The 121,896-nt window shown below is 42.2% G+C and overlaps 3 protein-coding genes across 4 annotated transcripts in view; 1 reads left to right on the top strand and 2 right to left on the bottom strand.

The window, feature by feature from the left end:
- The window catches only part of TAF2 (TATA-box binding protein associated factor 2), a gene marked incomplete at its 5' end in the record, with an annotated part of 87,036 nt that extends 75,828 nt beyond the window's left edge, over positions 1 to 11,208 (bottom strand). The window contains 6 exons of the mRNA XM_081953231.1: positions 560 to 701; positions 1,470 to 1,588; positions 3,339 to 3,499; positions 7,515 to 7,572; positions 8,893 to 8,941; positions 11,166 to 11,208. Coding sequence (XP_081809357.1) covers positions 560 to 701; positions 1,470 to 1,588; positions 3,339 to 3,499; positions 7,515 to 7,572; positions 8,893 to 8,941; positions 11,166 to 11,208 — 572 coding nt within the window. The remainder of the gene's footprint in view (positions 1 to 559; positions 702 to 1,469; positions 1,589 to 3,338; positions 3,500 to 7,514; positions 7,573 to 8,892; positions 8,942 to 11,165) is intronic.
- A 962-nt stretch (positions 11,209 to 12,170) lies between these two features.
- DSCC1 (DNA replication and sister chromatid cohesion 1) lies at positions 12,171 to 20,522 on the bottom strand. Its single transcript, XM_081949919.1, has 9 exons — positions 20,230 to 20,522; positions 19,569 to 19,737; positions 18,308 to 18,442; positions 17,311 to 17,401; positions 16,731 to 16,869; positions 14,850 to 14,902; positions 14,435 to 14,589; positions 13,575 to 13,723; positions 12,171 to 12,799 (listed from the first exon to the last, which is right to left on the bottom strand). The coding sequence occupies exons 1-9, from the start codon at positions 20,397 to 20,399 to the stop codon at positions 12,691 to 12,693; spliced, it is 1,170 nt and encodes a 389-aa protein (XP_081806045.1). The 5' UTR covers positions 20,400 to 20,522; the 3' UTR covers positions 12,171 to 12,690.
- Positions 20,523 to 36,054: 15,532 nt separating this feature from the next.
- Positions 36,055 to 121,657, top strand: DEPTOR (DEP domain containing MTOR interacting protein). Of its 2 annotated transcripts, none has more exons than XM_081950859.1 (10): positions 36,055 to 36,305; positions 37,157 to 37,258; positions 70,624 to 70,802; positions 70,975 to 71,098; positions 86,904 to 87,082; positions 91,675 to 91,860; positions 94,937 to 95,071; positions 104,330 to 104,400; positions 107,263 to 107,367; positions 121,171 to 121,657. In XM_081950859.1, the coding sequence occupies exons 2-10, from the start codon at positions 37,170 to 37,172 to the stop codon at positions 121,297 to 121,299; spliced, it is 1,197 nt and encodes a 398-aa protein (XP_081806985.1). In that variant the 5' UTR covers positions 36,055 to 36,305; positions 37,157 to 37,169; the 3' UTR covers positions 121,300 to 121,657. The 2 variants fall into 2 exon arrangements, with proteins under 2 accessions (XP_081806985.1, XP_081806984.1); XM_081950858.1 differs by lacking the exon at positions 36,055 to 36,305 and adding an exon at positions 47,415 to 47,543 and having other exon boundaries at positions 70,630 to 70,802.
- Positions 121,658 to 121,896: the final 239 nt, after the last annotated feature.

Consider the following 121,896-nt stretch of genomic DNA (forward strand, 5'->3'; position numbering starts at 1 on the left):
GAATATATCTGCTGAACAAAACTCTGCATTGGCGACTGGAAGGGCATTCAGCCAGTAAACACTCTGAAAGCTCCATTCAGTTCTTAGGCTACTCTGTGCACATTATGTGAAGCATTAGCTGTCTGGAGAGGACTCTACTGTTGGGAAAGATGGAACGATGACCAGCAGCCAGGTGGATGGACTCAGGTGGAAGACCTCAAAGACCAGGTAAAGTACAGACTGTCATGGCAGAAAATCTATGTGATTGCTAAGAGTTGATAGCTACTTGATGGTGCACCATCAAATGAAAAGAAATAAATAGAAAAGAAAAATAAATGTATTTAGTTACGCATGCAAGAACTACCGTATATAATGCAACTGTATCTACCCTTGTTTTGAAAAATTGCAGTAAAAAGAATATTCCTTGTCGATATATTCTTTTTCTCATGGCTCAGAAATCCTTAAATAACCCTGAAGCAAAATGGGCTTGTTTCAACACTTTCCCACATACACAAGAGAGAGAAATGCACACACCGGGAAAATTACTTCTATCAGGAGAATAAGTCTGCCCAAATCTCACCTTGTAGAGTTTTGATAACCACAAGAGAAAACGTGGGCGCCTCTTTCTGCCAAGCTGCCTTCCACGTTAGGTACCACAAAATGCAGTCCTCCTTTTGGCTGATCCAAAGAGAAGTTGATGTGTATCTTTAACACTTTTAATTCTGAAGAACCAAAAAAAAAAAAAAAGACCAGCTTTAGAATATGTATATATATATATATTGCTTTCACATTGCTTTCAAGAGAATTCTGCATTTGTATTAACGTATTTGGAAAGAGAAAAATAGGATGCTGAAAGGAGGAATCCTAATTACATCCTAAATCTATACAGGTAGTCCTCATCTTACAATCATTCATGTAGCGATCATTCAAAGTTACAAGGGTACTGAAAAAAAAGGAAAAACATGCCGGTTGCCAGGTGCCCAGATTTTGATCAAGTGATTGTGGGGATGACAGCCATTCGTTTAGTGACTGTTCGAAGTTATGACAGCACTGGAAAAAAAGGGACTATGACCAGTTTTCACACTTACAAACATTGCAACATCCCCATGGTCACGTGATCAAAATTCACGCGCTTGGCAACTGGCTTGTATTTCTGACAGTTGCACTATCCTGGGGTCATGTGATTACCATTTCTAACCTTCCCACTCGCCTTCCGACATGCAAAGTCAACGGAGGGAGCCGGATCCACTTAACAACTGCATGATTCACTTAACACCTGCGGTGATTCGCTTAACAACTGTGGCAAATAAATCCTAATTGGGGGGAAAACTCACTTAACAATAGAAATGTTGGGCTCAATTGTGGTCCTAAATCAAGGACTACCTGTCTTCACCTGGTTGAGAGTTGGGCGTCTATAGAAATTGAATGAAGAAATGAATCTAAATAAAACAAATCTTTATTTCACAAAACTGTAGGGCCTTGTACTGTACCATCAGCATGCTTCCAAAGCTCTGATGGCACTTTAATACACAACTCTCCATTTCCAGCATCCGGATCCACAGCACTGACTGCAGCAGCGTAGGCATTGGAAAAATAGTTGAGATTTCGCCTGCAACGTGAATGAGTAAATTATTTCAAGTTTCAGCAAAAACTGGATTAAGAAAAGGCAATCCACTTTTGGAAGCAGCTCCTCCCAAAGATAACAAAACAGCACTCCAAAGTTATAAATCCTCCAGCAATTACTATATTTCAAAAACGATACATTCTTCTAACACCCTGGAAAAGCCATTCAATAACCATAGAACATGTGAAGTGTTTTAAGAAAACTCGGAGAAACGATCACATGTTGTATATTCTCATAATATGGATTCAGCACATGGAGCAAGGCCTGCTGTCCGTCCGTCCATCCATCCATCCATCCATCCATCCATCCATCCATCCATCCATCCATCCATCCGCCTTTCAGATATTCAATCAAAATGCACAATAAAACATTAAAATCAATAAGGATCATAAGTTTAAAATCCCACGAAAATAAAACTAACCAGGATGGAAAGGAAGAAAGCAAAGTTTACATAGAAAAGAAATGGGGTGCCGTCTAGTCTATTAGCCACGTCCAAAGTGCCACGCCCCCACTGCGGTCCCAGACTAGATGGCAGAGCCACGTTTTCAAGGCCTTTCGGAAGGCCAAAAAGATAGGTGTGCAGGCATGAAATGCTCTAATCTTCGCTACCGGTTCGGAACTGGGAGTGGGTGCGGCGCTTCTGCGCCTAGCATCTGTGATGACATCTGTGTGGGTGGGTGGAGCCTCCCGATGCCGACACTACGAACCAGCAGAATACCACCTCTGGTGTGGCTTATCATTTTGGCAGGCATGATATTTCAGAGTGTGGGAGCCACTGCAGAAAAGGCTCTTCTTCTGGACTCTGACAGCTGAAAAGGGCTTAATCCCATCAGGGTGAACTGGTTTCTCAGATGGCCTGGACCCACGCCATACAGGGTTTTAAAGGTGATAATCAACACCTTGAATTGGATCCTGGATTTTTATTTTATTTTTATTTATTTGTATCCCACCTTCATTTTTTATTTTTTTTACAAATACCTCAAGGTGGCAAACATATTCATCACATCTTCCTCCTCCTATTTTCCTCACAATAATAGCAACCCTGTGAGGTGGGTTGAACTGAGAGAGAATGACTGACCCAAAGCCACCCAGCTGGCTTTCACAGTTAAGGCAAGCAGAACTAGTCTTTTAAATTCTTCATTATTATTTTTGCTTTAGTTTTTTTGTGGCTTATTTTCACCTTGTCTTTTCCCTTCAAAAAGAAACCCATAAGCTTTAAGTCTCAGCAGCCTCACACACTATGAAGGGTATTGGAAACAGCAATTCTATAGCATCTGGAGAGCAAAACATTCCTCCACTTTGTATTCAACAAAACCTGATTCAGAAAAGCTAGGTAGACATTAATAAGAATACAATTAATAAAATTGGAGAATCCTATTAAACATTCTCTATAATTTTTAAATGTTTCTACTACATGACATGAAACGCATGCTCATATTAACCAAATGGTCCAATTAATGCTTTCTCTATAGCAAGTAATGAACTGTACCCAATGAACAAAAAGTATTAAGAGACCTTGAATTTAATTTAATGAATTCAGTGATGCTGTTTCAACTTTTCTAAAATATGATACAGTACAAGAAGTTTCTATTGGTCGTTATCATTACCAAACAACTGCATTCCGAAACATCTCTTTTTAAAAGGCATCTGTAGTTCTGAAATGCAATTTATATTCTGCCGCGAAAATCACTGATAATGACTGCAAGGACATTAGCCAGTGTGACCTGTTACTTACTGTTTTGACTCACTGTGACAAACTTCCAATGTTGGATCATTATATATAAAAGCTGCTTCCAAATCATTGACTCTAACTCTATATATCCTGCATTGCTTACTGCTCAGTTTAATTCTATTCAGGTTTGCAACTGTTGGAAATATTGTCAGCTCCACATAGCCCTACAAAAAGGAAAAAAGAAACCCCAATGTCAGATATACTTTATATATTTAGCACAAAAAGCTTATAATCAAAATTGTTTGCTTTTTATAAAGCCAAGATATGCACAAATGAGTCTGTAAAAGGAACAGCCGGTTTGGATTATCTGAACCTAAACAAAACTTATATTTATGCAATGCTGATACATTTGCATCTGAGGTGAAATAGAGGAGGGAGGGATAAGAAGATACTAGGAAAATTGAGGCCAGGTAGAAGCAAGAGAGAATTTCAGTCTTGCCCCAAACTTGCTCTGTCTGTTCACCCTGGCATCCCTCTGAATTTCGTTTCATAGCTAAAACTCAATTAAACTTTTCTGGATTTTCTTTCTTTCGTATCATAGGTGATCCAAAACGATTGGCAGAACTTCCAGAATGCAATGGTTTGCTTCAGGGTCAAAGCCAAACATATTTTCTATTTCATGTGGACTTTTAATTACAGCATTAAAAAAAAGAGTTCTCTATCATCCGATTCACTTCCGCTTTCTCACTGACATTTCTAATATTACTTTCTGGAATTGCATTCTCCTTTTCAAAAATAAAACACAATCATTAGAATTGCAGTACACTTTTGATCAGGAACAGTGCTCCATGATGTCATGTTGGCCACATGACCGTGGAAATGTCTTCGGACAACTTTGGCTCAATGCGCCTTGAAATGAAAATGCTATAGTCCAGGGGTCACCAACCTTGGCAACTTTAAGATTTATGGACTTCAACTCCCTGGGAGTTGAAGTCCACAAGTCTTAAAGTTGCCAAAGTTGGAGACCCCTGCTATAGTCAGCAATGGCTATTGAAGCAAAATCCACAGGGACTCCTTTTTTTAAAATCAGTAAAAGAATTCCAACATAGAGATTAAAGCCCATGTATTGTTTCATAAATCTCAGTCTTAGAAGGAAAAACATATGCTGATTCTCTTTTCAATTAACTTGCAAAATGAGTTTAGCTCACACAAAAAATCTACATGAAAAATATTTAAACTAAGATCTGGACTACTGCTATAAAAAAAAAACCAAAAATCAAACAATTAATGCAAATAGACAACATGAAATGATTTTTTCCCCACATGTTCTCTCTGAAGATGATAAACAAGTTGAATGGCAAAACAATGATTTGAAATAAGATCGTATAGAATATCAGACGACGACTTTTAGATTTATTTTTCTAAATCCTCTAATAATTTATTTGTATGACGCCTATTTAAAGGTAAAGCTCTGGGAAACAGAGGAGGAGCCAACGTCGCACTGGTACGGAAGTACGGTCTTGATGCTCCGAGACCGCCACCAATACTTTTGCCACTCGGTGGTCCAATCGGACCTAAACCGTTCCAAAGAGTCCGCGAACAGGAAGACTATGTCTTTCTGATCTCAGGACTCCCGCAAAATCCCTGATTGATCCAAGAGAAGGTTTTCAAGCTGGCGACAAAAGGCAGCCTAGGCTGATGAAGTTGGGACGGCCCCAGAACGGAAGGAAACGGAAAGAGAAAGTGTGTCCATCTGGTGAGGAATCCTTTCTGTTTTGAAAAAGACTGCCCCAAAAAGCTTCTTTTTTATGCTAAATTAAATCCTTAAGCAGTAGTAGTAAACGGAGAAATTGACCTGCATTGATTGTTTTGGATAGTATGCTTTTTTTTTCCTTTTGTAATTACACTTTGTGGACTGAAGTGCTCGCAATTTTTTTACTCTCCTCTTCTTAAAGTGGACCAGTTTTTCTTCTTCGACTTTTTCTTGCTTTACTTTTTAACTTAAGGATTAAAATCTCCTTCTCTACTCTAACAAAAGTTTGTATTATTTGCTATTAAACTCAATTTAAGAACTTTGTTTCCCTTAAGCCTGTGACAACATCAGAGAATGAAAGGAAGCAATACTGCCGCTCGGAGGCTAGAGTTTCTGAAACTACGCATTCGTTCCGGTTTCTCCTTTGATTTCACTGTCTTTGTACTTCAAAGTTCTGTAATTAAAAGTGATAAGAGCCAAGGGCACGAAGTGTTTACACAGGTGTCCTTTGAGAGCCTTATCAGCACTGGGATAAGGGGGGGGGGGGAAACGGAATCCCTTTCTTGTGAAGATTACAAATGATTTAAGCTAGAGTGGCAGTAATTTACAATTTGGAAATATGGATCAATTTTCAGAAGAGGAAACTTTAACTTTGCAAAAGATTTGGGATGGAATTCAAAATTTATTGGAGGTAACTGGGAGAATTGAGAAGAAGATAGAGTTTATACTAGAAAAAAATGATGGAGATGGAGCCCCAAAAATTGAAGAGAAAAATGAATACAAAGATAAGAAAACTAATGATTTGATTTATGGAGTGAAAGTGGTTGAAAACGAAAAAATGGGAGTATAGAAAAGGGAATTTGATGGACTGGAGCTCTACCCCAAATTCAAGCCACAGAAGAAGAAAAAAGGGAAAAATGATGGTTTTAAAGAGAGAAATCTTACCAGAAGCACGATCGACAATCAAATATAAATTAATTAAAGTAGCAAATGGAGGGTGCCGAGATTACCTGAGAGATACAAATACTAACAAGGTGTGGAGAGATGTCCATAAAAGGAAATAAACAGAAGCTTAACTCCACAAATGGCAAAAGAAATAAGACTATACGACTTTTGGAAGCATACAGATTGATATATGAAAGTTGATAATAAAAAAGTAGCTAGATTTGGTGATTAGTAAGTAGGAATTTAGTAATTTTTAGATTGCTTTGTTAAATAAATAGTTGATAATGGTAACAAGGTACATATTTATGTTGGCTGGAGGTGAGGAAGTTGGATATAAGTAGTAAATAATTTTGTTAACAAATATTAATGACAACAATAATAATGAAATAATAAGAGATATAGTTAATGATATATATTTGTACTGGTTTAACATAAGGAATTTGGATATAAATTGCAAACAGTGATTTGGGGGGAAAAAGGCTTAGAAATTTTGTTAATTCTTATTTTGAATATGTTATAAAGGTGTAATGTTATTGGATATATGAAAGTTGATAACAAAAAATTAACTAAGTTTTATAATTAGTAAGTAGTAATTTAGTAACTTTTAGATTGTTACGTTAAATAAATGATAATGGCAATAAGGTACACATATGTGTTGGTTTGATGAGAAGAAAATGGATATAAACAGTAAAGGAGCTTCTGTTAACCAATATTAATTATAACAACTAATATTGGAATGATAATGATAAGGGATACAGTTAATGATATATATATGTACTACCATAACAAAAGGAACAAATTGTAAACAGTGACTTGGGAAAAAAAGGCTTAGAAACTTTGTCAACTAATCTTTATTTAGAATAGGTTATAAAGGCTTACGGTTATTGGATGATTTTTGTAATAACTAATGAAATGCCATCAGGTGGTTGTATTTTTAACTATGGATTATTTTAGGCAAAAGGACACTAAAACAACTTCAGTCAAATGAGAACTATGCTATGTTGATAGTAAGATTCATTAAGAATCTTTGACATCTGATATGAATATAAGTAATGACTGTGGAAGAGATGCACGAAAGCTAATTGTAACCAATTGACACACTTTGTACAAGTTGTAATGTAAGATTATGATTTTTGGTGTGTTGTTTGTTTAATAAAAATAAAAAATTCTTGCAAAAAAAACAAACTCTGGGAAACAGAATAAAACTACTAAACCACAAAAATGTTAATGCTCATTGCATTGGGCCAAATCAATGGGGTTTGTAATGACATCTTATAGCCTAGCATGATTTCTGAATCAGCTAATTGTGATTAAATCAAGAAAAATCATTAATGTGCCACATGTGAAGCCAGTATAGCCATCTGTCTGCAGTCTATGCCCAAGGGCATTAATTCAGAGACGTTTCCCTTTGATCTGTTTTTTAACTGAGCCTATCTGAGATGAAGAAATTAAATTGCTCTCAATAGTGAAATAAGGGAGGGAGGGTAGGTGAGTTTGGTACCCATTAGTAACCTATAATCCTTTCTTCTTAACATACTTACAACAACAGATTTTCTCTGAAAATTTATGCTGTTGATGCAAATCACCTGATGGGTTGTGCTGGGGAAAAAAGAAAATTCAAAATAAATAAAGATTTTGATAAATCTAGGTTTACGTAACATTTGGTAATAAGGACAAATTCATAGTTCATCTTTTTGGGTGTACTGTACATAACCTAATATTTTAAGCAACCGGTAAAACATTTCCTTGGAATGTTTCAATTCAAGAGTGGCTATGGTTAAGTCTAGACAAAAAATATTTTCATTACGCCTTATTTCACATTTAATGAAAGAGATCTATACTATGTGTAAATGTAAAACACATTCATACTGAAATTTCATTTTCATTCACTAAACAGAGTTCAGAAATGTATGTTTCTTAATATATGTTTTGAACTAGGATGGTAAATTGTTTCCCTGACATTAAACGCTTTCCTTTCTTACCAAATTTCAGATAATTATCAGAATGTTAGTGAAAGATTTCCAGATTTCAACTGTCCAGTTCACTATAAGCATACATGTCATCTTATTTCTCCACAAGTTCTTAACTGTCTCATCTTTCTTGACTGATCAGAGTAACCATACATAGCAATAAATAATCCAAGTACAGCCCTATGCTGAAATCAATGCAATACCTTATAGAGAACTGGTGTGAAACAAAGAAACCTGTTAAATGTACAGGTAGTCCTCAACTTACAATCACAATTGAGCTCCAAATTTCTGTTGTTAAGTGAGGCACCTGTCAAGTTAATTTTACTCCATTTTACCCCCTTTCTTGCCAATTATTCAGTGAATCACTGCAGTTAACAACATGGTTGTTAAGTGAATCTGGCTTTCCCATTCACTTTGCTTGTCAAAAGATCACAAAAATTGATCACATGTCCCCCAGAACACTGCAACCGTCAGGAATCAATTGCCAAGCATCTGAATTTTGATGACATAACCATGGGGATGCTACAAAGGTTTTAAGTGTGAAAAATTGACATAGGTAACTTTTATAGTGCCATTGTAACTTTGAACAGTCACTAAATTAACTGTTGTAAGTCAAGGACTATCTGTATTTATGTTCAGACTACATTAATCTAAGTAATTCATAAAATTCATACTAAAAATTCAGTTCAAATTGTTTGCGGGAACATGCTGCATATTGCTTCTAGACACAAAGTTATTTTTGACAAATAAAAAGCTATATTCCAGATATAGCACTGGTCCCTCCCACAAAGATGAATTCCATCTTATATGAAATTGACATCTATTCATTAAAATATGTTCAACCATTTTTTAAAAAATTATTGCTTATACCAGTCTTCAACAAATAAGACATTGGACATTTCAATGATACTTCATGATACTTTAAAAAATAAACTATAGTTAAGTATACTTATAATTTATAAGGTCTTGGGCTCTCAAACCCTTTGTCTCCTTTCTTTCTGTTCATGATGAAGAGAAGCACTAAATTTTGGTGAAAATCAAACACATATCATCATCCTCTTTAGCAGTCTTTACAAAAGTACTTTCAATTCTTCCTTTTTTTGACAAGCTTTTTGTAAGAAAGCATTTTTGGCAGTAAATCTCAAAACAACCCGAAGAAACATCCAGAGGCACCATCACCCATTTAAAAATAGAAAAATAAATGTAAAAAATGTGTATGATCAACTTAAGGAGTTATTTAAACTTTTTTTTAAATCAGAAACTTAGTAACACTGATTCCCAAGACTTGGATATTTACACCTCATATTCAAGATTCTAATGTGATGTAATTATATGTTACAAAGCAAGGAAAAATTTCTTCTTTAAAAAGCTTTCTCTTGTAGTTACAGAATGGCAGATTTATATTGTTGGCTTAAAAAGATTCATCTTATAAGTAGCAACTCTTAGCATCCAAATTAAAACGTTTTCTACAGCCATTTAGTTATGCAGTGTAGAGGCTTCTCAGATTCCTCTTTATAACAGCAAGTTGTATCTATCACCAACTATTTCTGGGCTGAATTGTTACATAGCAACCTTCACGTTTAGAGAAAAGGACACCAAAGTAATCCTCATAACTGAATTTATGTTCCAGTTACAGATCCGGTCGGAATCACTTGCAGGTAATCTTACAGTATTTCCAGACTTATTGAGTGGAGATTTCCTATTATCATCTTTTGAACCTTAGCAACCATTTGGATTTGATTACCAAGGGAGCACCTGACTTAAGTAAAGGGAATGTCCAGCTGCCTAGTCTTCTCAAAAGGCGTATCTCTTAGGGTCTCCAGGACATTTTCCGGGGGGGGTTCAAAGCAAGTTTGGAGATTTCAATTCGCAGCAAATTAGCCTGGTGGTGGGCGGGGAAGGAGTTCAACGAAATGGGGCTCCAGCTGCACCGGAGAAGGAGAGGCGGCGGAGGGTCTCCGACAGACAAGGAAGCTTGTTCGGAGAGGAAACGGCGGCCCGTTAAAGAGAAACACTGAGAAAAGCCACGGGCGACTTCCGAAAGCAGCGGCGTTTTAACCTTCCTGGAGAAAGTCGGAGGGACGTTTTCTCTCGGGCAGCCGGCCGGCGGGAGAGGTCTCCACGTACGCAATTCCACGGAGATGAGCGATGCTTGGCGGCTCTCCTTAAGCCGCTTAAGCCTCACAGCCGATCGGCACTTTCCTTTCGTTAGACATATTGGGCGCCATATTCCTTGCGGCTTTTGATCTTTCACCCGGGGTCAAGGGTCAAACCCTCGTTCTATTAGACTTTCTCTGCAGTGATCGCCCTCTTGCTTTCAGTTCCGGAATCACAGCGGCTCAAGGTAAGCGAGATGGGAAGAAAGGGAAACCGAAGAGAATGACCCATGCGCTGTTTCAAAGGAAGGCAATGCGCATGCGTCCCGAATTAGGGAGCCCATTGGTAGAGTGGGTTAGGCTGCCGTGGTTCGCGATTGGCTGGGCGAAGCCAATCCCGCTCAGCGTTGGCGGGGAATTATTTCGCGCGTATTTTTTGACGGCGGGGAATGTTGCTTATTTCATTTTACGTGTAACAAAACACTCAAGTTGCTTCTCAAGACACTTTGAGTTCAATTAAATTAGAAGGTGGTATTTTAGGGACGGGATTTAGTGACATACAGTAAATACTACAAGGTTTATAATATACATGGAAAAGGGCTAATAAGCACAGGTAGTCTTTGACTTACAAGACTTCATTTAATGACCGAGGGAATATACAACGGGCACTGAAAAAAGTGGCTAATGATGGTTTTTCACACGACCCCCATGGTCATGCGATCCTAATTCAGAAGCTTGGCAACTGGTTCATAGTTATGACGGATGCAGTATCTTCAGATATGTGATCAGCTTTTGCTACCTTCTGACAAGCAGTCAATGGGGAAGCTAGATTCACCTAACCGCCGTGTTACTGACTGTAGAGATTCACTGAACAACTGGCAAGAAAGGTCACTAACGGGGGCAAAACTCACTTAACAAATGTCTCACTTAGTAGCAGAAATTTTGGGTTCAATTGTGGTCGCAAGAGAGGATTATCTGTACTGTAGCTGAATAAGAGTTGGAAGAGTCCTTGGAAGTCTTCTAATCCAATCCCTCAACTCCCACAATCCTCAGCACTAGCCATGCTGCTTGAGCATTTTAGGTGTTGACGTTCAGCATGCCTGTAAAGCTGCAAGTTGGACCGTACGGAAAAAAGATTCAGCAACTGTGCTTGCACAGGGCAAAGCCATGGTCTTTGGTGTTAGGGAAGACTCCTGAATAGACCACAAATAGCCTAAAAAAACCCAAACCAATGGATACCTGAACAAATCAGCCTTAATTTCTCACTTGAGGCACAAATGACAAGGCTCAAATCATCATATTTCAGACACAGCAATGCGTCTATCAAGACAGGCTTATAATGCCAGGAAAAGTGGAAAGAAAGACCACCAGCTGGATGGATTCAGTTACAATGCCAATGGCTGCGTCATTGAAGAACCTGAGAGAGGGACAAATTGTCTTGCAGAAAATCTAAAAGAACAGCCGCCCCACAAACTCAGTACATTGATTCTAAGGTTAATAGCCAGATAACCTTTGAGATGTTCACAGGCAAGGTAACATGTATCCAAGCAACTAATATTCAGTAGAACACTCCTACAAATCTGATGATTTCAGGTAGCAATTACCATATTTTTCGGAGTATAAGACACACCTTTTTCCCCTCAAAAAAAGAGGGTGAAAATATGGGTGCATCTTATATACTGAATACCAAAAAAACCTTTTTGCTCATTTCTGCCCTCCCCAGCCCCCAGGAGCATTCTGGAAGCCTCCTAAAGGCTATGCACGGGCATTTTGGTGAAGGGAGCAGCCTTCTAAAAGCTATGCATGCCCCTTTTTTTGACAAAAATGGGCCCGTTTTCGCTAAAAACGGGCCATTTTTTGCTCTTTTTTTACCCCCCCCCCCAGCTCCCAGGAGCACTCTACAAGCCTCCTAAAGGCTATGCATGCCCTTTTTTTGACAAAAAATGTGCCCGTTTTTGGGAGGTCTGCAGAGTGCAAAACCTTTTTTTTTAATTTGTCTCTTCAAAATCTTGGTGCGTCCTACACTCTGAAAAATACGGTCTGATTATCACTGACTCAGGTTTCATCATTTTATCTAATTTGCTTAAGACTTTTAAGTAAGATTCTTCAAAAAGAAAAGCCAACAAAAAGCTGACGTTATAAGATTTTATTTCAGAAAAGGAAATAAAGCAAAGGCAGACATATGCTCCAACTATAAATATTGGGATATATCAACTGGAAGTTAGAATGTCTGGAAGCTCTGTAAGAGAGAAACAAAATAGTGGATTGTGTCCAGATAGATTGATTTAGTTCTTCCAAGGAAATGTTAAAATGTTAATTAATATAAAGGAAAGGTTAAAGAAAACCGTCCTCTACCTTAAACTGATCTTCTTTGCAATGTGTTCTTTAAACTTCACAATTTTTAAATTTTTAATACGGATTTAATTTAAACAAAATACAGAAAGGAGTTGAATGAAATACTCAGATATTGGTATTTACATTTTTCTAGAAATATCAGTTTTAACAGTAAAGAACTCTCAAGAAATGCTAATATTATTAGATGCCTCACAGAAAACTGTGGGTCTTAAACTATGTGGCAAAACCACGAAAAAATGATCTACCAGTTGACAGTCTTTAGAATATTTTCAGTCCCTACTTAGTTGAAATAATTCTTATGAAATGGGTCTTCTTGAATTATAAACTTTGAGTCCATTCTGCATTGAGGAACGAGCATATTTTGTTAGAAGTGTGCCAGTCGTTTGCTTCTCTGAGCATAAATCCCTGTAAAATAGAAGGGGCTTTTAAAAAATGTAACCTCCAAAACCATTTTAACAATTTCAATATTCTAAGGCAAATTACAAAATTGTCAATACCACATTGTATTTCAATACAGGTAGTCCTCAAATTATGACAATTGAGCCAAAGAATTATGTTGCTAAGCGAGACATTTAAGTAAATTTTGCCCCATTTTACCACCTTTTTTGCCACAGTTGTTAACTGTGAATCACTGCAGTTGATGTTGAGAACACGGTTGTTAAGTGAATCTGGTTTCCCCACTTACTTTGCTTGTCAGGAGGTCACAAAAGGGGATCACATGACCTTGGGACACAGTAACGGCCATAAGTATGAGCCAGTTGCCAAACATCTGAATTTTGATCAAACGATCATGGGGAGGCTACAAAGGTTGTAAGTGTGAAAAATGGTCATCAGTCACTTTTTTCAATGCCATTGTAACTTTGAACAGTCACTAAATGAATTGTTGTAAGTCGAGGACTACCTGTACACAGTGTCAACTAGCAGTAGCATACAATATTGACTTAGAGGAAAATTGGAACTAACGTGCAATGATTGCAAGGAAGAATGCAAAAGAAAACGAGGAAGCTATTGGTTAACAGACAGATACTCACAATGGGCTGAAAATATCTCAGTTCTAATAGTGAACAAAAGCAGGAATTAGATGTGTTTGAGGAGCTGCAAAATTCAGCATATGAATTTGGAAATTCAGCATATGAAGATGGCTTTTGAACTGCTATAGGACTGCAGTTATACCACTTACTCTATATACGGAGCTATATCAGCTTCTGTCCATTTCTCCCGAATAGAGAACAAGCGTTTAAATCTTTCATTATCATCTTCTGGTAAATCTTCAACATTCAGCAGGAAAATAATCTCTGGTTTAGAAGATCTATCCACAAGAGCCAACCCCTTGAATAAATGAAATCAAAATTGGAATATGTGCAGGAAACCTTTATGGAATAGATTAAAATCTAAACTTAATAAACATTTAAAAATGCACAGGTTGCTATGTTTATGTATTGTTCTTTCTTTCAATGTGAGAACTTCTTAAAGTTTCAGCCCTACATCAATCAAACTCATGATGTACCTTAGGCTAAAAGTTGCAAATAACTTGAGAGCATCCAATCAGCTTTAAGGGAAAAGTGATTGGGATTTTCCTCCCCAGAATTCTTAATCTGACCCTATTACTTGTGGATTTTCAAATTTATGCTATAGATTGAGCACATTTCTGAAAGTAGCACTTCTTATAGAATGGAATGGAATGGAATGGAATGGAATAGAATAGAATTATTTATTGGCCAGGTGTGATTGGGCACGCAAGGAATTTGTCTTTGGTATATGCTCCCAGTGTACATAAGGAGAATAAAATACATTCATCAAGAATAAAAGATACAACACTTAGTGATAGTCAAGGTTACTAATAAGCCATCGAATCGTACTAGGAAACAAATAAAATCAATATAAATTGAAAGATACAAGCAACATGGTTATAATAATAAGTTGGAAGAGATAGATACTAGTAAGGAAGAGAAGAAGAATAGTAATACAGTCTTAGTAAATTATTTGACAGCGTTGTGGGAATTAGTTGTTAAGCAGAGTGATGGCATTATATCACATTACCTTTAACTGATCCAGTCTAGTTGTCATTCCTTCAGGGACACTCTGCTGCCACACTTCTTGAAATTCCGAGAGGTTGAATTTGACAGCATTTTGTAAGAGCATTTGTGCAATTGCTCTACACACCTTCTCTTCATTCATTTCAAAGTAAGCCTCACCTGGGAAGGAGCATTAAAAACCACAAGTAATTAAGGAAGATGTCACATGCACTTCAGTATATCTTTAAAAAACTCCCATCAACATCAAAACGACATTACATTCTGTAATGAACCAGAATAAATTCAATAGTTTAACCTTGAATCTGGCATTCATATGCATTCATTCATTCATTTTTATCCTGCCATTCTGATCTAATGAATATTCAAACCAGGTGTGTCATCTTCATTATTAAAAATAAGCAGTTATGAAGGCTACCTACCTTCATCCATGTATTTTTCCCCGTAACTTTCCAGGATGTGCTCTATCATTTCTCTGAAATAGAAATGTGCCTAATTTCAGTATAAAGTATCATAAAGCCAGTTCTCTACAGAATTTGATTTAGAACTACCCGTAGCCACCCAGGGTTATCCTTACATTATTTATTAACATATTTTCTTTGAATGTATAATAAATACAATACAATAATACAATAGCAGAGTTGGAAGGGACCTTGGAGGTCTTCTAGTCCAACCGCCTGACTAGGTAGGAAACCCTATACCATTTCACACAAATAACTATCCAACATCTTCTTAAAAACTTCCAGTGTTGGGGCATTCACAACTTCTGGAGGCAACTTCTGTTCCACTGATTAATTGTTCTAACTGTCAGGAAATTTCTCCTTAGTTCTAAGTTGCTTCTCTCCTTGATTAGTTTCCACCCATTTCTTCTTGTCCTGCCATCAGGTGCCTTGGAGAATAGTTTGTCTTCCTCTTCTTTGTGGCAACCCCTGAGATATTGGAACACTGCTATCATGTCTCCCCTACTCCTTCTTTTCATTAAACTAAACCTACCCAGTTCCTGCAACTGCTCTTCATGTTTTAGTCTCCAGTCCCCTAATCATCTTTGTTGCTCTTCTCTGCACTCTTTCTAGATAAAATATTTAACTGCACTTATATAACACCACTTAGAGGTTGTTTATAAGGCATGCTAAAGACTAATGCACTCCCTTGCACCAAAGGTAACCTGACAACTGTTCCCCCCCCCCATTTCACTAGAGCAGGGGTCCCCAACCCCTGGGCCGCAGTCTGTTCAAAACGGATCGTGCAGGTAGCGGGTGAGCATGTGCACGGAGTTCCCCTCACATGAACAGTAGCTGTCATGCACTCACACATGATGCTCCCCTTGCCTGAGCAGCAGCCACTGGCACTCAGGTACAAAACTTTCTTTATGTGAGCGGTGGGCGCACCAGCCTTCCTGCCGGTCACACAAATGGAGCAGCGCACACTCACGCACGTCTGCCACTCATAAGTTGCTATCCCCTCTCCCCCTACTGCTGGGCCGTCAAGCCAGAGAGGTTGGGGATCCCTGCACTAGAAGCAGGGGTCCCCACCCTCCAGTCTATGGACAGGCACTGGTCTGCAGCATGCCAGAAATCAGTCCATTCAAACAAGTGAAGCCCCACCTGTGGGGTGTAAGCAGCACGCGAAACCATGTTTCTTTTAGTCTACGGAAAAACCTCTCTCCACGGAACCCATTCAGGCTGCCCAAAAGGTTGGGGGCTGCTGTCCTGGATCTTCCCTCTTGAACCACTATATGTCCTGGGATTAAAACTTACAGAATTCTCAGCCAAAAGACCAATGACTCTCCATACCTGGGGGTCCTGCTGGGAAACAGCCTTTCAATGCATCAAGAATGGGTTCCATCAATTAAAAGTTAAATTGATCGGATACTAGGCAGGCCTCATTTAATGATAAGCTTGTTTAGTAACTCTTCCAATTAAAAGTTACAATTTATCTGCCATGAAAAAATATTGGTATGACTTCTAAACAGAGTAAATTCACACATCACACAATAAAGACGATGTACTTTGTTGGCTGTGACTTAGCTCATTGTGTAATACGGCCATTGTGGCTTGTAAAAACATGGTTTTTTTTTGTTTTAGTACATTTTATGAACTTGTAATTACTCCTAATTTCGTAAATAAGCCCTATTAAGGAAAGACTTGGGCACATGAATCCAGCCTTATCTCCTTTGGCTTTAAATCTGAAAACAGGCATTTTGTAAACAACATTTAATAACTGAAACAGAACCCTTTCTCAAATAAACAATGAGGTGAGCCTTATTCTCTTACAACAAAGTACACCTAAATAAAGTAACTTACTTGGGTTCTAGAGGTCCAAGTTCTTGAACACATATACTTAAAGGGACTTTATTGAATAACCAGGACTCTGAATATATTAGTTGAGTCACGTGATTCAAGAGTTTCATCTCGTAGTCAAAGTCTAGAATCCTCCAGAATCCTGCAAGCAGAGAAGGGCATTAGTGTACAAAATCCTTTATAAAAACCTCAGCTCCATTGTTGATCTTTTTCCTACTCTTTTATCTGTGTAATGATCATAATGCCAGCCTAGTTATTTTCTCCTTTCGCACTCAATTGAAGAAGAGACGGATTGGTCTAGTGGTTAATGCACCAGGGTAGAAACCAGGAGGATGTGGACTCTAGTCCTGCCTTAGGCATGAGGGCAGCTGGGTGACATTGGGCCAGTAACTCTCTCTCAGCCCTAGGAAGGAGACAATTGCAAGCCACCCCGCTGCTCACATGGCTTGGTCGTCTGTCCCCCTGTCGTCGTCCCCACCCACCTCAGTTGCCAAGTTCCAAAGGTTGGGGGACTGTTGCAGTAGAAGTAAGCAATTTTCTGTTTAAATAAGGAATTCCAAGAAACATATGTAGATATAACTACCTTGAACTTGGCACGCTTTCAGAATCTTCAGTTGATGCATTATTTCTTCCTCACTTGCTTGGACCAAATCCAAGAAGTCTTCTATTGTATACTACAGAAAGTAAAACAAAACATACAGGTGTTCCTTAAGTCTGAATGCTACTCTGAGTGCCTTGGAATTGCTTTATAAACAAAAGTTTAAAACTGCACTTGTGTATTTAATTATGAGCATTTCATTTTCATAGCTTTCAGTGACTAGGCAGTATAAAGTTGGAGGCTGAATGAGACTGTCATAAGCCTACATTTATTTCAAGCTGTATTTATTTCAAGCTACATTTATTTCAAGAATCTGAAATTTTGTTGGGTTAAGGACTGACTCAGGAATTTTGCCATATGCTGAGACCTGCACTGGAAGGATATTTCAGGACTTTTAACAGATGAATCAAGTGCTACCCACTTTGCTACTTAAAACAGAACCAAAATGCAATTAAAAAGAAGTAATTAAAACCCTATCGGATTTTAAAGGCACAAAAGGGATGGAGTCAATTTTTGTTCACTTTGTTTTAGAAGGACGGAAACCGTAAGCCACCCAGAGTCACTTGAATAGTGAGATGGGCAGCATATAAATTTAATACATAAAATAAATAATAGTTATGCACTTTGGAAACTGCCAAGGAAAATATTACTTCACTGATAATTAATATCTCAGCCCATAGTAACCAGGATCCCAGAGACATAGATTAGAATTAATTGGTGAGTGGGATATTGTATTTACCCTACACAACAAGCTAAAAAGTTTAGGTAATTAATACATGAACACATGGCTAACCTAACTCACTTTTTACAATGGGCCATATGGGGAATTTAATATGGGTTAGGACTCTAATTGCAATTCATGCTTTGCTTAATTTATATTCTTGCACAAAGTTATGTCTCTTTATTAAAAACTCTACCTTGTTTTGGGTCATGAGAACTTTTTCATCCATCTATCATCTTTCTTATCGTATATAATGATTACCTTTGAGTTTGCATCAATTCTCTCTTTTTCACTATCTGGACCTTCAAAAGGATTTTCCAATAGAAGTTTCTTGAGTTTCTTCAATTTAGGCCGGCATCTTCTTAGTTCCCAAAAATGATTGGAGAATCCTGCAATCTACAACAAGAACTGTCATTGGAACTGCCAGACTAATCTGTAAAGTTGGCAGTTGCAGATAAAGCTGCATCCATCAGCAGCAGCAAAGTATGAACGTAGCATAACGCCTCTGAGTTTGGCATGTTAAATGACTGTCTTTGTGAACTGTGTTTCTCAATTTTAGCAGTTTGAAGATGTGTGGACTTCAGCTCCCAGAATTCCTCAGCCAGAAGTTGAAACCCACACATCTTCAAGCTGCCATGGTTGAGAAAAATTGCTTTAGGACTTCAGACCTTTGGGTATATTTGCTCCACTTCCATTGAACTCATTTGGCTCTTTTAACATAAGAAGATTCAATTGTCATTGTGGACTTTCAGATATTTTGGACATCATATTATCCCTGGATATAGTGAGTTGCAATCCAACCATATCTAAAGTACCACACATCCACCCACTCTACACCAACATTTTAAACAAAATTTTGCTTTTATTTCTCCTCAGCTGCTGTCTTAAATACCAATGCATGCCAGGATCTATTAATTGAGGAGGAAAAAGAACAAGCAATCAAGCAATCTGTACCTTGCTTTTTCCAAGTGTATCCAAAATGTGTGATGGCCACAAGAAGGCAAAAATTATGTTTGTGTCTGTGTTATAATTTTATTATTTAAACCAGTGGCATTTAGAGATTTAACTTATTTTTATTGCACTTTCTTGGAGAAATAACTGCTATAATCACAGAATCCTGGAGCCTTAAAGGGAGTGGGGGAGGCTGTTTCATCTGGTTCAGTCGTTTGCCCATCATTCTATCAAATATCACATTCCTGCTAAATCAAGGATATGCCCTCATAGAAATTACTGAGTCCCATATTCAATCAGCTGCTATATGCTGTCAAATCCAACATCCTACTCATAGATATGCCTATTTTAAATAGTTATCCTACACATTATATGTCTAAGTACTAAAATATTTATTGCATCTCTTGGCCACAAAATGCTGTGACTTAATTCATTGGATAAACTAAGCCTCTCTCCCATCCACAAATCTGAACTCCTAGGAAAAGGATTAAAAGTGACTTTTTTTTAAAGGAAGGAGAATGACTTTTCAAAGATCTTAACTTGCTCTGGAGAATCTTCAGGCACACAATACCTCAGGGTGGAGTATATTAGTGGTAGCCTTGCCTGCACGAAGCTGCTCTGGCGTTTCACCGGAAGGAATAAAAAGCAACATATTGGAAGTATCTGCTATTTTCATGTCATAAGTCTTGTCCTTACTGCATATCACAGCATGTTCATTTTTCTCTCCACGGATCACCAGGCTGCAAGATCAAACAAATGCCAGGTTCAAACTACAATGTGTTGACCAAAAGGTTTAAATATATGTAATAATAAATAAAGATCGGAGGCTGATAAATCTGAAAAAGTCCAATTTCTCCTAGTATCCCAGGTATGTTGTATCCTTATGGTCAGTCAAGGAAAAACACACAGAAACGGGCTATACTTAATGCAGTGTTTCTCTTGGCAAATTTAAGATGAATGGACTTCAACTCCCAGAATCCCCCAAATTTGAGCAACACATCTTGACCATACGGATGCGGACAATGCAATTCCTTTATTGCAAGGATCTCCAAACTTGGCAACTTTAAGAGTTGTGGACTTCAACTCCCAGAATTCCCCAGCCAGTTCGGGGAATTTGAAGACCCCCTGCTTTATTGAATTAGATCAGCTGATCCTCCCAGGCGCTAGGGGTCGCTGTAGAGTCGCCAGCCGCACGCTTTACCGCAAGGGGGCCCTGCCGAGCATGCGCATACCTTTGCCCCGCCTCCAACTCCTGACACAACTCCGGCTCCAGTTGCAGAAGGCAGTAGTCGCCGGCATCGATCCGCGGACTGAAACTGAGGCACTGCACCGTTGGAAGCAGCTCCGCCGGGTTTAGTTTAGCAACCTGCAGCGTCGCATCGACCTCCTCGCGGCGTCGCATATCCTCGGGGGCTTTTTCGCTCCTCGGAGTTTCACGGGCGTCTCTGGCAGGAGAAGGGGACGGCCTCTCTTCCGAAAGCGCGCCAAAATCACGTCGTCACAGGGATGCAAAGGGGGCGGAACTTACATTGCTCAGGCGCCCAATCCGAAAGGGAGAGGGTTGGGCTAATCAACCCGCCACAAAAACAGCCGTTGAGACTGAGAAGAGCCAGGAGGAGGATCTGCGGGCTGGAGGGAGAAGCACATAGATAACCGTTGCTGGATACGTCTAGTTTAATGAAAAGGAGGACTAGGGACGACATGATAGCAACCTTTCAATATTTGAAGGGCTGCCACAAAAGAAGAGGGAGTCAAGCTATTCTCCAAAGCACTTGAAGGAAGGACAAGAAACAATGGGTGAAACCTGATCAGGGAGAAAAGCAACATAAATAGAATAGGAACTAGGAATAGAATGAAAAAGATGGGATGGAATAAGAATAGAATAGGAACTAGGAATAGGATAGGATGGAATAGCAAGAAGCAATGGATGGGAACTAGTCAAGGAGAGAAGCAACAAATTCCTAGCAACATCCTAGGAATTAGGAATAGAATAGGAATTAGGAATAGGACAGGATGGAATACAATACAATACAATACAATAGCAGAGTTGGAAGGGACCTTGGAGATCTTCTAGTCCAACCCCCTGCCTAGGCAGGAAATCCTATACCGTTTCAGACAAAAATGGCTATCCAACATCTTAAAGACTTCCAGTGTTGGGGCATTCACAACTTTTGGAGGCAACTTCTGTTCCACTGATTAATTGTTCTAACTGTCAGGAAATTTCCTGACTATGGAATGTGAATAGGATAGGATGGAATAGGATAGGGATTTTATTGTCACTTTGAATGTACACTAATCTGCATATATTAAAATAAAATTTCATTGCATCTAGCTCTCAAAGAGTCACCATCTGCAATATATACAACATGAGCACGGCAAAATTAAAAAATACAAAGTTATGTATGTACCCGCATGTTATATGACACAGAAACAACACAGTCTAGTTAGGATGTATAAGAGAGAAACTAATATAGGGTATTTTGAAACCTCCCAGAGGAGTAGGGTTCCCTACCAGGGTTCCCTGCTTGTGCAGGGGTTGGACTAGATCATGGGTATCATACTCAGCATGGCACGTTGCTGTTGCGTGACTTTGTGGTGTCTTTCCCCTTTATGGAGCTGAGCTGGGGGTGGCCTGCACATGACACATCTGGCTTGTGGGCCGCCAGTTTGATACCTCTGGACTAGACCTCTAAGGTCCCTTTTAACTGATAAACATAATGTAATGCTTCATTATCGCTGCATTTTTGTTACTTTTGAAGAAAAAGACAACAGGTGGCAAAAAAGAAAATACATAAAAACCAGGTTTTTTACAAGCATCATTCAGTGAAACAGGATGTCTTAATTGCCTTAAAAGCTGCAAGTCATTGCTAAATCCAGGTAGTATATAAGTATCAAGAGCATTACCGGTATGTTAAAAGAGTTAATTTCTGACTTAACAGCGGAATTTGTTTTTTAAATGGGGTCTTTTAAAAAATAATAGTCCATCCCTAATGAAAAAATATAGGTCTCATGCTTATCAGGATTCTAAACCCTAGAAGGAAGAGGGAAAAAGCCGACCTCATTTGGTTATCTTTAAATAAAGACTAGGATTCATTTTGAATGCAGTAATACCAAGACGGCTATTTGAGTAATATACAGGAACCACAAGGCTTCCCAACTCATTCAGATGGTTTCCCTCATAATGCACAAATATAAAAGCAAAGATTTATTGATTACTATTGCAATAATCTATGCATTAATTGTGAAAAATTGGGATTGCAATGATTTAATCTTACCAAATGTACTCTGTATAGTCTTCATTGCAGATAACATTCCTTTTAGCGGAATTTCCCACCTTTTACAAAGGATTCCTTTGTAAAAGGATTCCTAATCCTTCCAAATGTTTTTAAAGCCATAGTGAGAAAACTAATTGAATGGGTGAATAATTTCCGCCCAGCTGAACCAATGAGGGAGGAATGCTGGCACTTGTAGTTCAGCTGCATATCTGAAGGGCATGGACTCCCAAGTCCTGGTTTGAGGATGCAGCTCCTTGACTCTGCAGCCACCCATTATCATACAATTATTTTACATTCCACTACGTATTTAATTCTACGTTCCAGATTACCACATGGGGGCAGACTGCTATAACATATTAATAACTTTGCTGTGTCAGAAAAACTATAATGAAAATACGGATGTACTCTCCCAAGAATACAGAAATCAGGATGATCACTTAGAGAAAAGCAAAGAGTGCCTTCTGTATCTCTTTCCTGACATCTAATGGTGATCTGGAATTTTGCAGCCTAAATCTGTTAGCCCTAATAAAAATAAAGGTAGTCCTCAAATTACAACAATTCATTTAGTGACTGTTCAAAGTTACAAGGACATTGAAAAAAGTGACATGACTATTTTTCACATGACTTGCAGCATCTCCATGATCACATGACTTACATTCTGATGCTTGACAACTGATTTATATTTATGACAGTCGCAGCATCCCGGGGTCATGGGATCATCTTTTGCGACCTTCTGACAAGCAAAGTCAATGGGGAAAGCCAGATTTGCTTAACAACTGTGACTAATTTAACAACTGCTCTGATTCACTTAACAAATGTGGCAACAAAAGTGGTAGAAGGGGGCAAAATTCACTTAACAAATTTCTCACTAATCAACATCAATCCTGGGCTAAATTTTGATTATAAGTTGAGGACTACCTGTATAAGATAATTGAAGGTGGAGATTTCAGTTGCATTGCTCTAGCTTCCTCTTGTCCAACTGCTGGTTGTTTTTGTATTGTTGAAAAAATTCCAGGATGTTTAATAACTGGTGCATTCTTCAAAGTATAACATACGGGCCATGTTTGGCAGAATGCGCTTAATTGCACTTTACTTAAACAGATATCCTTGTTTTGCCCAACATGCTGAGTTACAATCTGTCCAACTCTGTTTTAATCTAGCATGTTGTAGAAAGCGGAACATATGATTAGTTTATAGTTCAGTGTACTGTGGAAATCCCCACAAATGAATCAAATAAAATATGATAATTAACTATGGATAATGAATTATGCAAGGTCTGAATTCAGAGTTATACTTCAGTGGGGAGTTAGAGATATATATGGTTAGAGTTGAACATATGCCAATCCCATTAAAAAAAACAGATTAATATTATCAAGTAAATGAATACTATTATGGAAACAATTTGTGAAGTTATGATCTTACTATCATAGTTTAAAATGCACAAATTGTTTTTAATATTTAAAACACTGTGTTGACAATTTTATTTTGCTTCTAACAAGTTATCCTATCCCAAGCAATTAAGCCTGGGAACTTTTAGATAAGACTAAAAAAGGAACTCTTCTTATTAGAGAAGAATTGGGGGGGGGGGGGAACTGGAACACCCTTTAATTTGTTCTGCTTTTCTCAGTTTGAGGAAACAAATATTTTTAACAAATAAAAAAAAATTCTCCTGGAGCCTTTATTGCCTTTTCAAAAAAGAAACACATTTTCAACTGCAAAGTGTTGACAATACTCCCTCTCATTACAGCCTCTTTTAGGACTGAGCTTATGATATCTTGTCCTAGAGAGCAAAATATGCAGAAGTGTGTATATTTGTAAATTCTATCCCTGCCTTGGGGTTGTTAAAAACTCATGGAAATATCAAGGCTATTTGGCTGATACAAGGAGCAGAATGCCACGTTAACCACAAAATATATACTAGTCCCATTCCCTTTTCTTGGCTGATATTTATCTTGTAAATTAAAAAAACAAGTATATCTCCCTTGGGATTAGAGTTACCCAGTGTGCTATGGGAGAAGAATTGAGATTTATTAAATAGAATGCTAGAAAATAAAATAAAAAGGGGACTCCTTACTTTATATCTGGAGGCCAAAAGGAAAAATTAAGAACAGTAATCCTCCTCTTATAACCACAGTTGAGAAGAGAATTTCCATTGCTAAGCAATGGAATTGATAAGGGAGTTACACTTAGGGTAATATGATGATCCCCCCCCCAATTGTTTCAATCAATCAGAATAGAACTAGGAGGGACATTGGAGGTCTTCTAGCCCCCCGCTCAAGCAGGAGACCCTATACCATTTTAGATAGGTGTCTGTCCAGTCTTTCTTGAACAATCCCCAGTGGTGAAACACCCACAACTTCTGAGGGCAAGCATTTCCACTGGTTAAATGCCCTCACAGTTAAGAAGTTTCTTCTTAATTCCTTGTTGCTTTTCTCTTTGATTAATTTCCATTCAGTGTTTCTTATCCTGCCTTCTGGTTCTTTGAAAAATAAGTTGCCCTCCCTCTTCTTTGTGGAGCCCTTTAATACTGGAATACTGCTATCATGTCACCCCTTGTCCTTCTTTTCTCTAGGCTGGCCATATCCAATTTCTGCAACCCTTCTTCATATGTTTTAGTTTATGACCTTTAATCATCTTAGATGCTCTTCTTTGCACTTTTTCCAAAGCTTTAGCATCTTTTTTTGTACTGTGGTGACCAGAGCTGGATACAGTATTCCAGGTGTTGAAGAAAACACATGGTCGTTAAACAATCCAGTTTCCATGATTGACTTTGCTTATTGGAAGCTTCCTGGAAAGGTGACCAATAGCAGTCACATGACCCTGGGATGCTGTGATTGTCATAAATAGATGCCATTGCCAAGCACCTGAGTACATGACCATGGGGTGCTATGATAGATGCAAGTGTGAGGGCCAGTTGTGAGTCCCTTTTTTCAGGACTGATATAACTTTGGTTGGTAAATGAATGGTTTTAAGTCGAGGACTACCTGTACTAGGAGAGTTAATTCCCCATTTGGGTTTGACTGACATGTTTGACTATAGAAGGCCAATTTGGTGTAATGATTAAGATGCTGGCCTAGAAACCAGGAGACTGTGAGTTCTAGTCCTACCTTAGGCACAAAAGCCAGTTGTATGACTTGAGGAAAATAGGAGGAGGTAGGTTTTTATCTTGAGTTACTTATATATATATATATATATATAAACCATAAAGCCTACAAACTTGAAATTTGGCATGTATGTTCCTCTTGGCTTCTAGGTGCTAACTAAGAAAGGATTTTTTCAAAATGACCATCAGATCATTAGTATTTCTGATATTATTATTAACATGCTCTGATGCTAAGGTGTTAGACATTCTACTCTCCCTCCCCACCTGAAAAGAACTCTGTTCCAACTGCTGTGTGGGTGTGGCCAGCGCGTGACTCATCTAGCCTGCGGGCTGGCAGTTTAGACATTCTACTCCCCCTCCCCATCTGAAAAACGCCCTGATGCTAAGGAGTTAGACTGAGGGAAAGAAGGGGATAAGATGGAGAGGCCTCTGAAGGCAAGCCTGAGGGAGAGGAGAGGCCTATCATAACTACTCATTAATTTTCAAGCTGTAAATGTTGATTTATCAAGCCCAATCGCATCGTTTTGTAGCAGAGCATGGATATCCAACTAGTAAAGTAATAAAGATGGGGTAAAATTCTAATAATACTCTAAAAATAATGTAGTAAAAATTAGGTAGCTTGAAACAAAGCAGGTCAATGGTATGCAGTTACTGCATTTATTTCAACCACAGCCTTGAATTTTGTTTCAGGGTAGGACTTTCCACTTAGTCAGACCACAATATAGCGCAGCATCTTGTGCAGACCTGCTTATAACTACTAAAAAATTATACTGTAAGGAAAACTATTAAATTTACATAGAAAATATTGCACATCAGTTTTCACCCACTTCTGCCTGGTATTGGACCATGGATAAAATACAGTGATCTAACACAATCCACCCTTTAAACTAACAATATTGTAGTCTTGCTACACTATATTGCCAAAAGTATTCGCTCACCTGCCTTTACTCGCATATGAACTTACAATAAGTGACATCCCATTTCTAATCCATAGGGTTCAATATGACCTCGGTCCACATTTTGCAGCTATAACAGCTTCAACTCTTCTGGGAAGCCTGTCCACAAGGTTTAAGAGTGTGTTTATGGGAATTTTTGACCATTCTTCCAGAAGCGCATTTGTGAGGTCACACACTGATGTTGGACAAGTTTACGTGGCCTACCACTTCATGGCTGAGTTGCTGTCCTTCCCAAACACTTCCACGTTCTTATAATACAGCTGACAGTTGACTGTGGAATATTTAGGAGCGAGGAAATTTCACGATTGGATTTGTTGCACAGGTGGCATCCTATCACAGTTCCATGCTGGAATTCACTGAGCTGAGAGCGGCCTTTTCTTTCACAAATGTTTGTAAAAAGAGTCTGCATGCCTAGGTACTTGATTCTATACACCTGTGGCCATGGAAGTGATTGGAACACCCGATTCTGATTATTTGGATGGGTGAGAGAATACTTTTGGCAATATAGTGTATGTTGACTGCTACCCTGACAGCCTTTCAGTTGCTTTTATGAGGGCTTGCTTTATTTCCTGTTGTCTTTAATTTTATTTTTAGTTTTCAGGATTTATTTTTACTTTACTCTGTCGCTTGAGCAAAAGGAGTTTGTTAGTCCTTTTTTCAGAGCTCATAAATGCCTACACCTTATAAAATGTGTCAGCTAGAAAAGATGCTAACAAATTCCTTCTGATTTTTTGCTACCATAGACTGTTCTCACACAAGAGTGGGTTGAACAGGGTCAAAGCTTAGCTTTGCTTAGGGTACTCTAATCTCCTGTTTTTGTCCCTATAGGCCAGAAGAAAAGATGAATCACAAAATAATAACACACTGCAGGATTTAGACAAAACAAGGAACCCAGGGAAGGAAGCTAATTGTGATCAAGGTCCTCTGCCTTACTCCCATCCTGTGCAAGCTCATGGCCAATGTGTATGTTAACAGGGCAACATTCAATACATGCCATCATTAATGCAGGGGTGATATTTACTTACTTTCCCTACCGGTTTGTAAATGTGAGCACACACGCCCTGTGCATGCATGCACTCCGTTTTTGGCGCATGCGCTTTGATCGCACGTGCAGCTTGCACTCATGCATGCGGCTTGAAAACTTGCCTAAATAGGACGGCGTAGAGCCGGGGGGGAGGGGAAGCATCCGCAAATTCCACTACTGTTTTGGGTGAACTGGTCCAAACCGGCTGAATACCACTTCTGCATTAACGCTGGGCATTATATCAGAACCCTAAATCAGAGATGCACCATTTGAAATCCCGGCTCTTGAAAGTGTGATGTGCTTTGCAAGGACCTCCAAATGCTACCAAATTGTAATGTGTAATGGAAACCTATTACACATACTAAAGCGGAGAGATCATATTAAAACTTATTTTTAGTTGCATTGAAATTAAATTTGCAGTTTTAAGGAATTTCTTCTGTGATGTAGCTCCCGGCAGCTCTCAGTCTAGGAAAAAAAAATGTGCATGCTGCATTAAGCTATGGTTTGTTTGAGGTTTATCAAATAAACTAGAATAGGTTGCATTCACAGAATTTGAATGTTGCCCGACCAGGAAAATATCCCATCAGGGAAGTAATGGTAAGATTTGTATATGGTTGCAAAGGCATTAGAGGGATCATGTTTGAGAAGCCGCTTGAATGACTTTTAGAGTTAATTCTCAACTTACCATTGATGGTCATAAAGTGGATCAGCATGTGACTGCACCCATCAAGTGCGTCACCTTGTAACCACGTCCAATTTTGCAACCATTTTGCAGTGGTAACCCTGTGGTCATTAAGCACATTCATTTTCACCTGTGGAGTTTTTCTTGCTAGGATCTGAATATAAAGTTAGTTTCTGGCAAAAACAAATTGTGGCCACATGAGTGCAGGATGCTGCAAACAACTGTAAATACAGGCCAATTTCCAAGCTCCCAAAAACGTAGCCACTTTTTTCCAGGATCCGTCCTAACCTTAGTCCCTAAGCAATCAGCTGTCAGTTGAGGGCTACTGTATGACAAATGAGGAAATGATGTACCAGCTGCATCCCTACCTGGACTGTTAAAACTAATCTCAGTAATCCATTTTCTAAAAACCTTATGACTGAATTACTACTAGAGAGTATTTTACATCGGCTGCTATTGAAGTCATTTAGAAGCTGCAACTCGATGGAAGACAGCCATTTGATCACTGGGGCAGGACTACATGGCACTATGCAACACCAGTACAAGTAGTAGTCCTTCACAGTGATTCATTCACTGTGGTGGCGCAGTGGTTAGAGTGCAGTACTGCAGGCTACTTCTGATGACTGCTGATTGCCAGCAGTTTGGCAGTTCAGGTCCCAAGGGATGGAGCTGGGCCCCGCAAGAGGGACAGACCCAGAGCGCTCTGAGGCGCGCGGGGTGCCCTCTTGCTCCCCCGCACCGCCTGATTGCCTGGTTCTCCACTAACCACGTCCACCACCTCCTGCTGACGGACTGGCTCAAGATTGACTCAGCCGTCCATCCTTCCGAGGTGGGTAAAATAAGGACCCAGATTGTTGGGGGCAATGGGCTGACTCTGTAAACCGCTTAGAGCGCTGTAAAAGGACTGTGAAGCGGTATCTAAATCTAAGTGCTATGACTATTCAGTGACTGTTTCAAGTTACAATGACACTGAAAAAAGTGTCTTATGACCAGTTTTCACATTTATGACCATTGCTGGAAAGTATTTATGACATTTGCACTGTCCGGGGTGTGTGTGTGATGTGATTACCATTTGTAACCTTCCCAGCTGCCTCCCACAAGCAAAGTCAATTGGGGGAAGCCAGGTTCACTTAACAGCTGCACTGATTTGCTTAACAACGGTGGCAAAAGAAGGTCGTAAAACGGGGCAAAAGTGACAAAACTTTCTGGCTTAGCAATGAGTTTAACTGTGGTTGTAAGTCATGGGCTACCTTTACGGGAAGCTGCTCTGGCCAGCTCCCAGTTTGTAATGGTCTGTGGCAATGGCCTTGGGAGGTAGGAGGAAGAGCCAGAGATTGTCACTAGACAATAGTTAGATAAGAGACAGCTGAGCCCTCAGAAGCACTGGAAATTGCAAATATCTCAGAAGAGATCCTCCCTAGTTTCTTGGACTGTAAAGGTGTGTGTGTGGGGGGGAGAGACGGACTTTCAGACCTGCAAGATCGTTAGTGTAACCTTACAATAAAGCTAGAACTAGTGCTTTGGCTGGGGGCTTCTCTGATCTATTTTGCAAGGCTGACATGGTTTAAGGCCCTGATGGTGAACCTATGGCACATGTGCCAGAGGTAGCACACAGTACCCTCTCTGATGGCACACAAGCCATCACCCAGTTCAGCTCCACTGCACATGCACACACGGCACCCATTGGCCAGCTAGCCCTTGGGTCTCTGCTGTGCGTGCATGGGGTATGGGGGGTCACGTGCGGATTCATGGGGGTGGAGCGCGTGGGGTGGGTGGGTTGTGCGTGGATGCACAAGGCGGAGCACATGTGGAGGGGTTGTAAACATGCGCAGGGTGGGGTGTGGGTGGGGGGGTCACACATGTAAGCGTGGGAGGTGGGGGGGATGGTGGGGGCACATGTGGGGAGTTGCATGTGCTTGCATGGGGGCACATTGCATTTTGGGGGTTACGGCACATGCACACTCATTTACACACACACAGGATTTGGGCACTCGGTCCGGAACAGGTTAGCCATCACTGGTTTAAGGTTTATCTTCCACTTATGGAACAAGTGGAACTGGTTACTCAGGCTTCAGGTTTTTATGAGACCCACTCCCCAGGGTCAGCTAAGCTCAGAGAGGGATGACCTGCTCTTGGGCCTGTGGTTGGATCAGTCTTGCAGTGGGATGATTAAAAGCAGAGCCCTGTCGATGATGGATTGCAACACTTCAACTCGGGAGCTGCTTTCTGTGAGAGACACAATCTCACTTCAAATGAGAAGTGAGGTTTTTATTCATTCACGCGTTTGCACAGTAGCTAGCGCTCTGTTACAGGACATACAGTAACTGTAGACTGCTTTATTTTAATGAACCTTATTTCATTTCTGTAGCCTTTTATGGACACAGCAAGACAGCAATCTTCACGGTTTCATTCCAGGTCATTTTCCTGCTTCTTTTGTAAGATGCTGTGGGCTCTTCAGAAGGAAAAGATTTTTAAAAATGTTGACTGATTTACTGTATTCCTTGTACTCCCTTCTACTTCAAAAATTGACAGTAACGTACAAAATCATAGGAAAAAAAACCCAGCTCACAAATAACATTACTTAAATATTGCTAAAAACTAATTCCAAGCATCATTCCTTCTCTTCAAGTGCTCATAGGGCCTTATGAATCCCCAAAGGCAGCAGATTTCAAAAGGCGAAACAGCTATAGAAAAATAAGCCTCCTTCCAATTCCTTCCTACCCTTAACCTGACGAGGAGGAAAAACCCAACATGTCCTCTCCTCCTGGGTAAATGATTGTCAGCCTTTTGTGGTAATCCAGACAAGAAGCCAAACTATGAGTATAAAACTGCCTTTATTATAAGGTTACAGTAACAGAATCTTGCAAATCCGAAAAGCATTTCTTCCCTTCTGTAATATGTGGGGATGGCCTTGGCAGACTAGGTCAAGAGACATTGTCAAGGGAATAGTCAGATAAGAGACAGCATATAGCATGGGTCCTCAAACTACGGCCCGTGGGCCACATGTGGCCCGCTAAAGCCATTAATCTGGCTTGCGCAGGACCACGAGGCCTCCCCCACCCACATTGCCCTGCCCACCCTGCGGCCAACTGCAGGACTTACCTTCCGAGCGCTGCAGGTTGGAACTGAAAGGTAAGGCCAACACATTTGGCCTGCAGAGACATTCTGAAGGGGGGGGGTGAAAAACGGGTCCCACAGACACCGGGGAGGGGGCAAAAATGGGCAAAACAGCCTGTTTTTGGCTTAAAAAGAGTGCTGTTTTTGGCCTCCCTCACCTCCAAAAGATAAATAGGGATAGGTAGACAGAGGGGAAAAGAGACGGAGGGGGGAGAGGGACAGAGAGGGGGGGGGACAAAGAAAGAAAGAGCGAGAGAGAGCAACCGAAAGAGATTTCTCAAGCTCCTTGGGGCTGAGGAGAATTGCTGCAAAACTGAGTTTCCTGAAGTGGACCACTAGACTCCTAAACAACTGAAAAAACGATCTAGTAAAAAGAAAAGGCAACCAAAAGAGCAACATGCAAACAAAAGCAAATAAAACACCCCCAGGAGCAAAAGTGCTGTTGTTCAATGGACTGTTAAATTGGCCACACCCCACCTAGTCACATGACATAGCCATGGCCACCCAATCACACGACCACCTAGGCATGGCCACCCAGCCGGTCTGGCCCTCCAACAGTCTGAGGGACTGTGAATTGGCCCCCAGTTTCAAAAGTTTGAGGACCCCATCCTGTAGCTGGATAGTGGGCTGGGCAAGAGGCTCAGGAGAGACCCTCCCTACTTTTGGGGGGCTGTAAAGGAAATGGGGGAGAAGAGAAACACAACTTTCAGATTTGCAAGATTCCGTCAGTGTAACTTTACAATAAAGTAAGCTGATCTGGTTGTGTTTCTTATCTGATATGTCCTGCAAGGCCAACTTCAGTCTTGTTTATCTGACTGTTCCCTTGGCAGAATCCCTTTGCCCAGTCTTCCAAGGTCATTCTCACATACCATTATACTTCCTTTACGTTTACTTTCCAGAAACCAGAATGGGGTCAATTCTGAAACCCCAAAGGTGCTTTTTCCAAAGGCAACTGGACTTCCTTGGTTTTTTGGAAGTGATTCACTTCTCATCCAATGAGCCTCTTTTTTTTCATATATATCATACATATTACATTTTTAAAAACATTTGGTAACTTTTGAAGGTTAATTTAATGTTTCTTTAATGTTTAAGGAGAAAGAAACAAAACATTAACATACCAAAGCCATTAGTAAAAGGACAATATTATCTATTAGTTATTTATCATATTATGTATAGATAAGAATGAAATAGTATTTGATACATAGAATGTGACACGTCATCCAGGATTTTTTAATCACCGAAAAGCTCACTTAAGAACCCTATTTAGTTAATATAGTGTAAATTGACACCATGCTGTGATTTTAAAGCTATACAGTAAAGACCGTTACTCTTTTTTAAAAAAAACAATAAAAGCCTCTGGACTAGAGTACTGTAGGCTAAACACTTTTTTCCATGCTCTCCTCTTTTCTTTTCGTTTTGGGAATTTGTAGATGATTTGTCATACACGACAATGAAAATGTTGAGCTGGAAATCTTGGGCAAGAACTACCAGGAGATTAACTTCACAAAATGCAAAACCTGCAAACAAGCCTCCATAATCAAACTTTGAGAATTATCAAGGGAAAAAAACCTGAACATTTTTTGTTTAAAGCTGTTTTTAAGAGGTCTTCAGCTAGGTAGCAGTGTACAGATAACTTTTTTCAGATTTCAGAAACCTAAACAGGTTCTGATCCCATGGTACTTGGGTGGGAGACTGGTAGGAATTTTATTTGTTAGATTTGTCTGTCCCTCCCCACATCTAATCTGGACTGTAGACTAAACTGGAAAGTCAAAGTAAGTGGTTTCTGAAGGTTTTTTTTTAAAAAAATTGCTTAATAGCAGGTTTAGCTATATTTGATAAGAAGGGACAGAGGTTTAGAATGAAGCTGATGCCCACATTTCACATCACTGTCCCATTGCTTCTCCCCTACGGATGCACTGGGGGCATTTTTAATGTTCTCTTCCCCTGCCACTTTCAAGCTTGTTTTTCAGTTGTGGGCTTCCACACCCACGTATTGTTTGAAAGCTTGAAAAGCATCAGTGGCAGGAGCAGCAGCAAAACCGCATGTGAAATGGGCAGCCACATAAACTGAATAAACACCTCTCATTGCTCATTAATGTGCCCATGTGGTTACCTCAGGGGTGAGAAACCTAGGCCCTACTATGACTTGTGGACTTCCAGAATTCCTGAGCCAGCCACATGCTCAGCTCATTAAAGGGCCAAAGTTCCCCACCCCATGTTACCAGAAATCAACCTGAGATGAAGGAGATTTTTATCCAAGCGATGAAATCCTTCCATGCCAGAAAAAACACCTATTGATTAGATTTGTATTCTGCTTTATGTACAGCAGCACTGGCCAGGATATGTAGATTGATCCTTTCTCCTCTTTTTGCCGACAACAACCCTGTGAGGCAAGGTGGGGAAGAGAAAGTAACTGGCCCAAAGACTAGGCCAGTGTTTCTCAACTTTGGCAACGTTAAGATGGGTGGACTTCAAATCCCAGAATTCTCCAGCCAACGAGAATTCTGGGATTTGAAGTCCACTCATCTTAATGTTGCCAAGGTTGAGAAATGGTGCTTGACTAGACCTGGCTTGTCCCATTAACTACACCACCAACTTGGTTCTTTTGGAGAAAGAATGCTTAGTTTCCTACAAAGTACAGGTAGCTCTCAACTTACGACCACAATCGGGCCCAACATTTTGATTGTTAAGTGAGACATTTGTTAAGTGAGTCTTGCTCCATTTTACGACCTTTCTGGCCACAGTTGTTAAGTAAATTACTGCTGTCGATAACTCAGTTTTGTTAAGTGAATCTGGCTTCCCCATTTGATTTTGCTTGCCGGAAGATCGCAAAAGGTGATCACATGACCCCGGGACACAGCAATGGTCATAAGTATGAACCACCAAGCGTCTGAATTTTGATCGTGTGATCATGGGGATGCTACAAAGGCTCTGATTGAAAAATGGTCAGACGTCACTTTGGACAGTCACTAAATGAACTGTTGGAAAACGTAGATTGTTGTTGTTAGTTGCGAAGTCATGTCCAACCTAGCAGGACCCCAGGGACAACGTTCCTCCAGGCCTTCCTGTCCTCTACGATCCTCTGGAGTCCATTTAACCTCACACCGACTGCTTCAGTGACTTCATCCAGCCACCTCATTTTCTTGTCGTCCCCTTCTTCTTTTGCCCTCAATCTTTCCCAGCATTAGGCTCTTCTCCAGGGAGTCGGTCCTTCTCATTAGGTGGCCAAAGTATTTGAGTTTCATCTTCAGGATCTGGCCTTCTAAAGAGCAGTCAGGGTTGATCTCCTCTAGGACTGACCGGTTTGATCGCCTTGCAGTCCAAGGGACTCGCAGGAGTCTTCTCCAGCACCATAGTTCAAAGGCATCCATTCTTTGGCACCCAGCCTTTCTTATGATCCAACTTTCACAGCCATACATTGCAACTGGGAAAACCATAGCCTTCACTGTACGCACTTTTGTTGGCAGGATATAGATTACCTGTATTTTATTTCTATTTGTCACATCTGGTTAAGGGTGTTGGACCCGGATTAAGGAGACCCAGGTTCGAATCCACCCCAAGCCTTAGAAGCTCACTCAATTCCTTGGGATCAGTCTCACTAACCTAACGGGGCCTCCGGAAATTAAAATAGGGAGGTGGGGGCACTACCTCTACTACGAGCTTGTGAAAAGAAAGATGAACGATCCTTCTCTAACCAAAGCACCTCACAGCCCTGGTTCTCATACAAGCCAAAACGGTCCGCTGCTTTGCACCATCCCTCAGTGATGTCTATTTCCTCCGCAACGCAACAACGCAACGCAAACCAAACCGAATGGGAAACGAAGCAACCCGAGTAAGGAAAAGGCTTCGGTTCTTTAAAAATCCTTTCTGCTCTGCAAAAGAACTGCCAGCAGTGGTGCAAGCCAGCCAAGATCCAGGAAGCCTCTCAGCTTGATCCAGAGATTGGGGGGGAGGGGGGAGGAATCTGTGTGCAACTTTAAATGAGAATCCCGCTGCAAATGGCTTCTTAGCTATTTCCCTTTGGGCCACTTCCCGGGACGCCAACCCTCCTCCTTTTTGGGAGGAGGAGGAGGAAGATGATGATAGATAGATAGATGATGATAGATAGATAGATAGATAGATAGATAGATAGATAGATAGATGATAGATGATAGATGGATGGATGATAGATAGATAGAATTCTTTATTGGACAAGTGTGATTGGACATACATGGAATTTGTTTTTGGTGTATATGCTCTCAGTGCACATAAAAAGACAAGATACCTTCGTCAAGAATCAAAAAGTACAACACTTAATGATAGTCATAGGGTACAAATAAGCAATCAGGAAACAATCAATAGCAATATAAATTGTAAGGATACAAGCCACAGAGTTACAGTCCTGCAGTCATAAGTGGGAGGAGATGGGTGATAGGAACGACGAGAAGACTAATAGTAAATAGTAGTGCAGCCTTAGTGAATGCTTTGACAGTGGTGAGGGGATTATTTGTTTAGCAGAGTGATGGCATTGGGGGAAAAACTCTCCTTGTGTCTAGTTGTTCTGGTGTGCAGTGCCCTATAGCGTCGTTCTGAGGGTAGGAGTTGAAGCAATTTATGTCCAGGATGCGAGGGGTCTGTAGATATTTTCACGGCCCCCTTTTTGACTCGTGCAGTATACAGGTCCTCAATGGAAGGCAGGTTGGCAGTACTTGCTTTACTGTAAGAAAGAGACGAACAGGAAAAAAACTGAAGCAGGGGAGGGGAGGGGGCGTGCTCCAGAAACGCCCCCCTTCCTGTCACTTGCCCGCTTCGGCGGTTCGGAAGGTGTTGCTAACCGCAGCGCGATTGTTTCCCACCCGCACTCCTCCTCCTCCTCCTCCTCCCGCTCCCTCCCTCCTCCCCATGCTTCCCAGCGTCCCTCCCCGCCCGGACCTCGAGGCGAATTGACTCCCCGGTGCCACCGCCGCTCCTGAGAGCGTACGCCTTCTTCGGCTCCAGCGAAGCCCCTCGCCGCCGGGCCGGACGGAGGGGGACGCTGCTGGCCAGGCTGCGCTTTGCTGCAACCACGTGTCCTTCGCAGCCTGCCTGTCACACCACAACAAGGAAGCCTGCGGGGGAATCTTCTTCTCCCTTTGGATCGCCTTGGGGGAAGCCGCCACTTTCCCGGGCCAGGTGAGTCCGCTTGAAAAGCAGAGTGGGTGGGTGGCAACCTCGCAGGTTAGGATTCTCCCCTTGGCCACCCAACCCCCGTCGCTTTGCCCAATGTCAGGTTGTCTTTTTTTTTTTTTTTTGGGTGGCCAGTGCATGGGGTGGCTGCTTGGTTTTGTTGTCCTTTGCAGCTGGGGGGGGGGCGGGGGCGAGCTTTGCGCGGCCGAGGCGATGCGAGCTGAAGGGATCCAGAGAGCTGCGCGCATCGGGAGTGCAAGGGGGTGGGTGGGTGGGTGTCTCCGCACTGGAGACACTGCCGGGGTCCAGGGGGTGGGGTGAGCGCAGCCGAGGAAGCGGCGTGTCCGAGAGAAGCGCTTCTCGGGGTTCTAAGGGAAGGAAAGCGCTGAGAAGCTTGCTTAAAATTGCAAGGATTGCCAGCGATCGAGCAAAAGCCTTGTTTCTGCTCCAGAAGAATTGGTAATTTTTTTAAAAAAAAATTTTTTTAAGGGGGGGGCGCAAAATAGGCTCCGGGGAGGAGGCGGCCGGACAAGCAAGTTGACAAGGGGAGGAGACGCAGCCATGTGCCCGGTTGCCTTCCAAGCCACATCAAGGCCTCGCCTGGAAGTCTTAAGCTTCCCGTTCAAGGGCGCCGCTCCGGATTGCCCAGAGGTGGTGCTTGCATCCTTTTTGACACCATCCTAAAGAGGAGCTGGGTTATAGACAGTGAAGGTTGAGCTTAAAAGTCAGAAGGCTGAAAGAGAAGCATCTGCAAGCTTTTGGGATGCTGAAAGGGGCATCCAGATGATCTTCAGCCCGCCTTTCATCTTCTCCTTTTGTTTTTGTATGTGTGTTTATGTGTGTTTGTTTCTGGCCAGGCTGGTTGCAGCAATGGAAGAAAATAGCTTGGGCACCCTGCAACAGAGGGCATCTGAGCTGGAGCGCATGGCTGTGGTTCTTCTGACAGGGGAACAGCTACGGTAAGGATGGGGCTTTTTGCAAGTACTTCACCTGGAGGGGGCAGCAAGAGAAACTGGGTTATACTACGCCAGATTTTGGTTTTTCCCGGTTGGTTTTCCTGGAATAATCTCCTTTTCCCTTAAAAGGATGAAGGTTACATGGGGAGGGTTGTCTCCTCTTATTTAATTAGTCTCAACCATAACCCTGCAAAGTAGATGGGCCTGCGAGGACATAACTGGCGCAAAGGCACCAGGTGAATTTTTCCTTCATCACTCCAAGCTGCCGTGTTGTAACAGGATGCGGTCCAGCTACATAGCAATGCCTGATAGTTTCAAGAATTTTCAATATTTTCACATCTCAAGGAGGAAAAGACTGCTGCGAGTGAACAAACGCCCAAGGGTAACGAAACAGATCCGGCATTCCCATCATCCTCTAACACAGGGCTCTCCCACCTTGGCAACTTTAAGCCTGGAGGACTTCAATTCCCAGAATTCCCCAGCCAGTTTTGCTTTAAGTCTGGGAGTTGAAGTCCTCCAGGCTTAAAGTTGCCAAGGTTGAAGACCCCTGCTCTAGCAGACTGGCCTTGCTGGGTAGAGAAGATGGGAGTTGTATTCCAGCTTACCTGGAAGGCTGCCTTGGAATAAGGTAATTTTCGGAGAGAAGAGAAGTTCATCCATCTTCGGAGCCTGCCTTTATTTTAACTTTGTGTTCATTTCCCCAACTGGCAGCAAACAAGGATGAATTCAAAAGAGCGATTTTAGGGCTATCCCTCAACCCGTTCCATCTATACAAAAACAGGAGGATGTGTTTTTAGCTGTCTTGCTGTTACGGGATAGCTAAAGTCTGAGAATGAAAGAACGGTGTTTTTTTTTTAAAAAAGAAGAAGGAACAATTCAAAACATTTTGTTTGACATCTTCTCATACCACCATCTGTCAAACAACATTTCCTTTTCCAGATACACAGCTTTGATTCTTCTACATAAGGCAAAGTCTGCACTCTCTATACTTCAGGCATATAGCATGAATAGTCTATTGGGGTGCCAAACTCAAGGACCAGGGGGCCAGAAATTTAATTTGACACCCCTGGTCCAGGGGTGAAATCCAGCAGATTCTGACAGTTTCTGGAGAACAGGTAGCGGAAATTTTGAGGAGTTCAGAGAACCGGCAAATGCCACCTCTGGCTGGCCCCAGAGTGGGGTGGGAATGGAGATTTTGCAGTATCCTTCCCCTGCCACACCCACAAAGCCACGCCCATAGAACCAGTAGTAAAATAGTTGAATTTCACCACTGCCCTGGTTTATTCTATCTGACGTGCATTGACTTTCATATGAGGTTTTCAAGGATTGGCAGCAGGGATTGGAGCAAAAATTAAAATGAGCAGGCACAAGGCCACATTTCTCTCTTGGTATCTGTAACTTTGACATTTTCCATCCCCGTTTCCCTCTTGTCTTAATGATGACTGGCGATCCTGGGAATTGCATTATTTAGCTCTCCCTGAGAGCATCAGCTTGCTGAATGTTGATTGGTGCAAGTTATAGAACCAGCCACCACTTAAAAAAAAAGAGATTGCAGGTAGTCCTTGACTCTTTCTTCATTTACAGTTTGAAGTTACAACGGCACTGGAAAAAAGTGACTTATGACTGGTCCTCACACTTTTGACCACGGTTGTCTGATCCAAATTAGGAATCTTGACCACTGACATATATTTATGATGGTTGGACAATATGCTAGGACACACACACACACACACACACACACACACACACACACACACACCGAAAGATAGATAGATAGATGATAGATAGATAGATGATAGATAGATAGATAGATAGATAGATAGATAGATGATAGATAGATAGATAGATAGATGATAGATAGATAGATAGATAGATAGATAGATAGATAGATAGATAGATAGATAGATGATAGATAGATAGATGATACCTGTAGATATAGAAGAGCGGATAGATAGATGATAGATAGATAGATAGATGATGATGATAGATAGATAGATAGATAGATAGATAGATAGATAATATAGACAGACAGATAGAGATAGAGATAGATATGTAGATTATTATCTTATTTTATTTATTTATTTATTTATTTTATTTTAGTTTTTATTTTTATTTATTTAATTTTAAAAAAAATCTTATTTATCTTTATTTTATTTTATTATTCATTGGTTTATTTATTTAAAGCTTTCCAGGATGAGGTGAGATTAAAATCCGGGAGGGGGTTCCACCAGCCATCGGTGTAAAAGGATTTTTGTTGCAAAGTGAAATTGCAACCTATGCAGAATTTACAAAGCCTTCATTAGTGCCAGCAGCCAAGTTAAGAAACCAAGTAAGAGGAAGTGAAATGCAAACATTTTATGATAAGTAAAACATGTGAACTACTGTTGTCATATCAAATAGAGAAGATTTTTACATTTTTCTTTCCTTTCTGCTTGCATGCTCTCCTGAAGGCTGAAACATTCAAGCATTGTGATGCCCTGATATTTATTTATTTGTTTGTTTGCTTGTTTGCATGCCCGTACGTTTCTGCTCCCATACTCCAGATCAGGGGTCACCAACCTTTCGGATCTCAGAGACCATTAAATTCATAATTTTAAATCCTGTGGACTACTAATATTGAATTACCGTAGTGACGGGATGGGGTCCTTCAGGCACTTAGCTTGGCCACCTGTTAGTGGAGAGAAGCACCTGGAGTCAACCCTAGGTTTGCTGTCCATTGCAGCTAGGAATCTCAGATATGGCCAAGAATGAATGTTTGACTTGTAGCCAGCCTGGGCGCTAAATCGGCCCCCTGAAAACTGTCTTTCGAGGAGTCCGGCTGAAGTTTCGCACACCGCTTACTAAAGTGCCTGGACTCCCAGGGAGGGAGGTTGGGAGGGAGGTAAGGGCTGGAGCTACTCAACGGCTTCCAACAGGCAGTCAAACTAAGTGCCTGAAGGACCCCATCCCATCAGCGAATGGAAGTAATTGCTTCAGTGGACCATATCCAGCCCAGGGTCCGTAGTTTGAGGATCCCTGATTTAGTGCAATATAAAAAATGCAAATATTTTTCTGTGGACCACCAACATTTTCTCGTGAATCCCCAGTAGTCCACGGACCACCACCTGGTGACCCCTGCTCCAGATGGTTTACAAATAATACTTTTAAAAAACAGAACAAATTGTCAAATCATTCCAAAAGGTAAAAGGTTAATTCTTAGACCATGTCTCTTTGAGGACAGGTTTGTAAGCATCTTTCCCTGCAAACAGTCTTTGACTTATGATTATAATGGATACTGCACTTTCTATTGTATGCTATAACAGTAGTAAGTCAATGCACCCAAATTGACCAATCTAATTTTATGTCATTAAGCAAACCGATCTTCTGCAATGGAACTTTTTTTTTCCAGAAATCGGAAGTAAATGCCCTAAATCTGTCATAAATCACAGTCATGTGACCATAGAACACAACAAACAGCTATTAATGCAGGCTAGTTGCCAAGTGCCCAAAATGTGATCACATGATCTCAGGGGCGGCCATTGGAATTTTGAATTTGAGTCCTAATAACTTTTGTAGGGGGTCTATTGTAACTTTGAACAGTCACCAAGTAATTGGTTGTAAGTCGAGAACTACATGGATTCACTTCCAGCCAGACGATTCTACCTGGAGGAGGGTGTCCTTGAAATATATTTATTTATTAATGGCTTGCTTTTACCTGAGTAAATTTTAAGGAAAGGTGTGAGTAGTAGTGTTGGAAGAAATGTCCATCTGGGTTCAGTTCCAAGTGGGGAGAAAGACACTGGAAACACGGAGACTGTTTGGAAAGATGGTTTTTAATAGTGGACAGGACCACGTGGTTTGAGGTCCTGGGGGGAAGGGTGATTACATGCCTTGAAGATCTTGAAGAAAAAGGGCAGAGATGCTGAGAGTCCCTGGATTTTATGCCCTCTCTGGGCTTTTGAATTTGAGCTTGTATTCTGATTGGTTGTCAGACTCCCATGGGAGCATGCAGGAACAACTCTATCGGTTGTCTTTTGAGTCCCAAGCTTGGTTGACTCTTACCGTGTAATGATGTAATGAAAGGGCTTTGGGATTCCTATTATGGCTCTGCCTGAAGGAGATAGATCTTCATTATGTAGAATAGACTGGCTCAGGCCTTAATGGCCCATTTACAAAGGTGGGGGAAATATTCTGCGTTTTTAACATTTCCTAAAATGTTTCATTTTCTAGGAGAGGGGTGGGTTTTACACTTCCTACAGTAGCTACTCTGCTGTAACTTCAGCCAGCATCCCTACCACCATGGGAATTCTTGGAAAGTGTAATCCAGCACAGTTGGGAAGCCCTTTAATGAGAGAAATCTACCACACTCTGTTAACTTGACAAAGTTCAGATGTGTGGGCTTCAACTTACGCTGACTGTGGGATTCTGGGAGCTGAAGTCCACACATTCTAAAATTGCCAAGTTTGAAAAACACTGGTCAACCTCCTCAGTGTAGCAGCAAGAAAGAATCAGTTATGCCTTCTGCGTGTAGACGGACAAGAGGGGAGTGAAATTTCTACCCACGTACGTCTTATTTGCAATGGATATCAGCGCTGTTCTGAGCCAGGCCTGGTTTTTGCTTTGTAAGGGTTGTGTGTGATATTTGCAGAGATCTCTGGATCGTTGCTTCACTGCTAGAGGATTCTGCCTCTCCAAAGCAGTGTGGATTAATGGTCCTTTGATCTTATCTGCCTGTGTCCATATGGAGCTCCCCTAATTTCATTTTGGTCAACAAAGAGGCATGTGGTTTTTCCAGATCTTCCTCAAGCTGTTCTGCACATTATCAGATGGCTAAAGAAGAACACATTCCATTTCTCCCAGCCTCCCTCAGAGATTAGAGAGGCCCATTGATTTGGTCGCTGAATGGAGGCGCCAACTGAGTGTTGGCATGGCGGATTGCTACGAGGGCTGGTGCATGTTTGGTTGCAGAAGTGAGGGTTGAGCAGGTAACACCAAGTGAGCTGCAAAGAGGCAGGGACATAATTTACTGTGATGTGCCAAAGCCAGAGACAGTACCTTGAACTGGCAAATGATGCTTAGATCACAAGAACAAAGCAGATGATTTTATGAGTAGCTTTACCCGTACAACAGTGCCAAAGCACTGGGGTGTGACACCACATTTTTCCACTCCAGCAGCAGATGATTGCACAGATAAGGCCCCAGAGGCAAATAATGGCACCATCATGAGCGCATGAGAAGGAGGAGACTCAGTAGCTTAAAATAACAACATGCTTTAGAAGTCACATTTTTTCCTGCGGAACTTTCTTCTCTTTTTCTCCTGTTCCTTGAGAGCAGCAATGCATGACAGAGGGCGAGTCAGGTAGGAGGGAGATGCAGGTGTAGCCAAGACACAAAGGGGAGAAGCTTACTGAGCACATACACACTCTGGTAAAGGGACATTTTGAAAATGGACAGAGAATAAACCAGTGCAGAGGGCAGGGAGGTCTGAACTGCAGGGCCATTGCTGTGAGGCACCAAGAATGCAGCCAATTAAATAATGGAAGCTGTGTGTTGGGTGTATCAAGCTTGTTTAAGGTTGGAATTGAATGTTCCAATCACTTTTCTTCGCATAAAGGTAGATAGAGGTAATTGGATGAACTGAGTCCTGGAAAAGTGGAAAGCGTGGGAAAAATCAAAATGATTTTTGTCTTGATTGTGTCGGAGCAGAAAGAAACTCCGAAAGGCCTTCAAGATTCTAATACAAGAGGATATTTTTTTTAGCTCAGGGTTGAATTGTGGGGTCCTTGATGCGCTCTGAACTTGGTGGTTTTCTTGCAGGCATTTCATTACCCAACTAGGTAATATCATCAGTGCTAAAAGGGAGTGGGGTTTGCTCTCTGAGTCTGAAAACGTATTAATTGCAGAACACATGGACAGACTTCGCCATAGTTTCACCTGGGAAACAATGAGTATCAAGCTAAGTTCAAAAACACTAGAGAATCCCTGAAAACCTGAAACTCTGATAAACCACCCATCAACAGGCGCATAGAGATAATAATGTCTACATGCCATTCAAAAGAGACAATAAAAGATCTAGAAGATCACTACACCTCTGATCAGCAATCAATACCCAGATAAGTAGAGATAAATAACCAAATACAAACAAACAAGGAACTATTAACTGAGTAAGCAACAGCCTAATCAGGGAAGAGTCAAGGACACTATCACAACAATGACAGGGTAAGCTACTTGTACATAGACAGAGAGAAACCCCATTCCCTTCTAGCACTGATGATGCTACCTAGTTGGGTTATCAAATGTCTGCATGAAAACAACTAAGCTAAGAAACCACCAAGGACCCCACATTCCCATATTCTGCTATTATACACTTCAATAATAAAGGATGATTCCTGTAACCCTTAGGATGTCCATTTTCCAACCCAGGCTATCCTGAAGCGCTGACACTCAGTGAACATTAAGAAAAGCTTTGCCAGTTTTCTCAGTTATGGCTTTCTCAGCTCAGTTATATAATAATTGAATACATGGCTGAGAGCCCTAACGCTCTTCCCCTGCGAAAAGCCAAACTCGGCAACAACATACATTATTATTTAAGGTGGTACAAAACGTTTCAAGCTCACAACTGCTATTTCCAAGGGTTTCAAACTTGAAACAAAAACTCCTGGTGTTTCTAAGAGTTTTGTTCAAGTTGCAACATAGCATTTATTTCTTTTCTTAAACAGCAGCCTTTTGACTGTCGTGGCTGGAATACTCAGGATAAAGCACTGAACCATTTCATGTTTTCCCCTAATGGACATGGCCAGTTCAGGTTGTTCTGATAGAAGGCTTCAAGGGTTGGCTGTGTGATCACAGCTCAAACCAAAACAAGTTTCTCCTTACATGATTAGCCCTGAGGTTTTGATCTGTACGGAAGATAGCAAATGGCCAGAATGTTTAGAAACGAGAAAGCAAAAGCTGGGAGGAAAAAGCAAAAGGAACTGAAAAGCGGAAAACTTCTCTAAGAGAAGACAAGTAGAGGTAGTCCTTGGCTCTCACAACAGTTCATTTAATGACTGTTCAAAATTACAGTGGCACTGAATGAAGTGATTTATGACCATTTTTCACACTTACGACCAGTGGTGGGTTACTGCCGGTCCTGACCAGTATGGCTGTACTGATAGTGGCCTGGAGCAGCTGAGAGTGCACCGGTACAGTGGCTCGTTTGACCCAACCTGCGCTCTATAGCTGTACTTATGCCAAAAGGCACACTGCGCATGCACGCACAGTGTGCGAAGCCTGCGCTGCCTCGACAAGCAGCCGGGTGTCGCAGAGGCGGTGGATTGCGCATGCATGCACAGTGCACAAACAGACTGCGATCAGCGTACTGGTAGTGACGGTAAGAGCAAACCACCACTGCTTATGGCCATTGCAGCATCCCCATGGGCACAGGATCAAAATTCAGACGCTTGGCAACTGATTTATGTTTATGGCGGTTGCAGTCTTCTGCGGTCCTGGGATCACCTTTTGAGGCCTTCTGACAAAGTCAATGAAGACTACTTGTATAAACGTAATCAAAAGATAGGTCTCTCAATGTTAAATCAATCTTTGAATACCGAGTCTGAGATTACAGAATAAAATACAGAGTTGGAAGGGTCCTTGGAGATCTTCTACTCCAACCCCCTGCTCAGGCAGGAGACCCAATACAATTTCAGACAAATGGTTATCCAATCTTTTCTTTAAAACCTCTAGAGTTCTAGGTTGCTTCTCTCCTTGATTAGTTTCCATCCGTTGCTTCTCCTGCCCTCAGGTCCTTTGGAGAATAGGTTGACCCCGTCTTCTTTGTGGCAGACCCTGAGATATTGGAACACTCCTATCACGTCACCCCTTAAAATGGGCTTCTTTCTTTTTAATTAACCACAGTCTCGGGAGAGGGAGAATCTGATCACGCATGTTACAGGAACGATGTATGTAGTGCAAAGGTGGGTTCCTACCGGTTTGGCCGAGTAGGTAGTAACTCAGCCGGACACACACCCAAACCGGTTCTACCCTGGACGGCACCCAGCTTGATTATCTGTTCTGAACATGCCATAGAACAGGGGTGTCCAAACTTGAGAACTTTAAGACTTGTGGACTTCAACTCCCAGAATTCCCCAGCCAGCCATGCTGGCTGGGGAATTCTGGGAATTGAAGTCCACAAGTCTTAAAGTTCCCAAGTTTGGACACCCCTGCCATAGAACAATCTTCATTGCAAAAATATTTTTTCCCCCTTTTCTAATGTTGGGTGCATGGGCAAATCTTTTTAGGTATGCACAGGCGGGAGCGCATGGACAATTTTTTTTGTACGCCGAACTGGCAGTAATGCCGGCAGGAACCCATCCCTGATGTAGTGGGATGGAGATGATAGAGTCCCAGTCCAGAATGCATACACCCATCTGTTTGCGAGATTTCAAGTGATTTTAAAGAAGAAAAGGAAAGTATTCTGGGATTCAGAATACTTTCAGCTCTTCAATGTAGAGCAGATTAAGAAACCAAAGCCATGCATGCTGATGCTAATTTTATTATAAAGTTACAGTTACAGAATCTTGCGAGACTGAATGTGTTGCCCCCCCATCCCCTTTATCTTCATGAGAACTAGAGAGGGTGTTTCCTGAGACATTATTTTTCTCAGGTTTTTATTTCTTGCCCAGGTAAACCAGTTTTTTTGATCAGGGCTCGGCGGTGGCTCCTAAATTCCTCAAAATTATTCCTTTCTCTGCTCATTATAGAAACGGCTTGAGGACCGTGTTTAATCGAATTATATAATGTAAGAACCGAACTGAGGATAGAAATTTTAAAGCTGTTCTTAAAAGGCAAGATTCATTATTATTATTATTATTTTTGGAGCTTCTCTCTCAGCCTTTCCTGCGTGAGTTTTTTCTTCTTTCAAGTTGGCTTATTTCAACAGCACGGCTCAGTATAGATAAAGCTTTAGGCAATAGCCCCGGCTGCTGTCCTTGGCAAAACCTGTCATCTTGAAGTTTTGCTCCCTCTTCAGTGAATTCCTGCATACGTTATTTGACAGTAGCAAGCTTATAAAGACAAGGGAGAAATTGCACAATAAGGGGAAGATGGAGACACTCTCTGATTTATTTATTTATTTATTTGGTAAATATGCATGCTTGGTAAAGGGGAGTTTATAGCAATAGCACTTAGACTTATATACCGCTACATAGTGCTTTCATAGCCCACTCTAAGCAGTTTACAGATTTGGCATCTTCCCCCCAACAATCTTGGTCCTCATTTTACCGACCTCAGAAGGATACAGGGTCTCCTGCTTGAACAAGATGGTTGGACTAGAAGGCCTCCAAGGTCCCTTCCAGCTCTATTCTGATTGATTGATCCCAATGGTGGGTTCCTACCGGTTTGGACCGGTTCAGCTGAACAGGTAGTGGTTTGGAGGCCTGGGTCACTGGAACTGGCAGTGACCCAGGCCTGCCACGCCCCCTAACTGGTTCCCAGGGCGGTGCCATTGGCACCGCCATCTTGTTTTCCAGTTCTTCACATGCACAGACATTTTTAATTGCACTGTGCATGCACATGCAGCGCCCATCAAGTGTGCAAACACAAGCGAACTGGCAGTAGTGCCTGCGGGAAGACACCACGATTGATCCTCATGTATACTCTGAGCATAAATAGTCCAGGTCACAAGATAAGAATTCTACAAATTCTAGAATATTTCATTGCACATCTAGTTTTCTACAGCAGTTGCTAGAGGGGAGAGCCACAACAGAGCCAACAGTGCACAGCTTGGTTTGTCTGGCTTCATTTTAGTGTCCCACAACGCTCTGGTGTGTGTGTGTGTGTGTGTGTGTGTGTGTGTGTGTGTGTGTACTAGGGGTGTCAAACTCAAGGCCAACGGGCCGAATCCGGCCTGCAGGGTGCTTAGATCTGGCCTGCGGGCCGCCCTGGTAACAGTGAAGGACTGGCCCGTGGGCCCTCTACTAGTGAAAATGGAACTGGGGAGGTCGCACACCCACCCTGACCATGCCCACCCCAGCCCCCGAGGTCAAACACAAACCTGATGCGGCCCTCAATGGAATCGGGTTTCACACCCCTGGTGGTATACATATGTCTACAATGGCAATTCTCGACTTATGGCTGTAATGGAGACTGCCCATTATGTGTCATCACCTGACCAGCCCTATTTTATGATCTATTTTTACAGTGATCACTAAGTGAATCCAGAACTGTTAAGCAACCACTGCAGTTGTTAAGCAAACCCATTGTTTGCTATGGGGTGGTTTTGTCGAAAACCAGAAGTAAATGCCAGTTTTCAGCAAAAAAAAAAAAAAAGGTAAATTGTGGGTTATGTGACTGCAGGATATTGCAAAACAGAACGGTCACTGAATGCCCGAAAAGTCGCATGGCTGGGGGCGACTGCATTCAGAACTTCAGAACCAGATCATAAGTACCTCTTTTTGGAATGGGTGTCCCTTGTCATTTTGACAAGTTGCTAAATGACAGGTAGTAAGTAAAGGACTACCTGTAGTTGCTAGCAGAGTTTGAAATATAATGTTGTGGCCCACCAGCAGCCAGCAGAGCTGGCAGCAGATTCGGACAGTGAGGAGGTTGGAGAGGGATATGGGCCAGTCCTGGAGTCTGGGGAAGGCTCTGATGAGGGCTCCTTGTCAGAGGGAGAGATGGGCCAGGACTGTATGCCAGTTATCAGCTTCCTTCAGAGTCAGACATCAGTGAGGCAGATGAACAACTGGAGCCTGTTCCCAGTGTGCGTATGCGCAGAGTTGCCAGACGAAGGGAACAGCTAAAGAACAGGGGTCGACTTGGGAGTAAAGCCACAGGTGGACGATGAATGGCCCCTCCCAGAGGAAATAAGAGAGGAGCGAAAGGGGAGTGGAGTTTGCAGAAGACAATTAGTTCACTTCGTGACTCTCCGAGACTCCTTGCCAGGTTTTGCAGATATCGGCCTGGCAGTTCTCCAAGCCAGATAAGGTCTGTGACTGTAAATCCTCCCTTGAAAGGCTTTGCTGGATGTGAATGAGCAGAATTCACAGTAAATTAATAAAAAGGGTTTTTGTCGGGACCAGGACTTTGCTTCATGCTCGTGGGAAGCCTTAGGCCAGAACATATAGTTCTACGGAATAGCGCCTCAGAGAGAAAGCTTGCCATATGGCATTTTCGCTCTGCATCCTCTCAAACCTGGAGAAACAGTCCTTAGGAAGTTTCTAAATAAATTTCCATGAGGAGGAAGGAAAGAGTGATGTATTGCTTACATATTTATCACTTTTGGCATATTGTTCTCCTGTATCACAATCCTAAACAGTAAAAGGACTTCCTCAAAGGTTATCAGGTCCACGGATCTCGCAAACCAACACTACTGCTTCCTGAAAGTAAATTCAATTATTTCAGTATGATTAACGTCCCAAGATCTAATATTGTTTGTTAAGCTGTGCTTTTAAAAATGAGATTGCCTCATTTCCTTCTCTGTTTTTCTTCAGGGCAGCTTAATTACGCAGCTTAAGCCAATGCAGAGGTTGCTGCCAAAAATGTCATGATCTTTAAAAATTGTGCGAAGAAATACAGTTAATCCTTGACTTACAACAGTCACCCGTTTAGTGACTATTCAAAGTTACCATGGTACTGAAAAAAGTGACTTGTGACCATTTTTTCACACTTATGACCGTGGCAGCAACCCTATGGTCATTTGGTCAAAATTCAGGTGTTTGGCAACTGATTCATATTTATGACAGTTGCAGTGTCCACGCAGAGGTAGGTTGCTCCTGATTTGGCCCGGTTCAGCCGAACCGGTAGTGGAATTCAGGCCTGGGTCGCAGAATCAGCAGCGACCTAGGCCTGCCACGCCCCCGAACCAGTTCACTCGCCGCCGCTGGGCCGCCACCATTTTGGTTTTTAGTGACTGCACGTGCGCAGTTCACTGTTAATTTTTCTGGGCATGCATACATTGAACAGCGCGCGTGCACACACAGTGCACTTCTGGCACGGGTTGCAAATTGGTAGTAAAACCGGCAGCAACCCACCCCTGGTGGTCCACGCGATCACCTTTTGCGACCTTCTGACAAGCAAAGTCAATGAAGAAGCCAGATTCACTTAACAACGGTGTTACTAACTAAACAACTGCAGTGACAACTGTGGCAAGAAAGCTCATAAAATGGGACAAAACTCACTTAACTGTCTCACTTAGCAACAGAAATGTTGGGCTCAATTGTAGTTGTAAGTCTAGGATTACTTGTATTGTATTTTGCATTTCTGTATATTTTCATTTTTTCTGACACTCACTATTGGCCCATGCACTATGCTAAACGATGTTTGTTTAATCATTATTGAGTAAATCATAATTGCCCAGCTTCCTGGTTTATGTCTAAGACATAAACTACAGTTTACAAACCACAACGAATGCATTAATGAAAGCTGAAAGCCACAATAACGGTATTTATACAACTTACAAATCTTATAATGCAATTTGATGTATGAACCCTCTCATTATCTGCCCAGCGTGTAACCTATAGAAATAATTCTCTAAGAAAATGCTCCTAATTCCCAAGTAAGCAGCATGTGAGCTTTCTGAGTTTAATGAATTAGTAAGTTAAATCAATAGAGTGTATGGTCTTTCTTAAAACAGCCATTTTGAGAATTGCTCTGCAGCTGTGCTGTTAAATACATTCTATTTTATTCCAGGTCAAAACTGTGCATGTGCATGCATGTGAAATTAAAGGTTGGGGTTTTTTTTGAATATTGAGAAAGAGATTCTGTTTTAGTGTTGAAGTCGGACAAGGGAGATCAGTTTGAATTTAACCCTCAGCTGTGAAAACTCTCTCAATGACTTTGATAATGGATGCTTCTAGCTCAACCTACCTCACAAGGTTCATGTAAGGAGAAATAAGAAATAGGAATTGCTTGAAGAAAAGCAGGGGAAATGAATACAGGAATTCATTGCAGCCGATCCTCACAGTTACAACTGTTGCAGGATCCCCATGATTACATGATCAGAATTCAGGCAATCAGTGTGTATTTACAACTAGCCAATAACCTGGAATTGCCCAGGGGTATTTATTTATAAGGGGAAAATGTCCGGACCAAACATAATTTCTAATGTTGGATTTTCCCCCTTACCAGAGGAGTCCCCTTGTGGAGTACTGTGAAGCGGTTACCATGGCAACTCCACTGTGCTGTTCAGTAGAAGCCATTTTACAGCATTACAGTAGAAGTCATTTTAAGGCACAATAGGCTGTATCTTAACAGAACACCCCCCCCAGGGGTTTAGGGGTATCTTACCCCCACAGTATTTCTTTCCAGAGAGTAAGCCATCTGTGTACCAAGTTTGGTTGAAATTGCTCCAGGCATTCCAGAGTTATGCTGGAACACACACACATTTATATATATATAGATGAAGAACATGTTGACTTCTTAATATATTCTGGCTTCCTCAAGAATCTAACATTCATCAATCATTTTTCTTATTCCTCCGTCTTTTCTAAAGCCATGTTATGTTATGTTGGAACATACACACACACAACCATTTTATATATATATAGAAGAAGAAGATTGTTGCAGCATCCCAGGGTTATACAAACCTATCAATAACCTTCCCTGCCAGCTTCTGACAAGCATAATTAATGAGGGAAGCTGGGTTTTCTTAATGACTATGTGATTCATATAACAACTGGGGTGATTTGTTTAACAACTATGACAAACAAGGCCGTAAATTAGGTCTGACTCACTTAAAAACTGCCTTGCTGAACAATGGAAATTTTGATCATGATGACCACATGAGGGTCATAAGTTGAAGGCTACCTATAATTAATAACTTGCATTATTTTAAGTCTTAAAGGAAGAGTCGTGGTGGAGGAGTGGTTAGAATGCCATATTGAACGCAAACTCGGCCCACAGCCTGGAGTTCGATCCTCACCAGCTGAAGGTTGACTCAGCCTTCCATCCTTCTGAGGTCGGTAAAATGAGGACCCAGATTGTTGGGGGCAATAGGCGGACTCTGCAAAGAGAGAACTGTAAAGCACTGTGAAGCGGTATATAAGCCTAAATGCTATCGTTATTCAAACCACTCAAAAGTGAAAGCTGTTCAGAGAGTTCACAACAAAACACACTTGAAAAAATACAATGTGAATAAAAAACCTATACAATAAAATGCAAAATAAAAATACCATATAAAAACTAGGGAGCATCCAAAAGTTACAACAATAGGAATTAAAATATAGTGAAAAGCCCATTTAAAAGCCTGGGACCATAGAAATGTCTTCACTTGACAGTGAAATGATTTTAGTGTGGGGACCAGTTGAGCCTCTTTTGGGAAGGTTTTCCATAAGTGGGCCGCCTCAGAATATCTTTCCTCCTACAGAAAATCACCTCACAATGTTTGTCAATGGGAGAAAGCCTCATTGCATGTTTTTTTTAACTCCAGACAGATACATACAGTATGGGAGAAGCTTCTCATTCAGGTAATCCCAGGTTAAAGGTAAAGAGCAGCACTTTGAGTTATGTCCAAAAAAACCAGCACGAATGGGAAAGACCTGGAATAATATGTTCCTAGTGAGTAATCAAGCTGCTGGGTTTTATATTAATTGAAGTCTCCAGATCATTTTAAAGACAGTCCCGTGTACAATGTGTTGCAATAATCCAAACGGAAGTTATCAGAGCATAAACACTGCATCTGTTACAAAGTTCTCCATCCAGTAAAGTTGTAGTTGATAAAATAAGCACAGGCTGATAAAAGGAACTTTACCAACTTCCAGATGATAGAATTGATCCTGCTTTTTCCTCTGTTTCATAAAAAATAGTTTCAGGAATGACCAAATTTGCTTTTATCTGAAGCTAAATGATGTAATATTTAATACTGCATTCAGTTCTGTTCGCCATGATGTAAAAAAGATGTGGATACTCTAGAAAGAGTGCAGAGAAGAGCAACAAAGATGATTAGGGGACTGGAGGCTAAAACATATGAAGAACGGTTGCAGAAACTGGGTATCTCTAGTTTGATGAAAAGAAGGACTAGGGGAGACATGACAGCAGTGTTCCAGTATCACAGGGGTTGCCACAAAGAAGAGGGAGTCAAACTATTCTCCAAAGCATCTGATGGCAGGACAAGAAGCAATGGGTGGAAACTAATCAAGGAGAGAAGCAACTTAGAACTAAGGAAAAATTTCCTGACAGTTAGAACAATTAATGAGTGGAACAACTTGGCTCCAGAAGTTGTGAATGCTCCAACACTGGAAATTTTTAAGAAGAGATTGGACAACCATTTATCTGGGGTGGTGTAGGGTTTCTTGCCTAGGTAGGGGGTTGGACTAGAAGACCTCCAAGGTCCCTTCCAACTCTATTGGTTATTCTATTCTATTCTAAATGAAAAGAGTGACCCACAAGCTTACCTCAAAGTTATAGAATTCATAATCTCCAAAGATTGCACTTTTTCTCCTCAAGTTAAATGTCTTGCCTTCGGAAGTTGTGGAAGCTTCATGTCTCTCTCTTTCAAGAAGAGATTGGACTGCCATTTGTCAGAAATGGTGTAGGTTCTCCTGCTTGGGTGGGGGTTGGACTAGATGACCTACAAGGTTCCTTCTGTTAATCTGTTAACTCTGTGCCATAGAAGCTAGTTTGGCTTCTAGAATCACCCTGCAAACTGTGAATCTGCTCCTTTAGAATGAGTGCGGATTCCTCCAGGATAAGCAAGATGTCCCTTAGCTAGACAGATGCACCAACCATAAGCAGTATCTTTGTCTTGTTTGGGTTAAGATTCAGTCTTATTGATCCTTATTTGGTCTATTATCCTACCCTGGTGTTGGTTCAGAATGTCAACCCCCTCACCCATAATACAAATAGAGTTAGAAGTAGTAGAGACGGCATTTCAGACCACATCCCTGGTTGACCTCTCTTAGCAATTACATGAAGATAACATAATAACAGAGTTGGAAGGGACCTTGGAGGTCTTCTAGTCCAATCCCCTACTCAGGCAGGAAAGCCTATACCATTTCAGACAAATGATTGTCCAATCTCTTCTTAAAAACCTCCAGTGTAGGAGTACCCAAAAGTTCTGAAGGCAAGTTCTGAAGGCCACTTCTTAATTGTTCTCCCTGTCAGGAAATTTCTCCTTAGTTCTAGGTTGATTCTCTCCTTGATGAGTTTCCATCCATTGTTTCTTGTCCTGCCTTTAGATGCTTTGGAGAATAGGTTGATTCCTCTTCTTTGTGACAGCCCCTCAGATATTGTAACACTCCTATCATGTCATCCCTAGTCCCTTCTTTTCATTATACTAGAAATACGCAATTCCTGCAACCATTCTTCATACGTTTTAGATGTTAAAGAGCATAGAATAGAGCCCTTGGCAACTCTAACTGCCATGTGGCAGAAGAATTAGTCCACAAATCTCCTTCTGGAAATTAGGGGTAAACTCACTATAGTAAAAGTGTCCTCATCACAACTTGGATAACTTGTCCTGGAAGATATCATAGTCAACAGTGCTGAAACCTGGTGAGAAGTGCAGGAGACCCAATTGGATCTTTTTCTCAACACAGGTCATCTCACAAACCTACCAGGACAATATCTATTCCCTAGTTAGGTTGGAAACTACTATATGTTGAAATGGATCTAGAAAATCATTTCAGCTTCATTCATTTTAATAAAGGCATGGAAGGAAACAAATGTGGTGGGAGTGCTTTGGAGCAGAAATAATTTCCCCAACCTGAATATACAACAGCACAGATGAATACCCTACCATTTTTTTAAAAAAATCATAGGAGAGCTCTTGACAAGATGTAATGAGACAGGTGAAAGAGAGAGATCTGGGTGAAAGTTTATTGGAACAAGTGTTGCAAATTTAAAATGCAGAACATACATATAGCGTTTGGGGCTCAGGTTTCATAACTGAAGAACATAGGCTACATTTAAGAGTTACTTTGTTGGTTCTGACCAGATATTGGGGTCCATATTTTGACCCAACCAGCTTTTTGGTCTGTTTCAAACCAGTCTAGTGGAGGAATCTTACAGAACGCAAAGAAGATCAGGAAGATAAATAATAAGGGAAGGATTGATGGAAGTAGGAGACTCTTCAGAAAGCCACCAACATCTCTCTGAAGCGTGATAGTCCTTCTACAGACAAGATCTCCTCTCCCGTTAGCAGCTAGTGGTCTCTGAAAGGAGAGAATTTTCCTTCCGCTTTTTAATTAGTGATCTTTAGTGGAACCACCATTTATTGTTGGAAATGAATGGATGGCCAGCAAAATATTTTGTCGCTGTTGGTTTCTTCCATCTTCTCTTTTGCTCCTGGCAAGTGTTCTCCAGGGCAGAAAGTGATGAGAGAAGATTGTGTGTCTCACTAAAGAGGAGAAGAGTCCAAAAGTTAATTACTTCTTGCTAAGCTAGAAAAAAGGGGAAGGATAGCATTACTACCAGATGGATTTGTAACTGGCTGACAAACCATACTCAATGAGTAGTCCTTAATGCAGTGGGTCTCAACCTTCCTAATGCTGCGACCCTTTAATACAGTTCCTCATGTTGTGGTGACCCCCAACCATAAAATTATTTTATGTTTTCCGTATTTTTTTGAAAATATGTGTTTTCCAATGGTCTTAGGCGACCCTGTGAAAAGGTCGTTCGACCCCCAAAGGGGTCCCGACCCACAGGTTAAGAACCATTGCCTTAATGGGTCTACATCTACATGGAGGGAAGTAAGCAGCGGGGTACCACAAGGTTCTATCTTAGGCCCAGTACTCTTCAATATCTTCATAAACAACTTAGATGAGAAAATAGAAGGGAAACGTACGAGATTATGCCAAGCTGGCAGGAATAGCCAACACCCTGGAAGATAGGCTCAAAGTCCAGATGGATCTTGAGAGACTTAAACACTGGGCCCTATCTAACAATGAAATTCAATGTAGAGAAAAGTAAAGTCTTACACTTAGGCAAGAAAAACCAAAAGTACACATATAGACTGGGTGAAACCAGGCTTAATAGCAGGGGAGGAGTCAAGGCCATTGTCAGGGATACAGGAAATAAGATCAGTATTCTCAGGCTATTCCAGGGATGTTCTCAAGAACTTAAGGAGACAACTTCTTCATCCATACTGGGTTTTTAGTGGCTTGACAGCTTCATATGTCTGAGACACCCCCACTTTGGACTTGGACATAATGGCCTGAATAGCTCCTTTCAGCTCTGTGGTTCTGTGAGTTTGTTTTTTAACTCTGCCATTTTGCTATTGTGATGTGGTTCTTCAAAAAATTCTCGATTAACTCTGCTGCTGAAGCCATAATGTACAGAGACAAACTCTAAATTTAATTCCATTTTGATTAATTCTCCTCATCCCAGCCAGTTCTGCTGAGCAGCAACATAGGCGAATTATGTTCCTTTTAAAAATTAATTGTAGATGTTTATTTTAGTCCATAATATAAATATACCGTCAAGTGTACTTTAAAAAAAAATTGAGAAGACCAATGTGGCTGCTAAAGCTATTTGAATGATAAGGACAAAGGATTGAGCCACCCTTCTAAACTATCATGAGATTGTTAGTTAAACATGGCGCAGGATTGCACAGTTAAGACTCTAATGTTTTTGTTATGGAAACTTCGAAGTTTTTGCTGTTTATTTTTTCTTATGGAAAAGAGGAATGTGCTTAGAAAGAGGAGGAAATGCTAAATTATCAAAGACCCAACTCTTTGAAAAACTGATTGATGCAGATTTTTAATTTCAGAAATAATGTAGATATTCCATGTCTAAAGGTATATCTCAAAATAGCAATAGCGCTTAGATTTATACACTGCTTCACTGTGTTTTTACAGCCCTCTCTAAGCAGTTTACAGACTCAGCCTATTGCCCCCCAACAATCTGGGTCCTCATTTCATCAACCTCAGAAGGATAGAAGGCTGAGTCAACCTTGAGCCGGTGAGACTTGAACTGCCAAATTGCTAGCAGTCGGCAGTCAGAAGAAGTAACCTGCAGTACTGTCCCAAAGGTGTGTTTTTCAAGAGGCAACTGGACTTTCTGGTTTTCTTTTGAAGACGTTTCATTTTTCATCCAAGAAGCTTCTTGAATGAGAAGCGAAACATCTTCAAAGAAAAACCAGAAAGTCCAGTTGTCTCTTGAAAAAAACACCTTTGAGACAACCGTGACCTCGATGACTGAGAATCTCCATAGACATCTAAAGTTATACTTTCCGTTACTGTATTTTTCAAACTATAAGACACACTGGTGTATAAGACGCACCAAGATTTTGAAGAGGTGAGAAAAAAAGGTTTTGTCCTCCCTGGCCCCCAGGAGCACTCTGCAGCCTTCAGCAGGGCTAGGGGAAGGCACAAACGCCTTCATTTTTGCAAAAAAACAGCCAATTTTTTATCCGTTTTTTGCAAAAATGGGCATTTTTGCCTTCCACCAGCCCTGCTGAAGCCTGCAGAGGGCTGCTGGGAGCTGGGGGGAAGGCAAAAATGCCTCCATTTTTGCAACAAATGGACAGGTTTTTGCAAAAATGGGATGCAGGGGTGAGGCTTTGGGAGAACAAAAATTCGGTGTATAAGACGCACCAACATTTCCATGCTCTTTTAGGGGGGGAAAACATTGCGTCTTATACTCCGAAAAATACGGTAACTCTGTTTCTCTGTGTGCCAAGGATGGGAGAGTTGATGGCCAACTTATACAGAGGACACCAGGATGAGATGGTTATTTTTTTTCTTTCTGTTTTGATAAAGATACTATTTTAGATTTCACAGGCACGATTTTAGACTTTGTTTGGAAAGCACTTGTAATGCCCTTTTGTGTCTGTTGTCAAAAGAGTTAAAAGTTCTCAGCTAACAGGCAAGATGGTCAATTTGCCACTGCCTTTTGAAAGGTTCAGCTGTGCACACTCCTTCGACCTTGGCAATCATAATAATAAAAAAAAGGAATGCGCAAATAATGAAGTACCTAGATTGAAGATGGCAAATGATTTGCTAGAAAAGATGGCTATTAGAAGCTCCTCCTTCTTGGTAAAGAACTCGTTGTTCTGCCAGACTTATAAATAGCAAGGGCAGTGAGGGTGGACCTTGTGGGCTTGGCTTGTGTCGAAAATTCAGAAAATGCCTATCTTGACTCTGCTGGCGTGTCTCACACATGCACACCTCAAACAAAAGAGAAACAATTCTTTGTCTCTCCTCCACTTCCCATCTGTACAGCAACATTCGGTCCAGGCTGGACTTTAAGTAGAGAGGTCAGGCCCTTGACTTCAGCCCTAGCATCACCACTGCCACTCCAAAAGGCCACCTTGCACCATTCATCAAGGTGTGCAAGCCTTGGGGAACGGCGCTGCAGAAGAATGAGATGTTGTGTTGTGTTGTGTTGGTCACACAAGGCCTTTGTTTTAAAAGTGGCTTCAGAGAATGTTTTTTTTCATAGCCTTCCAACTTCCAAAAACAGCGGGAAAGCATGCCTCATTCTTGTGCGATTTTCAGAGGCTCCAGAGGCTGTGCCACAGCAGAGCCAAAGCACCCGAAGGCCAGACAAGGAATAATGGATGGAAACTGATCGAGGAGAGATTCAACCTAGAAATAAGGAGGAACTTTCTGACAGTGAGAACAATCAACCAATGGAACAGAAGTTGCCTTCGGAAGTTGTGGGGGCTTCATCACTTGAGACTTTCAAGAAGATATTGGACTGCCATTTGCCAGAAATGATATAGGGTCTCCTGCTTGAGCAGGGGGTTGGACTAGATGACCTGTAAGGTCCCTTCCAACTCTGTTAATCTGTTAAGTGGAGGCTACACCCCATTCTTGCTCAGCCTCTGAAAATCACACGAAAATAGGGCATGGTTTTGAGAGTAGGTGTTGGCTGTTGGGGATGTTTTGTTACCTAAAACATCATGGTATATCAGCTTTGGTACATATATCATTGGTTCTCCATCAATGACATAAGGTCTTGGTGATGTTGAAAACCAGGTTCCTTGCAATAATAGTATTACCCATGTTGAAACAGACTTGCCTTTCTTTGCAAAATATGATATTGTGGCCCAAAATTTGCATTTTGGGGGTTACTGGCAGTATTTGGAGTTTCTTTGCCATTGATATAGGTCTATGATGGCAAACCTATGACTTGTGTGCCAGAAGTGGCACGCAGAGCCCTCTCTGTGGGCACGCGCATCGTCATCAACTGCTCTTCTGGTTTCCGGTGCGCCAGCTGGTCTTCGTGGGCAATGGAGCGCCAGAAAACATCCCCCAAAATGACCAAAGAACAGGCTGTTTTGGGGCTGTTTTCTGGCCATTTTTCCGACTGAAAACAGCCCAAAACCGGCCTGAAATGACCCCCAAATGGCCAGAAAACAACCCAAAAATGGCCCAGAAACTGGCCTGAAAAACTGTCCAAAATGCTCAAAAAACAGGCATGCACGCATGTTCCAGTTTGGGCACTCAGTGCCGAAAAGGTTCGCCATCACTGATTTAGGTTATTTTTAAAAGATCCATGTTGTGTAAAAATAAATGTGTAACCTTAGAAGCATTGGCTTACCAGATACCTCCCCCCCCCCACCCCGGTGTGCGTTCATCTGTCCATCTCTCACACAAACATATCTAAACTTCCAGCTTCTGAACATTGACATATTTAATAACATTTTATAGCTGTATACATGATTTTCTTTTACTGAACTCAGTTTGGTGGTTTATATTTTTTCCTCCCTCCCCCTCCCCTTCTCCTTCTCTCTCTCTCTCTCTCTCCCTCCCTCCCTCCCTCTGTGTAGGTCCTATCATTTCTTCCTATTTAAAGATAATTTTCCTCATGCCGAGATAAAAATAGAAAGAGCAAGAAGCTGGAAAGGCTTGCCCGTTAGCTGCAGGAAGCTGCTATAAAATAGCTAATTACAAGCCAAAAAAACCTTGTGTCCCGAAGATACTTTCTTGAAGTTAAGGAAGTCCTTCATCAGGCTACCTAATCTATTTACTTTGCAACCTGTTGGACTGTATATGGCAATATCAAACATCAAGGAAGCAAATGGGCAAACATTAACTTACGGGATCTACCATATTGTTTTAGTAGAACCTTGAGGCCTGCCAACTGGATGCAAAATTCTAGGTTCTCCAAGAAAGGGATATTTGAATTTTGGGAAACGCAGAACCCCGATAGAATGATTTTTTAGTAAGAGGTTGTATGCAAATCTTTTCTCTTGCGAAATATACTCTGGTTTTTTCATTTACTCAGCACAAAAGTGAGAGGAGGAGGAGGATTGTAGTTGCTTTGCTTAAGTTATGGCACTGGGGGAGTTTTATTGCAAATCAGCTATGAACATTTTAAACTCATCTGTCTTTTGACAGTCATTATCCTGCAGTCATGTATTTTTGGTGGGTTAATTTTTACATGTTGGAATAGACGTTTAATATTAAAAAGAACTATTCTGAAGTGACCCAGCACAGCTCATAAGACAGAAAGTTGGGAATCACCCAGCTTCTCATAGAAATCCTTAGATCAACTTTCCCGTCTCTGTGGACCGACGGGGGGGGGGGAGGGGATCTGTGGATCAGGGGTTGGGGATCCCTACTTTAGATCTTCATAGTCTCGCCCTATCTCCTATCTCCTCCTTTGGAATAGCAACTTTGTAGTGTTGTTTGTAGGGGACATGGTAGCTCAGTGGCTAAGACACTGAGCTTGTTGATCAGAGAGGTTGGCAGTTCAGCGGTTCGAATCCCTAGTGTTGCGTAACGGAGTGAGCTCCCGTTACTTGTCCCAGCTTCTGCCAACCTAGCAGTGCGAAAGCATGTAAAAATGCAAGTAGAAAAGTAGGAACCACCTTTGGTGGGAAGGTAACAATGTTGTGTGCGCCTTTGGCGTTTAGTCATGCCGGCCACATGACCATGGAGACATCTTCGGACAGCACTGGCTCTTCAGCTTTGAAACAGAGATGAGCACTGCCCCCTAGAGTTGGGAATGACTAGCACATATGTGTGAAGGGAACCTTTACCTTTACTTTAGTGTTGGAAGAAATGCCCTTCTGGGTTCAGTTCCAAGTGGGGAAAAAGACACTGGTTTCATGGAAGTTTGCTTGGAAAGAAGGTTTATTGATGATGGACAGGACCACATGGTTTGAGGTCCTGGAGGAAAAAGGGAAGAGATGCTGAGAGTGCCTGGGTTTTATGCCTTCTTTGGGCTTTTGAATTTGAGCTTGTATTCTGGTTGGTTGTCAGACTCCCATGGGGCCACGCAGGGGCAACTCTGAAGGCTATCCTGAGTCCCAAGTTTGGTTGACCCTTGCTGGGTGATGATGTAATGAAGGGGCTTTGGGCAATTCCTTCTATGCCTCTGCCTGAAGGAGGCAGATCTTTGTTATGTAGAATAGACTGGCCCAGGCCTTAATGGCCCTTTACAAAGGTGGGGGGGTTGAGTTTCTGCCTCCCTTTTAGGGGAAATATTCTGCCCTTTTAATATTTCCTAAAATATCTCATTTTCCTAGGAGAGGGGTGGGTGCTAACTTCCTACAGTAGTCTCCATGCTAACCTGTCTTCCAGAGAGCTGCTCCTCTGACTTTTCCCCCCTAATCCCAGTTTGTGAGAGGAAGAGGTTGCTCTCACCACCTGCTCTAGGACAGATGTCCAGGGCTGTGGGATCCTGTTACTGGGAATAAATTATCAGAGCAAGAATGCAGAGAATATTACCAGGCAAATGTTAGTAACAACTGAGCATGAGAAATAGAAGACAAGATTTCAACGGCAGCAGACAATGCAGGAAAAGAAGGCTGCCGGATTTGAACCAAGAGGAGATATAAATTCAACCTCAAAGAGACCCATGTATGACTGTCAAGTATCTGAAATGTTTTCATTCCTGGAGTACAATAAAGATTAAGCCATGATCTCCTTCAAGCCCCTGGAGAATCTCACTCTAGATCACATTTGCCTTGGGAAGCTTTCTACAGAGAGCTTCTAAATTTACAGGCATAGTTTATCCTTTGGGTATCAGTTACTTCCTAAAGAGGAGGGTCTATGAAGTTTAAGACCAGATCTTAAAATTACGGACAAGCACCACTGCTAGTTAGAATAGTGTTGCAACTGTAAAAATACTCTCGTATGACCACTCTTTCTGTTCCAGCTTTGAAAATAATAAATCAATAGTGCCTTGCTTAGATCAAACCAAAGTCCATGAGCTTTCTGTCTCTGGCCAGCTACTCCTTGTTAGATGTAACCTTTGGTATATTATTTTGCAATATAAAACATGAGTAATAATCATAACTTTTCTTAAAGAAAAAAATGTTTAGAAATGTATAACTATTGTTATTCATGACTAAAGTTCTAACTATTGCTATTAATGGCTAAAGTTCTAACTACTATTATTAGTGGCTAAAGTTCTAACTACTACTATTAATGGCCAATGTTGTAATTACTATTATTAATTGCTTAGCTATCTACATACAGGTAGCCTTCGACTTATGACTCCAGAATTGAGCTTAAAATTTCCATTGCTAAGCGAGATAGACGTTAAGTGAATTCTGCCCCATCTTATGACCTTTCTTACCACAGTTGTTAATTGAATCACTGCAGCTGTTAAGTTACTAACATGGTTGTGAAGTGAATCTGGCTTCTTTATTATTTTGTTGGTCAGAAGGCCACCCAAGATCACATGACCCTGGGACCAGTGGTGAAATTCAATTTTTTTTTACTACCGCTTCTGTGGGCGTGGCTTGGTGGGCGTGTCAGGGGAAGGATATTGGAAAACCCCCATTCCCACCCCACTCTGGGTCCAGTCAGAGGTGGTATTTGCCGGTTCTCCGAACTACCCAAAATTTCCACTACTGGTTCTCCGGAACCTGCTGAATTTCACCCCTGCCTGGGACTCTGCAACCATCATAAATATGAGCCGAATTTTGATCATGGGACCATGGGACGTTGCAATGGTAATAAGAGTGAAAAACGATCCTAAGACATTTTTTCCCAGCACCATTATAACTTTGGTCAGTAAAATAAATTGTTGTAAGTTGAGGACTACCAGTAATTGGTGCTTATTTCAGGTAGACTGCTATGCCAAGTAGAGGGGCAGCTAGATTTTCACTTAAAAGATAAATTAAAAGTAAAATATAGTTCAGACGTATATTCTAATTTATACATATTCTGTGGTCATATATTTTAATTCTTGTTTTTGCTCTATTAAGAATGTCAACCTACGCATCATTTTTATCACTCCCTGGGATCTGCAAGCAATGTTTGTTAGGTCCATATACAGTCTTCTTCCATTGTAGTCTGTATAATTATTGCTGTTGTCAAGTAAGGCTGGAAAACTGCCCATCTGGAAGTATATGGAGAGCTGATTCTCCTTCAAGATGGACAAGAGTTGGCTGGATAGATATAGAATGTGACTCAGCATAAGGCAGCTACTTACGTTCTTTACTCTCTGTTGAAAGCAAATATATTCGAAAAGCAGTTTAGAAGAAATTTACTTATTTCCCTCTTTTTTTAAAAAAGTAAATCATCAAACTAATGGTATCTGGATTTCAGACCCACATCTAGATATCAAGATCTGTCAAAGAGGATGGGAAAAAGAATGAGATGATAATTATTGGATAGAAATGCAGTTGGAAAGAATAACTACGTTTTTTTCCTCTTTTCATTCCTTTTTTTCTTACTTTCTTTTTTGTTTTGTCTCAATACTTTCACGGTATGGAGAAATGCACATACACATACTGTGTATGTTTTGAAAAATGTTCAAAAACACAAATTAGAATAAGCTCTAGATCTGTGATGGTGAAGCTATGGCACGCGTGCCAGAAGTGTCATGCAGAGCCATCTCTCCAGGCACACCAGCAGTCACCTGTTGCTCTTCCAACTTCCATGCGCACATGCGCACCGGCCAGCTGGTCTTTGCACGTGTGGGAGTGCTGGAAACCGGAAGAGCAGCTCCCTGGCACACATGCGTGCACCAGGAAGCTGAGCTTCCAGTTTCCAATATGCACGCCAGCCAGCTGGTCTTCGCACCTACATGCGTGCCAGAAACTGGAAGACCAGGTGACCGGCATGCATCCGCGTGCTGGAAACCGGAAGCTCAGCTCTTTCAGTTTCTGGCGCTCCCGTGCGTGCATTCCAAGGAGCTGCTCTTCCAGGTTCCAGTGCTCCCCCACGTGCGCGGACTCCCGTTTCGGCACTTGGTGTTGAAAAGTTTCGCCAATGCTGCTCTAGAGAAAGAATAAAATGGAATGAGAAACGCCAAGCTAATTGGATGAAATTTCCTCCCAGGCCAAGTTTAACCTGAGACACCTCTGATCAGATAAGAAAAGATGAACATTTTAATGAACAAATATAAGGTAATATTATGAAGAATGTGTAATATGCCAACTTGATTAATTTTTTTGCAATAAAGAAGCATTTAAAAATAAAGTCACTGGGAGGAAGGTTGGCCAACATCAACAGAGATTCTTTGCTAGAATGTTGGTGCTCACGAGCACCCGGGAAATATAGCTCTGGTTGTTGCAATTTACTAAGCTGGCTCAACTGATGTAACCATGTTATAGCCATTTCTGGTTTTCCCTTGTACCCCTCTGATTACTTTTTCCTTATGTAAAAAGTGCAGCTATTATGATTGAGGCTCAGTTGGCTTGGATCTAATCCTTGAACCTGATTGATGATCTCCGCAAGGGAAAATTTAAGCCACTTAGAGACCTGTCAGATTTCTCTTAAAATAATTTTGCTTGTGCAGCTTTCATAAATATATGTCATAAGTAAGAAAACATTCTGGAAAGGTATACAAGTTTTCAGATTTCTGTCAAGCAGTACATTCCGCTTAGATTTACTACTGTACTGAAATGTCTGAAACTGTTCCTGGTTTTTTTTAAAAATAAAAAACATTATTTTTAATTTTCAAAGCATCTAACAGTAAAATATGATGAAGAAGTTGGAGATGTTTATCAAGTGGAAAAAGTGGTGGTTAAAATCCTAAAAATCGAAGAGGAAAATGACTATAAAGAAATTAAATTTGCTGATATTTATGGTGATTGGTTTGTGTCTGAAAATGGAAAGAGTGGACTTCCGAAAGAGGAGTTAAATGGAAGGGAACTCTACCCCAGATGGCAAGACACAGAAGAAGAAAAAACAAAAGAATTTATGGATTTAAAGAGAGAAATTTTATTAGAAACATCATTGATAACACTACCGACAATCAAAGATAAGCTGATTAGGGAAACAGAAGAAGGGCATTGAAATTACATGAGAGATTTTATAAGCAAAGAGTTGCTAAGAGGAGTCCATACAAAGTTGATTAAGGAGATGACTAGAGGACCGACACCACAAATGGCAGAAGATGTGAGACTGTTTTGCTACTGAAACTGTTCCTGTTGATTATTTCCATTCCTGAGTCTGAAATACTTACTCGTTTTTGTAAACACTAGGCATTCAAAACCTTCGCTTTTAACTCTGGATAAGATTATTAAAGTCCTTCGGTGGCAGGATATTGCAAATAATGTTGTAATTCCAGAACTTGTTAGCACTTCCATGAGAGAATTATTCTTGGCTGCAGCTGACGTGCAAACCTATTTTAATAAACATATTGGAACATGTTTATTCATTTCCTTGGGGGGAGTATTTTTGTTAACTTCTCGTGTTTTTATTGCCTGTTGGGCCAAGAACCAATTCCACCATCTGCTAGGTTTACAAATGCTTGACAGTTCTTGATTGTGGCTGTGCTACTAAGTTAATTTTCACCTCTCCAGATCAGAGGTGGTAGTCAGCAGGTTCTTACCAGTTCTGGAGAGCCGGTAGTGGAAATTTTGAGTAGTTCGGAGAACCGGTAAATACCACCTCTGACTGGCCCCATCTCCATCTATTCTCTGCTTCCCGAGTCCAAGCTGATCAGGAGGAAATGGGGATTTTACCATATCCTTCCCTTGTCATGCCCACCCAGCCACACCTACCAAGCCATGCCCCACTCACAGAACCAGTAGTAAAAAAAATTGAGTCCCACCACTGCTCTAGAACTGTAATTCTAGGAAGTGAACAAGAGGTTTTTTTAATCAGAGAGTTCTCAGCCACTCATTAAACTAAATTTCCCAGGATCCTATTTGGGAAACATTAAAAATTAATCTCAGATGTTGTTTTTGCTTTCTATACTCATAAATCAAAGCCTTATTTGCAAAAAAAAGAAAAAGAAAAAAAAAATAGCCAGGGAAAACGTGCCTGGAATTTCCCTATGGAATCGCACATCTCCTTTTCTTGGTTTGAAGGGACTGCAAATTGGCAGACTTTTGATGCAATGGGCAAAATCTGTTTTTACAACTTTATGCTTCTGCACGTATGGACAAAATGCATATGGAAAATCTTATTTAATAGCCCCCATTCTGCTTTAACACCACATCTAGTAGTCCATTAAAGTAGTGGTTTAACTGACTTTGTTCTTTCAGAAAGAGCATGAAAATGCTTTACTTTACAAAGGAAGATGCTAAAACTGCAGCCGTGATACAGCACATATAGGCAGCAAAATCTTCTGAATGCTTCTGTAGGTTACCTACCCAGGTTTTTTCACAAATGAATACTTCTAATGAAAAAAAAAATGAATGAGTTGCTGCATTATGCAAAGCACCTTTATCCTTTTCAAAAGCATTTCATGTCTGTGTGTGTGTGTGTGTGTGTGTGTGTGTGTATCTTTTTGTGTGTGTGCCTTCAACTTACTGGTGATTCCTGGAAACTGCCTAGACCTTTTCTGTAGTTTTTGTGACATGATTTCAAAATCCCCTCTACATGGGGCTCCCCTTGAGATGCACCCGAAGGCTGCAGCTGGTTCAGAATGCAGCCGCGCGAACAATTGTGGGAGCCACTAGATACTCCCACATAACACCTTTGCTGCGCGGGCTGCACTGGCTACCTGTGGCTTTTCGGGTGCGTTTCAAGGTGTTGGTTATCATCTTTAAAGCGCTCCATGGCATAGGACCTAGTTATCTGTGGGATCGTATCCTGCCCCATACATCCCTTCGGCCGATTCGCTCTCACAGAGAGGGACTCCTCCGGGTGCCGTCCACTAGGCAATGCTAGCGGGCGACGCCCAGGAGTAGGGCCTTCTCTCTGATGGGCCCGACCCTCTGGAATGACCTCCCCCCGGATATCAGGACTACCACCGACCTCCGCTCCTTCCGTAAGAAGCTAAAAACCCACCTGTTCAATTTAGCCAGCCTGGCCTAATTCCCAATTTTAGTCCCTCAATCCTGCGTTTTTAAGTTTTTTAGGGGTATGCTTTTTAGTTGCTTTTAATTTTTACTTTTCTGTACAGCTGTATTAGGTTTAATTCGTTTTTAAGGGTATAGGATATTTATCTTTTTTTTTTTTTCAAAAAGTTTTATTGGTTTTTTAAAACATTTATAAGGAAAAGGGTAAGTGGAATGGTTACAAATTTTGGCAGTTGCAAGTGTGGCAGACGCCCCCTCCCTCCAAACTCATAGAATACATCTAAATATAAAACATTAATACATAATCATAAAAAATCAGCATATTAATTCTAGAAAAAATAGTTTTCAATCAATTTATGTAGTTATGATATAAAGTCTAGATATAATTTCATTATAACTTTCGGTCTGTTTATAGCATTGTGGTTTTCTTATTCATTTTTGTGGTCTGAGCTTTCTCGGTGTTGCCCCTTCACCCCCCACTGGCAGAGCTCCGGCCCCTCCCGTGTCCTGTGTGACCATTGTGGTGTCTTCTGTTTTTTCTAGGTTCGCTTTATTTTTTTCCATAAAGGCCTGTGCCTCTATGGGTGTGTTGATTCTGATTCTTGTCTCCTCCCAGAATATCAGCATACCTTCAGGCATCAACCATCTAAACCACACCCCCTTCTGGTATAGTTTATTCGCCAATTGCGAATAGTTTTTCCTTTTCTCCCTAATTTTTTTGGGGATCTGCTTCAGGATGGTTATCTCCCTGTCGTAATATGTCAATGTTTGCCCCCTTTGTACACCCAGAATTTCATCTCTTGTGCTTTTCCTAAAGAATTTAATATGAACCTCCCTGGGTACATTGTGTGTTCTGGCATATGCTGAATTCACTCTATAGACCAGATCTATCTCCCATTCCATCTGCTGTTTATCTTTATGTATGTATTCAGCTAAAATATTAGTCATAATGTCCCTTATATTTTCCCCATCTGCTTCTATTACATTTTGAAATCTAAGATAAAAGGACATTCTCTCAAACTCTGTTTTCATTTGTTGGATGTCAAGTTCTTTGTTTCCCTTCTGTAAAGCCTCTACCCACCCTCTCGCCTCCGCCACCCCACCCTCCACCAGGTCCAGTCTCTGTGAGTTCTTATAGATTTGGACTTGGTTCTCTTTAATTTCTTCCTTCATTTCTTTTAATTGTTTCTTAATTTCTTCCTGGCCCTGTATGAGTTGCTGAAGCATCTGTTGCAAATCCATCTCTGTACTCTTAGGTTGCATCAGTTCTGTAATCTTTGACTGTGTGGCAAGGCTGGATGTTGCAGATGTCGGTGCAGAAGTAGCAAAGCCAGGTTTTCCAGGGGGTGGTCTTTTTGGAGACATGGTTTATGAAACAAAGAGATCAGTCAGTGTAGAGACTGGGCAGCTGGAGAAGTAGAGCAGGCAGATGAGTCCGGAAGGCAGAGGATCCAAACAGGTGGGAGTTTCTTTAGTCAATCTAGCAATAGATGAAAGTTTTTTCTCCAAAGAGTTCAGGAAATAACAATCCACAAGAGATTCCTCTGGGTGACACGGAGACAAAGACCGGAAGCCTGGATTTTAAAGGTGGAGTCAGGTTTCACAGCTCATGAAGACAACGGAAGTGTGCCATCTTGCCCTGCCAGCTTTGGGCTCAGAGGCATAGGAAAAATTTTAAAAGTTCAAAAAGTTCTCAGGTCATCAATAAGTTCTGGAACTAAGTCCCATGAAAAACACTTTTACTGGGGTGAGGCATCCTTAGTTGGCTCTCCCCCCTCTTCCTTCCCCTGGGGGCGAGAGCAGAATTTTTACAAGCCGCTTGTCCAAGGGGGGGGGAAATCCCCCTCCCCTCTAGCCGCTCCTCCGAGAATAAATCCGAAAGATTAACTTTTAAAATACTGAAAAGTCCATCAACTTAAAAGTAAGGGGATGAAGAGAGGAAGCATCTCACCGCACCGCCTCTGCTTCCTTCAGTTTTACGTTCTCCGATCAGCATGGGGCGAGACGCTGGCGCGCCCTCCAAAACTGCTCCCCGGTGCCTGGAGCAAAGCGGAAAAGCCCCCACCAGCTGCCGCCGGTGCCAGAGCCTTCCGCGAGCCGCTCCTTTGGCAGGGCGCCTCTCCGGGGCGTCCTGTGCCCCCCCGAAGACGGGGGAAGCCCACCGAAGAGCGGGAGCGGGCAAAGTTCTTGCCCGTCGCCGTAGCCGCCGGAACCGGAAGTCCAGGATATTTATCTTTTGTATTCGTTTTAATGAGACACCTGTACACCTCCCCGAGTCCCTTCGGGGAGAGGGGGCGGTCTATAAATCCTGAAAAATAAATAAATAAATAAAATAAAAGTACCTATGGAGATTCTCAGTCATCCAGGTGATGACAACTGGACTTTCTGGGGGTTTTTTTCTTTTTCTTTGAAGACATTTAGCTTCTCATCCAAGAAGCTTCTTCAGCTCTGACTTGATGGTGGGGAATAGAAGGATTTATACTCCTTGCAGAAAGCTGGCCTTTTGTATTCTTTTAGTAAGTAGTTAAAGCCACCTGGAGGTTTATCTGTGTCCTCAAGGTCACCTGAGTGGTGCAAATGGGTGTGGAGCCTTTTTGGAACGGTTGGAAGGACCGTGTTGTAGGCTGGAGAGAGATGATGTCATATCCCTCCCCCTCGGTTGAGAGAGGGCTGTTCAATTCTGACCTATACTCAGATTTATATTCTGCAAGGAGTATAAATCCTCCCATTCCCCACCATTCATTCAGGACTGAAGAGGCTTCTTGGATGAGAAGTGAAACATCTTTAAAGAAAAAGAAGAAAGTCTAGTTGCCTCTTGAAAAAAGCACCTTTGGTACACTTCAAAAGTGGTTTGCAATTGCCCTATTCCTAGGGCTGACAGAGAGTGACTGGTCACTTAACAGGCTTTATACCAATGTGGTCTCACAGTTTCTAGCCTACTTAGCCACTATACCAAATTGGCTCTTTACAAAGCATTCATGTGGTTAAAAAAATAAATAAAAGATGGTTGTTGCCCAGTACTTTCTTTGAAGATTTTATTCATTTGTTTGATTTATATCCTGCCTTCAAGGCACCATAGATATAGTTTGTTCCTTCTATTTTCCTCCAAACAACAACCTGATGAGGTAGACTTGGGTGAGAGAAAGAGTAACTGACTCAAAGTTACCCAGCTAGCTGTCATGCTCAAGGGAAAACTAGAACACCTCCAGGGGTGAAATGCTACCAGTTCAGACCGGTTTGCCTGAACCAGTAATTTAAAAAAAGCCCCTAGTGTTTAGTGTAGAACCTTAATCACTCTAATTTCCCAGAGAAGAGGATAAAGGTAAGTGTCAGGCCTGCAGCCATCTTTTCTTTTGGGTCTTTGGCCTGCCATACTTTCTATTATTCTGCTATGCATTTTCTATTGTGGGAAAATGGGAGGGGGGATTGTAAGGAGTCACATTACTATGTAGTCACAACAAAAAAAATTCTAGAAAGCCAAGGTCATCCTTTGTCTCTGCACCTCTGCACTTGACCCGAATTGGATGGATGGAACTGCCAGCATGGCAGTGGGAGATTGGACCATGGGATGGACTTGTGGGTGTGGGGGGCAAAGTCTTGAACTTTCAACTGGGTGGGGAAAACCGGGAAGCTTTCAGATTCAGGTTTTCCCAGATGTGCCAACATGGCTCTCTTAATAAATTGGAACTTTGAGGAATCCTTTGCCTCAGACTCTGATTTACTTTTGGATGCTATTTTGAACCCTGACAATAAGTTTTATCTTCATGGTGAGGTTCTCCTTGGGCTAGAATGCGTAGTGTGGTAAAACTTATCACTTTAGTTTGTGTGAAATACTTATTTTATGACTTGCCATTAGAGTAGCCGGGTTGTGAATAGATAAAACAAATGTGTTTGATGTGCCACATAATAACGTTTAAAGTTCCAAATGTGCCCATCACTCCTAAAACGTTGGAGAATCATGGATAAAAATCAGACCACTATATCTGTTACTTTGGGATCCACTAGATCTTTTATTTCTGAGTTTAATTAATGAGAGCAAGGATGAAGGCTCAAGGTTCCTCCTGATGTCCTTCATAGGTTGAGTGATATTAGCTTCAGAAGCAGGAAGTCCTTTTTGACCACTGATATCTCCTTCAGAATGAACATATGATGTGGAAAATGAGAAATTGACATATTTGACAATCTACACTCAAAACTAAAAATACAATGGAGCACCCATCCTTTTCAGTTTGCAGCGTAAACACAATTTCCAGTTTTCAGGGTAAACCCAAAGGAACAACCATTGATTTTCAATGCGATATTTATTTCACAGGCTCAGGCTACATGAAGAAAAAATTATTAAGGACCGAAGACACCACCTGAAGACTTACCCGAACTGTTTCGTTGCCAAAGAACTGATTGACTGGCTGATTGATCACAAAGAGGCCCCTGACAGGGAGACAGCAATTAAACTCGTGCAGAAGCTGCTGGATCATAGCATTATTCATCACGGTAAGTGAAAAGAACCTACGTTCTCAAGCTCTTATCCAGAAATGTTGGGGCTCCTCAAAGAGCTCAGGATCCATCGAATGCTGTGGTTTGGGAATATAACATGAAATCACAAAACTTATAAATAAAAACATCTGGAGTGTTTCATCCCGATTTCCTGTGTTTTATGTTTCAGTGTGTGATGAGCATAAGGAATTCAAGGATCTCAAACTTTTCTACCGCTTTAGGAAAGATGATGGGACTTTCCCACTTAACAACGAAGTGAAGACTTTCATGAGAGGACAGAGAATATTCGAAAAGTATGTTCCACACACAGTAGGTGAAAAGGGACAGCCAGTCTTTCCCCCTGTTCTCCTTGGTTTTCTTTCTTTCTTTCTTTCTTTCTTTCTTTCTTTCTTTCTTTCTTTCTTTCTTTCTTTCTTTCTTTCTTTCTTTCTTCCTTCCTTCCTTCCTTCCTTCCTTCCTTCCTTCCTTTCTTTTCTTCTTCTTTTGTATATGTTTTATTTGCAGTTTTCGTTTTAACAACCAATATATTTTGTGGAGAGTGTAATGACTGGGTCAATACATTTTTGCACAACTCTGACAATGATAATACAATTACATATACATAGCTTTTGCCTTCCGATTTCTAATTTTAATAAACTCATTATAGTTATAAAATGTTCTTTTATACATCAATTTATGTAATACTATTTTCCCGATTTATTCTCCCTCCCTCCCCACTTATTGGGGTTCTTCCACATCCCTCTCTTTATCTTTAAACAATACTATTCTATCTTAATTGATTCTTTACCGCTTTCTCCAAAAATATATTTAAGCATCAATTTCATGTCTTACAATATGTTTATTGACCCCTGTAGGATCACCAATATTTTAATATTTTAAATATTACTCATATTTCACCAAATTTATATCTCGGTTTTCTGTAATCACCAATAAAACCGTTCTCCTTTGTTTCTGATGTTCCGTTAGGGATGTTGTGACATATCTAGGCAAAAGATCATAGCCCTTTTCAGAGAGAATAACAGAGTTGGAAGGGACCTTGGAGGTCTTCTAGTCCAACCTCAGCACAAATGCCTGTGAGTTGCTACCACTGGATCAGGGAATGCAGAGCAAGAGTTACTTGTTGAGATGCGCAGCTATAGAAATCAAATCAAATCAATCGATAAAAATAAGTTGCAGGGAGGGGTGAAATCAAATCTGACCACTAGTGAGAATGGAATATAGTGGAACATAAGTCTAATTATACTTGCTCCTTGTTGTCCATCAGTGTTACTTGACGGGTTTGTTCAATGTCCATGGAGATTCTCAGTCATCCATGTCATGGTTGTCCCAAAGGTGGTTTTTCAAGAGACAATTGGAGCTTCTGGTTTTTCTTTGAAGACGTTTCGCTTTTCATGCGAGAAGCTTCTTCAACTCTGTCTTGATGGTGGGGAATGGAAGGATTTAGACTCAATTATTTTGCACGCTGAACCGGTAGTAATGCCAGCAGGAACCCGCCCCTGGGCCCTGCCATTACCTGGCATGATGAACGGGCTGCGTGGAGGCTCCTTGGAGGGGAGGGGTGGAACGGGAGGGGCAGGGTGGGCGTGGCCAGCCAGAGGTGGCATTTGGGGGCTCGCCGAACTGAGCAGAATCCTAGCTAGATGATCATCCGAGATCATTGCACAGCTAGATGTGCAAACCTCCAGCAACCCACCCCTGATTTCTTTCAAACATCCCAGGTTTGAGTTTCTCAAGGCACTCTGCAGAGGTCCAGAGGGGGAGATTAGAGCAGATGAAATATCAGCAGGAGCTGGCCATAGCCATCCGATGTCACATGTCTTTATCTGCTGATTTTTGAGGTGGAATCTCATTATAAATCAGTGATTGATGGGATGGCTGAGACAACCACAAAGCAGAGGAGATGGTGGTGATGGTTTGTTCTCCAAGCTTGTTTAGTTTCCGAACGTTTCGTCACCAGTCTCGGTAGCATCATCAGTTGAAGTGTCTTGTTTCAGGTCTCTTCTGCTTTTATAGGCCTTATGTGGTCAGTGGGTCACATGACCGACAGGGTGACTCCACCACCAGATGTCCCTCACATGACTTGACCTGTCAGTCACAGGGCCGACTGACCACATAAGACCTATCAAAGCAGAATGTCAGGGTTGACACTGAAGACAATTGAAACCAGACACCAGAAACCAAAGTTCCGCTGATGATGTTACCAAGCTTGGTGATGAAACGTTCAGAAAGTAAGCAACAAGTTCAGAGAACAAACCACCACTATCGACCACATAAACTACAAATATTTTCCACCATTCCTAATGTTTTGTGATGTTTAAATGTTTTTTCATCCTTTTTAGCTGATCAGCATGTTTTATTACTTTACAGCTTGTATATAAAATTATTCTGAGTTGCTGGTTTGGTACTGGAAAAACAGGGTTAAGTAGCATCTATGTCTAAAAGAATTAATATACACATTACCCATTAAATGTGTGATTTTCATCCTGTCCTAGCTCTTCAGGGGTTCCCCTCCCCAAGATAAATGTTATGCTAAAATTAGCAAAGGTTATGGAAGATAAATCCACAGCATATCATTAAGATTCAGAACAGAAAGTTGCATGGGAAATATTGAATGTCATGCCAGATTGTTTGGGTCAAATAACAATGGAAGTAAATCATACTCTCTGTTCACAATAAGAGGCATGTACGGTAATTTTTGCTCAAGCTTTGCAGCTTGCTCGGAACATGGGTGCTGACATTTACTAGCAGTTGACATTTACTAGATCTGAGTAGTACAAAAGGTGAACCATTGTGTAATTGGGCAAATTAAATAGGAGGCTTTGGGACAATGCTTCCAATCTGAATAAGCAAAGGTCGCTATTTATGGGGCACCTTATAGAGGGGGGAAAAGTTGCATTTTGATTATCTGTTGCAGATGACGGTATTATCATGTCAAAATTAAGAAAAGGGGAGATGGAAGGTGTACAGGTTGTACATAGTGATGGATGAAGGGCTGCTTTTAATGTCTTCTAAAAATTGCTTACAAATTGAAGTGTAGCTGTTTTTGTTTAAACGTGGATAAGAACATGTGGGAGGTGCCATTAAAGATGGAATCCTTGAAGATGGTGGTCAGTGATTGGTGAAGGTCATCCTTTTATGGTATCTAAACAAGGTTTCTCTTTCGTTTCCTTGTCCAATTATTTTATTAACTCTTCAAGTAGTTCAAGAGATACTATAAATAACTCCCTTTTTATATAGTCCCTAGGTGGGGTAGAGTCAGGGTGCCTGGATGGAGCTGAGCACTTATTGGCTGGATTCCCTTCCTGATGCCCACCCAGAGTTTGCAGCAGATATTTTTTCTTTTCACCCTAAGAGAGAATCATCCATTGCTACCTGGGATTGAACTCTCAACTTTATTTATTTATTTAGTTAGTTTGTCGCTCATGTACAAGATAACAGGAATAAGAATAAAGATGAATAAAAATACAGGAAATGGGTACAAAAAAAGGGGGACAGTAGGAAAGGGACGTTAGGCATGCTGATGCGCTTAGGCACGCCCCTACTGACCTCTTAGGAATGGGGTGAGGTCAACAGTAGACAGTTTAAGTTAAAAAAATTTGGGGGTTGAGGATATAACAACAGAGTCGGGTAGGGCATTCCAGGCGTTGACCACTCTGTTGCTGAAGTCGTATTTTCTGCAGTCGAGTTTGGAGCGGTTTACCTTGAGTTTGTATCTATTGAGTGCTCATGTATTGTTGCAGTTGAAGCTGAAATAGTCATTGTGGGAGGTGAGCATCTTCACCACTAGGCCACCACGCTGCTCTCAAGAGATACTATGATATCAAACACCACTGAGAGATCTATCAGGACAAAGGTGACCAGAGAGAGTTAAAATGAAGCTGATATTGTTAACGATCAAAACACATTGTGAATCATTTTTCTAATGCTTTAAAAAAAAAATCTGCAAAACCTGATCACACGCTAATAGAAGAAATGAGAGAAAGTCATGGTTCGTTCTGCGATTACTAGATTATTATTATTATTATTTTTGGAATCCTATCCAGACCTCCAGGAATGGCCCTTTGGTAGACATATGTTTATCCTCTGCTTCTTTTCAGTTCTTTTTTTTTTTTAAATGCCTTGCGGCTTATTTTGTTTACAGTAGCCAATAAAACAATTTGTTCTTGGTGTTCCTAATGCAAGGGAGACAAAAAATGAGAAGGCCTACTGGGTTTTTGTTACTCTGTTGTAAGCCACAAAGAAATAACAAATAAGAGGGAACTAGGAAGCTTCATGGCAGCGATTCCAGTCAGATGTTCCAACTTGTAATTTTTCCTGAAGGAGATTTGGAAGATGCTCTCTGTCTCAGTGACGGAATATAAACAGGCACTTTTAAAGTGTCTTGTTCCTTTCCCCAAAAATAAGGCAGCGTCTTATTTTCTTTTGACCCCCCCAAATTGAGCGCTTGGCCTTATTTTTGGGGAGGTCTTACTATTTTTGAGGTGCAGGAGGCGGGGAATGTGGTAACATCATGGCTGCTGCTCTGTTGCAATATTTTCAGGGAGGGCTTACTTTAGCGCATGCACATCAAAAGCCTGATTCTGCTTATTATCTGGGGAGGTCTTATTTTTGGGGAAACAGGGTACCTCATTGAAAAAACTTTATATAGTCCACCCCAATTTCTAACGTATCTTGATGAAAGGGAGAGCTGGTTTTTCCCTTTGTGGTTTTAAGACAAGCCAAATTCTGCAGCCTAGAATCATGAGTTCTGAACTCAAAATAAATACATGGATATTATGGAAAGCCTTGTTTATCTCTTAGGAATTAATAATAAGCTTACTTGATCCAGAACTCAATAACTAATGATCGGAAAAGATAGGTATCTCAGAATACATTAGCTAACAATCTATTAAACATTATACATCAATTTAAAATCTTCCCCCTAGTGGATTTTCCATGGAAGGTCAAAAAATAGAAGGCGTGTCCAGAAAACTTGGAAGAATTGCCACAGAATGAAGATGATGGCTGTTGGACTCCCAGAAAATTCTGTGAATGAATTGGATTAAAGTCAACATCTCAATTCAAAATGTCCTTTTTCAAACCATTTAATCTTCCAGTCCAAGATTGGCTTTTCCTGTTTCCTACTATTTGTCAAGAACTGAGGAAGATTTTTTTCCCCCAGGCATGCTATTTTGGCTTCTCTGTAAGAGGGATTGAATGTAGGAAAGCTGATGGCTTTGTACTCACCATTTGGTAAAATGAATGGTTTGATTTTTCTTATGCATATGGAATACGTAGCATTGACCTCTAGATCTGTCAGGTGCAAGCAACCAGAACCAATTGTCAGGCCTGCAGCCATCTTTTGTTTTAGATCTTTGGCCTGCCACACTTTCTATTATTCTGCTATGCATTTTTTATTGTGGGAAAATGGGAGTGGGGATTGTAAGGAGTCACATACTATGTAGCCATAACAAAATTCTTTCTAGAAAGCCAAGGTCATCCTTTGTCTCTGCACCGCTGCCACCTGACCAGAATTCGATGGGTGGAACGGCCAGCATGGCAGTGGGAGATTGGACCATGTGATGGACTTGTGGGTGTGGGGGTAAGATCTTGAACTTTCAACTGGGTGGGGAAAACTGGGAAGCTTTCAGATTCGGGTTTTCCCAGATGTGCCAACATGGCTCTCTTAATAAATTGGAACTTTGAGCAATACTTTGCTTTGGACTCTGATTTACGTTTGGATGCTAGTTGGAACCCTGACATTAACTCGAATTTCCCATTTTCCCACAATAGAAAATGCACCAATGGTGAATAGCTAAAGTCAGTAACTTTATTGTCTATCACCTATGTTACAAGAATTTTCCAAGACTTCTTGCCTTCTCTGGGAATGACTAGATAGGTCTTCATGGATCTTGGGGGACGTATCTCTACTTTTTTCTAATAACTACAGCATTTGGTTTCCGGTGCCACTGCAGTTGATATTATTATTCACCTCCTACCACTCTTTGAGCCAGTTTGGTGTAGGGATAAAGGGGTCAAGGACAACCCAGTGCAGCCAACTCATCATGGACAGCTTGCTGCAGGACAAGAGTTACACTAATACCGAAGAAAGGATGGAATAAAATCTTTGAAGAAAGGATGCAAAAGGAAGGACAAAATGAAATGTGAATGATAAAAATTAAAATATTTTTTAAAATCATTTTAAATACTTGTATTGAATTGTTGAATTGTCCCGCAGGGACTTGCCCATGGCAAGTTGTCCCACTGCGAGTTGGCTGCGGCAACTTGGCCATGGTGAGTTGGCTGAGGCGAGTTGGCTGCACCAAGTTGTCCCATTCCGGTGGTAAAAGCATCTAGCTAAAAAACCTGGAGACCGTGGGTTCTAATCCCCATCTTCAACATTAAGCCAGCTGGATGACCAGCCATTGTCTCTCAGCCCTAAGAAGGAGGCAATGGCGAAGCGCATCTGAAATCTTGCCAAGAAAACTTCAAGGTCTTATCCAGGCAGTCCCCAAGAGTCAACTTTGATTTGAAGGTGCGCACACACCCAAACATCTGAGCACTTTTAGAATTCCATTGTTGCTTTCTTCTTCAGTTCTGACCCATTGATATCTTACAACATGTTAGAATGGGTCATCAACTTGCTCTATATCTGAACATTCTCTGTGATGTATATGTGTGCCTTACCCCTTTCAGTTACATCAGGAATAGGCACTATAGTCCACTTTATATAAACCTCAACTTTCTACTAGAAAAAATACTATTTTGCAACCAAATATAATCAAGTTTTCTGAATGTGAAGGAACAAGGGTGGGCAACTATAGCCCCTTTGCCACCTGTGGATGTCAACTCCCAGAATTCCTGAGCCAGACAAGGTTGTGGAAGGACCATAGTTAGTTGCCCATCATTGATTAAGAGGCTACCTCTCCCAGTTTTAAAGTAGCAAATCTCAGTTCCCCACCCCTCTGGGAATAACGTTTAACCGAATTTATTAGTTTTGATCCCTTCAGAAGGTTCTAACCTACTGGAAATGGCTTGTCTCATCTTTCAGAAAAAGCAACATATATTTCTGCTGTTTTTATTTCTCTCTGTGGTTAGGCAACACAATGAATGATGTCACATTTTAATAAATCTTGCTAATTAATCGGGAATGAGATCAGACAACGTACACCCACTAGCCATGATCTCAACAGCTTCTGTAACACGTTGTTTGTATGCTTGGTTTATTTACAGTAACTAAAAAGCATATAAGTTAAAAATCAGAATGAATTACAGGAAAACAGAGGAAGGAACTGGGTCTTTCCCCCAACAACCACAGAATCAATTTTCCATTCCAAAAATCTCTTCTTGTACTAGAATGGAAGTTCATAGTGATGCCAAGGAATAAAAAAAGGTAGTGACTCACCTGTTGAATATCATTTCTGTTTGGCACCTTTTATTCTTCTCAAAATTCCAATTCCTCAATGCCATCAATATTATAGGCACATCAACTAGTAATTTTAATTATGAGACTGATTTGCCTGCTGGGGTTGTACCTGAACAACAAATCCTCTCGTTGCATTATATCTGGTAATCCCTGTTACCATGGACAGCCCAATAACAAAAGGTGATGATAATATTGATGGTGACAATTGCTCTTGTACTGCTATCTTTGAAAGTATTCCTCTGCAAATAAAAGACAGGTGTGGATGAGGTAGCTTTTGACAAGTGTGTGCATGTGAATGTATTTCCCCTGGAAATTATTTTTTATTTTTTTATCTGTGTGCCGACTTTATTATCTTATTTTGTTTTGGTTCATGGCACCCTCAGCCAGATGTTCAGACTGGAATTGGTATTTTTATCCACCTATTAAGTCCTTCCCAAAGACCTAGAATAGGTAGATGTTGATGTTAGAGGATGTAAGCTGTTTGGAGTAAAGCTGCTTTTTGCAATTGACTGATGGTGAATTTGTCAATGCCAATGTTATTCATGTGGTGCTCCAGTTGTTTTGGGGTTGCATCAAGGTGCCTATTACTATTGATATTACCTTTCCTTTCTCTTGCCACAGTCATTGTCGTCATCATCATAGATTCTTTCTTAATACTTTAGGATTCTTTCTACATAGTTTACTCATTTTAAAGGAGTACCGTCGAGTATCTACAACTAAGGAGAACTTTCCTCCTTTTAAAGGGAGAACTATTAATCAGTGGAATGTCGTAGGTGCTCCAACATTGGAGATTTTTAAGAAGAGATTGGACAACTATTTTTCTGGGATGGTATAAGGTCTCCTGCCTTGAGCAGGGGGTTGGACTAGAAGACCTCTGAGGTCCCTTCCAGCCCTATGATTCTTTTTCTTCCTCCTCCTCCTCTTTCTCCTCCTCCTTCATTTTATTTTAATAATAGAAATATCACTCTAGTTCTCCTATTTCCAGGTAAAATTAATATGTATTTAGTGGCTAGAATTCTTTGATTCTTTCAATGATTAGGGAGTTATTAACTCTCCTTATATGCAGATGTTTGTTTATTTAAAAGTGAAGCATGTGATTGAAAAGAATCACTTGCCTAATGCAAGGTACTAATTATCTTTTATCAGACAAGAGGTTTTCAGTGGCTGATGAATTCTTCTAGCAATGTAGCATAAAATTAATTCCTCCCAAAGTCCCCAGAAGAGAAGATCGAGAGTGGTTAGGATAAGATTTCTGCTTGACCTTCGCCAATTGAGAAGGAGAAGGAGGGTCACCATGAAGTTCATGTAACTATGTTCAGTAATAGGCTGCCTTTGGCCCTGACATCCAAGAGACCCTCCGGAGGAAAAAAATATAATATCGTTCCTGTCATTGTAGACTGGAAAACGTACAAAACTGCACTACAAATCCTGCAATAGTTTCTTTAAAAAAAAACCAATTCTCCATGCTTTTTCTAATTCCCTGTTGTGGCCTGCCAGCAGCCTGTGGAGCTGGCAGCAGATTCGGTCAGTGAGGAGGTTGGGGAGGAACACAGGCCAGTCCTGGAGTCTGGGGAAGGCTCTGATGAGGGCTCTGTGTCAGAGGCAGAGAGGGGGCCAGAGCTGTATGACTCTCCGAGACGCCTTGCCAGGTTTTGCAGATATCGGCCTGTCAGTTCTCCAAGCCAGATAAGGTCTGTGACTGTAAATCCTCCCTTGAAAGGCTTTGCTGGATGTGAATGAGCAGACTTCACAGTAAATAATACAATACAATACAATACAATACAATACAATAGTAGAGTTGGAAGGGACCTTGGAGGTCTTCTAGTCCAACCCCCTGCCTAGGCAGGAAACCCTATACCGTTTCAGACAAATAGCTATCCAACATCTTCTTAAAGACTTCCAGTGTTGGGGCATTCACAACTTCTGGAGGCAAGCTGTTCCACTGATTAATTGTTCTCACTGTCAGGAAATTTCTCCTCAGTTCTAAGTTGCTTCTCTCCTTGATTAGTTTCCACCCATTGCTTCTTGTTCTACCCTCAGGTGCTTTGGAGAATAGTTTGACTCCCTCTTAATTAATAAAAGGGTTTTTTGTTGGGTTCAGGAGTTTGTTTCATGCTCTTGGGAAGCCTTGGTCAGAACATTCCCCTCACAATTGTCAGGCACACACACACACACACACACACACACACACCGGCAAAACCAAGAAAGACACAGAGTTATGTCTAAGCAGTTTCCTTTATTGCTTCCCGCCTATATACAGAAATCTTGGCAAACTAAAGCATCTACTTGCAACATTAAAGATATACTCTGATAATATCTAGGGTGGAGCTGTCTTAACTCTCTTTCTCCCAGCCAAATTGACTAAACTTCTCTCTTGGTCTCTGGAATTCAGCCCCTCCTTCCTGGGAATCCAGATTGCACCAACAAAATTTCCAATTCCCAGAAAAAAAGCCAAAAACCTTCCCTTCAAACAAAATAAACCTAAATTCAATTCCCAGGTGTTTTGAACATACCTGTCCAAAAAGAATCATCCCTAGCTTGATAATCTTCCATTCCTAGAATTAGTAGAAATTGTTCTGACCGAGGTTTCCCAAGAGCACGAAGCAAACTCCTGGTCCCGACAAAAACACCTTTTATTAATTTACTGTGAATTCTGCTCATTCCCATCCAGCAAAGTCTTTCAAGGGACGATTTACAGTCACAGACCTTATCTGGCTTGGAGAGCTGCCAGACCGATATCTGCAAAACTTGGCAAGGAGTCTCGGGGAGTCATGAACCAATTAAGCGAACTATTTGTCTCCTGCAAACTCCACTCCCCTTTCGCTCCTCTTTTATTTCCTCTGGGAGGAGCCATTCATCGTCCACCTGTGGCTTTACTCCCAGGTCGACCCCTGTTCTTTAGGTGTTCCCTTCGTCTGGTAACTCTGCGCATGCGCATACTGGGAACAGACTTCAGCTGTTCATCTGCCTCACTGATGTCTGACTCTGAAGGCAGCGATAACTGGCATATGGCTCTGCCCTCCTCTCTGCCTCCGACACAGAGCCCTCATCAGAGCCTTCCCCAGACTCCAGGACTGGCCCATGTTCCTCCCCAACCTCCTCACTGTCCGAATCTGCTGTCACTGGCCACTAGTGGGATACAACAGAAATAATCAATGTTATAATTTTATATTGCTTCTTGCCATGAATATGGTTGAACTTTTATGTAAAAAAAGTTATCTGTAATATACCTTATATTCACCATTTGGAAATTGATTAATCAATCCTCCAAATCTTCACTTTGCTCAATATATTCACAGTCAATAGTTTCAAACAAAAATCATGTTCTTTTTTTTCTTTTTTTTATGTGTGACTTTTAACATAGTTCCTAACAGGCTAAATAAAAGGAATCCTCCCCAGTACATCACACAGTCTGAATAAGAAACATTTCCAAGAAGAAAATTATATTTATTTTTACTAGAAAATTTATGGGATACTAGATATAAGCCAATATCCTGCTGTTTCCATTCAAAACGCATTAAAGCTAGCAATTTTCTGTTGCAAGCATTGGTAGGAGTACTTTTTCAATTTTACATTTTTTTTAATTGAGAACATTCTGTTCTTAGTCTGGGATGAGCATCCAATCAAAATTTTGTAGTTATTTTTTTAATGCAAGAAACTGCATTTTATATACATACATATAGTCAGATAAAGGGAAGATGCTATACTTTTTTTTTCAAATATGCGATTTCTACAACATGAAGCTAAAACTTGTTAGTGTTTGGGAGGGCTATAGTTTTATTCAAATTTCACTCTAGAAGAAGGCAATGTCAAAGTCCCTCTGCATTTTTATCAGGAAAACAATATGAATCTGTGTCCAGGTAGTTTCCAAGAATTCAGCTCATTTCAAAGGGAACGTTTCCTTGCCTCAAAATATATTTCTCTGAAAATAGCATGTCACAAACGTTTCATTTTTGATAAGCTTCCCTCAGTTCAGTTAGCTAATACTTTTGTTTCTATGTGGCCTGCTTCTATTAATATTTACAGTACTATCTTCTGGCATTTGCCATTCCATGCCAAAGAACAATTAATACAGATTTCTCACTTAGAGAAATTGTGTGTAACTTTTCTCTTAGAAAAGATTGGACCACCATTTGACTTAGTGCAGTGATGGTGCCGAGTTCCCAAACCGGAACACATGTGCATATGTGTGCATGTATGCGTGTGCCGAAGCACTGGAAACCCAAAGACCAGCTGGCCGGCGCATGCATCCCTGTTTTCCGGACCATTTTCAGGGCGATTTTGGGAAATGAAAAATGGCCTGACAACAGCCCGAAAAACGGCCTGAAAATGACCTGAAAACGGGCTGAGAAATCCCTGTTTTGGGGCCACTTTCAATCCAAACAGTTTGGGCTGTTTTTCAGGTAATTTTCTGGCACTCCACCGCTTGCAGAGACCACCTGGGCACCTTGGAAACCAGAAGAGCAGCTGGCGACGGCGGGCATGCCCACAGAGAGGGCTCTGCATGCCATCTCTGGTATACGTCCCGTAGGTTCGCCATCGCAGACTTAGTGTCTACAGAAGCAAAGGTTTCTAATTCTCATGCAACAGGTTGTTTTGAAACAGCTAATGGATTTCACATTTGGTTTGGCTTTGAATTTGGGTTGATGGGCTTTTGGCATCTGGTTTGATTAATTTCTTTTGAAGAAAAACAACATAAAAATGAGTTATCTCCACAATATTACCTGTACCCAATGAATGATCTGGGACTAAATTATTCTATTTTTTTTTTAATGTGGAAAACAACTGTCAAATAATTTTGATGATTTGATGATTTCACTTCCTCCTTAGTAGAGTCAGGTGTGTCAAACTGGCGGCCACGGGGTGGATGCATCACATGCAGGCCATGTCACTGCGTTAATTGGTTTGCCAACTTGTGCTTATATTCTGAGTTATACAGTAGACTGAACTGTTTCTTATCTGACAATGATTACTGCGCATGTCACATCATACGTCACACATTCTTTACTTTCCTTCTGATCCTCCGTTCGCCTGCCAAGAGGACGCAGGCACATAACTCTGCCAAAATGTAGTTAATTGAGTTAGCAAGATTTTTATTTTATTTTATATTAAAGTGTTTTTAATTAGAATATGCTCCGGGTTTTATGTCTGCTTATTCGGAAATATGCTACTAAGAGAGCCAACGGTCCACACCTCATTAATTCAGGGTGCAACTTCCCCTGACAAGCCACGCCCACCCCAGTTCCGTGAAGGGGAAAATATCGTGATATGTCAACATGACGCCGCAAGTTTGACACCCGTCTTACAAATGTTGATGGAAATATTGGCCGAAACTTTATTGTATCCTGACCAGTTTAAGGGTTTGGTGTACTTATAAGAACTGTTGTTCCATTTGTGTCAGTTTGTTCATTATGCAAGTATATGAGGCACGTCTGTTAACTATTCATTATGGGTGGTCCCCAACTTATGACCTCAAACTGGGACTGGAATTTCAATTGCTAAGCGATGCAATCATTAAGGGAGTTTTTGTAACCATTTTTACTGTGGTTGGTTAGTTGTTAAAAAAATCACATAGTTGTTAAATGAATCATTCAGTCCCTAAATAAATCCAGCTGCCCCATTGAACTTGGCTTGTTGTCACAAATCACAATCACATAACCACAAGGGGCTGCAACCGTTGTAAGTGCAAGCCAGTTGCCAAGGGCCTGAATTGCAATCACGCAACTGAGAGAATGGTTCAACGGTCATAATTATAAGGATGGGATGTGAGTCACTTTTACAAAGGCTGTCATAACTTGAAACCATTGTCGGAAGTCAAGGACTACCAATACCACAAAAGAAATGTGGGGAAAAAAGGTTAAGTAGGAGGATTGTGATGGTATCAGGGGCTTGCAGGCTAATAACTCCCATTAAGGCTAAAGAAGAAATGAAAGGAGCAGCACAAATTCTGAGATCCCATCTAAACTCCACATTGCGTTGAAGCTTCAAAAATTAAAAAAAACTGTATCGACTGTCTTCAACGTGATGTTTTCCAGATGTACAGTATTTGGATTGCAAGTTCCAGAGCTTCTAACCAGAAATGACTGGATTCTAATACTGTCTGTAATTTTTAGAAGCCGTAGTTTCTATACATTTGGAAAATATCCATTTGGGGAAGGCAAATGGGTTGGTTGAATTATAACCTGGCCCACAGACTACTGCAATGAAAAACAGAGGCATAATTGTAGCTTTTTCGGTGGAATTAAAGTATCTCGCCTTTTCTGCTTTAGTTTTCTTTTTATTATTAATTTATAATATAAAATAAAAAAGAGAGTAGCAAAGATAAAGGAGGGAAAAGGGAAGAGAGAAGTGTAGGCTAAAGGGGAAAAAGAAAGAAAAGGCATTGACTTCCAACTCCCTTTGGTGCAGAAAATAAAATAATAACATCAAACCTCAACTTTTTACTTTTACATAGTAGCATAAACGAGCCATTTCTATAACAACCAACCTATGTAATTGGTGAAACCCAAATTCAGAGTTTCATTTTTTTCCCCACCTCAACCACAAGGTCCAGAAGTGATTTCTGCTTTAGTTTTCGGAGTTTGATTTGCATAAGAGAGCGGAGCAGATAATACTTGCTTCAACCGTGCGTAAAATCAGCTTGATCAGCAGCAAGCTAAATGTGAAATCATCTGGTTTGTTAGATCAAAGCAATCGCTTGGGTCATTCATTCATTCATTCACTCAGAAATTGGAACCATGTGAATGAATTTCTGCAGTAAGTCCTTGACGTATGATTACAATTGGGACCGGAAATCCGGTTGTAAGTCGTTGTGATTGTAAGTCAAGGCACCCCACTAGTTTTTCCAACAATTTCCCAGCAATCGTTAAGGAAAACACCACAGTCATTAAGTGAACGGTGTGGTTACAATAATACAATAGTAGTAGAGTTGGAAGGGACCTTGGAGGTCTTCTGGTCCAACCCCCTGCCTAGGCAGGAAACCCTATACCGTTTCAGACAAATGGCTATCCAACATCTTCTTAAAGACTTCCAGTGTTGGGGCATTCACAACTTCTGGAGGCAACTTCTGTTCCACTGATTAATTGTTCTAACTGTCAGGAAGTTTTTCCTCAGTTCTAAGTTGCTTCTCTCCTTGATTAGTTTCCACCCATTGCTTCTTGTTCTACCCTCAGGTGCTTTGGAGAATAGTTTGACCCCCTCTTCTTTGTGGCAACCCCTGAGATATTGGAACACTGCTATCATGTCTCCCCTAGTCCTTCTTTCTCTTAAGCTAAACATACTCAGTTCCTGCAACCGTTCTTCATATGTTTTAGTCTCCAGTCCCCTAATCATCTTTGTTGCTCTTCTCTGCACTCTTTCTAGAGTTGGTTGTTATGCAAACCCATTCTTCCAAAAGAGCTTTTTTTTTTTTTCAGGAATGTGGGAAAATGGCAAAAAAAAAAGGGCCACAAATCGTGGTCATATGACCGTGAGATGCTGCAATTGATCATACAAGCGAGTCAGTTGCCGAGCGCTTGGAGGGTAGTCATGTGACCAGGGGGTTGACATGATATTTTACAACCTTCAGAAGTTCTTTACAGGTCATAAAAACGCGCATTCTGAGCTGTAAAAATGACCAGTTGTAAGTCGAGGACTACCTGTATTGATGTTCTTCTGTGAATGTTAACAAAACAAAGGAGATCGTTGTTGATTTTAGTAAGAGACGGCATAATCATAATCCACTTTATATCAAGGCTGCAGCTGTGGAAATGGTCAATAGCATCTGGGGGTGCAGATAACTAACATTTTAGTTAAATTATTTAAATTATTATTACATTTTAAATTATTTACTTAGCAATTACAGTTCTGTCTATTTTTAACCTCCTCTTATTTATGTATTTATCCATCTAATAATTTTAATTGTTTAAATTTTAGAGTTATTTATGATGTTTTTGATATGGACTGTACACCGCCCCGAGTCCCTTTTGGGAGAGGGGGCGGTCTATAAGCGCTAACTAAATAAAATAAATAAATAAATAAATAAATAAATAGGGAAGTGTGCAAACCAGTGTTTGCATTTCCTGTGTCGGATGAGGAGAGCACATCGTTCTCATTCTAGCCACTTTTTACAGAGGCACGACAGAGAGCTTTTTAACAAACTGCATCACTGTTCGGTTTGGTGGCAACAGTGCCTCAGATAGAAAGACCATACAGAGAGTAGTCAGGACAGCCGAGAAGATTATAGGAAGCTCACTTCCCGTTATTCAGGATACTGCTTATAAGCGCTATGTGCTTAGAGCTCAAGGCATTGTTACAGACCCCACACACCCACTTTACAATCTGTTTCTGTTGCTCCCATCTGGGGGTAGGTTTCAAAGTATTTCTAGCAGGACTACCAGTTTATGTAACAGCTTTGTTCCCTATTCCATTCGTCTGGTAAACTCGCAAGATATCCCCCCCCCCCCCATGTGTATATATACATTCAAACTAGACTGTGTTGTTTCTCTGGGTCATATATGTGTGTGTTGGTATATGCATAATGGCTATCTTAGAGAGCTGAACGCAATGAAATTTCATTTTAATATATGCTGATCAGTGTACATTTAAAGTGACAAAGTCTCCTGCTCTGCTCTGCTCTACTCTATTTTTTCTATTCTATTCTATTTATGTGTGCATTGATTTTTCCCCCTTTCCATTCCCTACTTTCATTGCAGGCTTATGAATACTGAAAATGTTATTTTACAAGCCAGAGAAGAAGAAGGAGCAAAATATGAGCGTACTTTCATGGCCTCACAACTAATTGACTGGTTGATTCAGGAAGGAGAAGCTGCCACAAGAGCTGAGGCTGAACAACTTAGTCGCAGACTTCTGGAGCACGGAATTATCCAACATGGTGAGAAATGTCTTCTCAGTCACATCACTTATCAAGATGACAAAGGATGATAGGTTTGGTTCCCCTCACACATATGTGCTAGTCGTTCCCGACTCTAGGGGGCGGTGCTCATCTCCGTTTCAAGGCCAAAGAGCCAGCATTGTCCGAAAATATCTCTGTGGTCATGTGGCCAGCATGACTAAATGCCAAAGGAACAAGGAACGCTGTTACCTTCCCACCAAAGGTGGTTCCTATTTTTCTACTTGCATTTTTACATGCTTTCGAACTGCTAGGTTGGCAGAAGCTGGGATAAGTAACGGGAGCTCACTCCGTTACTTGGCACTAGGGATTCGAACCACTGAACTGATGACCATTTTGATTGACAAGCTCAGCATCTTAGCCACTGAGCCACTACATCCCTATATCAAAGGATGATAAAAGGAGTAGAAAGATGGTAGGAGAGGCATCCCATTTAAACCAAACAGGATGGAGATCCATTTTTAAGCTCAAAATGGCATTCTGGCTAAAAATTGCATTTTGCCTGGATCATACAGCTGCTTGCTCCAGCTGTCATACAATCCAGAAAAAATGTATCTTTGGATTAAGGAGTTATAGATAGGTGCGATGTGCCTGTTCCATACGTACCTCCTTAAAATCAAATCCAAAGCACTGCGTAGTTCTACTGATCAAATATACAGTGCTTGCCAAAACGGCAAGAAGCTTGGTGCCTACCCAAGGTTTTGCATTATAGTTCTCATCAGACCCATCTAACATGAAGAGTTGCAGAGTTTGTTGTCCAAAACATCTGGAAGGCATCACACTGCATATGCTGACGCAAGATGCTGGTTTTGTATGGAGTTCAGTCTACATAACAATAGCATTATCCCTGAGAGAGTTAGGCTCGATAGTTATTATTTTATTAGATTTTTCTTACGTTATACTGACTCATGGAGAATCAATTCTATCTCCATTCTCTCTCTACCCACTTTGAATCAAGTGACTGTTTTCACTGAGTAAATGTTGATATATATTCTACCAGTTCTAAAAGCAAACTGTTATTTAGCCCCAAGGTCTTTTAGCTAAGATCAAGTGTGTGTTTATCTCCCTATGTGGTTAAAACAAACAAAAGCTAGAACTTTGTCCAGGATTATGAGAGGTCTTGGCACAAGTCAGAAGCCTTCTGGTGCATCCATGATCCTTTACCAATCTCTTTCTCCATTTACAACTGTTTAAAGTATATCAGTTGCTATTTGGGAATTTTCTCCAATTTTAGAGAGTTGGATTGTTTTAGTAACCTAAGTATTTGGTAATCTAAGATTACGAAGGACAGAACAGCAAAACAGGAGTGCAAAAGTCTTGGTGCTTTTGTGTACTGTAGTGTGTGAAGCTTAGCTTTTTTTAAAAAAATCCCCTTTTCCAGATTCTTTGTTGTCTGTAGATTTCAACTTCTGTCATTGGAATCATGGAGAAATCAGGCAGTCCTAGCTGAACAGGGCTACCTTAAACTTAAATATATCTCAACTTCGGTTCTACTTGATAGACACTTGACTTTTTCCAGTTAAGGGGTAGGAAAGGCCTTTATCTAAAACCCTTGAGGGCATGTTCTTAAAGTCTTGGGTTTTAAAATTCGCCCTTTTGGGGCATACTTCTGGAACAATCATGAACCAAACATTGGTTCTTAGTTTAGACCAGGGGTATCCAAACTTGGGAACTTTAAGACTTGTGGACTTCAACTCAATTCTGGGAGTTGAAGTCCACAAGTCTTAAAGTTCCCAAGTTTGGACACCCCTGGTTTAGACATTTGTAGTCCTTTAAAGTCCTGTATGGCAAAGGGCCAGGCAACCGCTTCACTGTTACCCATCGCATCAGATCTGGCAGGAGAGGCACAAAGAAGGGGGGGATGTCAACATTTTTCAAAGCACCAGGGGGCAGGACAAGAAACTATGGATGGAAATTAATCAAGGAGAGAAGCAACCTGGAATTGAGGAGAAACTTCCTGAGGACAATTAACCAGTGAAACAGCTTGCCTTCAGTCATTGTGGGTGCTTCATCACTGGAGGTTTTAAGAAGAGACTGGAAGTCACTTGTCTGAAATGCAGGGGTGGGTTCCTGCCAATTCTAATTCTATAGAAGAGGTTCCACAAATCTACAGTGCCGTTTAGAACCGGTTCCAGCTCCCTCCTCCCGCCCGTCTGCACATCATCAAGATGAAGAGCGAGAGGAGGAATTCTGGGAGTTGAAGTCCAGAAGACTTAAAGCTGTCAAGTTTGAACACCCCTGGGGTTCTTTGCCCTAAAGGGTTAGGGGTGCACGGGTCTTGTAACTTGACAGCTTTAAGACTTGCGTGCTTCAAATGCCAGAGTTCCTGAGCCAACATTTTGGTTGCTAAGCAAGAGCATTGTTAAGTGAGTTTCACCACATTTTATAAGTTGGCCATGCCTACCTAGTCACATGGCTGCCAAGCCACTCCCACCCGGTCACAAGGATGGCAAGCCACTCCCACTTGGTCACATGGATGGCAAGCCACTCCCACCTGGTCACATGGATGGCAAGCCACTCCCACAAAGCAGGCCACACCTACAGAAGAGGTTCTAAAATTTTTTGAAACCCACCACTGCTGAAATGGTATAGGTCAGCGGTTCTCAAATAGTGGGGCGCGCCCCCCTGGGGGGGCGCGAGGCTCCGTAAAGGGGGGCGCGAAGGCTCCCTTTCCATCTGGGTGCAACGGCGGCGAAGGCGTGGGCGAGGCATAATATATCCCGCCTGGAAGTGGCAGCACTTCGGACTGTGGATTTTCATTGGAGCCGCGGGCTGGGGCTGTGCAAGAAGCCTGCTCGGGCGGGGGTGGGAGGGAGGGAAGCATGGGACCGCCCGTCTTCGCCACCGCGTAGCTCGCCTCCCCGCCAGCAGCTCCACCGCCAGCATTCCGTCTGGAAGCAGAAGCGCAACAGCCGCTGTTGGGGAAGGGACAAAGGGGCGGCGGTCGCCCGATCTTGCCACTGCCACCCCTTCGCCCCTGGTAACGGCGACTGTTGTGCTGCTGCTTCCAGCTGGGATGCTGGAGGAGCTGCTGGCAGGGAGGGAGGGAAGAAGGGCAGAAGGGAGGTGGAAGGAAGGAAAGAAAAGCAGACACGCCGGAGGGAAAGAGGAAAGAAGGCAAGCAGGCAGGAAGGAGGCAGAAGGAAGGAGGGAAGAATGGAACTGGAAGGGAGGCAGGGAAGGAGGGAGGGAGAAAGGAAGGATAGGAGGATAGGGAAAGAGGAAAGAAGGCAGGCAGGCAGAAGGGAGGGAGGTGCAAGGAAGGAAGGAAGCATAGATAAGCAGGAGGGAAAGAAGGCAGGCAGGCAGGGGGAAAGAGGAAGGAGGGAACTGGAAGGGAGGCAGGAAGGAAGGGAAGGAGGAAGGGAGGGTGGAAGGAAGGATAGACAAGTAAAAGGGAAAGAGGAAAGAAAGCATGTGACTATGGTGGGAGACGTGGAAAGACCGGTGTGCTATGTTATGCAGAGGTGTACTTATAACAATTTTATAGACAAATGATACTATTTACAGTCGCGCGGGGGGGGGGGGGGCGCGAAATGTTTTCTTCTTCCTAGGGGGGGGCATGACAGAAAATAATTGAGAAGCACTGGTATAGGTCAAGATGGACTAGAAGACCTCCAAGGTTCCTTCCAGCTCTATTCTGATTGATTGATTGATTGATTGATTGATTGCTGCTAGTCCCATCCACAAAAGAAATCTATTTACGAAGCGAGTCTTTTCTGCTACAACACCAATCCTCTGGAATATTACCTATTGTAAGGTGAGGTTAGCTCCGACCCTTACGGTCTTCCATAAGACCCTCAAAATACAGTTTTTTCAGCAAACTTGGGGATCCCATGGTAAGTTTGGGTCTTTTTCTATTTCAACGAGAATGAGGAGATCTGTGCTGGAGTTTTAAAATGAAAGCTTATTTATCAGTGTGAAACATTGTTGTGCAATGAAAAGAAAATCAACCATGGGGGAATAAAATCTGTTCTTCAGCTAGCATATAGAAATGGAGAGGGTCTGATAGTTGTAAAGGATGTAAGCAAGAGGTGAGAACATAGTTATACAGGAAAAAAACTCAAGTTTAGAATCTCCCCCCTCCCCCATTCAGCACTAAAGAGCATTGCAAATATTGAACTGTATCATTGATTTCCAAAATGAACTGTCCAGAAATATTGTATTGCTTAAAATTGCTGTTAAAATAACTTGAATGCTGGGTATCATTTTCTCATTGCAAGGGATAATAATTCCCTCCTAATTTTTATACTCTGCTAAAATGAAGGAGTAGAGTAGAGTAGAGTAGAGTAGAGGAATAGAATAGAATAGAATAGAATAGAATAGAATAACAGAGTTGGAAGGGACCTTGGAGGTCTTCTAGTTCAACCCCCTGCTTAGGCAGGAAACCCTACACCACTTCAGACAAATGGTTGTCCAATCTCTTCTTAAAATCTTCCAGTGTTGGAGCATTCACAACTTCTGGAGGCAAGCTGTTCCACTGATTAATTGTTCTCACTGTCAGAAATTTTTTCCTCAGTTCTAAGTCACTTCTTCTCTCAAAGGCTTTCTTTGTTTTTCTTAACTGCCACTAGTGTCCAACAAACACCATTGTATGGATAGCAACTTGCTCTATCAGTTCCGAATGGATTTCCGCCGCAGGAGGAGATTGATGGAACTGCTCACCGAGAAGTCCCGTTTGGTGCCGGAGAGCCACAACAGTCCTTTTTGCCTGCGGAAGCAAAATCACGACCACAAAAAACACGCCAGTTTCCTCTCAGGTATATTTTGGATTAGTGCTGGAGGGTAAACAGACATTCAGGAATTCCTTAAGTTAGGACCATGATTGAGCCCCACAATTACAATCACAGGTTGTGACAGTTGTAAAGTGGATCATCACGTGACCGGACCCAATTTTACGACCTTGAATGAACGCCACAGTAATATAATGAACGCCAAGTGGAAACTGGAAGTAAACACTGGTTTCTGGGGGGGGAAAAACATTGTGAAGCACAGTCACGTGACTGTTTGAGGCTGCAAATGGCTGTAAATGTGGGTCCGTTGCCGTGGGCTCAAAAAGTGGTCACGTGGTTGAAATTTCAGAATCAGGTCGTAAGTAGTTTTTGGCAAGTCTGTTATACTTTCGACAATCACCAGTTGTACGTCAAGGACTACCTGTATGCATAGGAACTAGTTCAATATCTCAGATTCAGAGATTGTATTCAGCCGGTTCGGACTGGTTTGGGAAAACCAGTAGCTCCGATGATCAGCTGGCCCTGCCTACCAGTGGTAGGTTCCAGATCCCGTTCCAACCGGTACAGCATCCACATGCAAGGCTCCAGCTGCTCAGCTGAGTGTCGCACAGGTGCTGTATGCGCCGTGTGCGGAAGCACCGAAGACTTAAAAGACCGGTAAGGAGTTCGGGCGGGCGGGGCCCTCTGGAGCACCATACCGGAACGGTATCTGGTGCTCCGGGCAGGCTCTGGTACGCCTGTACCGGGGCGTACCGCCTACAATCTACCACTGCTGCCCACCCACCCCTGCTCTATCCTGTCCTTTATTTCTTGCTTTCTAGCTCATCTCAATTGCGCAGCACAGCTGTTTTACTTACCATTGCTAACTTGGAAGGTAAGCAGCTGAGCTTCTAAATGCTCCATTTTCAGCGCTGCACACGCACACGAAGCACGCAAAGCGTGCACTCACCGAACTGGTTGTTAAACTGGTAGCATCCCACCACTGCTCAGATTGTAGAGCATGTTTAAGTAACATACAGTATTTCTGGATACAGTTCAAAAAGCATGTATTGCATGGTTTGGATGCCATCTAGGGAAACTGGAAGGACCAAAGTCAGACACACAAAAAACTAGAGACTAAGCAGGCTTATACCACAATAGTGCACCACTGACCATTACTGAGAAATAGCCAGTTTGCTGTCTAACATGATACACAGGTGGAAAAAGAAATATAAGATTTGAATCTGGATTCAGGCTCATATAGTACCTGGCAATTGCTGGTTTTCTGCTCCAATTACATCTTTCCTAGTAGCTATAATAAAATTAAAACGATAAAAGAGCTACGGCCTACTGACTTTCATGTTTGAGGTCTGGGTGAAATCTTACACTCCTTCGTTCCATATTTTCTACTTGCTTTCTACATTCTGAGGCAGGGGTAAAAATCTGCCTTACTCAGAAAGCTGATTCAGTCAGCCTGGTACTATAGACCAGTACAGGTAGTCCTCGACTTACAACATATCATTTAATGACCATTCCGTTCCAAAGGACACTGAAAATAGTGACGTATGACCATTTTTTACAGTTACAACCTTTGCTGCATCCCCATGATCTCGCGATCAAAATTCAGATGCTCCGCCACTGGTTCATACTTATGACCATTGCAGCTTCCTCCCCGAAAATAAGGCCAAGTGCTATTTCGGGGGGGTCAAAAGAAAATAAGACCCCCTCTTATTTTCGGGGAAACATGGGTCCTAACTTACCAACTTGCAGTGATTCACTTAACAATGGTGGCAAGAAAGGTTATAAAATGGGACAAAACTCACTTAACAAATGTCTCACTTGACAACAGTAATTTTGGGCTCAATTGTGGTCGTACGTCGAGGACTACCTACACTTGGTTCATGACAAGTTTCCTTTTAAAAACATCGGTCATTTCTTATCCTACTTGGAGAAAGGGTGGTTTTGGCTTTTGCTTCCTTTCCTTTTCTTTTCTTTTGCTATACATAGACAGCAGGCAGACTTTCAGTCATTTTGCTCAAGGGAAGGCAGCTCTTTTGCAAAAGCAGGTTCTTCACTCTCACAACCATGCCTGGACTGGTACTCGTCCTCCACCTTGTCAAAAGAGAAGCTTGTATGTCAAAAAAATCAGTGGTATTCAGCCAGTTCTGACCAGTTCTGGAGAACCGGTAGCAGAAACTTTGAGTGTTTCAGAGAACCAGCAAATACCACCTCTGGATGGTCCCGCTGCCTCCCGAGTCCCAGTTGATCAGCTGAGTCTTCTTTTGTTGCCCTCTGTTCAGGAGAACAGAGCTGGAAAGCAGGTTAGTGGAGTAGGGAGGGAATGAGGATTTTGCAGTATCCTTCCCCCAGGTGTGGGGAAGGAATGGAGGTTTTGCAGTATCCTTCCCCTGCCATGCCCACCAAGCCACACCCACAGAAACAGTAGTAAAAACTTTTGAATCCCGCCACTGAAGCAAATACGTTATCTAAAACTGGGTTTATGACTGGTTTCCCCTGAAGAGGTGTATTTTCCTTTTAACACCATAGGAAGTGAAATGCTTCCAGGAATTTTTTTATGTATTCACATGAAGTTCATTTCCTGTTAATTATATCTAGGATGTTGACCTTTTAATGCTTGACAAAAGGATGCGGCAGGGAATACGCCCTACGGGCAAAAATTCTTGTCCCTGGCCATTCTCTGTTAAAGCATCTGCTGGTAGGACAATTTCATCTGAACTTTTGGTTAAATACAGGAAACCAAAGGTGGATAATCCTCAACTTATGACCACAATTGAGCCCAAAGTTTCCATTGCTAAGCAAGACAGTTGATAAGTGAGACAACTGACTCACCAACTGACAAGCTCAGCGCTTTTAACAGCTGACCCACCGCGCCCCTTTTAGAATGCACAGAAGAAGGGGGCATAAGGTTTATTACATACAACAGCTAGTCATGAATCCGCCTTGTTCAGCATCTATCACGGCATCAAAAAATGAGTGGCCATTCCACAAGGGCTACCTGTAATGGGTTCTGAAATGACAGAGGTACCTAAGGAAAACAGTTAAGAGACCCCAGTGTGGTTCTTGTCTTCTACAATAAATCTCCCTCACTCTTTGATTTGGACAGTGAGCCCCAGCAAGGAGATCAAGATTGTCTCTGCGGTCAGACGGAGTAGCATGAGCAGCTGTGGTAGCAGCGGGTACTTCAGCAGCAGCCCGACCCTCGGCAGCAGCCCACCTGTCCTCTGCAACCCGAAATCTGGTAGGATGCTTAGGCATGTTTGCAACAGTGATGGTTTAGGGCAGGGGTGTCAACATTGAGTTCATTGAGGGCCGCATCAGGGTTGTGTTTGACCTTGGGGGGTGGAGGTGTGTGTGTGGCCACAGTGGGCATGGCCAGCTTGACGTCACTTGTGTCAGGGGTGCCTGTGGTGGACCAAGCACTCTGCCAGCAAAAACGGAGCTTGGGAGTGCTGCCCGCAGCCTTGCAAGCTCTGTTTTTGCTGGCAGAGGACTGCAGGCCAGTTCTTCGCTGCTTCCAGGGCGGCCCCGCAGGCCAGATATAAGCACCCCGCGGGCCAGCTCCAGCTCCGGGGCCTTGAGTTTGACACCCCTCGTTTAGGGGGGCGTACTTCTGCATCATTGCGTCTAATGTGCACTTTTTGTTTCTTTATGCTAGTAGCAGCTGCTGAGCTGGGGAATGTGATGATGGTTGTTTGTGGCTATTTATTGGAGAGCAATTGTAACCCTTTTTTTTCCCAATGATGAAAATAGGTCAGGGATGGCTGTTGGCCTTGAGCAGAAGTTAATAACTTTGGAGGAGTAATTATCATCCCAGGCAGAATTAATGTCCACGTACAGCTTCAAGTCACATTTGGCTTCTTGAGATAACAGCGGTTATCTTGGTACTTGGGGACACCCTTACATCCTCAGTATAAAAATGGCTTTATAAAGAAATTTGGTTGCATAACTTACTAGCTTTATCCTCAGTATCTCTCTCCCACCCCCACCCCTGCCTTTCCACATCTTATATCCTGGCAGGAGGCAAGAGTATTCCATTCTTGCATTGTTGTAAATAACACTTAGAAACCCGAAGCTGAGTTTGAATGAGCAGAATATACTCCTCGTTTAGGGCTACACAGATATTTGGATTTAAACAAGTTTGAAGGATATTTCAGTGTGGACCTAACACCTATCGGGAACCCTTTAAAGCAATGCTTTTCAAATTTGGCAACTTTAAGATAGGTGGATCTCAACTGCCAGAATTCCCCAGCCAGCTGGATATCTAATGTTTACTTTATTATTTTTTCCAGATTTGTTAACTCAACCTTAATTATTTTATAAGTATCTTAAGGTGGAGAACATACACAGCACACCTTCCTGTTCCTATGTTCCCCACAATAGCAATCCTATAAGGTAACCCTTACTGGGATTCGAACCTGGGCTGTTTTTACATGTTAGGCAGTTGTATTAACCTCTAAGCCACAAGCTCTCCTCCCTTATCAGCTGAGCCAAAGAAATGATTGTTATGTCAAAGCACCTGGTATGCCCAAAGCTTGTGGCTTAGAGGCTAATACAACTGCCTAACATGTAAAAACAGCCCAGGTTGCTAGCTGATGAGAGCTAAATAGTTTGAAATAGATCTATACTAGTCTCCCTTTATTTATTTATCAGCACAAATGCAACATAAAATGGTTTTCTGCCTGGAAGGCTCCTAGGGTAGAGCTGAAAGGCAAAAGGGAAGCAGTATGCTCCCTCCCATATTTGGGCATACCAGGTGCTTTGACATAAATATATATGTGTGTGTGTGTGTGTGTGTTGTATTTGTGCTGATAAATAAATAAAGGGAGACTAGTATAGATCCATTACAAGCTATTTAGCTCTCATCAGCTAGCCATACCCTTACTGGGATTCGAAATATTTGGGCATACCAGGGGTTGTAACACAAATACATACATACATACATACATACATACATACATACATACATACATACATACATACATATTTGTGTTGTATTTGTACTGATAAATAAATAAAGGGAGACTAGTATAGATCTATTTCGAGCTAATTAGCTCTCATCAGCTAGCCATACCCTTACTGGGATTTGAACCTGGGCTGTATTATATATTAGGCAGGAGTCTTAGCCACTAAGCCACAGGCTCTCATCAGTTGAGCCAGGGAAATAGGTATGTATTTGTGTTACAACCCCTGGTATGCCTAAATATGGGAGGAAGGTCACTACTCCCTCTTTCTGTCCTTCGGCTCATCACAGAAGACCATGCAGGCAGAAAACCATATTTTTATTTTTAATGTTGCCTTTTTATATTTGTGTTGTATTTGTACTGTCACATCTTGATTGGCTGATGGAATTGATGTTTGGTGAGGGTGATTGGTGAGGGTGTCCTGTGTTGTTCTGGGTCCTGTGTTGGTTTTTATGGCTGGGGCTCATTTATTGACTAGGGCTGGTTTTCAGATGTCTGGTAGGCGGGAGGTATCGTCAAGTTTATTCATGTTGTGGGGGTGTTTCTCTATTTTGATAGCTTCCATAATTATTGTCTTGTTGAATTGTTCAGTTTTGGACATTAACTGGTTCCTTCAAAATCAATTTCATGTCCTGTTGCTTTAAGGTGCTGGAAACAGGAGGAAGTTTTTTCTTCTTTTCTTACTGCGACTTGTGTTGTGCGATGCGTGCATTTATTCTCCTATTAGTTTGTCCAATGTATGTGGCCGGGCAGATTTTGCATGGTATTTCATAGACTCCTTGGTTTTCTAGCTGGATTTTGTCTTTGGGGTTTCTTAAGATGTTGGCTATTTTTTGGTCAGTGCCGAAGGCTGTCTTGATATTGTGTTTGTGGAGAATTTTGCTGATTTTATCTGTAGTGCCTTTGATGTAATGAAACCAACGCCTTAGATAAATCTGAACACAAACACAAACTCTGGCTTAGATATGTAGATGACACTTTTGTAATTTGGCCACATGGGAAAGAAAAACTGGATAACTTCCTCACACATCTCAACAGTCTACGCCTCAAAATACAATTTACTATGGAAATAGAAGCTAACAACCAACTTCCCTTTCTGGATGTCCTAATCTACGAAAAACCCAATGGCTCCCTAGGATACACCATCTACCAAAAATAAACCCCACACCAACCACTACTTAAATGCACAATCCCATCACCACCCTGCACAGATTAACTCCATAGCCAAGACCCTCATCTCTAGAACCAAACGCCTAGCTGACAAAGACCACCTGAAAACTGAATTACACACCCTCACTAACGTATCAATTTACAACAGATTCAAAAAAACCACAACTACCAACCTAATCCAAAGGGAGACACCCCCCCAAGAACCGAAACACAGAACAGGACAATGGCATCGCCTTCCTCCTTTACATTGAAATCCAGCTAGAAAACCAAGGAATCTACGAAATACCATGCAAAATCTTCCCTGCAACATACATAGGACAAACGAAGAGGAGAATAAATGCATGCGTTGCAGAACACAAGAACGCAGTAAGAAAAAAAGAAAAAAATCCTCCCTTTTCCAGCACCTTAAAGCTACAGGACATGAATTTAATTTTGAAGGAACCAGGTTAATCTCCAAAACTGAACACTTCAACAAGAGAATAATTATGGAAGCTATCGAAATAGAGAAACACCCCCACAACATGAATAAACGTGACGATACCTCCCGCCTACCAGACATCTAGAAACCAGCCCTAGTCAACAAACGAGCCCCACTCACCACCCAGGCCGTTACAACACAAAACAACAGCGGACCCATAGCCAGCACCAATCAGCACCAATCTACCAATCATGATACAGACACACATGAAATCAATCCACTTGCTGAAACGGGGCCAGCACTCCACCCCCCGCCCCCACCAAGGCTTGTAGAGGGATGGCAGTTCCAATCACGCTTTAAGCATGAAGATGGCGAGTGAAACCTCGCTGAAACGTTGCCAAGACAATCTCAATCTTACACAGGAAAAGACCCGAATACAAGACCAGCATACCTACACTGGTGAAAATCTACAAATATACATATCTATATATCTCTGTGTGTGTGTGTGTATGTATATGTATGTATATGCTGGTTTTGTTGTATTCAGGTCTTTTCCTGTGTAATATTGAGATTGTCTTGGCAACATTTCAGTGAGGTCTCACTCGCCATCTTCAGGCTGGTGTTTTTGGCTTTGCTATATATATACAGCAACATTTACTACCTGTCTGTCTAGATAGAACAGATAATCAAACCAATCATCATTTGTCTAGACAACACTAGGCTAAGTTCTACAAGGGGCAACTCCATGTAATACAATATGTCTTTTAGAGACTTGTGCAATTTCCATTGAGAAACATGGAACTGAATGTCTCCAAGCTGCCAATGGTTAAACAAACTCACCATTACTTTCAAAGGTAGCATGCCAAACTAAAGAGATCCCTGATAAGCTATGTCAGATAAGCTGGGGTGGTTAAATGATAAAACATTCCAGCAGTTTTATATCTCTTGTACATTGTTATTGGCACAATAAAATAAAAATATTATAAGGCTGTGAAGACTTAGTTGTGTGCCCTGGCCTGAGGCCCTGAATATGTAAGAGTCCTGTTTCCTGGTTGTATTAACATCAAAATAACAGCTTTATTTAACGCCACGTACATTTATTTTGTCCTGTGTGAAGCCTCCCAGACTCACTAGCTGAGATACTCAGCTGTAGAAATTTTTTTAAAAATAGATTATTGGAATAGAAGCCAATTAATTTCTAATGGATTTGAAGGAGAAAGTGTTTTATTTGAGAATCGGGTTTGCCAGAAAATGTAGAAAAATAAATTGTGGGAAGTGATGTCTGGTGGTGCAGTGGTTGGAATGCAGTATTGCAGGCTAACACTGACCGCAGCCTGGAGTTTGATCTTGACGGGGTCAAGGTTGACTCAGCCTTCCATCCTTCTGAGGTCAGTGAAATGAGCACCCAGATTGTTGGGTGCAATATGCTGACCTTATAAACTTTGGGAATGGACTTCCGGTTTGCGCGTTGGGCTGTTTTTCGCCCTCCGGACGGAGAAAAACGGCTCAACGGGCAACCCGGAAGTCCATTCCCGAACTTCCGGTTTGCGTGTTGGGCCGTTTTGGAGGCTTTTTTCACCCTCCCCAGGCTCCTAGAATGCCTCAGGAGCCTGGGGAGGGCAAAAAACAAACCTACCGGGCCCACCAGAAGTCAGAAAACGGCCCGTTTTTGCCTTCTGGAGGGCCTCCAGCAGGCGGGGTAAGCCATTTTCGCCCTCCCCACGCTCCAAGGAAGCCATGCGCGCATGCGCAGGTCAACAGGGGGGTCACACAGGCAGGCACAGGGGGCATGAAATTATGGGGGTAGGCATGCAAGCGAGCGCATGCTCACGTTTTTGGCACTTGAGGCAAAAAAGGTTCGCCATCACTGTTCTAGGCAAAGCAATACCAATTTTTTTTTGAAAAAAACCCTTTCTTGGAGAAGCAATCGGTTAAAATCCTAAATCACTGACCCTAGGGCAGGGGTGTCCGAACTTTTTGCAAGGAGGGCCAGATTTGGTGAGGTGAAAATGTGTGGGACCGATCATTCAGCCTGACATTCTTTGAACCCTTAACATTAAATGCGAATTAACTACCATATTTTTCGGAGTATAAGACGCACCAAGATTTTGAAGAGGCAAATTTTAAAAAAAAGTTTTTGCACTCTCCCAAAAATGGCCCATTTTTCATGAAAATGCGCCTTTTTTTAAAAGGGCATGAATAGCCTTTAAGAGGCTTCTAGAGTGCTCCTGGGGGCTGGGGGGGGGCAAAGTTCATTTATGCCTTCCACAGCCCCCAGGAGCACTCTGAAAAACTCCTAAAGGCTACGCGCAGCCATTTTGGTGAAGGGGGCAGAGTTTTGGGAGGCAAAAAATGCTGTATTCAGTGTATAAGATGCACCCAGATTTTTAGCCTCTTTTTTGAGGGGAAAAAGATGCATCTTTATACTCCGAAAAATACGGTATTTTATGAAAGACTAAACAAATAACTCCCGTGGGGAGAAGAGGCTGCGGGCCGCTTGCAATTTGAAAAAGGGCCGCATTTGGCCCCCGGGCTGCACTTTGGACATACCTGCCCTAGAGTATGCATGTAGAATTCCACCGGATCCCGAATCACCTCAGAATCAGACTAAAATCCATGTTTTTCTCCTTGGTTTGGCTTCTCAACTGTAGATCAGTCTGTCGGTTTATTTTACAATTTATTTTTATTGATTTTATTTTATTTCCATAGCCATCCCATCTCAATTGCGCAATTCACAGGCCGGGCAACAAGCCTTTGATTTATGCTGAGCTATGAATGAAACAGGGCAGCGCAATGAAAGGGGAACAACAAAGTGATGAGGCTAGGAGTGAGAACAACTGCAAAATTCTTTCAGCTGTCACATCAATTTGTATCTGACAAGCCCTTATTGAACAAGATGAAAGCTGCCACCAGCCTATTTTTGTTCTCAGCCATTTCCTGCGCTTCCAGAAAGATGAAAGATAACTCAATTCTGGCCTTCAAAGAAAAAGTGGATAAAAATATGCTGATTCCAAAGAAAATTTGACGAGGAAGAAATCATTTGGGCTTCTCCTTTTTTACATCAGTCTGGGTGTGCGTTAACAACTTCAGCAGACAGTTTCTGTAGCCCATAATAGCTCTTTTCAGTCTGTGCGATAGAAAGTGTTTTAATCATCGGAGGAACCCACAAGCATGACGGGTTTTGTGATTTTTAGATGTATTTCCTCCTACAGGTAATCCTTGGCTTATAACTGCTTCTTTAGTGACCGTTCAAAAATGATAACGGCACTGAAAAAAGTGACTTACAACCAGTCCTCATAATTATGACCGTCACGGCATTCCCCAGGATCACACGGTCACAATACAGGCACCTGGCAATGGCATGTATTCATCAAGATTGCAAAGTCATTAAGGGAAGCTAGATTCATGCAACAGCCACACAATTTGCTTGTGACTGTTTCACTTAGCAACGGTAGCAAAAGAGGTTGCAAAATCAGGTGTAACGCAGCTAAAAAGAGCAAGAGAGCAAGAGAGATTATGATTCTAATTGTGGTCGTAAAGCGAGGATTATGTGTCATTTCCTCTCCTATTCTGAACATTACACTTATTCGCAAAGTATAAAGGCTGGCTTGTCCTTATCCGTAGATAGTTCAAAAGCAGTTGCATTGACTTCAGTTCCTAGAACTGGTGCTGGATTTCTAAGGACAAAGCAATAAAAAGCAATTTTGGGGGTTTAGTGAACAGTGCGTGCAACGTCATTCAGAAAAGGTTAAGACCCAAGGCTAGAAATCAGGAGACAGTGCGTTCAAGTCTACCAGGGGTGTCAAACTCGATTTCATTCAGGGCCGCATCAGGGTTGTGTTTGACCTCAGGGGGGCCAGAGTGGGCATGGCCAGGATGGGTGTGGCCAGCTCGATGTCACTTATGTCAGAGGCGCCTGTGGTGGCCTCAGCACTCTGCCAGAGAAAACTGGCTCCATTTCAAGCTGTGACGGCCTCCTGCAACCCTCTGCCAGTGAAAACGGAGCCCAGGAGGGCCACCCCAAGTCCCCCCTCCAAAGCGCCCCCCCCCAAGCTCTGTTTTTCTGGCAGAGGCACCATGGGCCAGTTCTTTGCTATTCCGGGGCAGCCCCACGGGTCAGATCTAAGCATCCTGTGGGCCGGATCTGGGCCCCAGGCCTTGACTTTGACATCCCTGAATTATACAATATATTTAATTTATTTCTCCACAAGCATGTAAGACAGGGGTGTCCAAACTTGGGAACCTTAAGACTTGTGGACTTCAACTCCCAGAATTCCCCAGCTGGCTGGGGAATTCTGGGAGTTGAAGTCCACAAGTCTTAAGGTTCCCAAGTTTGGACACCCCTGATGTAAGAAGATTAGGACTGTGGAGCGATCTGGATTCGAAGGGTAAAATCTGATTAGGAGTCCATCTGTATCCGCTGTTCACAACTTTAACCCAGGACCAGACAGTTTCCTTGGTTAAAGTAATGGCCTAGAAACAAGGAGGCGGTGAGTTCTAATCCCGCCTTAGACATGAAAGTCAGCTAGGTGACTTTGAGCCAGTCATTCCCTCTCAGTCCAACCCACCTCACAGGGTGGTTGTTGTGATGTGGAAAATAAGAGGAGAAAGGTGTGCTAGGTATGTTCACCGCCTTGAGTTATTTGTAAAAATAATAAAGGCAAGATATAAAAATAAATAAGTTAATAAACAAACAAACAAACAAACAAACAAATAAATAAAGGCACCATTCCTCTCTTCTTCCCTGTAACTATACAGGTAGGCCAAAATTCGCGACACTTGGCAACTGACTCATATTTATGATGGTTGCAATGCCCGGGGATCAGGTGATCCCATCTTGTGACCTTCTCCCAAGCAAAATCAATGGGGAAGCCAGATTCACTTAACAACTGTGTTACTAACTGAACAACTGCAGTGATTCACTTAACAACTGTGGCAAGAAAGGTCGTAAAATGGGGCCAAATTCACTTTACAAATGATAGCAACAGAAATGTTGGGCTCGATTCTGGTCAAAGACGACCTGCACAAAACTCTATTTTGTTTCCTTGGATTTAAATGTTCGGAAACTGGGCATTTCCTAGGCAAGTGCACCAATGCCAACCCAGAGTTGTAGACCTTATGAAAAGGAGAAGCACAAATCAGCAACCAGTTTAATTTTTATTTTACATTTTCTGAGGCAAGAGGGCACTCCTTACTGCAGCCTTTTTTTCCCCTTAGAGGTTCATCACTTGAGCACATCTGGGTTATTTTGGATGCTCTATATGTCACTTTGTCAATGGACATTTGATGTCCTTGACAGTTGTGAAAAATTGCCTAGTGGTTTCCTTTTTAAGGCAGGTACAGAGTAATTGTTTTATTCTCAGAAAAGGTCACTTTTAGGAGAAGGAAAAAAAGCAAAAGTTGCAATATAACCCTTGGAGGGGAAAATGACTGAATGAAGCCAGGCAATTCCAGGCCATATTCCTAATTTGGAAGCAGCTTCAACCCAGGGGTGAGCTTCAAAAATTTTATCAAGGGGTTCTCTGCCCAGTTGCTAGGTGGGCGTGGCCAAGTTGGCCTCCTGCACCATGGGCTCCGGAGGCTTTCTTCGAGGCTCTGGGAGGGTGAAAACACACTCCCCCTGGGCTCCAGAGGCCCTGCGGTGGCCGGAAACGCGCCAGTTTCCGGCCTTCCTAACTTCTAGTAGTCCCGTTTTTGCTCTCCCCAAGCCTCTGTGCGCGCCCTGAATTTACCTGCATCCAAAATGGGCCGCATGGGGACTCCTGGGAGGGGAGGGGCAGAGTGGGCGGGGCCAGCCAGGAGTGGAATTTGGGGGTTCTCCAAACTGTACAGAATCTTAGCTAGAAGTTCTCCCGAACCCCTGCGAACCCCCAGCAACTTCAACCTCTGAAGAACAATTAGAAACAAATCTTATTTAGGTGTCTTTCCTTCCATTTTTTTCCTCCAGTACTAAAAAGAACAGTGAGTCCTGAAGAACTTCTGCAGCCCGGGGCTCCCTATGCCCGGAAAACATTCACTGTAAGTTTGTGTTTCACATCTTTATTTTCTGCTGCTTAGCGCATTTGATTGTTTATTATCCACAAAGGTTTATGTAGTGTTGCGACCGTTGCTTAGAATTTTAGCTACTAAATTTCAGGTGCTGAACCTGACTGTGGTGTAAAGCTGTCCAAAAGGTCCTTTTTTCAGGAGGCAACTGGACTTTCTGGTTTTTCTTTAAAGATGCTTCACTTCTCATTCAAGAAGCTTTAATCCAAGAAGCACAACGTCTTTTAAAAACAAACCAGAAAGTCCAGTTGCCTCTTGGAAAAACACCTTTGGGATAACCATGGCCTGGATGACTGAGAATCTACATAGACATGGTGTAAAGCTATTTTTGTTCAATGGTGTAGAAATAACACAATGATTTTGAAGTCATCTTATAAATATGACTAACTAGCTGCTAACTAGCTGCGTTACCTGGAACAAATCCCCCTTACCAGAGGGAGCTCCCTTGCTGTTTGTTTGTTTGTCTAAGAACCAATCCCCCTTACCAGAGGGAGACCCCTTGTGGAGTACTGTGAAGCCATTACCATGTGCTGGTACAGTAGATGCCATTTTAAGGCACAACAGGCTCTATCTTAACAGAACCTGAATCCAAAATCACTGTCAAAAGTATTGTGATTTGAGACTATTCATTCCTTTTCATTTCAGCGGTCCAGGCGTTCCAGAGTTATGCTGGAACACACACAACGAGGGGTGTTAGGGGTATCTTATTCCCACAGTATTTTTTTCCCAGAGAGTAAGTCACCTGTGTACCAGGTTTGGTTGAAATTGCTTGAGACGTTCCAGAGTTATGCTGGAAGATACACATACACACACACTTTTTATATATCTAGATAAGATTAGGACAATAATGTCTTTGTATGCGCCCAGTTGGAAATGGTGATCAGAAAGCTAAACAGGGTTGGACGGGGTTGGTACTTGGATGGGGCATCGGCAGAAAATGTCAAGGAAGTAGGCTAGGAAAAGACAATGGCAAGCTGCTTCAATATCACTGCCAATGAAAACTATATGAACACAGACTCGCAGTTACTAAGAAATTAGCTTGACAGATATACAGATAGTCCTTGACTTATGACCAGTCACTTAACACCCGTCCAACATCATGATGGACTCACCAAAAGGGACTTACAACCTGGTTTTATAGTTCCAACATCACCCTGCCCCATGGTCATGTCAGCACATTTTGGGCACTCAGCAGCCAGCCCCATTTATGGTCATTCGTAGTGTCTCATAGTCGTCTGAACATGATTTATGACAGTTTTGCCAGAAACAGAAGCATTTACTTCCCATTTCTGGGGAAAACTAGCCCATAGTGAACAATGGCTTCACATAATGACCGTGGTTTTCACTTAATGAAAAAAAAGTCATATAATTGAGTCCAGTCACTTGGCAATCCACTTTACGACCATCATGACTTACAATTGTAATTGGTAGACTCAATTATGGTCATAGCTTGAGGACTACCTATATAAAGTTACAGTAGATACATTTATAGATGCGCAGGTAGACACACATATGTACATATATACTATACACATACCCATGTGCATAGAAACACATGTAGAGAAACATATTGAACATGGAATGCTTTGCAACTTAGTAGAAATACTTTATATGCATTTTACATGAAAAGGCTTTATATGAGTCACGGTGGTGCAGTGGTTAGAATGCAGTACTGCAGGCTAGTACTGCTGCCTGCCGGCTGCGTGCAATTTGACAGTCCGAATCTCACCAGGTTTAAGGTTGATTCAGCCTTCCATCTTTCCAAGGTGGATAAAATGAGGACCCAGATTGTTGGGGGCAATAGGCTGACTCTGTAAACCACTTAGAGGTTGCTGTAAATCACTTTAAAGCAGTATATAAGTCTAAGCGCTATTGCCATTCTCTGAGCAAACATATAAACATAACCTATAATCTATACAGAATAAATGCTTCAGATTAGTTCTGCTTTTTGGTCTCTCGGGAGGAAAATTGCCTACAATTAAACTGTGCTTTCTTGAGACTTCTTGGAATGCAGATTTAGAAAACACTATATATGAGTTAATAAGGGCTCCTTCACAAACTGTTCAGCTTACATTGTTGTCATTTTGCTGGCCCAAAAGTTGGTGGAGGGACAGATTACTCCACAGTGTAGAGATAAATTGAGTCTGTTGGTAAATGTCTTGGATAATTTCTAACAGGTACACTGCAAGCTGGGTGGGTGAGTTTTTTTTTTTTTTTAAGATAGATGAATGTAGCGTTTAAAGAAAGCAGGGGCTAAAAAATGAGCTATGCTTACTCTGTCTTTAAGATTTTATTGTGATCTCTAATCAAAATAAGAGTTGGAACATTTTCATATTCACCGAACCTTCCTTCCTTCCATCCTCCCTTCCTCCTTCCTTCCTTTCTCCCTTCCTATCTTCCTTCCTTCCTTCCTATCTTCCTTCCTTCTTCCTTCCTTTTTTCCTTCCTTCCTCCTTCCTTCCTTCCTTTTTCTTCCTACCTTCCTTCCTTCCTTCCTTCCTTTCTTTCTCCCTTCCTATCTCCCTTCCTTCTTTCCTTCCTTCCTTTTTTCCTTCCTTCCTCCTTCCTTCCTTCCTATGTTCCTTTCTTCTTTCTTTCTTTCTTTCTTTCTTTCTTTCTTTCTTTCTTTCATCCTTTCTTCCTTCCTTCCTTCCTTCCTTTCTTCCTTTCTTCCTTTCTTTCTTTCTCCCTTCCTATCTTCCTATCTTCCTTCCTTCCTTCCTTCCTTTTTTCCTTCGTGAACATCAAAGGCCATTTCTTTGCTTAAAGAAAGAAGAGAGAGAGAGATTATTAACAAGATTCATTGTCACCTTCTTCTTCTTCTTTTCCTTTAAGATCATAGGTGATGCTGTTGGGTGGGGATTTGTGGTCCGAGGGAGCAAACCCTGCCACGTGCAAGCCGTGGATCCCAGTGGGCCAGCAGCTGCATCAGGAATGAAGGTACCTTGAATTAATGCAATTAAAGGTTTTAATGTGGGTGAGTGGCTCAGTGGCTAAGACGCTGAGCTTGTCGATCAGAAAGGTCAGCAGTTTGGCGGTTCGAATCTCTAGTACCACGTAACGGAGTGAGCTCCCGTTACTTGTCCCAGCTTCTGCCAACCTAGCAGTTTGAAAGCACATAAAAATGCAAGTAGAAAAATAGTAGTAACTGTGAGAGGGATCTTGGAGTCCTAGTGGACAACCATTTAAATATGAGTCAGCAGTGTGCAGCAGCTGCCAAAAAAGCCAACCCAGTTCTAGGCTGCATAAACAGAGGGATAGAATCAAGATCACATGAAGTGTTAATACCACTTCATAAGGCCTTGGTAAGGCCACACTTGGAATACTGCATTCAGTTTTGGTCGCCACGATGTAGAAAAGATGTGGAGACTCTAGAAAGAGTGCAGAGAAGAGAAACCAAGATGATTAGGGGGCTGGAGACTAAAACATATGAAGAATGGTTGCAGGAACTAGGTATGTCTAGCTTAAGAGAAAGAAGGACTAGGGGAGACATGATAGCAGTGTTCCAATATCTCAGGGGTTGCTACAAAGAAGAGGGAGTCAAACTATTCTCCAAGGCACTTGAGGGCAGAACAAGAAGCAATGGGTGGAAACTAATCAAGGAGAGAAGCAACTTAGAACAGAGGAGAAATTTCCTGACAGTTAGAACAATTAATCAGTGGAACAGCTTGCCTCCAGAAGTTGTGAATGCCCCAACATTGGAAGTCTTTAAGAAGATGTTGGATAGCCATTTGTCTGAAACGGTATAGGGTTTCCTGCCTAGGCAGAAGGTTGGACTAGAAGACCTCCAAGATCCCATCCAACTCTGCTATTGTATTGTATTGTACTGTATTGTATTGTATTAACTATTTGTGACAGATCCCAGCAGTGAAGACATTATTTTCTTCTTTTAATCAAATGCTCCTGCTTAGATTAGGCTGCTGGAACCTCTCACCAAAAAGACTGGGAAAACTTGGCAAGAATGGAAAGGGCAAGAATTTGATCACGGCCCACATTTAACCTTTGCATTCTGCACGTGCCCTTGGCACAGAGACCAGTGTGTTTGCTCTGCTTTCAGATGCCCTCCGAGGCTGGCATATTTCTGCAGGATTTTGCTCGGCGCCTTATAACAGCATAACAGAGTTGGAAGGGACCTTTGGTCCAGGAGTCCCCGACCGCCAGTCCATGGACTGGCACTGCACCACGGCATGCCAGAAATAGGGCCACTCAAACAAGCAAAGCCCTATCCGCCGGATGGAGGCAGCAAAAGAAACCACATCCAATCCGGTCTGCAAAAAAACCTCTCTTCGGGTAACTGGTCCCTAATGCCCAAAAGGCTGGGGACCTTTGTAATCCAGTCCAACCACCTATACCAGCAATGGCAAACCTTTTCGGCACTGAGTGCCCAAACAAGAATGCACATGAGCATGCACTGGAGTGCCAGAAACCCAAAGACCAGGTGCCCGGTGGGCATGCACATGTCGGCCATCTGATTTTTTGGTTCTGGGGGCACCAGCTGGTCTTCGCACACACCAGAGCTCCGGAAATCTGAAGATTAGGTGGCCAGCACGTCCATGCGCACCGATCACCTGGTCTTCAGGTTTCTGGCATTCCAGCATGCGTGAAGACCAGCTGGCAAGCGTGCATGCGCCCCCTGGAAACCAGAAGAGCAGCTGGGGGCAGTGCTCGTACCCACAGAGAGGGATCTGTGTGCCACCTCTGGCACATGTGCCATAGATTCACCATCATGGTCCTATACCATTGCAGCCAAATGATTGTCCAATCTCTTCTTAAGTGTTGGAGCATCCAGAACTTCTGAAGACAAGTAGTTTCACTAATCGATTGTTCTTAACTGTCAGGAAATTTATCCTTACTTCTAGGTTGCTTCTCTCCTTGATTAGTTTCCACCCATTGCTTCTTGTCGTACCCTCAGGTGCCTTGGAGAATAGTTTGACTCCCTCTTCTTTGTGGCAACCCCTGAGATATTGGAACACTGTTATCATGTCTCCCCTAGTCCTTCTTTTCATTAGACTAGACAAACCCAGTTCCTGCACCTCTGGTGGGAAAAATTGCAATCTTTCTTCTCTTCACCGGCTCATACCTTGCACTCCTGTTGTTTGCATTGCGTAGAACAAACGCCTAGGGCAAGCGTTTGCCCTACAATTCAGCAGGCAGATTTGAAAAATTGTTGCTATGTAAAGCTGAAAAGAACACACACTGACAAAGCCAAGGCTGCCTTTTGCTTTTTACAAGGTGTACAATTTTTAAAAGACTATCCCTCGCTCTAAAATGTCTTTACACCATGGGGCAAAACATGTGAGATGACCTCATTAGTCAAATGATGCAAATTCCATTCTTTGCATCCAGTTATGTTATTTGTGTAGAGGTAGTCCTCAACTTAAAGCAATTCATTTAGTGACCATTCAAAGTTCTACCAGCGCTGAAAAAAGTGACTTACGACTTGTTTTTCACACTTACGACCGTTGCAACATCTTCATGGTCACGTGATCAAAATTCATACACTTGGCAACTGTCTCATATTTATGACGGTTTCAGTGTCCTGGGGTGATGTGACCCCCCCTTGCGACCTTCTGTCAAGCAAAGTCGATGGGGAAACCAGATTTATTGGACAACCATGTCACTAACTTAATCAGTACAGTGATTCACTTAACAACGGTGGCGAGAAAGGTCTTAAAATGGGGCAGGACTCACTTAACAAGGGTTGCACTTAGCAGCAGAAATGTTGGGCCCAATTGTGGTCGTACGTCGAGGACTACCTGTAATGACATCATACAAATGACTGTATTTAAAGGACGCCAATGGTGCAGTATGCTAGCACAGCTTCAGGGCGTTTTCAGGAAGATCAGGCTCCTTTCCCTGTGCTGCTTCTCCAAATTTTTCTCTTCTCGCAACTTGTCCTTGTCACTTCTCCCAAACCTATTCATCACTTTTGCAATTGCCTTTAGACTCTTAAATCTTTTTCTCGTATAGAGTCTCGCCAGTTTCATCCCACCCTGACTCTCTCCTAGATTCAGGGTTTGGATTCTACTGGGTTGGACCAGTTCGGACCAGTGGTGGGTTCCGGATCCCTTTCCAACTGTTTCAGTTGGAACGGGCCCGGCGTCACCCACATGCATTGTACCTGCCTGCGATGCCTCTGCAGGCCTCCGTGACGCTCCAGCTGCCCGGTGGAGCGTCGCGCAGGCACCGTACGCGCCCAAGGCTTAAAGGACAGGTAAGGAGCTCGGACGGGTGGATGGGCCCTCCGGAGCACCGTAACGGAACGTTACATGGTGCTCCTGGCAGGCTCTGGTACGCCCGTACTGGTGAGTACCGCCTGCAACCCACCACTGGTTCGGACAAACCAGTAGCTCCGACTATCAGCTGAGTCCTCCCGTCTGCCTCTGCTCTATACTCACCTATATTTTCTGAAGCCCAACTGATAGGTGCGGCAGAGTGGATTGCCATGCCTCAGCTGTTTTCCTCCTGCGGATGGTGATTTCTCGGTAATCTGTGCACGCAAAACACACAAAGAGAACCGCTTGTTAAACCAGTAGGATCATACCCCTGCCTATATTTATTCATTTGTTGGATCTGGAACAGGGGTGTCAAACTCTATTTCATTGAGGGCCACATCAGGGTTGTGTTTGACCTCAGGGTGGTGGTGTGTGGAGTGGGTGTGGCCAGGTTGGGTATGGCCAGCTCAACATCACTCGGGTCAACGGCGCCTGTGGTGGCCCTAGCACTCTTCCAGCGGAAACGGGCTCCCAAGCTCCGTTTTCAGCTGCAACGACCTCCTGCAACCCTCTGACAGTGAAAACAGAGCTTGGGAGTTTCCACCCATGGCCCACATGTGCTCCGTTTTCAGCTACGATGGCTTTCTGCAGCCTTCCGCCAGTGAAAACAGAGCTTGGAAGATCCATATGCAGCCGTCTCGAGCTGCGTTTTCGCTTGGAGAGGAACGGCAGGCTGGTCCTACGCTGTTTCCTGGACAGCCCGGCGGGCCAGATCTAAGCACCCCGTGAGCCGGATCCAATCCCTAGGCCTTAAGTTTGACACCCCTCATCTAGAGGCTTCCTAACTCCCAAGAACTCTGGGCAACTTAAGACGTGCAAACTAGGAAACAGTAAATGAAAGAAGAAAGACGTGTACATCCAGAATAAATTAACAGAGGCTTGACAGCCACTTAAGCCCAGGCCTGGGAGCAGGGCCAGGTTTTAAAAACCTGCAGAACAGCTGCAGGGTGGGAGCTATACAATCTTTGATAGGAGGATGTTATTCCAGAGGGCAGGCACCTTGGCAGAAAACATATGCCTTCTAAATTATTATTTTTGTTCCTAGCTGTTCCTGATTTATCTCACACACATATTTTCCCATTCCCTTTCTGGGCAAAAGCATCATTTTATACAGGGTCCTTTTAGCTTCTTATGGAATAGATCCCACATGGCTTTCTACCTTTCCAGCAGTGTCAATTGTTTTCCTAACTGTTAATTAAATTAAATTGATGCCAGCTCTCTAAGCAAATTGTTTTTAGAAGTCACGACCTCCCAATCTGATTTGGTTAACCAACACCAGCTGATTATTTCACTGCATTCAAGGTTGCTTGTTATCAGTAATTTACTTCGAGTGTTACCCCATAGGAATAATAATTTTGAAACGCACTATCAAAAGAGACTTGCAGGACAATAAAATGTCAAATTTATACAGAGGGCAATCCATTAAAGCTGCTCGTTGTACTTTTAATGTTCCTATCTCCCAAGGCTTAAGAAGGATTATATTCCTTAATAACGTGAAAAGGAATGGAACATCGTAATCGTAAATATCTTTTTAAGGTTTGGATCCTAAAGTTCTCAATGGCACAAAACCTTTAAGTTAGCCTGCTACTTAAAATATTGGGAAAGATTATGAAGGTTGTATTGAAATAACTCTCAATAGTCAATCACATTGAACTGAATAGTGAAGTGATTAACACGGCATCTGTGGGTAGAAGGTAAAAAGTCAAGAGAGGCAGCTGTGAGCATGTGATCACACCCCTTTTGATATGAGCCACACTCCTTTTGATATGAGCTATAAAAAGGGGAGGGGTTTCACCTCCATGGCCCACATCTTGACTTTTTTTCCCCATTCCCACCCTCTGCAGACGCCCCTAGGGTTAAATCGATGGGCCTAATTGGAACCCATCTTCATGAAACTGGCTGGCTGATGTTGGGCTGGTCATTTGCTTTCAACCCAATGTGACTTGCAGGTGGGTGTGGGAATTAATGAAAGAAAATCTTTGTGCAAATCTCTGTGATTTTCTGAAGGAAGAAGGGAATCTAACCCATCAATAAATTCTGTAACAGCAAAATAACCAGCGGACAATTCATTTGTGGTGGAATGTAGTCTGGATTCCCAGCAGAGGTGGCTGCTCCCAGTTCAGCCCGGTTCAGCCAAACCGGTAGTGGAATTCAGGCCTGGGTCGCAGAACTGGCAGGGACCCAGAACTGCCAAGCCCCCGAACCGGTTCCCTGACAGCTGCCATGTTGTTTTCTAGTGTCTATGCATGCGCAGTTCCCTGTAAATTGTTCTGTACATGCGCAAAGATCAATTTACAATGAACAATGAGCGCGTGTGAGGTTTGTGGAGCAATAGTAAAACCAGCAGCCACCCACCCCTGATTCTCCATTCTCGGGCTGCATTCCAGAGGATCAAGAGAGCGAAATTTAGATAGTTTGGCTGGGTGAAAGAGAGTCAAGATGGCTCCTCCCTAGCAATTCTTGGAGTACATCTCTAATGATGCAAGTAGTTGCTCTAGTATTTCTGTCTGTAGGTGAAGGACAATAAAGAAATCTACTTAGAAGTAACTCTATTTTTTGTGAGTTTTTGAAAAGATCCTCTGGCAGTTGGCTACCAGATTTACAGGAACATGAAACCAGTTTGATGGGAAGTGACAACTTTCTTTGGCGCACTCAAGAACTTAACAGAATTGGGTTTTATATCTCAAGACTGAAACGGCGTGGAGTCAATATTGACCCAGAGATAAAAATTGGCAAACATTTGCAGCTCTTTCTAACAAACCATTGTAAGGCCTGCTGGATCCAGCTGGAAGTTAGAACACAGACCATAGAATAATAGAGTTAGAAGGGAGTTTGGAGGTCCATTCCCCTGTTGGAAGAAATATCCAGGTCCAGTTCCAAGCTGGGGGAAAGACACTGGAAACATGGAAAGATGGTTTAATGATGAAGCAGAACCACATGGTGGTTTGTGGTTCTGGGCAGCTGACCACATGGAGTTGAGAGTGAGGGGTTTTTATACCTTCTCTTGGGCTTTGAACTTGAGCTTCCTGTTCCTGTGCAAGAACATGTATTCTGTTGGCTGTTGTCAGACTCCCATGGTGCCATGTACAAATCTTAGGAGTTTGTCTGAGCTAAGTTTGGTTGATGTTTGCCCTGATGCAATGAAGGGGCTTGTGGGGCAATTCCTGTTGTGGCTGAGGGCTAACCCTACCTTTGTTCAGATCTTGTTGCAGGGAATTTGCTTATGACTAAGGGCTATCTATCTCTTTATCTCTTAAGTGCTGATATCTGCTGAGGGCTATTAAGAAAGGTGGGGGCTATAAGAGTGAGTCTGCTTTCTGCCTCTAAAACAACGTTTCTCTATTTCTCAGCCAGGGAAATGTATTACTCTGCCTTTTTAATATTTCATAAAATATTTCATTCTTTTAGGAGAGGGGTGGGTGATAACGTTTTACCTCACCCCACCCTCCAAACAGAAGACTATACCATTCTGGACAAATCATCCAATTGTTTGTCCAATCTCTTCTTGAAAACCTCTCGTGATGAAGCACCCACAATTTCTGGAGGGAAGCCATTCACTGATGAATTGTTTTCACTGTCAAGACATTTCTCCTTAGCTCTAGGTTGGATTTCTCTTTAATAATCTTCCATCTGTTACTTTTTGTCCCGTCCTCAAGTGCTCTCAGGAGTTGGCTTGGTTTTCACTTAACCCACTGCCAATGGTGATAAGGGCATTAGCCACTCAGTGCAAATAGCAGAGCTGGCTTCTAGAATCGCTTCTCCAGGTGTTGATATTTTTCATGAAAATAATAGCACTGACCCCGGCATTCATACTGTAGAGGAAGAATACTCAGCAGGGTTCTCGCCAACCACTGTAAAGGTGTCCTACAGAGCAAATGAACACTCAAAGCATTTCCCTATGTAGTGTCTGGAACGGTATAGGGTTTCCTGCCTAGGCAGGGGGTTGGACTAGAAGACCTCCAAGGTCCCTTCCAACTCTACTATTGTATTGTATTGTTGCAGCAGCTGCTTCCTTCGCAAACATTTGCTTGGCTGCTTCCAAGGTTGTCCCCATGGATTATTTGTGCCTGTTCACACAATACTTTCACCGAGATGGCCAAGGAAGCAAAACAACAGCGTGCATATTTCCACACTATCTGGGGATAACGTTTGAAGCAGCTGTGTTACTCTTGCAGCATGAGTAACCCGGAAGTGAGTAGCTGGCTAGTGTGTATCTACACCGGACCAGCTGTCCGATGCGTGACAGAAACCGAAAGAGCAGCTGGGGATGGCGCACTTGCCCATAGAGAGGTCCCTGCTTGCCACCTCTGGCACGCATGCCATAGGTTCACCATCATGGGTGTAGGGCATCCTGCCTGAGCTGTAGGTTGGACTAGAATACTCCCAAGGACCCTTCTGTTACTCTGAGAGATGAATATTTCCAATAAGAGGTCTTGGACAGTGGTCACCAACTGGTGGTCCATGGTCCACGAGAAAATTTTGGTGGTCTGCAGGAAAATTGTTTGCATTTTTTATATTGCACTAAATCAGGGCTCCTCAAACTATGGCCCCTGGGCCAGATACGTGCAATGAATGTTTGTGTTGCTTCAGAAAGTCTCCCCTTTGGCGTCTTTCTATGTGGGTTGGAGGGGGGCAGAAATTCTATTTGGGGGCTGCTTCGGCCACCTGGTGCAGGGCCTTGGGCAGAGGCTGGAGGGAACTGGCTATCTCAGCCCACTGAGGCTCCAGGCGCTGTTACCTGGCCTTGCGTTCCCACAGATCTTCCCTCTGCTTGGAAAGCCTATGCTCGTAGTCCTCAGTGAGGTGCTTCTGATGAACCTCCTTCTCGGTTAGATCCAATTTGAACTTAGCTGTTTTGCCAACTCTTTCTCGGGGTGGCTGCTTAGCTCCAACAACGGCTTCCTGTTGGGGCCCTAAGGAGCCCGGGTGGGGAGGCGAGGAGTGGCTGGCAGCGGAGGGGTGAGTAGAGGACGGTGAGGCACCCCTTGGCATGAGTGACATCAAGTTGGCCATGCCCACCCAGTCACACCCCCACCTAGCCACAACCACCCAACCGGTCATTAGGCAGATCATATTCGTGGTCCACGGGATTTAAAATTATTAATTTAGTGGTCCCCGAGGTCCGAAAGGTTGGTGACCCCTGGTCAAGGAGCCTGTTTTGCTGAAGCTGCTCGACGGGCACCTAGGAGAAAAGTCTTGGATGGAAAGGCCTGGGAGAGGAGTGCTGAGCCCCAGCAGCTGGGCCTATTTAAGTAGAGGTGAGGCTGCTTCAGCCTGGGCTGCCAGCAGAGCAACAAGGTTTTGCTTGTGTGTTGATTTAGCTTGCAAATTCCAGCCTGGGCAGAAGCCCAATTCCTGTTGCCCTGTGTGCACGCACTGCCAGACCGCACAGCTGTGACCTCTTCCCCCTTCAGAGCATTTGCTGGCAACTTAAAATAGCCTTTAAAAGTTCAGCAGCCCTTGGTGGGAAATTGAGATGCTGAAACTCGGTCTGCTTTAGAGGTTAATCAGTGTTGGGGTCTCCTTCCCCCCCCTTCCGCCGTGAGGATAAAGAGTTGCCAACAAATGTGGCATCTCAGCCAGCTTTGCACGTTTTCCCATCTCAGGAGCTTTCAGGGCACAATGTAGCCTCTGTGCCTCATGTTGGAACTAAACCAATCCTGATTCATTTAAGCCAGACTTCCTTAAACAGGACAGTGTCCAATTATTTGAGGTTCCGGCAGTTGTGTCCGTAGGCAGCCTACATGATTAAAACAACATTGCCATATCATACCGCAAAAGTCACACGCTCCACATTTTTCGTGATAGGCTGCTGCTGTATTTAGAGCGCATCAAATTTTTCAGCTTTCCATTTCCAAGCATGAGGGGTGCTCAAACGTTGTGACATGCCTTGAGGGTGGTAAAGATATTGTTGATTACTTTAATATAATTTAGAGGTGCTTGGTAAGTAACTACATAAACATCGTACCTTTTTTTAGCATTTTGTTTGTTTCATTGCTGAAACCAAAGCTCCAGATTTTTTTCTACGTGCAGGTGAAGTCACAATTCACATACAGAATGGGAATTTGCATTGATTAGTGCAACCTGCGGGATACGGTGGCTCAGTGGCTAAGACGCTGAGCTTGTCGATCAGAAAGGTCGGCAGTTCGGCAATTCGAATCCTTAGCGCCGCGTAACGGAGTGAGCTCCCGTTACTTGTCCCAGCTTCTGCCAACAAAGCAGTTCGAAAGCATGTAAAAATGCAAGTAGAAAAATAGAAACTGTCTTTGGTGGCAAGGTAACAGCATTCCTTGTGCCTTTGGCGTTTAGTCTTGCCAGCCACATGACCACAGAGAGGTCTTTGGAGAGCGCTGGCTGTTCGGCTTTGAAACGGAGATGAGCACCGCCCCCTAGAGTCGGGAACGACTAGCACATATCTGCGAGGGGAACCTTTACCTTTACTTTAGTGCAACCTACTTTGGGGTCAGTTGCCATTTCCATTCCCCACTTCCACACCAGTCGTTGGGAGAGCAAAAGGGAAGAAAGAAAAGGATCTCCCAATTGTTTTTAAATTTGTGGATGGTGCTGAGTCGGTTCATCGTGTGATTGGAAGGAACCTTGGAGGTCTTCTAGTCCAACCCCATGCCCAAAGGAGGAGATCTTATTGCATCGCAGACAAATAGCTGTCTGTTCTTTCCTTGAAGACCTCCAGTGATGGAGGGCCCACAGCTCTGGGAGGCAAACAGTTTCATTGATTAATTGCTCTGGCAGTCAGGAAATTTTAGTTCCAGGCTGGATCTCTCTTTAACAAGGTTCCACTCATTGCTTCTTGTCTTACCCTCAGGGGCTTTGGAGAATAAATCGCCCCACTCTTCTCTCTGACAACCCCTCAAGTACCAGAAGACAGCTATCACCCCTAATCCATTTCTTTTGTCAGGCTAGACATACCTAGTTTTCTTAACCATTCATCCTATGGTTGGATCTCCGAAACTCTTATCATCTTTGTTGCTCTTCTCTGTGCTCTTTCTTCCTCTTCCTTGAGTTAGTAAACCCATTGCAGCAATAGCAATGTCACTTGATGGTGCTTTACATTTATGTACAATACAATACAATAGCAGAGTTGGAAGGGACCTTGGAGGTCTTCTAGTCCAACCGCCTGCCTAGGCAGGAAACCCTATACCATTTCAGACAAGTGGCTATCCAACATCTTCTTAAAGACTTCCAGTGTTGGGGCATTCACAACTTCTGGAGGCAAGCTGTTCCAATGATTAATTGTTCTAACTGTCAGGAAATTTCTCCTCAGTTCTAAGTTGCTTCTCTCCTTGATTAGTTTCCACCCATTGCTTCTTGTTCTGCCCTCAAGTGCCTTGGAGAATAGTTTGACTCCCTCTTCTTTGTGGCAACCCTCAGAGATATTGGAACACTGCTATCATGTCTCCCCTAGTCCTTTCTTTTCAGATTTTTTTACTACTGGTTCTGTGATGTGGCTTGGTGGGCGTGGCAGGGGAAGGGTACTGTAAAATCCTCATTTCTTTACTACTGGTTCTGTGGGCATGGCAAGAGAAGGTTACTGTAAAATCCCCATTTCCTCCCGATCTGCTGGGATTCGGGAGGCAGAGAATAGGTAGGGGCGGGGCCAGTCGGAGTATTTGCCAGTTCTCCGAACTACTCAAAATTTCCGCTACCGGTTCTCCAGAACTGGTCAGAACCTGCTGAATACCATCCCTGGTGGCAACCCATTTCTGTACCACTCGGGAAGAAACCATGAAATCCCCAGAGATCACATTTGACTCAAAGGAGATTTGACTCTCTCTGTGTGTAAAGTGTTACAGAGCCTTAATAAATGACTGGGTCCTCTCTTTGTCTCATTGTTGTTAACTTGTTAAGATTCAACACTTGCTTTAGCTCCACAAAAAGCATTGCCACAGAGGCAGAAGAATCCTGCTGAAGATAAACAGCGTTGTTTTTCTCACTTCTGCAAAATCGAATCGGAGCTTCTAGTAAACACTTCCTAGAAAGTTTCTACAGTAATGTGACACCGGCGGGCTTTGAGCTCCCTGCTGGTTGAAAGCGATTAATATTTATTCTCTGGCGCTGCAATCTGCTGTTTATGCCAGAGCTGGATTGTTGCCCTCTCACACACCACCCACTCCTCCGCCAATCGGAGGGCAGTGAGAGACATTCACACAAATGTAGTGTGTGTGCTGAAAGACTCTTTCCTGGGGATGGGTGTGAAACAAAAGATGTCCTGAGGGAAGGCCCATTGCTTGGTTCCTGCCTAAAATACTTTTACTCTGATAATGATGACATTCTGGGGGAGCTCACAATAATTAAATAAGTTAGAGCCTTGCCTATTTAAAAATTCAGATGATAGGTAACACAAACTGGATTTTTTAAAGAAAACAAAGATGCACCTTAAGGCATGGATTTGGCTAATTGTAATCTCCTTTTTTGAGCCAGTGTGAATTGGGGGAGGGACGGTTGCCTTTATTAACGCCCCCTGGCTTTTTCATCATGGCTCTGGGGCTAAGAGGTTTGCTTAATCATACAGAATAACAGACTTGGAAGGGGCCTTGGCGGTCTTCTATCCAACGCCCTGCTCAAGCAGGAGACCCTACACCAGGGGTGTCAAACTCAATTTCATTGAAGGCCGCTTCAGGGTTGAAGGGGGGGCGTGGCCAGAGTGGGCATGGCCAGCTCAACATCACACATCGAGTCTCCATTTTCGGCTGCAATGGCCTCCTGCAGCCCTCTGTCAGTGAAAATGGAGCCCAGGAAGGTCCTCCCGAGCTCCGTTTTCACTGGCAGAGGGCTGCAGGAGGCCATTGCAGCCGAAAATGGAGCCTGGGAGGGCCACATGTAGCCCCCCTGAGCTCTTTTTTAGCTGGTAGAGGCACTGCAGGCAAGTCCTTCACTGTTTACAGGGCAGGCTCGATCTAAGCACCCAGCGGGCTGGATCCAGCCCCCCCGGGCCTTGAGTTTGACACCCCTGCCCTCCACCATTCCATACAAATTGCTGTCCAATGTCTTCTTAAAGACACCACAGCATTTAATCAGTGATGGAGCACCCACAGCTTCTAGACCAGAGGCATGCCGTTTCGCTGATTAGTTGTTCGGTCAGGAAATTTCTCCTTAGTTCTAGGTTGGATCTCTCTTCGTTAAGCTTTCATCCATTGCTTCCTGTCTTGCGCTCAGAGCTTTGGAGAATAGATTGGACCCTCTCTTCCAATGTGGCAGCCCCGCAAATATTGGAAGGCTCTTTGTTAGACATTCCCAGTTCCAGCAACTGGAACAGTGAACGGAGAGATTGGAAAGTTTGCAGGAAATATACACAACTAAGACAGGAAGATAGATTTGGAAAAGCTACGTGCAAAGCGGGCCGAAATGCTATAATTTTAGAAACATCCCAGATCCTCAAAGTTTGACCGAAGGGACTGCAGGCAGATGCTGCAGAAAGCTTTGTCCGATGCTTTTTAAATGTCAAGTCTCTGCCCCGTATTATTTCTATTATTTCACCCATGTTTATCAAAGTCAGAAAGTCAGAACTGTGCAACTGAAAGCTGTCAGGAAATTGCCATGCCCGCCCCCAGGAGTTTCCATTGTATTTTGAGACACTGCTGAAAGGAAGACTAATCTGTGATATATTCACCCAAAGCTTTTATCTTCTTTTAAATAGAGGGCTTTAATTCTAGCCCTAGACTAGGTGGGAAAAAAATCTGGGGCGAACAGATTCACGAAGGAAAAGAGGCAGGAAAAGACCTAATCATTAAACTGTGCAGAGGAAATGCAGCCTACCCCATTGCGCACTCGGTAATTGTGGGTACCCCAAGGAAGAGTCTCAAAAATAGACAGTTTTTCAGTCTGAAGATTTTAAAAGCCAGCTCTAATAAGGAAACTTGAGAATATCTTGGGCAGTGGGAATTGCATCTTTGCTTTCCAGACTACACAGTCAACAGTAACTTTAAGGAAGTTACCGTAATTAACATTCCAAAAACATTGGAACCATGTCAGATTTTATTGTTGTTATTATTATTTGCAGCAGAGGAAAATGTTGAGTGCCTTCCCTGTTAACATTCCTGGTAGCTCTTTGGGTTAAGACTTGCTCTGCAAAATTAAAGCAAGTCTCTTGGGATTTTTCCAGCCAGATTGAGCAATCTTCCCTCTTCATGCCAAGATCTGTCACATTCCTTGCCTTTCCTCTGTTGTCCTCCTGCCACTGTAAACCGTCTTTCAGTTTAGCAGATTGCCCTTGTTAAATTCAGAAAGATCTTTATTAGAACCTTGATTATTAAGGGAGGCATTCAGATGTTAATGGATAACTCTAAAAGTGCTGGGACCTGTCCTATTAAAACCAATGTTTTGCTGGCATAGTGTGTCTTTGTGCTGCAGAAAGTTGATGGGGGTTTTGCTTTCAGGCTCAGAGCAAAAAGTTGTTGCTTTTCTCCAGCAACATGACTGAATTTCTTTGCTTGCTTCTTCTTCTTCTTAGGTTTGTCAGTTTGTGATTTCGGTGAACGGGCTCAACGTTCTCCATGCAGATTACAGGACTGTAAGCAACCTCATCTTAACTGGTCCTCGGACGATCGTCATGGAAGTGATGGAAGAAATTGAGCCCTGACGTGATGCTCCACTGTTGAGGATTCAGCCCCTGTCCAAACACAAGCAACATTATACAAGGGGACAAAAACATACTTTTTTCTCAGAGATCAATTTTGCCTTCTAAGTACTTTCCTCTCCTCTTTAGTAATAGGGTTTTTCAATGGATGTAGTCTAAGACCATGGGTACGCATTGGCGAGCCTAAACTAGAGAAGCACAAATCAACTTGTACTACACAAAGGATCTGTTGCATATCCAAGTCATGGCAACCGTAGACGGTCAATCTTACAGATGGACAAGATCCGATGCAGCTGTGAAATCTCTTACTAGGAATCATGTTTGTGCCAATCTCTTCAACATTGTCTTCTTTTATTTTTAATTCATGTTTTCATTTGTGATTGTATAGAACGAGCCCATTTTTTCCAGTGCATCGTCTCCAGACATATTATGACCCACAACATCTAGAATGCCTAGCCAGCAGAAACAACAACTGAATTGGCTGAGAATTCAAGAATTCGATGTCCTATTTGTTTGGAGCAGGCCCAGATACTAGCTTTGATTTTAAAGATCTGGTAATAAATTTCAGTTCAAATGTACAGCTAGACGTAAACTAAGGTT

Source organism: Natrix helvetica (genome assembly GCF_964273705.1).
Source record: "Natrix helvetica genome assembly, chromosome: 4".
Lineage (NCBI taxonomy): Eukaryota > Metazoa > Chordata > Lepidosauria > Squamata > Natricidae > Natrix > Natrix helvetica.

Coding starts and splice junctions, on each gene's coding strand:
- DSCC1 (XM_081949919.1), bottom strand. CDS start 20,399: ATGCGACGCCGCGAGGAGGTCGATGCGACGCTGCAGGTTGCTAAACTA. Junction 17,402..18,307: donor GAATTGATGCAAACTCAAAG/GTAATCATTATA, acceptor TACTTTCTGTAG/TATACAATAGAAGACTTCTT. Junction 13,724..14,434: donor CTAGACTGGATCAGTTAAAG/GTAATGTGATAT, acceptor CATTTATTCAAG/GGGTTGGCTCTTGTGGATAG.
- DEPTOR (XM_081950859.1), top strand. CDS start 37,170: ATGGAAGAAAATAGCTTGGGCACCCTGCAACAGAGGGCATCTGAGCTG. Junction 71,099..86,903: donor GGACAGAGAATATTCGAAAA/GTATGTTCCACA, acceptor CTTTCATTGCAG/GCTTATGAATACTGAAAATG. Junction 107,368..121,170: donor CAGCTGCATCAGGAATGAAG/GTACCTTGAATT, acceptor TCTTCTTCTTAG/GTTTGTCAGTTTGTGATTTC.